Here is a 144,179-nt window from a genome sequence, read left to right as displayed (position 1 = left end):
TTAGTCTTAGCCTAGAGATTGATTGGGGAGGGGAAGGTGGACAGCAGGAAACCAAGAAACTCACCTCCCCATCCTGCCACAAAGACTCTGAGAATCAACTTCTCACCTGCATGGAGTGAGGATCCAGAAAGCTGAATATTCTATTGAAAGGTGGCATCCAGAGACAGAAGTTTAGTCTCAGCCTAGAGAATGAGGGAGGAGGACGAGGTGGAGAGCAGGGAACCCAGACACTCACCTCCCCATCCCGGCACAAAGACTGGGAGAATGAAACTCTCACCTGCATGGAGTCAGATTCCAGAAAGCTAAATATTCTATTGGAAGGTGGGAACCCGATGGGGAATAGCTGGTTATAGGCTTGATACAGCTGCTTCTGGAGATACTGACTTGGCCAATCCCTTCCTTTTCTGGGATGGCTGCTGTTTCTTTGAGTATAAAGCTGAGAATCCTGGCCCACATGTCTAAGTTTCTGTCTGCTTTGGTCTGTCTTCCTGTACTGATGTCTTTCCTGATAGAGGAGGACTCCAGAACCTGACTCTGCAGTGGGGCTGTCCCACAGTGGTGGGGACATGTGCAAGTGTGGGGCTCAGGGCCAGGGCAGTGCACTCCAGCTCCTCCTTCCCAGCTTTTGATTCTCAGCTCTAGTGTGGAGAACATGGCTGGACATCAGAGTCCCTGTGTTCAACTCCCAGCTCTACCTCTTCCAGTCAGGTGATCTGAGGCAGGTCACCTGGCTGGATAGAAAACAGACAATTCCTGTTGCATGATTGTGAGGAGGGGAGATGGTGGGTGCAATGGTCCAGCATGGGCCTGGGACACTGTGGGTGCTCAGGTAAGCAGCAAGCATCCTCTCCATGATGTCACCTATGCCTCAGGACTGGAAACGTACCTGCAGGCTCTGATTGCAGCATGTGTGGTCTTCCTCCTGTTCCTCTTCATCCTCATCTTCCTCCTCTGGCAAAGGAAACAGGGCAAATGCAGGAAAGATGGTGAGTAGGTTGTGGGTTTCTGGGGTCTCGGGTGGTGGTAGGCTCCCCTGTGGGTCATCTAAGAAGGGAATCAGGACACTAGCACTATGGAAACCTCTAATGGGGGAACAGTAGCTTAGATACACTGATCTCAGATAGGAAACACAGGCTCTCAGAACCTGTGGGATTTTAGATGTTCTGTGAGCTTTACCCTGTCCTGGGACATTTGCTAACTCATGCCTGTGTTATGAAGTTCTTTTCCTTCCTTACATGGGAATATGCCTGAGATTGGAGCTTACTATCCTCCTAGATCAGACTCTTCTTTCTCTTTCAGACCAGAAAGAGACAGAATTGCAACTTCCTGCAGGAGCTGCGGAGCCAGTAACCAGGAACAGAGGCCCCCAGAAGAGGTAACTCATGGCACGAGACATCGTCCCCCACCTTCCTGAAACACCTCACTGCCAACTGACATCTTCTTGTCTCTCCAGATCCAACCCAGCTGCTGCCACCCAGGAAGAAATCATTTGTGAGATAAAGAGGGTCCTGGGGAGGGAGATGTCTGAGGAGTCAGCATTGCAGGGGTGGTGGAGAGGTTCTGGGGTCTTTGATAATTGGGCCTGAACTTCACACTATCAACTAAGGGATATCCAAACATGCCCTGTTCTCTGGTCCTACCTGGGGCGTGCAGGAAACCAGGGGTCTGAGATAGCCCTAGACTCTGCTCTGAAGACATTGTGTTTGTTCTTCTATGACAGATGCTTCAGTGGAGAAAATGCCGCCTGAGCATGGTGTGGAGCTGGACAGTTGGGTGAGATCCCTGTCTCTTTTGGCAGTGCTAAGGACTTAGGGCCCAGATTAGTCCAGGAGTCCTTATTTGTTCTTCCCCGCCAAGCCCTCAGCAAACCCACAGGTGACAACTCCCTTCTGCAAGCAACATCTGCCTCCGATGTGCTCTGGCCTCACTCTCCCTTGGTTTCCTGGGACCATCTGCTTCGTCCCTCAGGTCACCTCTTTGGCTGCTCAGCACCAGTCTGGTTGTTAATATGCACCTAGGAACTCAGAGGTCACAGGACTAAGTAATCCAGATCCCCCCAATACCCACATTCACTGACACAGCTTCACAAGCAAGCCCCTCCTTACTGCTCCTTGCATAGATCTGAGTTAGAGAAAAGAGCACTCTCCCTCATCACCTTCAATTAACATGGTAATAAATGCAGTGTGCAGTGCCAAGTGTTTGGGGAAACCAAACAGAAGAAGTGGGTGGAGTATGTGGGAACAGAGGGCCAGTGTGAAGTACAAGGGAGGGCTCTGAAATGTGTCTTTTGAGGAGGAAACCCACATGGACAAGACCACAGAGACAGACCCCTGAGAGGGCCCAACTGCAGGCAGGGGACTCGGCAGAACAAAGAACTGGGAAGAACCATTTCATTTGTAGTTCATTTTGTGTGTATGGGTGTTTGGCCTTCATGCATATCTGTATACCACATGTCCCCCTGGTGCTTCAGAGGTCAGAAAAGCATGTCACATTCCTAGAACTGGAATTACAAATGACTGTAGAGTACCATGTGGGTTGTGGGGACCTGGGTGCTCTGCAAGTGAAGCCAGTGATCTTAACAACTGAGCCAGCCATCTTCCCCGACCCATCAACATGAGTCCATAGAAGTTGGACTGTGTGGCCGGAGACAAGACAGCAAGGATTAGAATGTCAGGATTAGAAGCTGGAGCTGTAGGAAGGAAGCCTAAACAGCTCAGTATGACCATGCTGTGAAGACCCTACCAGAGGCGATGCCAAGGAGAACAGGGATACACTATCTGTACCTCACTACTTCTGTTCTACAGAGACCAACTGAGGAAGGCCCCTTGGGTGATATATATGCCAAGGTGAAACCCTCCCGGCTCAGGAGGGCAGGAGCTGTCCTATCTCCTGTCATGTCAAGAGAAGTCCTGGACACCAAAAGGGGAAAAGCAGAAAAGGACAGACTGATGGACACTCGGGTGAGTCCTGTTCCTCCCTAGCCCTGCATGTTCCCCCAAGACATAACTGCTCCTCTCACTCTCTCCTACTCCAGGCAGCACAATATGAAGAGCCCCCAGATGCGACCTATGCCCAGCCTTTCGACATGATACTCAGACAGGAGACAGCTGCACCCCCTTCCTCGCAGGCAGAGGATGCCTCAGAGGAGCCAGTCTATATGCTGCCCTGGCAGTCACTAACCCAGAGACCATTGGAAACAACATAAAGTAATGAGCCTCAGCCTGTAAGGATGGTGAATGGAGACCTCTAGGAGATTCTTGGAATTTTGGGGAACATGTCTGCATTTTGACTAACATTTCATATTTTGGAAATAAAGCAGGAGATTTCTCAATTATTAATTGAAATCAAATTAAATGGTAGGGGAGTCTTATATTAATTACTAATTTTAATGACATTACTCATCAATGCCATGAAACAGGAAATCTTACACACACAGTTGCAAATACTTGTAATCCAAACCCAAGGGAGTCTGAGGCAGGAGAATTACCTTTGTTTAGTGGCAATCTTGTGATAACTAGTGAATTTCATGTTAGCCTAGAGTCTAGACTGGGATGTGCTTCAAACATTATCACCAAAGGCTGGCTGTGGTTGTATATACCCCAAATCCTAGCACTTCGGAGGTGTTGACAGGAGGACCAGCAAGTCAATATAATTAATCTTCAGCTACATACCATAGGACTAAGTGGCCAGGTGGGAACACACTAAACCTTGTGTTAAAATAAATAAATGGGGATGGCTTGGTGGCCAATGCCTTTCATCTAAGCACTTAGCAGGTACAGACTGCATAATTTTAATGTCTGAGGCCAACCTGGACTACATAGTAAGCTCCACAAAAGCCAGGACCAGATATAGAAACCCTGTTTAAAAAATAAATAAATAAACAAGGGTCAATAAGATATCTCAGAAGGTAAAGCCACTTACTACCATGCCTGATTTCCTAAGTTTAATCAGCAGGATACATATAGTGGAAGGAAAAAATTGACTCCTATGATTTATTCTCTGACCTCCACCTAACTTCTTGGTGTGCTCCCAAGACTCAGTAAGTAAATAAAGTAATAAAAAACCTAAGAAATAACTACAAATAAAATGTGTATAAGTTGGTTTAGACTTTAATCTCAACAATTCTGATCACAAAATAGGAAATACAATATGTACATTGGTTCCATAGTATAATTCATTGAGAGACAATAGCTTTTTCTGTAGTAGTAAGATAAAGATTAGCCTTGTCAAATGGCATTGCATTTATCTGAAAATTCCAGAGCTCATTCTTAGACTTACAAGTTCTTCTTCTTCTAGTGGTCATTAGTTGACAGTAGTTCCCTGTCTAAGCATGGGACACCATGAAAAGTTTCTTCTTCCATACTGATATGTTCATTGATACTGCTTTGTTCTGATCTTGTTCATTTCTAGAAAAACAATCAAGCCATTTCTGGGAGAAATTATTTCACTCTTGAAATCCTGATGTTTTGGCTCTTACATTCTTTCTGTTCCCTCTTTTGTGATGTCCCTTGTGTCATAGAACCAGGAACTGTGATGTAGATGTATCTGATGGGGTTAGAAACGCTATGATCTGTTCATCTCTGAATTGTGTCCCAGTGAGGATTTTTGTGATGATCTCCAGTTGCTGTAAAGATAGACATTCTAGATGTGGTATTGATACTCTGAAATGATATACACTTAAACAACACAAGAGAACTGATTCATCAGGTTGTGTTTGCATATATGAACACACACAGGCACAAATATATAGTAATAATAACAAAGTAAAAAGTTATCACCTTTAGAAAGACAAGAAGTTAATCCTCATCAAGAGGGTGAGATTTCTGATCCCTGTGGACCCAATGGTAAATTCAATAGAATTTGATGAAGTCTATGAATTGATAGAAATTTTTGAATATGTTATTTTATTGGGAGTAATCATATGAAGCTATGAAGGAGCAAATGACAGAAGCTGTTGATAGGACAGCTGACCTGATGAATGATGACATGGATATGTATCATTTGGATACAGGCATGGAAAGAAATTCATGGTCGTCATTGCTACATATGTACATCATGAAAGAGGAAGCAGAAAGAATATAAGAGCCAGAATATTGGGCAGGCCAGCAAATGTTATCTTCTGTGTCTAACCCTGACATTGTAAATGTGAATGTTGCAGCCTCCACTGGGTATGTAAAATATTTGGCCTGTCAGCAGTTAATTATGGGTCAGATAAAGACTCAAGGGACTCTACCATGAGTTCCTTGTGATAACTTCTGGATGAAGGAGACTTATTGTCTTCAGTTGTTCAATTCCAATGATCCAGCATGGTCCTATAGTTCCAAACACATGATCTTTGGCCTCCTTAGGGTTTCTGTTGCTGTAAGGGACATCATGACCATGGGACTATTATAAAGGAAAACATTTCATTGGAACCGGTTTACAGTTCAGAGGACTCATGCACTATGAGCATGGGGAGAAACATGGTGGCATGCAGATAGACATGCTGCTAGAGAAGGTGCCAAGAGTTACACGTCTGACTCTGAAGGGAGCAGGAAGAATCAGTGGGCCACTGGTCCTGGCTTGAGCTTCTGAAACGATAAGCTTCACATGGCACTGGGATAAGAAAACTGGTTTTGACCATTAGAGGCCTTGTTAATATCCACGGCCTGGACTGTTGCCAAGGCCCATAATGGTATCTGTTGTCTGTGCTGTGGTGGAGGCTGTCTGGATGCTCATGATCTGGCCTCCTATTAGAGGCCATGTTGAAATCAGTGGTTATAGTTACTACTGAATTCCATGTAGATGTTCATGGTTTGTGCTATCACCTAAAGTCTTGTTAGTGTCTGTGGCACATGTTGCCTTTAGAGACTATGCAGATATCTGTGACCCATGGTGGTGCTGAGGGCTATATTGATGTCCATTGTCGGTACTATCAACAGAAATCATGTGGAAGCCCATGATCCATGATGTCAATGACTGTAAAGGGCAAGAAAGCTTGCTTGGTGGTGGTATTTATAACTGCAGATTCACAGTTAAGAATCAAGGTCATAGAAGTCTTCTGTGATAAACTCTCTCTCCCATCCCCCCAAGCAACTCCCCATACTTTACCTCAACCACTCCAAAGAGAAACAGACTAGTAGCTACTGAAGAGAACTCTTAAAATTGTGATAGGGATCCTGAGGTGTATATCTTCACAGTTGATGGCTTTTGGCAGTAGTAGGGGTGGGGAGGGACTCAGTTTTCTTTGAGGGGCTGGCCACTGGAATTTGGCCAGGCTCCAGGGTGTATATAGGCAATACAAATTGGGTTTGATTTTTTTTTAAATTTTCTCCTTCACTTTGTGGGAGGTCAAAAGAGAGGGGTTGAACCTGGGAAAACAGGAAAGTGAGTGTGATCAGGGTATATTATATAAACACCCAAAATATCGATAGAATATTATGTTGACAAAAACACACATAATTATAGAGGCCCACAGATGATTCCTAGTAAGATCTGAGCTTGCTAAACCTAGCAGGACTGAATTAAGAGATGGCTTGACCACATGCGTAGTTACCAGGTGATTGGAAGGTTTGTACATAGCTGAGCTAGGGGGAGGTCTCTTACCCCATCCCTTGGCATTCCTATAAAAAGCCCTTTTGAAGAGACAGAAGGGGCCTGTGGATGTTGTTCCACATCCACCTCAAGCTATCCTGTATTTCTGTCTGTCTTCTTTTCCCTATCTTTCTATCTAAATATTACTTATCCTTGGGGAAAAAGAGGGTGCGGACCTCCCACAGATTAAACCTGAACCCGAACAGGAACTTGGTGAAAGGAGAATTTGGGGGGTCCCATGGGAAGTAATTTGGGTATGTCTGGGGTTGCAGTATAAATTATATCGAGGGTATTCTATTTTCATGAGTGAAAGTAAAGTGGCTGATAGAAATGCCAAAATGGAAAGTGAGGCTGCAGTGAATATCTCTCTCTCCATTTAGGTTTCTTTTGATCTCTCTCTCTTTTTCTTAATTTCCATGTATAAAATCAAGTAAAAATATAGGATTACATATATGAATATTGGGCAAGAAGAAATTTAGATTAAGAGTAGAATTAGGAATATTGGGTAAGAAGTAATTTAGGGTAAGGTAGAATATAGGAATACAGTATAGAAACAACTTAGGGTAAGACAGAAAAGCAACAAGACAGAGGACTCTGTTCTTGGGACTCTGAACACAGACTCTCTGCTAGTCCTGTCTCCCTTTCAAGTCAGTATTTAAAAAGTAGCTAGGGGCAGAGCAGTTGCAGCGGGTCAGAGGAGGTGAGGTTGTTGTGGGACCCTTGTTTGGGGCCTGTCATGGGAGAAGAGTGTGCCACTCTCAGTGTAGGGCCTGAACCATGGCAGTGATATCAAGGGCTCTGCATCTTGGGGGACAAAGGAGATCTATTGGTGAGAAAACCTTTCTGAAAAAGCTGTTGTTTCAAATACCTTTTTCATTTACCTGGCAAGGCTGCGAGCGAAGCCTTGAAAGGTTTTTTGCTTCTGGTACCAAAGTGCCTGTCTGAGTACATGCAGGTAAGATGGGCACAACCCACTCCAGAATGGCGTCAGGTGATGAGTATGATTAGGGAGGTACGCCTGTCCTAATGCAAGCTTAGTGTTGACAAAAACCTCCTGTGGCAAAAAAGCAAAAACTTGATTTCAGTGTGAATATATACCATGTAAATAGAACTAGGAGTGCAATGGCAGCAATTGGTCAAAGATGGTTTTCTCCCAGACCTAGAAAGACAGCTTGGGAAATGTAGTTTGGAACAGCTTGGCAGTATTGGCAGGACCTTGGATATCCAGGTATAAAAATACTATGAGTTCAGGGCTCAGGAGTTTTCCTATTTTCCTTTATATCCTTTTTGTGAGACACAATGATGAGTCACATTAGCATTTGAGGTCAAAGCAGGGCTGGTCAGAACTGTACAAGGCTGACAGGCTGGATTTGATGTAGTAGATACCTAAGAGGCAAGGAAACTATATGTTAAATGGGCTCTTACCATGCCCATTATTACCCAGTGTTGGGATGTGTTTTGGGACATCTCTGAGATATAATCCCTTTTCTGAGGGCCTATCCTTGGTCTGGAACCTATGGGTGTTCTCACACTTATCACCACAAGATCCAGAGAGTTACAAGTCTGACCAGCTCGCAGAGGTGTGATAGTCACATAGATATTCCCCTGCATGGTGCCACTCCATGGATGAAATAAGAAGTTCAGCACTACTGGATTCCAGTAGTATCTGTCTTCACCACAGATCTGGGATTCCATCTTTATACAGATGTTGTTTATGAGGCTATGTGGTACCCTCACATAAGATTGTTATTGAGTCCTCCAGGTGCCCTCATAGCTTGGCTCAGCCCTGAGGAAGGATTTGGAGAGAGTCTCCACTAGTCCATAGCCTAAAGAAATTCCTGGTATTTTCTGGATCACCCCATACCTAGTAATGGCCATCACTACTGCCCACAAGTTTCTCCAGGTCAACAGTTAGGAAAGAGCAACATATGAATTATGGAGTTCAGTTTAAACCCTGTAAGAGAGTGTCCTGTGAAAGTTTGTCCATGAAGTTCATCCAAGTATTCTCTATTTCTGCAGCTCTTGTATCCCACCCCCAATATTTTCTGATGCACCAATAGTAAGCTACAAGTCATGTTATTTCTCTGACCACAATGTCACCTTCCTCCTTCATATCTTACCCATACAGAGCTGGGTTGTGAAGGTAAAATACTGGTATATTGTCCAAAGGGACACACTGAGTGGCTGGATGGGCAGGCACACAGGGTGTGGCTAATGAACAATGGTGCTACTTTTCATGAGGTTGTCATTACAGCAGCCACACAAGAAGAGGCCTTCACCAGCCTTGGTGCTTGATTCTCATTTCTGCTGCTCACTGACTAGGGAAACATCAAGATTCTGTATTCACTTCTTAAGGAAGTGGTGTTGCCCTCATGGTTGCACAAGATGCTGAGAATCAATGAGTGTTAAGCCCTAAACAATACATTTATATGACCCTCTTTCATGGTTCAGAAACACCATGGAAAAGGAGACCAGAAATAATAGGAGCACCAGAAGATAGGATGGGGGGCTGTGAAATGCTATCTTCTGGGCATAACATAACTATTATGATCATGAACATAAAACAGCTTGGTTACTTTCTACAACAGGAATTTTACTGTTACAATAATGTTGTCAACAATCAGTCATAGATGGTTAAGGGTTCAAAAAACCCTACTACCCCAATGCTGAACTATTGGATACTGACAGATTCTGGGAGATGCAGACTCATTGTCCTTAGTTGTCCCCCCATTTTTGGTGATCTCACCATGCCCCCTTGGAGAGTTCTAAGCCCTTTGTTACAGAGAGGGCTCTGATGAACATACTGATTTATAGAAAGAAGGGATAGTTGAGAAGGGTAGAAGAGAGATAAAGAGAGTGAAGGCAAGAATAATCAGGATGCATCATATAAATGCCTGAAAGTATCAAAGACCAAATTTGATTTAAAAATATTAATGAGATATTTGAGAGATAGTTCAGCAGTTAAGAGCACTGGATTCTCTTTTAGAGGACCTGTTGGAGATGATATATTTTATGAAATTACCTCTTACATTACAGGAGACTGGACCTATTGCTCACCTTCACAGCTAGACTTCATACTATATACTGAGGTCACTTAAGACCCCAAACCTGCTGTGTATTCAACCATTTACCCTGAATTTAAGAGAAAAATCAACAACTTATCTTGCTTACTAGATTTCAAAAAAAATTAGCATTGGTTCCAAACCAACACTAATGCATAACTTTAATCTTAAGTTAGATACTATTTCATTAAATTAGATACCCTAATTGAAAGTAATATATGAAGGGATGTGTGTTTCATTGTAACACTTTGGTGCAGGCAGCAGACAAGTTAAAAGTGATTTTATACAACAAATACCCACCATAACTGCTCAACATGTGATAAAGTAATCACTTGATAAGCACACATTTGATGGAATGAATGCTATGGGGTCAGTTCAAGTAAGTAACTTAATCCCTTATAAAACTCTGTTAAAATCTCATAGATTATTCCTCATTCTTTCACCAATGTGGGGCTTTCAGTGCTGTTCAATACAGACAGAGCTAAGCCCTTTGGTGGGGACTGTGACTCTGTTACCATGAAGTAACAACAACAAAGTGACAAACAACAGAAAGACTACAGACAAGTCAGAAGCAATGAATGACAGACAGGAAGAAAGACCTAATCATTTTTTATTTATTTTTTAAATGATTGTATTTTCATGATAGAGAAAAAGGCAGGGTGTGAAGTTCAGTGGGTTGGAGGGATGGAGGAGCTGGGAGGAATTTGGAGAGAAGAAACTCCCTTAAGTTCTCATCCCCAATCCCCTACCCTACATTGCCCCGCTTTACCCCCAGTTTCCTCATGGAGATGTCACCTATTTATTTTACATACCAACCATAGTTCCACTCCCCTTTCTTCTCCCATTTGCTCCCCCATCTCTTTTCCATTCCCCCAACCACTCCTCAGAAAGATTAAGGCTTCATATGGAAGTCAATAAAGCATGTCATATCTAGTTGAGGCAGGACCAAGAGATTCTCCTCCCTGCATCAAGGCTGGGCAAGGTGTTTCACCATAGAGAATAGATTCCAGAAAATCAGCTCGTATACCAGGGATATGTTCTGGTCCCACTTCTAGGGGGCCCACAAAGAGACTAAGATGCACAACTGTCACCCATATGTAGAGGGCCTAGGTCAGTCCCATGCAGGTTCCCTAGCTGTCAGTCCAGAGTCCATGAGCTCAGATGATAACAATGAGATGCCCATAATGTTTGTGTGAGTATGGGGAATGCTTTGAGATGTCTACACACTTGTAAGAAATTCCCATGATTTTTTTGAAGATCCTACCAGTATTGACTTTGCAGTTGCCATTTCATAGATGTCCATATATTGTGAGGAGGAGAAAAATTAATCATGTGGTAAATCTCAGGGACCAACATAGGCACTTGGCTATGAGGCACTATGAGCACAGAGTCATGTGTTGTAATGCCTTGGGCTGTTTTTGGAGGAGGCTAAGGTATTCTTAGACATATTTGTATGGCAGAGTGATGGAGAGAATCTTCCTTTTGAGAGTCTTGTATTTTCACTTGCGCTTACATTGGCATATCACCTCTTGTCCTGCCTGGGGGAAAGCATGGTTCCAAGAGCATGCAGCTCAAGTCATGCAGAAAGAATCATTGTACAGAGAAGCTTGGCAGGTGTGATGAGCTTGTGCACCAGGATTACTCACTTCCATTCATCTTTTGATCGTCCTTGGGCACTATTTTTGTTGTTGTTGTTGTTTGTTTATAACCATCATGTTAAATGCTTTTATACCATTTCAGAATTTTGTATATGTGTACAGTGTTTTTTGATAAAATTTGATAATTTGATTAAATTGACTAATCTGAAGAATTTTTAACTGATTAAAAATGTAATTAAGAATATTTTGAAACATAACAATGGTTTTAGAAAAAAAACTCATTCAACTTCCAGCATGTGTGGAGAATCATGGAACATATTGTTCCCTCTCTGGACAATCATAATAGGGGTTATAATGTGGTTATTTATCTGTGTAGCAGATGCTGTGTTTTAAACAAATTATATAAGTATTCATTCTGTACTTTTCACTTTAGGTTTTTTTTATATAAAAACACACAGAAAACAAATAGAAATATTATTCTGGGAAATTCAGGGAAATAGACTGACTAATATTACAATGGGGTGCTTATTAGATTAGATTACATGATACCGGCTACATATTTCCAAAATGTCTGTCTATATGTTGGGGAAACTGAGAACGTAGTAGCTGTTTAGTTCATGGGGCTGAATGTCTCAGCAGTTAGAAGCTGGTACTGAAGGCCTGGAAGAGTTCTATAAAATTGCTGATCATCAGGAAGAAGGAAAGTTTTAATGTGGTAAAAAGATAAGAGGAAGGGTGTAGCTTGAGTTTTCCTGTCTTGCCCACAGTCAGGACAAATCTTTGTCACCCGCCAGTCCCACAGCTGCTCAGACCCAACCAAGTAAACACAGAGACTTATATTGCTTACAAACTGTATGGCCGTGGCAGGCTTCTTGCTAGCTGTTCTTATATCTTAAATTAATCCATTTCCATAAATCTATACCTTGTCATGCGGCTCGTGGCTTACCGGCATTTTCACATGCTGCTTGTCATGGCGGGCGGCTGGCAGTGACTCCTTCCACCTTCCTGTTCTTTCTTTTCTCCTCTCTGTTAGTCCTGCCTATACTTCCTGGCTAGCCACTGGCCAATCAGGTTTTATTTATTGACCAATCAGAGCAATTTGACATACAGACCATCCCCCAGCACAGCCAAGTGCAGACCATCTCAGACACCTGCACCCAGGCCCATGGTCCTAATCATCCTCTATGCAGAACTGCTAGGTAAAGCCACAAGGAACCCAAGAACGGGCTCCCACAGGACATACAGAATATCCCACAGCAGAAGGAGAGGAGAAGGGAGATAAGAGGAATGGAGCCACATGGAAAGGGGAAGGAGGGAGACAGGAGGAGGAAGAAAGAGAAACAGAATAATGTGTCTACTCACCAGCAAGGACTGAAGGTAGACCAACAAAATCAGCACTGCTTTTCCATCTGACATCCTTATGCCTGAGCAACTGCATGAGGTGATGAAAATTCTGAGAGGTTGTTCCCATCAATTAATTCTTCCTTAAAGTACACCTGCAAAATTGCCCAAAGGAGTCTCCAACTAACTTGGACATAAATATTAATCATCATGGCAACACAGAGGAATATACCAGTGGAAAATAAGACTGATGAGATTTCAGGAGAAACCAAAGCTTGACAATCTGATAAAGATATTGACTACTCATGAGTTTAGTGCTGTGGGATGTTCTGTATGTCCTGTGGGAGCCCTTCTTGGGTTCTTTGTGGCATTACCCAGCAGGTGCGTATAGAGGATGATTAGGACCATGGGCCTGAGTGCAGGTGTTTGAGATGGTCTGCACTTGGCTGTGCTGGGGGATGGTCTGTATGTCAAGTTGCTCTGATTGGTTAATAAATAAAACCTGATCGGCCGTGGCTAGGCAGGAAAGATAGGCGGGACTAACAGAGAGGAGAAATAAAAGGACAGAAAGGCAGAAGGAGACGCTGCAGCCGCCGCCATGACCAGAGACACTGCAGCCGCCACCATGACCAGCAGCATGTGAAGACGCCAGTAAGCCACCAGCCACATGGCAAGGTATAGATGTATGGAAATGGATCAATTTAAGATAAAAGCACAGTTAGCAAGATAAGGACAGTTAGCAGGAAGCCTGGCACGGCCATGCAGTTTGAAAGCAAAATAAGTCTCTGTGTTTACTTGGTTGGGTCTGAGCGGCTGTGGGACTGGCGGGTGACAAAGATTTGTCCTGACTGTGGGCAAGGCGGAAAAATCTAGCAACAAATGGCGCCCAACGTGGGGCTAAAGAAAAAAAAAGGGAAGAAAAAAAAAAGAGGGACTAAAGAAAAAGGACAAATGAACAGGGATAAAGGCCGGTGTTATGAAAAAAAAAATACTAAAGACAAAGTCCCTTAACCAAGAGGCGCTCCAATAAAGTGTGATCTGAGAAGAATCCTCGCGTGGTGGTAAAGAGGATTCAGAACTCAACACACGGAGCGGTGATGTCGGTAACTTCTCCAGGAACGGTGACGTCGGGTAAACGCCCCACAGTTCCTAATTCTCTCTCTCAAATGAGCGGCAGCCGCCGGTTTGAGTTACTGGCGGGTTCCTGGCATGTGTGCTTGACCTGCAGTATGGCAGGAATGAGGCCTCTGCAAGTGGCACATTAAGCTGCGTGGTGGATTTAGCCTTTGCTAGTTACAAAACAAAAAAGGTTTCTGGGCTACACGCTGCTTGGATAAAAGTGTAGACCCACTATTTCTGAGACTTGATGGCTCCCAGAGCTGGTGGAAAACGTACCCCGCCAAGTTGGGAAATTGAAGGGGGTGGAGCCAGCAGCCACAGAGCTGTTTCAGGCTTAGAAGGCTACAGTTTAAAGCAATAAGTTCGCAATAAGACAGATTCAGATGGAACAAGACTTTAAATGCTTTACAATGTGTGTAAAAATGTACATAGGCTTGGAAGAGAGAGGAAAAGGAACATAGACAGTTATATAAAGAAATAGAGCCGGGCGTTGGTGGCGCACGCCTTTAATCCCAGCACTCGGGAGGCAGAGCCAGGTGGATCTCTGTGAGTTCGAGGCCAGCCTGGGCTACCAAGTGAGCTCCAGGAAAGGCGCAAAGCTACACAGAGAAACCCTGTCTCGAAAAACCAAAAAAAAAAAAAAAAAAAAAAAAAAAAAAAAAAAAAAAAAAAAAAAAAGAAATAGAAAGTTTAAAAAAATAAAGTCTTTAAAGAGAAAGTAAAAGTAATATAAAAAATAAGCCATGTAAAGATGGATATCACACAGAGAGTTTGGATTATATTGTCTTTGGGATTTTTAACTGCAGAAAAACATTTGATCGTAAAAGATGTTGAGTTAAACCAATATGTATATATTAAAGATATCTTGACTTTCAAATTTGGATATAAGGATGTGTTCCTTTGGAAAGGAGACTCTGCTTTTGTCTCTACAGAAAGCCAGAGGCTATGGATTTGTTCCAGATTAAGATACATCAGGTTTGACCAGCCAAGACCACCTGAAAGGTCTCCGATGACACCATGGCCCAGATGATCCAACATCCAGAATCGTTTCAAGGCAACTGGCTCAGACGATACGGTCTCACAGACTACTCCATGATCCTAAAATTTTCTTTGCATCCCCATAAGATACAGCGGCCCCCTCCAGCAGGAAGTAGTTAAGAGAAGCTACGCCCAAATTCCCAAATATACCAAGCTGACTTTGGAGATGTGTAAAAGTTAAAACCTTCCTTTTTAAAAAAAAAAAGAAAAGGGGAGGTGCTGTGGGATGTTCTGTATGTCCTGTGGGAGCCCTTCTTGGGTTTTTTGTGGCATTACCCAGCAGTTCCGTATAGAGGATGATTAGGACCATGGGCCTGAGTGCAGGTGTCTGAGATGGTCTGCACTTGGCTGTGCTGGGGGATGGTCTGTATGTCAAGTTGCTCTGATTGGTTAATAAATAAACCTGATCGGCCGTGGCTAGGCAGGAAAGATAGGCGGGACTAACAGAGAGGAGAAATAAAAGGACAGAAAGGCAGAAGGAGACGCTGCAGCCGCCGCCATGACCAGAGACACTGCAGCCGCCACCATGACCAGCAGCATGTGAAGACGCCAGTAAGCCACCAGCCACATGGCAAGGTATAGATGTATGGAAATGGATCAATTTAAGATAAAAGCACAGTTAGCAAGATAAGGACAGTTAGCAGGAAGCCTGGCACGGCCATGCAGTTTGAAAGCAAAATAAGTCTCTGTGTTTACTTGGTTGGGTCTGAGCAGCTGTGGGACTGGCGGGTGACAAAGATTTGTCCTGACTGTGGGCAAGGCAGAAAAATCTAGCAACAGTTTAGTAATCAGAAAAACAGATGCTTGACTCGAATCCAAGACAATGATTCAAATCTTTTCATTTTAAGTACCATGGCATATACCTTTCCCAGGCTCTATTCTTGGTCTGTTGGATATGGACTCTGATTAGCAATGGAGTGGTCATACTCAGTAATAGCCATTACCACAGTTTTCAAAGGCCCACTGTGTACAGAACAAAGCAAGAAGTTTTAGGCATCAGGTAGAACAGACTTACTGAGGATACGGAACTTATGAGTTGTTGAAGATTCCACTGAAGGACTCTGGTGTGGGAGTGCAAGTCTTAGACTTCTTAATAGGAAATATTAAGGTTTTACTCTATTAGCACTTATCCATTATAGTGAGACCAGATGTTCAGTGAAGCTGACCGAGAAGGTTTGCCTACAAGCTCTACAGAGAGCTTTTGTGTGTGTGCAGTATGGCTTTCAACAGCTGATGAATACTGACAAATGAGCAGGATGTTGCTAGAACATTTGAATCCAGGATGTGGTGATGACAGTTTCAATCCACAATTCATAAAAGTCACAGCTTTCTCAATGCACAGCTCTTATTCAATGTAGAATACTAGCTGTAGGCACCACATGAAAGAGTCACATGAGAGTCATGTTTCAACCCACATCTAACCAGGCAACAAATCACCCTCCAATATCTGCACTGAAAGTTATATGAACTACTGGAATCATGGTATACAATTTCTGCAATTCTATCCTGCTATATAGTGGCATTGTATTTCTTATAGCCAGCAACCTTCCCTTTGCCAAACTCTGCATTGACAACAGTGCATACATAACACATTTGAAATTTGTAATAAGAGAGTGCCTGTTACATGTTTTATTTCAAGAATTAAAAGAGGAAAGGGCAATTCGGGCCCCGGACCTCCCATCTGGACAAGAGGTGAGTGTCTGCGCTCAGACCCAGAGAGACCTGCCCCTAGATCCCATTCCTGGGCACCAACCATTCCGGGGAAGTCCTGCCCAACTTGGCCCCAGGTTCTGGCTATCAGGAAGGACCCTCTTCACCCCCACCAGGAAGGCTTCCCTTCTTCAAGACCCCTGGCAGACCCTGCAATCTCCAAGTCCTGCTCCTACACCCATCTGCCAGAGACCCCAGTCACTTCCTAAGACTTAGAGACCAGCCCCCAGCTCCCATCTTGCTCCAGACCTCTGATCTAGACAAGAGGTGAGTGCCTGGGCTCAGACCCAGAGAGGTCTGCTCCTAGATACCATCCCTGGGCACCAGCCATTGCAGGGAAGACTTGCCCAACTTGGCCCCAGGTTCTGGCCATTGAGCAGCATCTCTTCCACCCCCACTGGGAAGGTTGCCCTTCTCCAAGACCCCTGGCAGAACCTGCAATCTCCACGCCCTACCCCCATGCCCATCCGCCTGAGACACCAGCCACTTCCTGAGACTTAAAGTCCAGCCCCCAGCTCCCATCCGGCCCCAGAACTCCCATCTGGACAAGAGAGAGAGGCTTCCTGAATCTGTCAGCTCTGTCTGGACCAAGAGCAATGATAAGACCAAGAACAAATCCACAAGGAGATGGGCAGATGTCAAGGCAGAAATACATACAACAAAATGAAGAGCAACACAGCATCACCAAAACCTAGCCCTCCTCCAACATCTAGACCTGAACATCACAAAATGGAAGAAGCAGAAGAAAGCAACCTTATGAATAATAGGAATCTGGATGCAGAGATCCACGGCTAGGCCCCGGGTAGAGCTCTGGCAGTCTAATTAGCGAGAAAAAGGAGGGTTTGTATGAGCGAGAATCGAGACCAAGGTTGGATAAAGCACAGAGACAAATAGCCAAACAAATGGAAACACATGAACTATGAACCAATAGCTGAGGAGCCCCCAACTAGATCAGGCCCTCTGGATAAGTTAGACAGTTGATTAGTTTGATCTGTTTGGGAGGCATCCAGGCAATGGGACCAGGACCTGTCCTCAGTGTATGAGTTGGCTGTTTGGAACCTGGGGCTTATACAGGGAAACTTGGCTTAGCTTGGGAGGAGGGGACTGGACCTGCCTGGACTGAATCTACCAGGTTGAACTCAATCCTCAGGGGAGTCTTTGCCATGGAGGAGATGGGAATGGGGGATGGGCAGGGGGGAGGCTAGAGGGGGGAAAACAAGGGAATCCATGGCTGATATGTAAAATTAAATTAAATTATAAAATAAAAAAAGAAAGGCATCTTGGAATACCTAGGTGGATTTTCTTAACAATGATGACCAATATATGAAAATTCATCTGAATTGTGGGCAGCGCTACTCCCTGTATAAAGTGGAAAACTAAACCTTAAGTAGCATGTATTCACCACTCTCTGTTTCCTGACTCTAAGTAAAATATGGTCACCTGAGAGGGAGAACAAGGAATAGGAGACCATGGTAAATGAAGACCACATGAGAAGGTGAGAAGGGGAGGAAGCAGAGAGCTAGGGAGGCCCACGGAGATCCACAAAGATACCCCCTCAAAAGACTGCTGGCAATGGTCGCGAGACGGCAGGAACCGACCTACTCTGGTGATGGGATGGCCAGACACCCAAATAGTGGTGCCATAAACCCCATCCAAGGACTGAGGAATCTGAAGGCAGACATCCACGGCTGGGCCCCTGGTGGAGCACTGGGAGTCTAATTAGTGAGTAAGAAGAGGATTTATATGAGCGAGAATTGTTGAAGCCAAGGTTGGATAAAGCACCGGGACAAATAACCAAATGAATGGAAGCACAGGATCTATGAACCAAAGGCTGAGGGGCCCCCAACTGGATCAGGCCACCTGAACGGGTGAGACAGTCAGTTGGCTTGATCTGTTTGGGAGGCAGCTGTGCATTGGTGCCAGGTCCTGGACTCGTTGCATGAGTTGGCTGTTTGAATCCTGGGACTTATGCAGGGACACTTGGCTCGGTCTGGGAGGGGGGAATGGACCTGCCTGGACTGAGTCTACCAGGTCAACCCCGGTCCTCGGGGGAGACCTTGATCTGGAGGAGGTGGGAATGGGGGGTGGGCTGGGGGGAGGGGTGGGCGAGAGGGGGAGAACAGGGGATTCTGTGGCTATTATGTTGAACTGAATGGTGTTGTAAAATAATAATAATAATAATAAAAAAAAAACCAAAAAAAAAAAAAAAAGAATAAGAGGAGAGGGCATGAAATCTATGTTGATGATGGATATGTTAGCTAAATTGTGACTATGAATTCATTATGCAAATATATAAAATCATCAAATTGCAAATAACACATACAGTTCTATTTAACAATATTGCATCTAAGATCAAGAAAAGCATTTGTTATTTTTCCTATTTTGTCATTCTATGTGTCCATTTGTTTTATTTGAAACATATCATTAAAATGTAAATTTTAGTGTATGTGTGAAATATTTTATTGAACTTGAACACTATTTCTAGAATAGAAACTTTACAAAAATTTAAATATTATTATACTGACGTCCTCCATTTCCCTCCCTGTAAGCATTCTCATATTCAACCTCTCTCTCTCTCTCTCTCTCTCTCTCTCTCTCTCTCTCTCTCTCTCTCTGATAGCCTTTTTTCTTTAATTCATATATATATATATATATATATATATATATATATATATATATATATGTATATATACACAACCTACTGACCATTTAGTGTTGCTTGTACATGAGTTCAAGGCTCACCATTTGGTATTGAATGAAAAACTATAGCCTAAAGCTACAGAAGATTGATTTTTTCATCTCTTAGTATTCCTTCATTTATTGTTGTACTTTGTGTAGAAGTTGGGCCCTGTGAGATTTCCTCCTTCCAAATTAGCATGTCTACTAGTGATGTTCTTGTTTGGGTCTTTTTAGACAGCCATTTTGTTGAAATATGGGTATAGGTTCCCTGTCATGTCAAGGAGGCACAATCTAACAGATTTCCAGTTCTTGTGGCTCTGATGATCTTTCTTCCTCCTCTTCTGTAATGTTCCCTCATCCTGGGATGTAGGAGTTGCATTGCAGATGTATAAATTGGGTCTGGGAACCCCAATCACTTGTTCTCTGCTGTTTGACCAGTTGTAGATTTCTGTGACAGTCTTTGTTTCCTGCAAAGGGAAGTTTCTGTAATAAGGGATGAGAATTTATTTACCTGTTAATTTGTACATTATTTAAAACTAAATATAAATCAACAAAATATAGTATTGCATTGTTGATGCAACTTAGTAGGTTCATAGTAAATATCATTTCCTGTAGTTGTGATACAATTACTAGCTTGTAGGGCAGTAATCTATTTGTCTTACAAATTACAGAATTAACCTCTCTCTATTGGGCAACCAATAAATGGGATCATGCCTGAAAAATAATGATTCTTTTTCTTCTAGTGGGCAATGGTTGCCTGTAGTTCTCTGTCTAAACATGGGACCCATAAAAATTCTCCCTTCCATGCTAATATATTCACTGATACTGCATTGCTCATGTGTTAATATTTATGTGAGTAATAAATAAGCCATTTATTCAGCTATTTCTAGGAGAAACTGTTTCACTGAATATTTATTTCTTCATATTTTGGCTCTTACAATGTTTTTGTATCCTCTTCTGAAATGTTCCCTGTGTTATAGATGTAGTATTTATGATATAGATGTATCTGTTGAGACTGGGCTCCTTGTGAACTGTGAAGGAGACTCATTGTATTCAATTGTTCATCCATCAGTGAGCCCACAAGTTGCCTACAGTTCCATTCACATGGTAATCTAGATAACTTTGATTAAAATCAGTGAGAAAAAACAAAACAAAAGAAACAGATGAGAGAGTGGATGTGTAGGTATGACTTGAGAGTTGCTATGGATAGTAGGGGTGTAAGAGAGGGCAGGATGAGAATCATCAGATTTTGTTGTGTACATATATGACGTTGTCAAAGAACACGTGCATTTAAGAAAAAAGTCAGTAACTTAGAAGAAGGCTGAATTTGCTCTGGACAAAGCAGTTTTCTGAACGGATCTAACTTCTTTGTTTCAGTCAAGTTTTTGAAAAGTAACTTCATCCTTTCCCAGCTTCACTTTGCAGTCCATGTGATAATGTTTAGTAGGCAGAGCTATAAGAAAGTAGATTTGTTCTGAAATGATGTTCCCTAGAGAAGAAATCTCTGTTTTCATATGAATATCAATACTAACTGTTGCCTTATCTAAAACAAACACAAAATGTAAATGTTGCCAAGATCCTGACATGCTCCTCTATTGCTAATAGCATTCATCAAACTCCAGACCAATAAAGAAAATTCTTGCATCCAGACTGATATTTTTTTCTTAGAAAGAGTGGTTTCTATAAATTTTAATGTGTTTAACTGCAAATGTGGTTTATTATCACATACTGATATCACATCTCTCAAATCTAATTCTAGTTTATTGTGGAGTTTTAAATCCTATGACAAGAGTGTGAGCATCTGGTGAGGAAAGTATCAGAGGTACAATTTCAACTTAGATCAATTGAACCTTCATATCCTCTAACTCATGATCTTCTAGCCAGGGTTACAACCTGGCACCCATGAAAAGTGTGTCACAAATCCCTACTATTCTTATCCCCACCACTCCTTGGGTAGCCAAGAACCTGAGACAAGGTAGGTTATGGATCTATACTACTGATTTTTCTAAAGGAATGCAGCAAGTCAATGTCTCCCAGATGAATATCTTGCTCAGCCATTATCAGAGAAGCTTCCCCCTTCAGGAGATGGGAACTAAAACAAATACACAACTGGACAATGTGCACAGGGAGACCTTGAAACAATGAATTCTTGATGGAATGTTCGCATCCAATCCCTATTCCCTGGAATCAGGCAATTCTGAGGGATTGGTGTTAGAAAGATTGTAAGAGCCAGAGGAGATGGATGAAACCAGGAAAACAATGTCTTTCAGACATAACAGGCTGGTGGAAATATAGTCTCACAGAAATTGTGTCAGCATGCACAGGATCAGCAAAGTTTTAGCCAGATAGTGTCCCAGTGTGGAGAGGGCTTAAATGATGTCATGACCCAAATGGTCCTCTCTGTTAGTCCTGCCTATACTTCCTGCCTAACCCAAGAATCATTTCTAATTAATAAACACTTGCAAAAGAAAAAATAGTTTTTTTCCCAATAGTGTTGCATTAGTATACAAACTTCACTTAAGGGAAGGTCTTCTGACCAGCAGTAGATGGCCAAAATAAAATGAACTCAATGGCATTTGGGAGGATATTTAACATTATCTGGATGTTATTTTTAGAGTGTAGTTCTTTTCTTTATATATTATGATTTCATGTTTTATGGGATTTTTATATATGCAAATGTTAGTGTCTTTGTATCTGTACTGGATGGTTTTGTGTGTCAACTTGATGCAAGCTATAGAGTGATCAGAGGAAGGAGCCACACCTGAGGAAAGGCCTCCTTGAAATCCAACTGTAAGGCATTTTCTCATTTAGTGATCAATGGGGGAGGGCCCAGCACAACTCTAGGTTGCTGGTCCTGGGTTTCATAAGGTGGGCTGAGCTAGTCAGTGGAAGCAAGCCAGTAACATCTCACCCCCCCCCCCATGGCCTCTGAATCAACTCCTGCTTTAGGAACCTTGCCCTGTTTTGAGTTATTGTTCTGACCTCTTTCAATGATGAACAGCAATGCTGAAGTGTAATCCTAATAAACTCTTTCCTCCTCAACTTGCTCTTTGGTCATGGTGTTTTGTCACGCAATAGAAATCCTAAGACAGTGTCTATAAGTGTTTCTTCTATTTTTCATTGGCTCTGTTTTTCTATTTGTTTTATATTATTCTGGTTTACGTGTGTTTATTTTACATTTATTTATTATAAATTATATATATTGAATTATTATTTGTTTTCTAATGAGAAAGAAATAAACAGGATATAGATTTGTGTAGTTATGATGATGCAGAGGATATGGGAGGGGTTGATCTGAAAGAAACTCTAATTAAACTGTAATGTATAAGGAAAATCTATTTTCAATTTTAAAACAGGAAAAAGAACCAAAAAGGGTAAAAGAATATATGATAATTTAAATAAACTATTATCTGTATTATCAAAGCAAAATCACAAGCTTCAGCTCTTGATGTGGGCTTCCTCAGCAGATAACAATGTGTATAGAAAGATTTGCAGAAAGCTATGCCGTTTATCAGTGAAATCACAGGGATTTAAGGAATCTGCCCATGTTCCCTGTGCATCTGTCTACAACAAAGGCATCTGATGAAAACAATTTTCCTCTCATTGGACTTACATCTCCTGTGAGCATCCAGAGTTTTAGCAATCATGAATAAAGCATATTTCCTAGGTAAGTGGATCCTCATGTGGATGCATCAAGGTCAGCTCAGACTGCATGGAATATGAAGACGAGGGAGCCTGGGAAAAATGGAAGAAGACACTGGCCCAAACTAAAAAAGGGCCTGACAGTTCACAATAGAGATCTCAATCAGGAATCCATATCAAGTCCAACACAGAATACTTTAACCTCATGCTCAGTATCATGTTTACTCAAGTTAAAGATGGTTCTGCTTAAGCATATACTCAGAGTCAGAAATCTTGTGTAGCAAACCTTAGTTCATTAAGGTCAATTGGTTGTCTTGATAAAATAATTCTATGAAAATTATTTTAATGGAAATTGGAATGTTGGGGGAGATATAATGAGATATAATGTTAGTATCATCATTAAAAATATTAAATTTGATCCTGCCCCGGACTTCCCATCTGGACAAGAGGTGAGTGCCTGGGCTCAGACTAGATCCCAATTCCTGGGCCCCAGCCATTCCAGGGAAGACCCCCCAGGTTCTGACCATTGGGCAGGAGCTCTTCCACCCGCACTGGGAAGGCTCCCCTTCTTCAAGAACCCTGGCAGACCCTGCAATCTCCACGACCTGCCCCCAAACCCATCCACCCTAGACCCCAGCCACTTCTTGAGACTTAGAGAATGGCCCCAGCTCCCATCCTGCCCCGGACTTCCCATCTGGACAAGAGAGAGAGAGACTTCCTGAATCTGTCAGCTCTGTCTGGACCAAGAGCGCTGATAAGACCAAGAACAAATCCACAAGCAGATGGGCAGCCATCAAGGCAGAAATACATACAACAAAATGAAGAGCAATACAGCATCACCAAAACCTAGCCCTCCTCCAACATCTAGACCTGAACATCACAAAATGGAAGAAGCAGAAGAAAGCAAACTTATGAATAACATTATGAAGAGGGTAGAGACTTATACAGAAGAAATCACAAATGAAATTGAGGAAAAGACAAATACAAAATGGGAAGAACACTATAAAAAAAACTAGAGGAAAGGACAAATAAAGCAGAAGAAAACAATAATGCCCTGACAGAAAATCATGGAAAAGCAGTGAAACAGATGAAGGAAACAGTCCAAGACCTGAAAAGGGAAATGGAAAAATTGAAGAAGACACAAACAGAGGGAATGCTGGAAATTGAAAATCTGAGTAAATGAACGGGAACTTCAGATGCAAGTATAAGCAACAGAATGCAGGAGATGGAAGAGACGATCTTTGGTGTTGAAGATACAGTAGAAGAAATAGATTCATCAGTCAAATAAAACACTAAAGCCAACAAAGTCATGACCCAAAATGTCCAAGAAATTTGGGACACCATGAAAAGACCAAACCTATGAATAATAGAGATAGAGGAAGGAAAAGAATACCAATTCAAAGGCACAGAAAATAGATTGAATAAGATCATAGAGGAAAACATTTCCAACTTAAAGAAGAAAATGCCTATGAAGATACAAGACACCTATAGAACATCAAACAGACTAGGTCCCCCTAAAAAGTCCCCTTGCCACATAATAATTAAACAACTACATGTACAGAATAAAGAAAGAATATTAAGAGCAGCAAAGGAAAAAGGTCAAGTGACTTATAAAAGCAAACCCATCAGATTAACACCCAATATCTCAATGGAGACTTTGAAAGCCAGAAGGACATGGACATATGTAATGCAGACACTAAGAGACCATGGGTGTCAGCCCAGACTAATATTCCCAGCCAAACTTTCAATCATCATAAACGGAGTGAACAAGGCATTCCAAGACAAAGCCAGATTTAAACAATAATTATTCACAAACCCAGCCCTACAGAAAGCCCTAGAAGGAAAATTCCAACCTAAAGAAGTCAGATATACCCTTCAAAACACAGGTAATAGATAAAGTCACAGCAGTAAGCACCAAAGAAGAGAAGTACACATACACTACCACCAAAAAAATAAAATAAAATAACAGGAATGAACAATCATTGGTCATTAATATCCCTTAATATCAATGGACTTAATTCACTTATAAGAAGACACAGGCTTACAGAATGGATAGGAGAGCAGGACCCATCTTTCTGCTGCATACAAGAAACACATCTCAAATTCAAAGACAGACACTACCTATGAATAAAAGGCTGGGAAAAAACTTTCCAATAAAATGGTCTTAAGAAACAAGTGGGTGTAGTCATCCTGATATCCAACAAAATAGACTTCAAACTAAAATCAATCAAAAGTGATCAAGAAGGGCATTACATACTCACCACAGGAAAGATCCACCAAGATGAAGTTTCAATGCTGAACATTTATGCCCCAAACACAAGGGCACCCACATAAATAAAAGAGACATTACTAAAGCTTAAACCACATATAAAACCCCACACATTAATAGTGGGAGACTTCAACACCCCACTTTCACCACTGGACAGATCTCCCAAATCAAACTTAACAGAGAAATAAAGGGCTTAACTGATGTTATGACTCAAATGGACTTAACCAATATTTACAGAACATTCCATCCTAACAAAAAAAAAATATCCCTTCTTCTCAGCACCCCAAGGAACCTTCTCTAAAATTGACCACATACTTGGCCACAAAGCAAATCTCAACAGATACAAAACAATTGGAATAACCTCCTGCATTCTATCAGACCACCATGGTTTGAAGTTAGATTTTAACAACAACAAAAACTACAGAAAACCTACAATCTCAAGGAAACTGAATAATGCTCAACTGAATCACCAATGGGTTAAGGAAGAAATAAAGAAAAAAATTAAAGACTTCCTAGAGATCAATGAAAATGAAGACACCACAAACCCAAACTTATGGAACACTATGAAAGCAGTGCTAAGAGGGAAATTCATAGCACTAAATGCCCACATAAAGAAGTTGGAGAAATCCCACACTAGTGACTTAACAGCACACCTGAAAGCACTAGAACAAGAAGAAGCAAAGTATCCCAGGAAGACTAGACACCAGAAAATTAACAAAGTGCAAGCTGAAATCAATAAAATAGAAACAAAGAGAGCAATACAAAAAATTAATGAAACAGAGTTGGTTCTTTGAGAAAATCAACAAGATAGACAAGCCCTTATCCAAACTAACCAAAAGACAAAAAGAGAGCATCCAAATTAACGAAATCAGAAATGAAAAGGGGGGCATAACAGACAATGAGGAAATCCAGAGAATCACCACGTCATACTTCAAAAACCTCTACTCCACAAAACTGGAAAATCTGAAAGAAATGGATAATTTTCTGGATAGGTACCACATACCTAAGTTAAATCAAGACCAGATAAACTATTTAAATAGTCCAATAACCCCTAAGGAAATAGAAACAGTCATTAAAAGTCTCCCAACCAATAAAAGTCCAGGACCAGATGGTTTCAGTGCAGAATTCTACCAGATCTTCAAAGAAGAGTTAATACCAATACTCGCTAAATTGTTCCACACAATAGAAACAGAAGGTACATTACTAAACTCCTTCTATGAGGCTACAATTACCCTGATTCCTAAACCAAACAAGGATACAACAAAGAAAGAGAACTACAGACCGATTTCCCTCATGAATATTGATGCAAACATACTCAATAAAATTCTGGCAAACAGACTCCAAGAACACATCCAAACAATTATCCACCATGATCAAGTAGGCTTCATCCCAGGGATGCAAATATGGTTCAACATATGAAAGTCCGTCAATGTAATACACCATATAAACAAACTCAAAGAAAAAAAGCACATGATCATCTCACTAGATGAATAAACACCATTTGACAAAATCCAACACCCCTTCATGATAAAAGTCTTGGAGCGATCAGGAATACAGGGAACATACCTAAACATAATAAAGGCAATTTACAGCAAGCCAACAGCCAACATCAAATTAAAAGGAGAGAAACTCAAAGCAATTCCACTAAAATCAGGAACGAGGCAAGGCTGTCCACTCTCCCGATACTTATTCAATATAGTACTTGAAGTTCTAGCCAGAGCAATAAGACAACATAAGGAGATTAAGGGGATACAAATTGCAAAGGAAGAAGTCAAGCTTTCCCTATTTGCAAATGACATGATAGTATACTTCAACCCAAAGATTCAACCAAGGAACTGATACAGCTTATAAACACCCTCAGCAACATAGCAGCATACAAGATCAACTCAAAAGAATCAGTAGCCCTCCTATATACAATGGATAAAGAAGCTGAGAAGGCAATCAGAGATACATCACCCTTTACAATAGCCACCAATGACATAAAATACCTTGGGGTAACACTAACCAAGCAAGTGAAGGATCTATATGACAAGACTTTAAGTCCCTGAAAAAAGAAATGGAAAAAGATGTCAGAAAATGGAAAGATCTCCCATGCTCATGGCTAGGCAGGATTAACACAGTAAAAGTGGGCATTTTACCAAAAGCAATCTACAGATTCAATGCAATCCCCATCAAAATACCAACACAATTCTTCACAGACCTGGAAAGAATAATACTCAACTTCATATGGAAAAGCAAAAAACCCAGGATAACCAAAAGAATCCTGTACAATAAAACAACTTCTGGAGGCATCACAATCCCTGACTTCAAGCTCTACTATAGAGCTATAGTAATAAAAACAGCTTGGTGTTGGCATAAAAAACAACATGTGGACCAATGGAATCGAATTGAAGACCCTGACATTAATCCACACATCTATGAACATATAATTTTTTCAAAGAAGCCAAAAGTGTACAATGGAAAAAAGAAAGCATCTTCAAAAAATGGTGCTGGCATAATTGGATATCAACGTGTAGAAGGCTGCAAATAGATCCATATCTGTCACCGTACACAAAACTTAAGTCCAAGTGGATCAAAGACCTCAACATAAATCCAGCTACTCGGAACCTGATAGAAGAGAAAGTAGGAAGTAGTCTGGAGCTTACTGGCATAGGAGATCACTTCCCAAATATAACACCAGTAGCACAGACACTGAGAGAAACAATCAATCAATGGGACCTCTTGAAACTGAGAAGCTTTTGTAGAGCAAAGGATATGGCCAACAAGGCAAAGCAACAGCCTACAGAATGGGAAAAGATCTTCACCAACCCCACATCTGACAGAGGACTGATATCCAGAATATATTAAGAACTCAAGAAACTAGACATCAAAATGCCCAACAGTCCAATTAAGAAATAGGATTCTGGGAGCGGGGTCCCTGAGGGCTGCGCAGGGGATGTAGTAGGGCTGTGGTGGACAGGACTGAGCAGAGGCCTGGCTCCTGCTCTGCGGATGAATGGTCACTCCCTTGTGGGAGGCACCCACCAGCGACCCCTCTCCCGGGATGGCGGCGGGGCTCACCTGTGGCGCTCGCACTCTGCCCAGCTGGTCTCCCCGGCAGCAGCACCACAGACCTGCTCAGGGCTATGACCAGATATAATTGGTGATTACAGCTGCTTTCTATAAGTTAATTCTCATCAACTCCTTGCAATTTTAAAAGAAAATGTCTGGTGTCATACCTAGTGAAAGTAATGGGCTTTCAAGAGGTAGTCCATCGAAGAACAGACTTTCTTTGAAGTTTTTTCAGAAAAAGGAAACTAAAAGAACTTTAGATTTCACAGATTCTCAAGAAAATGAAGAAAGAGCTTCTGAATATAGAGGACCTGAGATTGACCAAGTTGTTCCTGCGGCACAATCCTCACCAATAAACTGTGAGAAGAGAGAAAACCTGTTACCATTTGTGGGACTGAATAATCTTGGCAACACTTGCTATCTGAATAGTATTCTTCAGGTGTTATACATTTGTCCTAGTTTTAAGTCTGGAGTGAAGCACTTATTTAATATTATTTCAAGGAAGAAAGAAGCTCTGAAGGATGACTCCAATCAGAAAGATAAGGGAAGCTGCAAAGAAGATCCTTTGGCAAGTTATGAGCTTTTATGCAGTTTACAGTCCTTAATAATTTCAGTTGAACAGCTTCAAGCTAGTTTTCTCTTAAGTCCAGAGAAATATACAGATGAACTTGCTACATAGCCAAGGCTTAACATACTCAGGGAACCCTATGTATGAAGGATATCTACAGCATGATGCACAGGAAGTGCTACAGTGTATTCTGGGAAACATTCAAGAAACATGTCAACTCCTAAAAAAAGAAGTGAAAAACTTGGCTGAATTATCTACTAAGGTAGAAGAAAAATCTCATCAGAAAGAGGAGATGAGTGGAGTCAACAACATGGAGATGGACAGTATGAGGAATTTGGAGGACTTGAAAGAAAAACTCCCAAAAGGAAACTGGAAAAGAAAAAGTGACAGTGAGTCTGGTAACCTGAAGAAAAAAGTTAAATTGTCCAAGGAACCCCAGTCATTGGAAGAGAACCAGAGACAAATTAGATCAAAAAGAAAAGCTATAGGTGACACAGTTGAGATTTCTAAAATCATCCCCAAGTGTGTTTCTGAAAATGAGAGTGCAAGACCCTCTCCAAAGAAATCAAAAGTTAAAATCAATTGGCTAAAATCTACAACTAAGCAGCCCAGCATTCTTTCTAAGTTCTGTAGTCTGGGAAAATAACAACAAACCAGCGATCCAAAGGACAACCTAAAGAGAACGAGTATGACTTGGAAGAGGACTTAGGGAAGAACGAAAGTGAGAACACAGCCAATGGTGGTATTCTCGAATCTCCAGGAAGCAGTGTTAAACCTGTGCATGTTAGTGAAGTTAAGCCCATAAACAAAGGTGCAGAACAAGTTGTTTTTGAACTCGTAGAGAAATTATTTCAAGGTCAGCTTGTATTAAGGACTCGCTGTTTGGAATGTGAAAGCTTAACAGAAAGAAGAAAAGATTTTCAGGGTATTAGTGCCCTGGTACAAGAAGATGAGCTTTCTAAAGTTGAGGAGAGCTCTGAAATTTCTCCAGAGCCAAAAACAGAAATGAAGACCTTGAGATGGGAAATTTCACAGTTTGCTTCAGTGGAGAGAATTGTAGGGGAAGATAAATATTTTTGTGAAAATTGCCATCATTATATAGAAGCAGAGCGAAGTCTCTTATTTGATAAAATGCCTGAAGTTATCACTATCCATCTGAAGTGCTTTGCTGCTAGTGGCTTGGAGTTTGATTGTTATGGTGGTGGACTTTCCAAGATCAACACTCCTTTATTGACACCTCTTAAACTGTCACTAGAAGAATGGAGTACAAAGCCGACTAATGACAGCTATGGATTATTTGCTGTTGTGATGCACAGTGGCATTGTTATTAGTAGTGGGCACTATACTGCTTCTGTGAAAGTCACTGACCTTAACAGTCTAGAATGAGATAAAGGGAATTTTGTGGTTGACCAGATGTGTGAACTAGGTAAGCCAGAGCCACTGAATGAGGAGGAAGCAAGGGGGATGGCTGAAAATTATGGTGATGAAGTGTCAATTAGAGTTGGTGGAAATGCCCAGCCAAGTAAAGTTTTGAACAAAAAAAAAATGTAGAAGCTGTTGGACTTCTTGGAGGACAAAAGAGCAAAGCAGATTATGAACTGAAAAACAAAGCGTCTAATCCTGATAAGGTTGCTGGGACAGCGTTGGCTGAAAATAGAAATTCTGAAACTAATGATACAAATGGGACCCACGAATCCAACAGGAACAAGGAATCCAGTGACCAAACAGGCATTAACATGAATGGATTTGAGAACAAAATTTCCTATGTAGTGCAAAGCTTACAGGAGTACGAGGGGCAGTGGTGGCTCTTTGATGACTCTGAAGTAAAAGTCACAAAAGAGAAGGACTTTTTGAATTCTCTTTCCACTTCTGCATCTCCTACATTTACTCCCTACTTGCTATTTGATAAGAAATTATAGTGAGTATATTTCCCTTGTGTATATATTAAATAGACCTGGACAAACATTGGTAAAGTTGATTACACCTAAGAGTCTTATCTTAGTTTATCTTTTGAAGCTATCGGATATTATTGGTCTCTCTAGACTTTTATATAAATAGTGAGATTTTAAATACTGAAAACCATGTTAATTTTTAGAATCATTTTCTTTAGTTGAGACAATGATGCATAATAAGCTCCTGGGAAAAAACTTGTATAGGTACTAAATGATACAAAATGGAAGCTTGGAAGCAGTTAACACTTTTGGATATATACGATCTTTTGTGTTTGCTTTTTAAAATAAAGTGCTTGTATTTGTATTCTCCATATTTTGGAGTAATTATCTACTCGATATTTATAGGTCTGGCTTTTTTACCTGAGAAACAGAATCTCATTCAGTATATTTAGTTTTATAATAGTCATGGAGCCAAATCTTTGGGCTGTATCAGAGGCACAAAGCCTAGAGTGTGTATATTCACAGTGGTGTATATTTTGTGCCTTGAATAACTTTGGAAAGTGTCTCAGAAAACCTGGCAGTCCCTCCTGTCTTCATAAGGATTTTATATGTATTTATGAAGATGACTCTGTACTCTAGTCAATCTTTTGGGCATGACTCATTTGTATCTCTTCATACTCATTCTGCACGATCTGTATATAGTACATCGACCTAGAGGTGTGACCTTTAATTTAAAAAAAAACTAGGAGGTCAATAAAATTTAAACTGTTTAACAACCAAAAAAAAAAAAAAAAGAAATAGGGTCCTGGGCTCATTGCATGAGTTAGATCTTTGAAACCTGGGACTTATGCAGGGACACTTGGCTCAATCTAGGAGGAGGGGACTGGACCTGCCTGGACTGAGTCTACCAGGTCAATCTCAGTCCTTGGGGGAGGCTTTACCCTGAAAGAGGTGGGAATGGGGGATGGGCTGGCGGGAAGGGGAGGGAGCAGGAAGGGGGAGAACAAGGGAATCTGTGGCTATTATGTAGAACTGAAAGGTATTGTAAAGTAAAATAAAAGGAAAAAAGAAATGGGCTATAGAACTAAACAGAAAATTCTCAACAGAGGAAACTCAAATGGCTGAAAGACATTTAAGGAATTGCTCAACATCCCTAATTATCAGGGAAATGCAAATCGAAACAACTCTGAGATATCACCTTACACCTGTCAGAATGGCTAAGATCAAAAACACTGAAGACAGCTTATGCTGGAGAGGATGTGGAGCTAGGGGAACTCTCCTCCACTGCTAGTGGGAATGCAAGCTTGTTCAACCACTTTGGAAATTAATGTGGCACTTTCTTAGAAAATTGGGAATCAATCTCCCCCAAGAACTGGCTATACCACTCTTGAGCATATACCTAAGGAATGCTCAATCATACAACAAGGGCACTTGCTCAGCTATGTTCATATCAGCATTGTTTGTAATAGCTAGAACCTGGAAACAACCTAGATGCCCTTCAACTGAAGAATGGATAAATAAAATGTGGTAATATACACAATGGAATACTACTCAGCAGAGAAAAATAATGACATCATGAGGTTTGCAGGCAAATGGATGGAACTAGAAAAAAATCATTCTGAGTGAGGTAACCCAGACTCAGAAGACAAACATGGTATGCAATCACTCATAGGAGGATACTAGATGTAAAACAAAGATGACTAGACTGCTATTCACAACTCCAGGGAGGCTACCTAGAAAACAGGACCCCAAGAAAGACACAGGGATCACCCATTGACAGAAAATGGATGAGATCTATATGAACAACCAGGACGTGAGTGGGAGTAATGAAGGGCAAGGATTGAGAGAAAGAGAGCTTAGGGGAGCGGGAGATCCCAGCTGGATCAAGAACAGAGAGGGAGAACAAGAAATAAATGACCTTGATAAATGATGACCACATGAGAATAGGAAGAAGCAACATGCTAGAGAGGCCCACAGAAATCCACAAAGATGCCCCCACAATAGACTGCTGACAATGGTTGAGAGACAGCCCGAACTGACCTACTCTGGTGATAGGATGGCCCAAAACCCTAATTGTCGTGCTAGAAACCTCATCCCATGACTGAGGAAACTGGATGCAGAGATACATTCCCAGGCCCCAGGTGGAGCTCCAGGAGTCCATTTGGCAAGAAAAAGGAGGGTTTGTATGAGCAAGAATTATTGAGACCAAGGTTGAATAAAGCACAGGGACAAATAGCCAAAAGAATGACAACACATGAACTATGAAGCAGTAGCTGAGGAGCCCCCAACTAGATCAGGCCCTCTGGATAAGTTAGACAGTTGATTAGCTTGATCTGTTTGGGAGGCATCCAGGCAGTGGGACCGGGACCTGTATCCAGTGCATGAGTTGGCTGTTTGAGACCTGGGGCTTATACAGGGACAGTTGACTCAGCCTGGGAGGAGGGGACTGGACCTGCCTGGACTGATTCTACCAGGTTGATCTCAATCCTCAGGGGAGTCTTTGCCCTGGAAGAGTTGGGAATGGGGGGGTGAGCCAGGGGGGAGGGTAGGAGTGCAGGAGGGGGGAGAACGAGGGAATCCATGGCTGATATGTAGAATTAAATTAAATTATAAAATTAAAAATTTTAAAAAAGAAAAATTAAATTCATCATTTTCATTTCTTAGCTGAGAATCTCAGAGATATATAATTTGAACACTCCACTTTACTGGAATGTAGTCCTTCCCATGATGACTTTAACATGAGGCCTCTAGAGATGTAAAGCCATAGTATCCCCTCTACTTCTCACAACTAAAAATTTTTACCCAACTTTTCTCTTTTTTTGTCTTTGCCCCTTTTTTATGCACTTGCCTGTAAGATAGTGCTATCTCTGGAGCTTATCTTCAGTTGTGAAAAATTAGTAATAGAAAACTCGTATGCAAAAGTTTTCTATATAAAAATTCATCTTCACATGACACATAATGCCATAATGATAATCTCAATGTATCAGTGCGATGCCCCAGAGTCAGGACAGATCAAGTGTTTCAGGACAGGGAGATCCTCACTGAACCCTCATGGAGACATACATGTGTGTAGAGGTGTTTACTTAGCCTCAAAGAATAGAAACATCTTGGCTCTTGTCCCATTTGTTATAAGGAAATCCCAAAGAAAGTGTGAATGGAATTATCTCTGGTGATGGAGAGTACCATGCCTGCCTCTCAGTTGCTGTGTTGCTTGCTCTATGGCCATTGATTTACATATGTCTTATGGAATGAGTTACTATGGACACTGTCTTACTCAATTTCAGGGAAAAGCACTGAGCGCTTGCCAAATTTGCATCACTGTAATAATGTACTAAGATCATGTGTACAGTATACTTTGTCCTCTTTTGGGTGACTAGGGAAGTTTTTTTTGTTTAGTTTTACAAAGGGAAGACAGGACTCATAGGTATGAGTAGGTCCTCTTTTATGGAGAGCTGGAACTTAGGAAAACTAGCAGTGATGGCAAGACTTGCAATAAAACATGACAAGTAGCTGTGAGTTCTCCTTAAAAATTTAGTATTACCTGTAGCAGGAATCTTAAAAGTTCTTATTAATAAAATCAAACCTGAGAGCCAGGTATTGGGGTCAATGCTGGTAGATCAGAGAGACAGAACAAGCCACAGCTATCTCACCTCGCCGGATCCTCAGCTGGTCTTATCTCCTCAGACTGGAGGCCTCTGAGTCCTCATCCGGAATGGGTCTCAGCTGAATTACTGCTCAAAAGCCTGAATGCTTAACCAGCCACATGCTCAACCAGCCACATGCTTAACCAGCCAAATGCTTAACCAGCCAAAAACTTCTAGTTTCTGGTCCTCACGCCTTATATATCTTTTTGCTTTCTACCACCACTCCCTGGGATTAAAGGCTGGCTTTCTGGGATTAAAGGTGTGTGTCACCATGCCTGGCTGTTAAAACCTTCCTTTTAAAAAAAAGAAAGGGGAAGTGCTGTGGGACTGTCTATATGTCAAATTGCTCTGATTGGTCAATAAATAAAACACTGGTTGGCCAGTGGCCAGGCAGGAAGTAGGTGGGACAAGGAGAGAGGAGAATTCTGGGAAGCAGAAGGCTGAGGCAGAGAGACACTGCAGCCGCCGCCATGACCAGCAGCATGTGAAGATGCCGGTAAGCCACCAGCCACATGGCAAGGTATAGATTTATGGAAATGGATTAATTTAAGCTATAAAAACAGTTAGCAAGAAGCCTGCCACGGCCATACAGTTTGTATGCAATATAAGTCTCTGTGTTTACTTGGTTGGGTCTGAGCGGCTGTGGGACTGGCGGGTGACAAAGATTTGTCCTGACTGTGGGCAAGGCAGAAAAACTTAAGCTACAATTACCTAATAAAACAGTATCATAAGCTGGGTGGTGGTGGTGGTGGCAGCGGTGGCGGCGGCGGCGGCGGCGGCGGCGGCGGCGGCGGCGGCGGCGGCAGCGGCGGCACACGCCTTTAATCCCAGCACTCGGGAGGCAGAGGCAGGCGGATCTCTGTGAGTTCAAGGCCAGCCTGGACTACCAAGTGAGTCCCAGGAAAGGCACAAAGCTACACAGAGAAACCGTGTCTCGAAAAACCAAAATAAATAAATAAATAAAAAAGTATCATTTTTGTCAAAAATATTGTGATTTAAATCTTTCCTATTCAAGGAAAGACCTTCAGAGAGAGTTTGCAATGAGGCATCAATATTCCAAGGTGAAATTTAGGAAATTATCAAGAGAATGCATAGACCAGCTGTGATGGCTTATCTTAGAAAAAATTAGAATGGGTCTCAAATCAAGTGAGGGAAAAGCAGCTAGACACATCTATGATGGATATTCTTGATGAGGTTTATTTAAAGATTAATTTATTTCATGTTATGTGTACTGTTGTTTTGCTTCCGTGTATGTCTGCACCATATACATGGTTTTTGTTGAGCTCAGAAGTGGGCATCAGATCCTTTGGAATGGTTGTTATGGATGATTATGAGACATCATGTGGGTTCTGGAACCTGAAACTGTGTCCTCTGGAAGAGTAGCCAATTCTTTTAAGTGTTTAAGCAACTATCCAGCCCTTGATTAGGTGTTGAAATGTGAGGATATACTGGAACTGTGGGTAACAACTTTACCTAGCTGCTGGATAAGGGGAGGGGTAATTAAGAGGAAAACAGAGTTAGGGAATGTGGTCAGAGAATTTCCAAGGACACCATGTCTGATTTAAGGTCAGACAATTCTCCAAACCCATCATTTGGCTTTGGCTGGCACTGGGAAACCCTGAGGGGAATCCAATACCATTTGGTATCAGGGAATTCTAGAGGTCACTGTTATCCACTCCTTAGAGAGAAAATTCAAGGAGTTGGCCAAGACCAGCTGAACAGCATCTTAGGACCAAAAGTGACATTTTGATGCTTTCCATGGGAGATAATTATGTAGGTCTATATCAATATTTCCATCATGGAATTAATGTCTTCTCAGAGAGCAATGATACCTTTAACTCATGATGACAGAGAAAAGGACACTCAGTGGTTCGATCACCAACCCTGTCCTTAAGAGAGAAAGTATCCTCTTTTCAGGAGACCTCAACACAGTCCAGCCCTGGATGCTGCTACCTGCTTCTAGAAATCAGGTACTCTGTGCCTGTCAGACTTATCCAGTCAATTGGTGACCTGCATGGGCAAAGTAGCCATGGATTCCAGCTCCAAAGATACACCTGAGTTCATAGAATAAATTACAGCATAGCAATATCTATGACCTTTTTATCTGAGAGTATTTGTAGAGCATCAACCTTTTTCTGAGGATTTTTAAAAATAAGTTTCTATCTGTTGGAAGGAGAAAGGACTGTATATGTTTTGTGGGTCATTGTCTTTTAATCTTTCTCAGCTCTGATTCTACAGCTTCTTTTCAGTTCATTTTTCCTAGTTTCTCTGCTCTACATGACTAAATATATCCTTCTAGCAGGAGATCTTTACAATACTATAAAAAGTTGCAAAGCCCTCTCAAGGTGAAATGCACATTCCTTGAGAGATGATGGGGAGCAAATCCAATTGCCATGGCAACATATAGGTGGGGACAGGGTGCTTGGCACTTCCATGTCCAGTAGCATCTACAGGAAGCAGGACATAAAACTATTTCTCTCCCCTGGTGGAGCGCTGGGAGTCTAATTAGTGAGAAAGAGGAGGGTTTATATGAGCGAGAATTGTTGAAACCAAGGTTGGATAAAGCACAGGGACAAATAAACAAATGAATGGAAACACATGAACTATGAACCAAAGGCTGGGGGGCCCCCAACTGGATCAGGCCCTCTGAATAGGTGAGATTGGCTTGATCTGTTTGGGAGGCATCTAGGCAGTGGTACCAGGTCCTGGGCTCATTCCATGAGTTAGCTGTTTGAAACCTGGGACTTATGCAGGGACGCTTGGCTCAATCTGGGAGGAGGGGACTAGACTTGCCTGGACTGAGTCTATGAGGTCGATCCCAGTCCTCAGGGGAGACCTTGATCTGGAGGAGGTGGGAATGGGTGGTGTGCTAGGGGCAAGGGGAGGGGGGCAGGAAGGGAGAGAACAAGGGAATCTGTGGCTATTATGTAGAACTGAATAGTACTGTAAAATAAATAAAAAAAATTGAGGAAAAAAAAACTATTTCTCTCTGAACCTGGTTAATTGATTAGTTGTTATTTGGGACCTAAATAATAAATAGCTAGTTAATTGAAACTTGAGTTTTATATAATAAACTGAGGTTAGAATATTCATACAAAATATTAATTGATAAAGGGTCAGTGTGGTGATATATTTTGTTCCCCAATATATTTTGCACCATAATAAAGTTTATATAGAGATAAGAGGAAAAAAGCAGCCACTATATTAAACATAGAAGTCAGGCAGTAGTAGCATATGCCTTTAATACAAGCATTTGGGAGGCAGAAATCCATCTAGTTCTCTGTGAGTTCAAAGCCACATTGGGAACAGAGCCAAGTGTGGTGGTACACACCTTTAATCCTAGCAATAACTATAGAGGTCTAGAGTTCTATACAGATAGACAGGAAGTGATGTAGCTGGGCAGAGAAAGGAAGCAAGAAGGCAGAATAGAAAGGCATAGAGGCATGGGTATACAGGAAGGTCTCTTTGATGCTGAGGGTTGGTAAGGTGAGGTTGGCTGTGGCTTGTCCTATTCCTCTGATCTCTCAGTTTTAACCCCAATATCTGGCTCCAGGCTTTTTATTAATAAGACCACTTAGCAATTCATCTTACAGGTCAGAGCTGGTGAATTCTGTGAATCCATTACCAGCTGATAGCTAGAGAAGATCAGGGCAATTTAGTCTCTGAAGGACTTTGAATTACCAAAGCCTAACACTTTTGTAATTTTGTTCTTGAATCTAATCTGTGAAAGTTCTACTTGGGGACATTCTGTTTGTCCTTGTTTGTCCTGTCAGCTTAGCTAATTATAGAAAGCAGGCTCCTAAGTTTCTCAGCATAATGTGGAACAGTTTCAAAATGATGAGAGCTTGTTTTATATACCAGAATAACACAGTGTAAAGAGAAATTATTCTCCTGACCACCCACAAATATATGTGCCCATAATAGAAAGATTACATATACACATTTCATGAAAATGAGTGGTAACAGGGAAATACCAGTTGTTTGCACATGTGAAACTACAGACAGTGTTATCCTGACCCATAATCCCAACAGAACTGTCTAGGAATTCTTCAGTAGTGACCAAAAAGAAGGATCTGTCCTAGTAACTGGAGAGACTGGCATTCAACTGTCTTTCTGATGTTAGTTATGACAGACTAACTCTGTCCAAAGATGGAGAAACATGCCTCTCCATGGTCTCTGGTCAAATTCTCTAGACTGGAATTTCTCAGGATGACTTCCTCCTGGGTCTGTGAGTAACTCAGGGGAGAAAGCAAAAATCCCATGCTACACACAGTTCTGTGGACATAGAGCTGCTGAACAACTTGTCACAGATGAGCAGTGCATTCAGTCAAATCAGAAGCTTAGATATGATGCTTGTGCCACTGGGGAATTTCAGAGGGTGATGACTACAGAAATGGTTGGATTCCTGGATGAACAGAGGATGAATAACAGTGTGATGAGAGTACAAAAGTGAGTGGAAACAGAAACATAAGTTTTCAGATTCATAACATGATAAGATTTTAGCTGTGAATAAAGTAGAAAGATCATTATCCCCCCATCTTCTTTCTCACACAGCTCTCAATAAGGCCTTCTCTGTCAGTGTAGCTAGCTCCCATTGTGTTCTTAGCAAACAGCAGGATGCTGCTTAGCCAGTCATAGAGCTGGATGGACAGTTTCTTCTTGTTGAAGGAGAAACATAAAATTCTGATCTAAATATTAGTGAGTAACTTATCCTTGAGTATGAGAGGAGTGATATATATAATCAACATGGGTTTACTCCATAAATCAAAGTTGGAAAACATGGGGGCTGGAGACATGGCTCAGGGGTTAAGAACACTGACTTCTCTCCCAGATTCTCTGAGTTCAGGCTCACAATAATCTATGCTAGGATTTGATTCCCTCTTCTGGCATGCATGTATGTAGTCTATAATAGAAACTGATGCCCTTTTGGGGCATTTCAAGCACACATACATAAACAATTTTTTTAAAGAATGGAAAAATATTAAACTCTTTCCCTCCACTCTTGTGTGTGTCTGTTCTGTTTCATTCACAGTAATAAAGGGAAATGTGATTCCTCAAATAGATAAAGAAACAAAATTTAATTCAACATCTACAATGAGCACTTGCACACAGTTGGTAAAAAACAGAATTCAATCACTGCCCACATCAGTGAAAACCTAGATGTAGTGTGGGTACCAGGAAAGTCACAGAAAGACAGGATCCATACTCAAGATACCACAATATTGCCCAAGACTGATGTTGATTTGGACTGGAACTCCCCTACATCCCACCATTATCCTGTTCCTGAGAAGCAACAGAAGCTGACCTGAGCTGGAAAACCTGTGCTGGACACGTGGGATTACAGGTTTTAACCCAGCGTACAGGTTTTAACCATCTCACTATCTTCTCTGTGACTGTGATTTGTGGTGCATTGGACGAGAGTCAATGGAGCAAGGTTGGAAGGTTGGAATATAAGCATGATCTAATATCCTGAGGTAGGATGCCCTGATAGCATGCCCAAGATATGAGGAAAGCACAAATTTGACTGTATGGAGGGAAGGGAGAGCAGAAAGTTCAGTGAGTTCAAGAAGTTCAGTGGATTTGGGAAGAGTTTAGGTGACGTTTAATCAAAAGACATTGTGATGTCTTGATGGGGGCATTTCAGGGTCAGGCAGAAACCTGATTAAAAATAAACACTCCCATAAAATATAAGGATGACATCAGCTAAGATTCCTAGCAATAGTAGTTAGGTAGCCTGAACTGGTCATTTCTTATAATCAGATTAATAACTTCCACAATTGCCATTGAAGTGTCTTTGTCCAGTAACTGATGAAAACAGATGCAGAGTTCCACAGCCTAGTACTGGGCCAATCCCAGGGAATACTGTTGAGAAGAGGAAGGAAGGAAGGATTGTATAAGCCATGGCTTCAGGGTCATCACAAGGGAACCACGGAAACAACTGACTTGTTCGTGGAAGTTCACAGGCTATGAACCAATGGCTAGGGAGCATGCATGTGACCAGCCTAGGACCTCAGCATATATGTGACAGTTGTGTGACTTGGTCTACTTGTGGATACCTGTCAGTGGGAGTGGGGCCTGTCTAAAGTGATAAATCCACTGGAGTCTGTTTAACAGTTATTACGGAAATTTATTAAGGTAAAATGAAATAATACATTCAAGAATATAGAACATATTAGACAGCAGAAGTCATCCTCTGATCTCTCTGGGAGCAAATTTACCTCACAGGCAGAGACAGGGAGAAGGGGCATGTGGCCTTTCTCCCTCTCTTTTTAAGAGACAACGTACAATGTCAGGAAGCACTGGCTCCTTTGGGCCCTATAGACCAAGGTCATGAGTGGAGCAAATAGCACTACATTTCCCTTTTTTGTCTAAATAAGAAGGTTCTAAAGTTAATGCAAACTGTATACAATAAGAATGATTATCAAGTATTGTCCAGGTAAAACAAAGGGTAATATAAACAAAAGTGGAACTACAACCAACAAGAAAAACATCAAAAAAGAAAGATATGCTAAGTGTCCAGAAATGTCCAGAACATAGGTAAATGGCAAATTACTGAAATTACTCCAATAGCTATCCTATCTTGAAGACTCTAACTCTAGTACTAATATGTTCTAGCTAATATATGAGAGGATTATAACTGAAACTATCTAGCTATCAACCCCATTAAAGACCTGAGAAGGAAAAGAATAATACCTGAGAAAGAGAAATGCAAGCAAACAATTTCTGAAAATGCTTGAGAAAATACACAGAGACAGCTGGCAGCCTGGATAGTCACCTAATGTTTCTCAGCATCATTGTGGCTTCCAATTTGGCTACAGGCCTAGAATATCTGACAGACCATTTCAGAAGCAGGGATTTTGAAAGACCATCTTACCCTGTTTTGGCAGAGTTCAGTAGGCACTTTTCCTTGTGTCCTGCTCATCCAGAAAGCACAGTGTTCATACTGTAAGTTGTTGAGGTAAGGGCAGTTCTTTGCCTAGCAGGACAATTTATGTGAAGAAGAAGAAGATGAACTTCCAAACAGAAATGTCTTAGAAGCTCAACATTCTCTCAGGATCAGATTAGTGCTGCCAGGAGCAATCGTGTCTCATGTCTAAGTTATCAAAACCTTTGAATGCTATATTCTTTAGGTGTATGAAGTGTTTACAGATTACCTATTCATCTAACATATGTTTCTGTAAATCTGGAGAACCTAACTAACATAAATATAGAAATGACAAGCATGGGTGACTACAGGTCTGTAAGTCTTATCTACCCAAATAACCTAAGGACTAAGATTTCACATAAACAAGGTAAACAGTCTCTAAGCAGATGTAGCATATAAGGCCAATGACCTCAGAATTGTGACAATACACAAAGTATCTTAAACAGAGGCAGAAATATATAGTGCAGAATGCAATATGACAGCAATATCCTTAATATGTATCGATATATAAAGTATCCTAAACAGAGGTAGAATACACATACACTATAACAAATAAAATTTTACATTTTTATCAATATACAAAATATTTCAACCAGGAGTAGAAATATATGTACAATACAACAAACATAGTTTTGTATTTGTATTAATATACAATTTATCTTAAATAAGAATATAAGAATAGTTTATATTTATATCAAATATACAAGAATCCATATCAGTGCAAATTATCCGAGACTGTTAGTTTGCTAAAACAGCTTACCAGTAGATGCAATAATCTACCTCAATATACTGTACCTATCCATTCCCCTTTTTGTTTTGTAAAGGAGAATACTGAGTCTAAATTTTATTGTTCCACACCAACTCTATAACTATCGATCTATAATGTTGAGAAAAACAAAACCTTTGGGAGAGGGTCGTTGTATTCTTAGGAGCTTCCTGCTGTTTAGGGAGTGACAGTATCTCTGTGGGATCCTGGAAGAATGTTTAGATAGTTGGGTCTCAATAGGGCTAGCTGTAGAGTCTCAGAGTAATGGATGAGATTGTCTGAGATTCTGGATAGAAGTGTAGTATGATGGATCATCTCCTCTAAGAACTGTCCTGAAGAGTTTTCAGCCCAAAGTTGATCATTGAGTAATGTTCTTAGATACAATGGCATCTTTCTGGACTGAGCAGAATAGTTGTTGTAGGGCCCCATCTTCCTCCTGAAGACTTTGGAGATCGCTATTGGGAAGGCTTATTGTCACTGAAAAACTTAAACATTATTAATATCAAAATGGAAAGTTTGGATTTACACTGGATCGAGAAGGGATTTCCAGAAAGCAAGGACAAGCATGGAAAGAAATAGAATCTTGACAACAATGGTCTCTAGATTATTGGTTTTTTGTCTCACACCAGTTGGCTCATCCAATATGAGACAGAATCTCCAATTTTCTTCTTAACTATATGCTTGGGCTTAGAGGAGAGCCACATTCCAGCTCCAAAACCAGCTTAATTATAATTGAATTGAGACCACAACTATTCTAGAGTTAATGAGATATTGGTGTTATGCAGTGAGATATTACTCTGTAGAATATATTGGTACTAAATAGATTCTTCCTTTCTGCTGTAGATGTCTGGATGTCTGAGACCTTATGATTTCTTGAAGATGGGTATTCCTATTATCCTGTAAAGACAAAAACCAGAACCATGCACTGACCCTTATTTGTTGAGTTTTTCTTACAAATTGTAGAATTGTCACATTGGTGGGTGAGCTATTACTTCTCCTCATCAAAGGGCTTCTCCTGTTTGATGAGAATTTTTATTAATTTTGTTGGTATCCATAGATTCTCCTCTCCTTCAGAAACAAAAAGAAAACTGCTTCCCCAAGTAGAATGTGTCCTGGTTTCCATTCGGAGGTCAACACATCTTTGGAGTAAACTGGTTGGTTTGGCTCAGTTTTTTGTTTTGTTTTGTTTTGTTTTTGCTGTCCAATGTCTCACCACAGCTGTTGTTACTTCTCATCAGCATTGAGAAAATTCCAGGTTAATAAAGCATTATGTAATCTATTTCTAGGAGTCATTGTTACCTGTTTCTGTTTATTTAGTATATCCTTTAAAGTTCAAATGGATCTTTCTGTGACTGCTTGGCCTCTGGGATTACGGGGTACACCTGTAATATACTTAATATTGTAATAAGCAAAAAACTGTCTCATTTTATTTGAGACATATGCTGGAGCATTTTCAGTATTAATTTGTACGGGTATTGCCATGATGGCCATAACTTCTAATAGATGTGTAATCACAGAATCAATCTTTTCAGAACTCATAGGAGTTGCCCATTGAAATCCTGAGTATGTGTCAATGGTATGGTGTACATATTTTAATTTTCCAAATTCTACAAAATGAAACATATCCATCTGCCAAGTTTCATTTCTTTGTATACCTTTGAGATTGCTTTCAGCAGGTAATGGAGTTTAGTTATAGAAGAAACAAGTAGAACTTTTTTTTTTACAATTTCCTTGGCTCATTACCAAGTGACAGAAAAATCCCTCTTCAAACTTTTGCTATTACATGTTGTTTGTTATGAAATTCTGAGGCTTCTCAAACATTACCAATTAATAACTGATTAATCTATTCATTACCTTGTGCTAGAGGATCTGGCAGGCCTGTATGGGATCTGATGTGATATAGATAGATAGATAGATAGATAGATAGATAGATAGATAGATAGATATATGATATATGATATTTCGTATTTCTGATGATTTCCTGTAATTGTATACTAGTGAAGTCAATTATGTATTATCAGGAATAAATTCAGCAGTTGCCATATGTAAAAAACACTCTCTGTATATTGAGAGTCCATAACTACACTGAAAGGTTCTGTGAAGTCCATTAGTACCATAAGAATGGCATACAGTTCTGCCTTTTGTATAGAATTGTAGGGCCTTTGAACCACTTTACTTAAATCTCCTGATTTATATTCTGCCTTTCCTAATTTATTTGCATCAGTATAGACTCTAAGGACTTAGAGACTTCAGAGATTGGTTTGTGACATTTGTACAGGTATTTTGTACAGTGTGAGGAAGGACCCATTCAGTTCTTCTTATGAATTCTATTCTCTTGCTTTTGAGATAGCAATTGTTAATCTCTCCAGAAAAAAATTACTGCAGGCTCTTTGCCAGTATTCATTATCTTTTCTTAAAGAGGAAATCTCTTCATTAGTTAAAGGTACCACAACTTCTAATGTTTCTATTTCTGTCAATTGACAAAGCCTTAATTTTCCTTTTAGAATCAAATCAGAGATTTGTCTACATAAGTCTTTAACTTCTTACTCAGTTTACATGGGAGAAATATCCATTCCAATATAGTATCTTCCCTCTACATCAAAATACCTGTGGGGGAGTGTCAAGAGGGGAGTATGATCAGAATGCAGTTAATTTCTGGATTCATACAATCCACCTGTGCCTCTCATATTTTCTTTTCTACTAGAGCCATTTCCTTCTCAGCTTCATCTGATGACTCTTTTGGACTATATCTGTCCTTGTCCCCTTTTAGGGTATTGGCTAAATTTACTCGTCCATCTTCAGGTATTCCAATGATGGTCTATAAGTAGAAAATGCTTCCTAACAATTTTTGAAAATCATTAAGATCCTGCAATTCATCTTTCCTGAGTTGTATCTTCTGGGTTTTAATTTTTTGGTTTGTCTTATATCCTAAGTAATTAATATAATTTCCTCTTTGTATCTTTTTTCAGGAGCAATTTGTAATCCACAGTGAGGTACTTAACTTTGAATCAGCTAATAAGATATCATCCATATAATGGTAGATTATAGATGGTGGAAATTTTGCATGAATTATTTCCAATGGTTTTTGTACAAAATATTGGCACTGGGTAGGGCTATTTAGCATTCCTTGTGGAAGGACCTTCCATGATACCTCTTGACTGGCTGGTAGGTACTATGAAGGGAAATCTTTCTCTATCCTTTTCTTGTACATGCATGATAAAGAAACAGTCTTTTTTCCTTTTATTTTATTTTACAATACCATTCAGTTCTACATATCGGCCACGGATTCCCTTGTTCTCCCCCCTCCTGCCCCCATCCCCTTCCCCCCAACTCACCCCCCTTTCCTACCTCCTCCAAGGCAAAGCTTCCCCAAGGACTGAGATTGACCTGGTAGACTCAGTCCAGGCAGGTCCAGTCCCTTCCTCCCAGACTGAGCCAAGTGTCCCTGCATAAGTCCCAGGTAAGAAACAGTCTTTTAAGTCAATAAGTATAATAGGCCATTCTTTATGTAACAGAAAGGGCAAGGGCATCCAATTCTGTAGGGAGCCCAAAGTCCAAATTACTCTATTTATAGATCTCAAATCTATCAGCTTTCTCCACTTACCAGATTTCTTTTTAATAACAAATACAGGAGAATTCCAAGAGCTGGTAGATTCTTCATTGTGTTAAGCATTTAACTGTTCCTGAACAAGCTGTTTAAAGTTTGTAGTTTCTCTTATGTCATAAGCCATTGTCCAAATCAGACAGGTTTATCCATTAGCAATCTTAAAGTTAGGGTCACTGGTACTTCTAGGAGTTCAGTGGCAGTTGTGCTTTTGTTTTTGCACAGCTTGAGTAGTTGGTGGCTATTTTTATGGTATCCTATAATTTTATTCCTAGAAACATTAGTTGGTCTATATTCCACTCCTGAGATTGGAGGAATTTTAATTTGGGTATCCCATTGCTGTAACAGATCTCAGCCCCAAAGATCCACTGCTACATTTGCCACATGTGGCTTCAACCTCCTTCTTCATCCTTCTGGCTCTAGCTATGCATTCCACTCATCTCAAACTTTGTTTTACCTGAGAGAGGGTCCCAATTCCTAGAAACTGGACATCTACCATTTTAAGAGGCCAATTCAGATGCCATTATTTTGGTGTAATTGTAGTCACATGTGCACCCATGTCCACTAATCCTTTAAGGAAAATGTTATTAATTTGCACTTTAAGCTTTGGTCTTTGTTCATCTATGGAAGTCTGCCAAAATATTCGCTTTATGGATGTTTGGAATTTTTGACTCATCTATCAAAATTGTTTTACCATCCAGTGCAGTATCATTTCTTTATATTAGATACTAGGTTATTTATTTGTCCTAGGGAGAAATTTCCTCTACAGTGATTGAACATCTCTGGACCACATTCAGTTTGGGGGCCTGTGAGAAATCCCCTGAGGTATTTCACACTGGTAAAGGGCTTTTGTGAATACTACTTATTGATCTGCCTTCATTGGTCCAGTGTTGGCCTTTGCCACAACTTATGCATAATCCAAAAGTTTGGGGTCTCCTGTTGGGGTTATTTCTAGAAGAAGTATTGCTTCTAGGAGCACCCTGTGCACAATTTCTTCTCAGTTGTGTACCACAGTTAAAACATTTGTTACATTGATGACTCTTTCCACCTTTGGAAGTTGTCTCTTCTATCCAAGCCTCTTTACCATCTTTACAAGACTCAACACCATCTATATGTTGAATCCATTTTTCCAATGCTGCTGATCTGATTTTTAAAGATATAAGTATTCTTTTGCATTCTGTACCATTTGCTACCATTATCAAAAGCCAAAGATTGAGTTAATACTTGTCTTAATTGTGGGCCCGATGTTGTCTTGTTACAGCTGTGGTCAACCTTTGTAAAAAAAAAATCAGTAAATTGTTCTTTTGACCCTTGGAAAACATTTGTATATAGCTCAGTTGCTTTCCCTGGTTCTGGAATTTTTCCCAAACACTTAAATTTGCTGTATGGAATAGGGATAATGTAGGATCATCAAAGGTACTTTGTACATTTATATCAGTGAAACAGCCCTCACCAAGATTTTGATCTTGGGAGATCTCAAAACTTCTAATTAAATTTACCTTGCTGTTCAAAGATTTTAGCTTCTTCTCTCAAGCAGCTTTTCTGTTGTAAGTGCTGGCTATATTCCAACATAGCTGAGGTTAACTGATTCCAGTCATCTGGTATAATTTTATTTCTAGAAGATCAGGAATTTAACAACTGTTTTACACATGTTGAGTTTATGCTATAGGTGACTACCACTTCTTTAATATTTTTTGAATCTCTCCTATGAATAGGTTGCCAGATATATTCTGTATATTCTTCAGGATGTGTATAATCGGCTGGCTTCTCATGGATGGTGACAGGATAAGCCATTTTACAAGAGCCACCTGGTGTGATGTTATTACTTCTATGGCTCTGCTCTTCTGCTTATTAGCTTTGTTTTCAACGTCAATGAGAGACTCCTCCAGAGCTTGAAATCAATTAACTACCACTTTCTGTAGTGTTTGAACCTCCTCTGTGGTAAAGATTTCTAGAGATGTCATGGAATCATACAATATTTTATGTTCATCAGAAACACATGATTCCACAGACTTTATTCTATCAATTAGTGATGACCTTTCTTCCTTAGAAATTATCTGAATGGCATTAAGACTGCTCTGAAAATTTATTGTTTTATCCACTAAATACTCATATTTATTATCCATAGAATTGAATCTGGTTGTTCAGTTATTATTAAGGAACTGAAGTTCTTATGGTAAGTTAGCAGATTCCTGAGAGAGAATCCTACTATTTAACAGTATCAGTATCTGTAACAGTTCCATTAATGTCTCATTTTTGTTGTTATTATTAAGCCAATTTTCAGTGGTATGTGATGAATCACTATGCTAATTGCTAGTATGGTGAACATTATACACATCCCAGGAAGGTCATATATGTCCTATAATATTTTATTTATAGTGCAAACAAAAAAGCTTTTAAATTCCTGAGTGGTGAAATTATCTGCCATTTTTTGAGAAATATTCAAAATTTGTAAAAGACATTATTAATTTGTGTATTAATCATTATTAATCATTTTAAAGTGTAAAATTATCAAGTCATTTACCTCAGATAATATCCTTGAAAGATTGTCCTACATGTCCAGATGTTGTTCCTGGTGTAAATAATCAGGTAAGGCAAATGGGTGATTCGCTCAATGATTTTTGCATGTGGCATTGTTGCTTGACCAGTAGGTGTCGCAGGTGTAGCACCAAAGCAGTGTGTTACAAGCTGACTCAGGCTTCCTGAATGGGCTCCTGTGATAGAACTCACCCAGGCAAACCTCTGAGCACTAGGTAGGGTTGCTGGGACAACAACAGATTATATACAAACATGAGCTAGAAGCACTCAGGCACAGTAACATGCCTGGCAGGGCCCACCTGTCTGCCTGGTGCTACAGGGCTGGCACTGAGAAGGTGCTGCACACAGATGGTAGCAGCAGTTGTGGGCAGGATTGGGGCACCAGACAGGCCTCAGGAGGGGTGTCAGAAGCTGGCCGGTAGGACTGCTCTTGAGGATGGTGGCCCAGGGTGTCTCAAAACTGGCAGCAGTTACACCGAACAATTTTAAAAGTAAAGCAACAGTCTGTTGTTAATCTGTCACCCGATCTGGCCGCTACAAGCATGGACCTAGAAAGGTGCCTAGCGAGGACATCTTTCTCTCTGATGCAGAACATGTGTGCTTCTGGCATTGGTTACAAAAACTGCTGCTGTGTGAGCTTCCTGGCCTATAGGGTCCCCACATGGCCACTGTATGCAGGCTGTTACCTGAGCAGTGTATCCTAATAAAGCTTATCTGGGGATCAGGGGGAAAAGCCAACCACTACATAAAACATAGTAGTCAGGTCTTTAATCCTAGCATTCATGAGGCAGAGATTTATTTGGATTTCTGTGAGTTCAAGGCCACACTGGAAACAGAGTCAGGCATGGTGGCACATGCCTTTAATCCCAGTGCTAGTTAACCATAGAATCTGGAGGTCTGTACATACAGACAGGAAGAGATAGAGCTGGGTGGAAAGAGGAAGTGATGAAGCTGAGAGGAGAAACAAAGTAAGATGGCAGGGCACAGAAAGGTATATAGGCATGAGTACACAGGAAGTAGCTCTCTCTGGAGGCTGAGGAGTTGGTAAGGTGAGGTTGGCTGTAGCTTCTTCAGTTGCTCTAATCTCTCAGTTTTCACCCCTCTGGCTCCAGGATTTTTATTAATAGGAACTTTTATGATTCGTGTTACACTTAAATACAAAAACAAAAAAAAAATCACAAAGAACTAATTTCCAAAATAAATAATAAAATGAGAGAGATGATATTCTAGCAAAAAATTAATACTAGATATAAACTTGAATTCCAGGGAAATTTTGGAGTAAAATGCTTGTTACACCAGAAGAAAAACATTACCCTCTAAGGACAAAAAAACTCAACTTATTAGCAAATATATTATTTTTAAAAAATTATTTAATAAAATATTTAGCACCAGAGAGATCACTCAATGAAGAGCACTTATTGCTCTTGCAGAGAAAACAAAATAAGATCCCAGGACCCTTGTTGTGGTTCACAACCAGAATTAACTGCAGTCCCAGGAAATCCAGTGCTCTCTTCTAAACACCACAGCCTCAATGCATAAACATGTTGCACATATATACATGCAGGCAAAATATGCATACCTGTAAACTAAATAAATCTAAAATTTAAAAAATTTTTAGAAGATTTGTTTATTATGCATAGTGTTCTGCCTGCATGTATCCCTGCAGGCCAGAAGAGGGCACCAGAGATGGTTGTGAGCCACCATGTGGTTGCTGGGAATTGAACTCAAGACCTTTGGAAGAGCAACCAGTGCTCTTAACCTCTGAGCCATCTCTCCAGCCCCCTAAAATTAAAATTTAAATAAAATTTAAAATTAAAATGTAACACCTGCACTAGCAGACATTTAGGAAGAGATAAAGAACAACAAGAAAATACAGACCCTCCTCTGTCTACTCTAACACTGGACACAACATCCAGATAGAACATCAGTAAGAAAGCAACAGACACAAGCAGCACCGCAGACTAAATGCACTAAAACACTGAGCATCCTTCCAACCCACAGTGCACCATCAGGACTCTCCAAGACACTTGTTGTCACAGAGTACAACTCAGCAGGATGAAGATAAGCTTATATCAAGAATAAGCCCAGACCACATTTGAATGAAACTCAAATTCAATAAATGAAAGGAAACATGGGAACTGTTAAGGTTCATGGGACTAAAACAGCACATTTTGAACAGCCAGCAGGTCAGGAAAGGAATCAAAAGATATCCAAGTCAGTCATGAGGGGAGCCATCAAGAGAGGGTGAGGAAAAATGGCAATGCTGGGAGGGGAAATTCACTCAAAACATAATATATAAAGGTACAATATTTTCAAACACTTAAAAATTTAAACCCAAGGCTGGGTGTGGTAGCTCACACCAGCTAATTGCAGAGCTGGGGGAACCAGAGTCAGGAGGATTTCCATGAGGTCCAGAACAGACTGATCTACATAAGCACCTTCAGGACAGCCAGGACTACTAAGGCAAAGCCTGTCTCAAAACAGCAGCAGACATGAGTAAACCAATAAGCACAAGGAAATGATAACAGTAAAAAAAATTAAAGAACCAGATGTAGAAAATTATAAACTAAAACTGGGCTGTGGCTTTTTGGTAGAGTATATATTTATAATACTAGAGGTTGTGTTGTCAATCCCTAATACCAAAAATACGGGGAAATCAAATGTTCTTACTGAGCTTTCCTTCTTCTGAATTAGACCACTGTGCAGATACCTACGTGCAGATCTAACAAGCTCTACTAGTGCAAACTATTTAATAAATGTTTGTGTTTAGGACAAGACAGGAATGAGCCCATAAAAATCCATTTCAGTATAAAATATCCTGGACACCAATAGCTGCATGCTTGGTAGGTCCACTCCACATGTTTACCTTTAATTAGAATGGTGGTGGAGTCACATGACATCCATTTCAGAGATATATTCTGAGGTCCAGACAGAAAGGCAGCCATGTGGTGACTGGAGGCTGGGGGCAGTAGAGTCAACAAAAATATCCCACTCATTTCTGTCTCCATGCCAAATTTCCACATTTATGGGTGCACCACAACACACAAATAGACTAACTTTCTAATGACTCAGGCAGGCACAACTTTCTTGAGGAACAAATGAACAAAACTTTCCAGGAGAAACACACTTTGTTATGAGTTATACAGATTTTAAACCATGTCCAACGAAAAACTCACAAATCCTGAGGTAAGAGCTTACAGCATAATCCTAAGGTACAGAAAAAGATTTTAGTGGGTCTTACAGCTGCCTCAAGCAGGACTCCAGCTCCTGAGAGAGAGGCAAGAGAAGAAGAGCAGATGTCTGCTTGGGTGCAGCAGGCTGCCCACGTTGGAGAGTAAAAGCAGCAGCTGAAGAATAGGACTCTAAAATTTGGACTCACAGACAAGTGATGAGCAGATGCTGTAGGAGACAGCCTGTGTGTTCTGAGCAAGCCACAGCTGGCTTCTCTGTTAGACTCACAGACAAGTGATGAGCAGATGCTGTAGGAGACAGCCTGTGTGTTCTGAGCAAGCCACAGCTGGCTTCTCTGTCTCGCAGGGCAGAGGGAAACAACAGCTGCAGACTCTGCAGGGAGGGGCAGGAGCCTCTCAGTCTCTGACTCATCAATTGCAACAAGCATATGGACAGGACAGTCTAGGCAGAGAGTACAGACAGAAACAAGCCAGTTTGGGAATAAAGAAGAAAGAATAGAGAGGGGAGAATTCTTTTTCCTTCCCCTGATCACTCAGTCCCTGGTAAAAGACATCTGGTGACAGGTGATGATGTAACTGCCTCAGGGCCTGAGACAAGCTGCTCTGCAACAGGAACGAGTACACCTTTAGGCAGTTTATTACAAAAAGATGAGGAAATAGGAGGAAGTAGCTGGTGAGAAACAGAGTTTCCCATGACAGATAAAATATGGAAACACCAAGGCCAGAGGGGAACACAACTTGCTAGAGACTTTTATCTGGTTGCTGCATTACCAGATTTTTATGAGAGATGGAAAAGTTATTGCCTACACCCAGATGGACTGGTAAATGTCGAGGAGTAGCCGATGACCCTGAAGGCAAAGGGAAGAGAAGCAAATAACAGAGTTCAGGCACCTCTGAGCATGATGGAAAGGATTACAGGAGTCATCCTCTGAGAGACAAAGAGCTCATTTTATTTTGCCAGAGGTAAGGTATGTGAGGGTTCTTAAGGTTACCTGTGGGAAGTGTTCATTGGTCAGCACCTAATTATCCTACAGGCAGGAAGAAAAGGAGGGGGCTTTGTGCTGAGTCATACAACATTTGCAGGGCACTGGGCAGTCATTCTCCAAATAAGGCCAGTCATCTGAGGTTAGAGACACTCTTCAGATAGGGTTAGGTGGAGAAGGGGAGCTCTGCTGAGAAAGGGCGGCCTCCTTTTTGCACTGAGCTCAGAGAACTTTCAGGATGTGGTGAACTGCAACCTTAAAGGCAGGATTCTCCAACAGGGCAGCTCCCCTCCCCATGGAGCTGTTCCAGCACAACCATGTGAGAGGGAGTATCCTGAATCCAAAGGCCACACCCTATGTTACCTGGCCCTTGAGATAGGCTCTGCAGATCTACCCATAAGACCAGCTGCAGCCTCCAGAAGGAGATGCCATGATGTTTACTTTCACAGCCCTGCTCTGTCTGGGTGAGATGTGAAGATAGGGAGGGAACACTGGGGTCTAGGAATGACCCTGTCCCACAACCTAAAAGCTTCTTTTTACAGGAGACAGAAACTTATTTTATTTGACTAATATTGTTTATGTATAAATTTCAGTTTATATGTGAAATACTATATTGAATTTGAACTCTACCTCTAAAATAGAAACTTTAAAAAATTAAAATATGGTTATATTGCCTCCATCCACTTTCCTCCATATAATCATTCTCATATTTCTCTCCAACCTCTCTAATTCCTATCCTTTTCTTTAAATCTTTTATATGTATGCATAAATATGCAAATGCTGAATTCATTTAGTGTTCTTTGTACATGATTTCAGTCCTCAGCATTTGGTATTGAATGAGGAACCAGAGGCTATGCCTGGTGAACATTGATTCTCCCTCTCTCAGCATTCCTTAGTTGCCTATTGTCTTTTCTCTAGGTATGGGGTCTTATAAAATTTCCTCCTTACATGTTAGCATGTCTACTGCTGTTGCCCTTGTTCTGGTCTTGTTCAGGCAGACATGTTGTGGAGGTGTCTTTGGTGTTGGTTTTCTGTTATTTCTCTTAGATACACTCTCACAGAAGGTATCCAGGTCTTAGGGCGCTTACAATCCTGCCTCCTTTTCTGCAATGTTCCCTCAGACTTAGGCATAGGAATTGCATTGCAGATGAATCAGCTGGTTCTGGGCACCCCAAGTCAGTCTTTCTCTACAATTGGACCAGTTGCAAGGTTTTCTGGAATAGTCTCTGTCTCTGGTAAAAGAAGCTTTTATAATGAGGGGTGAGAATTACACTTATTTGACCAGAGTTTTAAAATTAAAACCAAGAAAAATAAAGTATATTGTTGACACAATTTAGTAGGTTCAGAGGGAATATCTTTTCGTGAAGTTGTAAGATAATGAATATCTTATAGAATGGTAATATATTTTCCTGAAGAAATTACACACACAAAAAAAATCCACTCTGCATAGGGCAACCAATAATGGAGCTCATGTCCGAGAGAAACTAATTCTCTTTCTTCTAGTGGGCATTCATTGTCTGTGGTTCCCTGTCTAAATATTGAAAATTTCTTCCTTCCACATTAATATTTTCACTGATACTGCATTGTCTGGTTTATTTATTTCTTCCTCCATTTCTAAGAGAAGCTGTTTCACTGGAGACTTCCTGGTATATTCTTATTCTAACATTTTATATGTATCTGCTTCTGTGATGTTCTCTGGGCCATAAATGAAGAAATTGTGATACAAATATATCTGCTGAGGTTGGGAACTTTGTAAACTGTGAGTGGGACACATTGTATTCAGTTTTGCACCCTCCAGTGAACCCACCACATTCCTAGAGTTCTACTCACATAGTCATAGAGAAAACCTTGGTTAAAATCAGTGGGAAATAACAAAACAAATAGACACAGATGAGGGAATGGATTTATAGTGATGAGATGGGAGTTACTATGGATAGTAGGGAGATAAGAGAGGGTAGGATAGGGACAATAAGACAATGTGTTATATACATATAGGACCTTGTCAAAGAACACATACATTTAAGGAAAAAGTCAGTAACTTAGAAGGTTGAATTTGCTCTGGAAACAGTTTTTGAATGGAGCTAACTACTTTGTTTCAGTCAAGTTCTTGAAAATCACATCATTGTTTCACAGTTTCACATGACTTTGAAGTCCATGTGATAATGTTTAGTAAGTTGATCTATGAGGAAGTAGATTTGTTCTGAAAATGATATTCCCCTGAGACAAAATCTCTGCTTCCATATGAATATCAATAATTGATGCCTTATCTAAAACAAATAGGAAATATAAATGTGGCCAAGATCCTGACATGTTCCTGTGTTGCTATTAAAACTCATGCAAACTCTAGGCTAATAGAAAAAATTCATAGAGAAGACTGTTTCCTCCCCATACATCCAGCCTGACTTCCTTTTTTTTAAGTATGCCCCAGTGGATTCTATAAATTCTCATTGTGGTTAACTGCAAGTGTGCTTTTTATCATGTACTGTTCACATTTTCCTCATCTAGTTCTTAGTTCCTTGAGAGGCTTTTAATCACCCAAGAGGAGTGTGAACAGCTTTTGGGGAAAGTTTAAGTAATCACATTTCAATTTAGAGAAGTTAAACTTCCACACACTCCAAGTCATGGTCCTCTAGCCAGAGTTACAACCTGGTACCCATGGAAACTGTATTACTAATCCCCACCAATCTTAACTCCACCACTGTTTGAGTGCTCCAAACCTGAGACAAGATAGGCTATGCATCTATGAATGACTCCTAGCTGAATGTCTTGCTCAGCCCTTATCAGAGAAGCTTCCTCCTACAACAGATGGTAGCTAATGCAGAGACCCACATCTGAACAATGTACAGGAAGAGACCTTGGAACACTGAGTCCTAATGGGATGTCTTCATTAAATCCTTCCACTCTGGGCCCAGCAAATTGTGAGGAAGAGAGTTTGAAGGGTTTATAAGAGCCAGAGTAGATGGATGAGATGATGGAAAAATGTCTTCCAGACAGAACAGGCTGATACAAACATGGACTCAAAGAGACTATAACAGCATGTACAGGACCATCGCAGGTCTAAGCTGGATAGTGTTCCAGTGCTGAGGGTATGGGGAAATGAGACCATCCCCAACTTAGAAGCTGTCTCCAATTGATAAATAGTTGCAAAAAAAATTAGAATTTTTTTCAACAAAGTCACACTGATATACAAACCATACTTAAAGGCAGGCCACATGCCTAGCAGTAGATGGCCAAGACAAAATCAACTGAGTGATATTTTTGCAGGGTTTTTTATTCATAGTGCTAGTCTTGATATTTTTAAATTTATTCTTCTCTCATATATTACACTCTATTCTCAGTTTTCTCTTCCTCCTCTCCTCCCAGTCCTCCCTCAAACCCCTAAATCCCAGTACCATTCTTCATTATCGTTAGAAAAGAGTAGGTCTCTCAGAGTTATCAACCAAACAAGGCATATCAAGTTAAAATAAAACTAGGCCCCCCTCTTATTAAAAAATGAGCTTCTGACTTGCGTTGCATGGGACGTCAGCAGGTCACCTTACCCATCATGGAGATGCCTGCCCAGGCCACACAGGTGCTCTGTCTTATGTTGGTGAGTGCCCCCCAGGCATTACCCATTTCTGGATACTCATTTTCATACTGGCTCAATAGTGTGTGAGCTGCATGGTTAATTGCTGCCAAAGATCTCAAAGTGGCACTGGGCTTGCAATCTGTGTGTTTGATACAGAAAAGACCAACAGAGGTCCTATCTCACCCATAGCCAGTAGGGCAAAGGCAACTGAGCCATTCCCTTCCTTATCGAGCCATACTGTACATTGGAGTCCTTGTAAGATAGTATCCCAAAAGCAACTGGAACTTGAGTTTATAAATTTATAATTTTCAAAGCCAATGGAGATGTATATAACTACTGAATTAAATTTATCCTGCCCAATAGAATGAAAGATTAACTAACTGTAGTAGCTACTTTTGTTGCCAGGGTCTCCACTGTGCTAGCTTTAGTAAGCAATTATAAAATGGCAATCGCAGAAACAGTAGCAGCATTGTGCATCATTATTATAACAGCAACAGCAACAGCAGCAAAGTCAAGCTCTCTTCTGAATTGTGTGGACATCCACTGGCATGGATACAACTCCAGGAAAATGAACTGCCAAGGCCCATTTTTCTTGATCCAAGCATGACTTTGGCTGTCAGCTCTTCTGGAGAATCCAATCTCATGGCTACAGTTCCTAGGCTTACATTAATGCTTGCCAAAGCTGGCCATATTGGGCTCTCAATCTCCATTGGCATCAGAAGGGTAGATTTTTTTCATGATGACCCATTAGGTCTCTGTCATGCTGGGCTTCAGCAGCAGCCACAGGACATGTTCAGTGCTCAGGAATCCAAAGAGGAACCTCATTGGCCTGAGGAAAGACATAAACCAAACTCTGGGGCCCTGAACTGCAGGTCCCTGCCCCCCGTTTTGGGTAACTGTTGCCTTGCTTGCAGACCTTGACCTTAATATCTTCCCAATGCTAATTCCCTGCCAGGTTCCACCCTCCTGAATGCTTAAGTGAAGTTCCTTGTCTGTGTATCCTGAATAATGGGTGTTAACAGCTTAGATGCAGGATTGTAAAACATCAGTAGCAAACTTCTGCCCTCCGGGGTCCTCCCATTGTGCTATAAGCCTGTAATTAAGACCTCTAATCCCCTTCAATAAATGGCATTCAACATTGAAAATTATATATATTTGAATGAATACTGCAAATGTAATCTATGAACACCACAAATGTGAATAATATCATGAGTGTAATTTAAAAAAATAAAAAAAATTATATATATATATATATATATATATATATATATATATGGGTTAATTTAGGTTATAAGAACTAGTTAGGAACAAGACTAAACTAAGGCAGAGCTTTTATAATTAATAATAAGTCTCCATGTCATTTTTTGTGTCTTAGTAGTCCAAAGAAAAATCTGTCTACAAAAAAAATAAATAAAATAAAATAAATAACCAGGCACATCCCTCACATAAAGAGTGAACAAGACAACCCAGTAGGAGTAAAAGGTTCCCCAAAGCAGGCAAAAAAATTCAGAAACAATACCTGACTCGACTATTAGTAATCCTATAGGAGTCCCAAGCTACACAAACATAATATGTATACAGAGTACATCGGTCAGACCAATATAGATTCCTGAGAGTTTGGTCAGTCTCTGTGATCCCCTAGGGGCCCTGCTTAGTTGATTCTGTGAGCCATTTTCTTGTGGGGTCATGACCACTCTGGCTCATACACTCCTTCCTTGGACTCATCTGCTGGTTTCACAGAACTCCACCTAATGATTTGTTGTGGGACTCTGTTCCTGGTCACATCAATTGATGGTTGAAGCCTCTCTGATGACGATTGTGTTAGACACCAGTCTGGTAACATAAGATGTCTAGTTTAGTTTCCATACACTCCATTACAAGGAGGGTTTCTGAGGGTCATCCTCATGGATTCCTGGGAGTTTCTGTGGCAATGGGTTTCTACCTCACCACTCTAATATCTCCAAATTCCAGTCTCCTCTTCTAGTACTCTCTCCATCCATTCCCCACATAATTCCTCTCCATCCCATCCCAACTTGTCCCTAGTACATCTGTGAAATCTCTTCTACTTCCCTTCTCAGGGAAATTTATGTCACCCTTGGTCCCTCCTTGTTACTTAGAATCGCTGGATCTGTGGATTGTAGCATGGATATCATTTATTTACAGCTAATATCCACTTACAAGTGATTCTATATTGTGTTTGTCTTTCTGTGTCTGGGTTACCTCACTCAGCATGATTTTTTTTAGTTCTATCCACTTGCCCAGAAATTTAATGGTGCCATCCCTTTTAATAGCTGAGTAATAATTCATTGTGTAAATATACCACATTTCCTTTATCCAGTAACTGATGGAAGCAGATGCAGAGATCCACAGCCAAGCACCAGGCTGAGCTCCAGGAGTCCAGTCAAAGAGAGGGAAGAGGGATTCTATGAGCAAGAGGCATCAAGATTATGATAGGGAAACCTACAGAGATAACTGAACCAAGCTAATGGTAACTCATGAACCTTAGAACAACAGCTATGGAGCTTCCTCTGGACTGGACTAGGCCCTCTGCATAAGTGAAACAGTTGTGTAGATTGATATGTTTAAGGGGCCCGTGGCAGTAGGATCAGCATCCATCCCTGGTGCCTGCATTGCCTTTTTGGAGCCAATCACCTATAACAGGACATCTTACACAGCCTTGATGCTGGGTGAAGGGCTTGCACCAGCCTCAACTGAATGTACCAGGTTTGCTGACTCCCCAAGGCCTTACCATTTCAGAGGAGGGAATGGGACATGAGCTGGGGGATTGAGGCTGAGGGAGACTTGGGAGGAGGTAGAAGAAGAAATCTGTCATTTGCATGGAAATGTATAAAAAATTTCGTAATAAAAATTTAAAAAAAATCATTACCTTTGAGGTTGAACTCAGCAGTACACTGAGAATCTCAAGGCTGAGATTTAGGACCAAGAAAGCATGCCCCTTGACCAGAAGCTGCAGCTATTGCCAGCAGAGGACAGAGGGTGGCTTCACCTTACATACTACAACTTACAGGAGTCTAACATGCACCTGGTGCTATGGCTGTGTGGTAGCATCAATAGCCATCCCTTCACCAGCCTAACCAAGAATAAAACTGTGACAAGAAGATGCAGTGCTGCTCACAAGTACTGCCCACCCCTGCACCAATTTATGGCTAACAATGGAAAGAAAGTGTCCACACCAATACTCTGTGCCCTAAGAGAGTCAAATAATACACATCCCTATTTGGTCCACGATCCCAGACACCATATAAACTTTTTGACCAAAGGAAAAGGACAAAGGAAAGTGGATATGTAAGTGTTGGGCCTGTTAGATGGCTCAGTGTATAGATGCCTGCTGCCAGCATTGAGGGTCGACAACTATTGACAGGATCCTTATTATACAAGGAGAAAACTGACCACTGAATTGTTTCTCTGAACTTGATGCCTGTGGCATATATTCAGGAGCACACACACACACACACACACACACACACACACACACACACACACACACACACACTCCACTTTAAAAAGGAGTAACTAGAAAAATTAACAAATGCAATTTAAAAGTTGTACTGGCAAGTACCATCCGAAAAAAGAGCAAACAACAAGAAAGAGAGATGCACATTTGTGACCCAGCCTTTGAGACTGGGATGAAGAAGATTATCCAATGCATTCCATGCAGGTATAGACATGGAAACCCTTCTAAGAAACATTTAAAAAATGTTGGAAAGGAGGAAGCATTTCAACTAAAATGTGAGAAGCAACAAGGCAAAACCACATTTAAATTTGTAAGTATTATTTGAAATATTCACACCTGATGGCTACAGTATGGACCTGAGTGTGATGAGGACAGATGCAGCCGACATTGACAGGGTTGTGGGAATGTTCTCTATGTCAGCTGATTGCAGAGGGTCTAGTTCCTGTCCTAGACACAGCACTGTGGAAGTCAAAACCTTGTGTGTGAGGAGCAAGGCTCCCCTTACTGCCGGACCAATGAAGTACAGCTATGTCATCAGGAGGGCCTGCCTCCAGAAGCCACACTAGTTTCCTGTCCCCCTAGGCAGACTCTGTAGCTCTGCCCATAAGCACAGTTGCAGCCTCCAGGAGCAGATGTAATGATGTTCTCCTTCAGGGCTCTGCTGTGCCTTGGTGAGTTGTAAAGATGGGGAGGGGATACAGTGGCCAAGGAACGAGCCTGTGCCCCAGCCTAGCACTGGCCCATCAGGAAAACCCAGGGTCTCAGGAGGTTCTGTGGAGGGGAGGAACTGCTTAAGGTTCAGGGACCAACTTCTCACTGGGAACTCTCTTCCAGGACTGACTCTATGCCCTGGGACCACAGTGCTGACTGGTGAGTATCTGCAGCTGTCCTGATATGCCTATACCTCTATTACCCAGGAGTCATGCCTGAGCAATGTGGATAAAAAACAAGACTTGTGTGCTGATCATGCGATTGAATGAAGTGTTATGTGTTTGATATTTTCAATCTGAGAATCGATGCCTTGGTTCCTAGCTTCTCATTTCCTTTCAGGGACCCTCCCTAAGCCTGTACTCAGAGCACAACCAGAACTTGTGGTCTCCAAACAGACTAATGTGACCTTCTTGTGTGAGGGTACAACAGGAGCCAAAGAGTACTTTATCTACAAAGAAGGAAGTCAATATACACAGTTCACAGAGATTGTTCTAAAGTCTGGGAACAAGGCTGAATTCTCCATCACTAAAACTGAACAGCACCATGCAGGAAGATATCAATGTCGCTATCGGACCCATCATGAATGGTCTGAGTACAGTGACTCCTTGGAGCTTGTGGTGACAGGTGAGAGGGAAAAACTTTTGCCATCCTTGGGCTTCACTCTCAAGAAGTGAATCTGCTCTCAGGGATGTCCTCACTCCTCACAGCCCTGGAGGATAATGAGGCCTTATACATTAATCCGATTCTAGCATCTCTCTTAGGAGCACACAATAAACCCAGCCTGTCAGCCCAGCCCAGCCCTGTGGTGACTGAAGGAGGGAATGTCACCCTCCAATGTGACTCATGGCAGCAATGTGACAGGTTCATTCTGACTAAGGAAGGACCACAGAAGCTCTCTTGGATTCTGAACTCACAGTATAATTCCTTAACTGGAGGATTCCAGGCTCTATTCTCTGTGGGCTCTGTGAACTCCAGTCAAAGATGGACATTCCAATGCTACAGTAATAACCTAAGCGTACCACTGCTGTGGTCAGAACCTAGTGATCCCCTGGAGCTCCTGTTCTCAGGTAAGGAATCAAAACCTTTCCAGAGAACGCTGTTGAAATAATAGAAGTGTGGAGGGAGGCCTTGGTGTGTGGTGTATGTGAGGAGACAGGGCTTCTCAGTGCATAGAAGCAGATCAGAGCAGACAGAGGGACCAGAGATACAGACTCCAAGCAGAAAGTGACAGAAAAGCCCAGGAGGTTCAGGAGAGAGTTTAACATTCTGATACTTTGTATCAACCTAATTGCCATCTACAAGTGGGACCTTCTCTGTGCCACTTTCAACCAGAACCACCTCCTTCTCTCCTGCTTCCTTACAGGGACCCTCCACAAACCCACCATCAAGGTTGATCCAGGCTCTGTGATTGCCTCTAGAAGTGCAGTGACCATCTGGTGTCAGGGGACCCTGGATACAGAAATATGTGTTCTGCATAAAGAGGGGAGCCCACAATACTGGGGCACACAGACCCCAGAGAAGCCTGAGAACAAGGCCAAGTTCTCCATCCCTTCTGTGACACAGCAACATGGGGGACAATATCGCTGTTACTGTTACAGCTCAGCGGGCTGGTCAGAGCACAGTGACATCCTTGAGATTGTGGTGACAGGTGAGAGGACAGTCAGAGTCTTAGGGTCAGATTCTGCCCTCAGGAGCATTCCCTTCCTACATCCTAGTGCAAGAGAACATTATGGCAGTGTGAGCTCATGTAAAAGGCTCTCTCCTTCTCTCCTAGGAATCCACACATACAAACCAAGCCTGTTAGCTCTGCCAGGCCCTGTGGCAACCTCAGGCGAAAACATGACTCTCCAATGTGTTTCATTGGAGGCATATGGCAAGTTTATTCTCTCCAAAGAAGATGAGAAGTTCTCCATCTCCCTGGATTCACAGTATATACACCATAATGGGCACTACCAAGCCATGTTCTCTATAGGTCCCGTGACCCCAGTACACAGAGGGACATTCAGATGTTATGGTTACTACACGGTTACCCCACAGTTCTGGTCACTACCCAGTGACCCTCTGGAAATACACATCTCAGGTGAGCCATCCCCATCCTTGACCAGTCTTGTTGATAGCCTGAGTCTTTGGCAGGACACTATCCCCTGGAAAGTTGCTGTTAGAGAGGGACTATAGGAAGAATCTGTTTTCTAAGCCAGAGCCCCATAGCTGGAGAGAATCAGAGGCTTGTGCAGAACAGGAAGAGAGCAGATAGGAGTTTGGTGAAAAGTTGCTCCCCAGTCCTTAGCCTGTCACCTTTCCTCTAGGGCTGTCCAAGACACTCTCCCTCTTAAGTCACCAAGGCCATATCCTGGACCCTGGAAAGAGTCTCACACTGCAGTGTTGCTCTGACATCAACTATGACAGATTTGCTCTGTACAAGGTGGGCACAATTAACTTCACCCAGCATCATCACAAATGGACCCAGGCTGGTCTCTCCTTGGCCAACTTCACACTGGGCTCTGTGAATAGTTCTACTGGAGGCCAATACATATGCTATGGTGCACACAACCTCTCCTCTGAGTGGTCAGCCTCCAGTGACACCTTGGACATTCTGATCTCAGGTGAGCAACCAAGGAGATTTCATCAGGTAACGTCCTCTGCATAGACTTCCAAGGGGATCCTAAGAGGTGGTGGCTGGGACAAGGGACAAAGAAATGATGCAGGAACTGATGCAGAGTTAGGACAGCAGGGGAGGAGCTCAGTCCGACAAAAGAGACAGAATCCCTGCTACTCAGGGAATGCTCACGAGTGGTGTCAGCTCAGAACAATGAAGGCAACCTCTCATCATTCCTCTTCTCTTTAGGACAGCTTCCCTTCACTCCTTTCCTCTCAGTGAAGCCTAACTCTACAGTACATCCAGGAGATAATGTGACCCTTCTGTGTTGGTCAAGGGAAAGTGTGAATACTTTCATTCTGTACAAGGAGGAGGCAGTTTATCAACCCCAGCGACTAAAATCAAAGTTCCAAGATCAACACTTCCAGGCAGAATTCTCTGTGAGTGCTGTGACCTCTGCCATTTCGGGAAGCTACAGGTGCTATGGTTCTCGAAACTCATCACCATTCCTGTTGTCATATGCCAGTGCCCCCGTGGAGCTCATAGTCTCAGGTGAGGTTGCCCTGAACTGTCAGTCTGACTCACAATTCAAACCTTAAGAGAGCTCTTGACGTGGCAGACATTAGGAAGGGTTAGTCAGAAGACAATTTTCCTAGTAGAAAAGTGCATGCCAGTGATGGTCTCTCAAGTAATGTCTACTCCATGCTCTATTGCAATCTAGGTTAGGATAGACAGCATGAGAATCATGGGGAGGTTCCAAGACAGATGTATGAGAGTGAGAAGAGTCAGCACCCTGGGTTAGCATATAACCATCATCTATTTGTTGTTCTGTTACTTAGGATCCATTGGAGCCTCCAGCCCACCACCCTCAAGGCCCATGACATCAGCTGGCAAGTATCAGGGACATCAGTGTAGGGAGTAAGCTTCATCCCCAGGCTGCCTCACAGCTCTTACCCCAGTAAAGTCTTCATTGTCTGTCATTTCCACTTGTGAGTGTGTGAAGCAAGCAGAAATCCCAAATGAAACTGCAGAAACAAAAGACTTAGTTTAGGCTATAGAGGTGGCATCCAGGGAGAGATATGATTAGTCTCAGCCTAGAGAATGAGGGAGGCGTGTGAGGTGGAGAGCAGGGAACCTAGACACTCACCTCCCCACCCTGCCATAAAGACTCTGAGAATAAACCTCTCACCTGCATGGAGTCAGGCTCAAGGCAGCTAAATATTCTATTTGAAGGTGGGATCCAGATGGGGAATTGCTAGTTATAGGCTTGAAACAGCTGTTTCTCAAGATGCTGACTTGGCCAAGCCCTTCATTTCTGGGATGGATGCTGTTTCTTTGATTATAAAGGCTCTAATCACTCATCTCTCTACCTGTTGTCACAAGCCAATGCCCCTTTGGAGCTCACTGTCTCAGGTGAGGTAACTCTTACTTCTCAGTATGACCTTAAATCCAAACCCTAGGGAAACTCTTGACTTGGGTACATTAAAGAAACTGTAGAAAGGGTTAGAAGGAAATGTCTCGGACAGAGAAGTGAATACTAGCAGGAGTCCCTCTAGTAATGTCACTCTGTAAGCACTGCAGTTTAGATGGAAAAGTATTCTATCTGAAAGCAAGGAACAACTCAAAGTAACTATAAGTGCAGCAGCTTACAGCCCTGCTCCAGGGAAAGGTTTCCCCCAAAGTATCAACTCTACTCAGGCAGTGGAAGCTCCCCCAGAGAAGTTGTTATAGTTCCGCTCAGGTCCCCCAGAGTGTAGGAACTCTGCCTTACTAAGGGGATGTTTTCCCCAGGAAAAGTGTTACAGTCCTGCCCTGCTCCTCTCCACTCCCCCAAGCTCTGTCTCTGCTCTGGTGAAAGAAGGTCATCACCCAATCCTCAATCAAGAGATTTATTGGGAGAGAGGAATCCAGGAGAGTGTCTGCCTCTGCCAGGGTGGAATAAGGCATCAGGAAACTGAGCAGGCACAGGGCTTAACTTATATAGGCCTTTTTATGGATGGTTTTTTTCACAGTGAACATTTTCATGGTGGACACTGGTCAGATTTCAATCCCTGAGCTTGGACAAGCTCAGAGATTAGCTGGAATTTGTGCTTAGGGATTTTTTTTTAATGCTCAGGGGTTGGTTGGTTTGTATGCTGAGTTGGTCATGGTCAGAGTGGGTTTCTTTAGCCCTGTTTTCAGGGCCAAAGTGTGTGTCTTTCCATGGTCCTCTTTAACCTTGTGACTCTAGTTTTGGGGCCAGGATTTGTTTTGCTGAATCTGGATCCAGGGCCAAATTATGTTCCTTTGGCTCTGGTAAGCCTGTGTTTCTTTGGCTGACCTTTCCCCCTGCATACTCCATGGTCTATTGCATGGTTAGCAGTAGACAGAATGAGGATCTTAGGGGGGTTACAGAAGAGAAGGAGGACAGTGAGCAAAGTGAGCAACCCCGAGTCAGCATCTGAACCTCACCCTCCTCTTGTTCTGCATCCTAAGACCCATGGGAGCCTCCATCCCACCACCACCAATGCCCGTGGCAACAGGATGTGAGTATCAGACACCTCTGGGCAGGAAGTATGCTCCATCCCCAGACAGCCTAGCAGCTGTTAGCTCATCAAAGTCCTCATTTCTCTGTCACTTCCGCTTGTGAGTGTGGGAGGCAAACAGAAACACTGCCAGAAACTCTCAAAGTACAGGACTTGGAGTTCAGAGCATAGAAGGTGAAATCCAGAGAAAGATATTTAGGTTCAGCCTAAGGGATGAGGGAGCTGGGGGAAGTGGTGAGTAGTACTCCAGACACTCACCCCTCCATGCTCCATCCCCTGGCTGCCTGGCAGCTCTTAGCCACCAAATCGTTTCTTTGTCACTTCCACTTGTGAGTGTGGGTGGAAAAGTGCAGTGCCAACAGACACCCCAGACTTCCAGGGATTTCACTGGGAAAACAGAAGGTGGTATCCAGAGAGAGAGGGGTTCTGTGTTCACCTAGAGAATGGGGCAGCTGGTTGAGGTGGAGAGCAGGGATCCCAGACACTTTCCTGCCTACCCTGCTGACAGGGGCCTGGGAACAATCCTCTTACCTGCATGATATTAAGCACCACTGAGACTAATAGAGACTCAGTTGGGAGGTGGGGCCTACAAGGGAAACAACCATGTATGGTCTCAATTGTTTTTTGGGGGGATGCTGACTTGGATGAGCCTTTCTTTCCTGGTCCTGCTGCTGCTTCTCTGACTATAAAGGGGAGAAACCTGGCCCACTTATCTATGTTTTTTTCTCTCCTGTCCTTGGCTTTGGCCTGTTCTGATAGTGGATGCCTCCGGAACATGAGTCTGTTCTGGGTCTATATCAAGGTCTTGGTTACCTGTGAAATTGTGGGCAAAGGGCCAACACATGACATTCAGCCTCTTTTGAGCCAGCTCATGAGGCTCAGACCTGCTGCAGAGAACAGGGATGAAAGTCAGAGTCCCTGAGTTCAAAGGCCAGCTCTGCAAGGTTCATTCTGTCGATCTGACGAAAGTCAAGTGACTGAATAGCAAAGATACACTTCCATGTTTCCTGACTGTGAGGATGGACGGTCATGAGTGTAAATAACTGGCATGGGCCTGTCATACATTCTGTGTTCAGGTAAGCAGCAACTGTCCTCCCTTTTCATGTCATTTGTGCCTCAGGAGTAGAAATGTACCAGAAGTCTCTGACTGGAGTCTCTGTGGCCTTCCCCCTGCTCCTCTTCATATTCATCTTCCTCCTTCTCTGAAGAAGGCATTTGTGCAAATTCAAGAGTGAAGGTGAGCAGGATGTGGGTGTCCTGGTTCTCAGGAGGTGGTGGATTCCTCTGTGGGTCATCCAAGCAGGGGACCAGGACATCACCTCATGGAAATCTCACACTGGGGCAGGGAAGCTTAGAAACACCTACAGATTTTAAATCAGAAACTTTATGTTGTCAAAACATGTGTGATATTTACTGTCCTGTGTCCTGGGACATTTGCTCACTCACCCATATGTTGTAAATGTCCCTTCCTTGTTTGTGTGCACATCCCTGGTGGAAAGGCTTTGCCCCCTCCCAGCTGAGACTCCTGTCTCTTCCAGCCCAGAAAGAGACAGAATTGCAACTTACTGCAGGAGCTACAGAGCCAGTATCCGAGGGCAGAGGTTCCCAGAAGAAGTAACTCAACACCAAGGACCTAAGCATGCACCTGCATGACAACCTTTTGAAGCATTAATCTAATTAGTATTATCAATAAATTGTGGAATCAAATGTCAGTGTAAGAACATAAAAGATCAGAGAAGCAGAGAGTAGATGCCTGTTGCTTCCTGCTTCTGCTGTCCCATCATCCAAAATGGTCTAGGTCCTCTCTCCACCTTACCGTACCACTTCATATCTCCTTCTGTCTACAATCCTCCAAACTTCTAGGGTTACTTTAGGTCAGCTAGTGGCTAGCTCTGCCCTCTGACTCCAAGCAAGATTTATTTGACAGAAACTGCTGTGGGATAATGCTCTTGTACAGTGTAAAGATTTGTCACTCAAATTGGTTGAATGAAACACTGAAGTATATGTGGGGCAACCAGACTATGGGAATTCTCAGAAGAGTAGGGCAGAGATGGAGTCACCAGCCAGATGCAGAGGAATTAAGATGAGAATGCAGCACTGAGAAAAGGTACCAAGCCCTGTGTCTAAACATAGATAAGGATTATTGATTAATTTAAGGGTAAGAGTTAGTAGTAATAAGTCTGAGCTAGTGTTTCTAGCATTTCTAAGAAATAGTAAGCCTCTGAGTCAGTTATTTTGAAAGCAGCAGTTGGGCATTTGTGAGTTGTGGCAGGACAGGAACTTCTAACTACCTTTGGCATTCCAACATGGGGCCAGAATTTCCATATGGAACCTGACAAAATTTTTAAAGAGGATTCTAGACACACAAGAATGGAGTCAAGAACAGCTTGGAGTCAAGAACAAGGTGGGCTCTGTATTCTGGTGGTGAGCAGAGCCATGGCTCTTTTGAGAGATGGCTTCTGACTCAGCATTAGCAGCAAGAACCACATGACTCTTTGGAGGCCTTGCAGCTAAACACTTGTGTTTATGATCAGTGGGTGGAGCACTACTCTGTGGTGGCATGAACCCAGGAACTCCCCAGAGTTGGGAACAATATATGTGGCTCCTGCCAGTACTACTGCCATGAAGCTAAACTCTCAGGAAGCCAAGGAATGGGACAGAGCCAGCTGCTTGGTCCTAACCATGCCAATTCACAGTTTAAAGGCTAGTGTGATCAGAAAAAGAGAGAGCTATGCAGTCAGATGAAAAAAACCTTTAAACAGGTTACAGTATGTTTAAAGTTATATGTAGGCTTAGGAGAGAAAAGAAAAAGGGTAGAGAAAGTCCTTAAAAAGGAAGTAGAATGATACAAATATAATAAGACACATAAAGATGGAATATATACAGAGAGGCTGGACAATGCATCTTATTGTGTTGTCTTTGTGTTTTTTGAATGCAAAGAAATGAGCTAGAGCTGCTAAGAGACATTTGATTATAAATGCTGCTTGATTAAATCAACCTATATATTTTGAAAATATATTCATTTCAGAATTTAAGTCAAAAGATATGATATTTGAAGGAGAGGTTTTGTTTTAATTTACACAGAAAATGAGAGGCTGTGGATTCATTCTGGGTTAAAGTAAATAAGCTTTGAACAAGGACGACTTCTGAAAGAGTCTCTGAAGGGAACAGATGGCCCAGATAATCCAACATTTCAGAGCATTTCTGTTGCAGTTTCCTTTGAATTCTGTATCCAGAGCAGCTTCAAGGATGCTTGCTGAGATGATCCAGCCTCACAGACTACTCCAGTCACGACCTGATGATAGTTCTAAATTTTCCTTTGATCCCCATAAGATTACCAGCACCCCAAATAAGCAGGAAATAGTCTAGATAATAATGCCCACATTTGAAAAATTTGATCATGGATTTTAGTCTTTGTTTAGGGGATTTGGTTACAAATGGTTATTGGTCATAGTCAATCTCTTTCTAAGAGAAGAAAGGACAATATGATATAAAAATTATGGGACAAAGGGTGGATTATTATGATGGGAAAAGGGTAGATTATTAAATATACTTTAATCCAAAAAATAACTGTTAATTTTACATATTTTATATTGTATAGATTTTAGCATATTGATACAAATCTAAAATTAACTTTGTTATACTGTATGTATATTTTTACTGTTTAAGGTATTTTATACAACTCATTTAAGAATGCAATGTATAGTTAAGAAATATAGATTAATAGTCATGTATAATTATCAAACTTACAGTCATGTTAGGTTTTCTAGGTATACAGAGATATATTTCAGATAGGTAATCTTCAAACACTTTGAAGAGCTACAGAATATGGTGTTTCATATATTTTAATAACTTAGACTTTTCTTGACAGTGAGACATGTCTGCTCTAGGTAGCACCAATTATTTCAAAGAGGATAATGGGCATTGAAGAAATCCCACATGGAGTTTGTTTTCCTTATGGCAAAAGCTAGCCATATGGAAAAAAACTGCCCTTGCTTCAATTGCTGACAGTTACTGTCCAAACTGGACCAGCAGGACACAAAGAAAAGTAACTGCCAAACTTTGGAAGACAAGGTAGAAAAGTCCTTCAAAATTCCTTGCTTCACAGAAAAGTCTATCAGACATGCTAGGCCTGTAGGCCAAAGTTGGATGATCCAACATTGCAGAAGAACTTTACATGACTGTCCAGGTATCTTGATGTCCCTGTCATAAGGTAACATTTCATGTTTCTGGAGTCTTTGATGGAGTTGAAAATGAAATAATCATAGTTATAACTTTTCTTAGTTATGATGAAAGATAAATTAGATATAAAACTTTGAACTCACCAAAATAAGATAGATAATTGAGTGTTTTCCATGATTTTGTCAAACACAAATAGACTAAATATTGTAACAATAATTCTTGCTTGATAACTGTTCTGTTTTATGTAATTTTACTGTGTTAAAGTTAAAACTTTCCTTTCTGATTAGACAAAAGGAGAAATACTGTGGTATAATAATCTTTTACATTGTAAAGATTTGTCACTCAAATTGGTTTAATAAAACATTGATTGACAAGTAGGCATGCAGGAAATATAGGCAGGGTGACCAGGCTAGGAGAATTCTTGGAAGAGGAATGATGGAGTCAGGAGTCACCAGACAGACACAGAGGATATAGGATGAGAATGTGGGACTGAGAAAAAGTACCAAGCCATGTGGCTAAACATAGATAAGAATTGTGGATTAATATAAGTGTAAGAGCAAGCAGTAATATGTCTGAGCTGCTGTCTGAGCATTTCTGAGTAATAATAAGCCTCTTAGTCTACTATTTGAAAGCAGCTGCTGGGTATTTGGGAGATCTGGCAGGAGAGAAACTTCCACCTACAATAACCCAATCAAAGTATCATACAACATTTCCACCTTTTAGTTTAAATAGAAGGAGAGGTTTTGACTAACATAGTAAAACTATATACATTAAGTACAATAACTATATACAAATATATACAGTCAAGAATTATATCAACAATGTCTAGTCCAGTCCAATTGCATTTGACAAATTGAGAGAAAATACTCCATTATCTATCCTATCTTGGTGAGTCCAAAGTGTTATATCTCATTATTTTTCTATCCTAACTTGAAGTACCAATTCAAAACTATCTTTTTATACCTCTCAATCTAGTATAATTTACATCTCTTTTGTGAGTGTCATTTCTGAACTTGGTAACAAGGACAACTGTAAATATAACTATATAGTCTTCAACACCATCAGAGACCTGAGAAGATTATAATATTATCTGATTAAACAGGAATTGCAGAACAAACAACTTCCAAAACTAAGAAATGATAGAAACAGCTGACTGCCTGAACAGTCAACCAAAATTCCTCTGTAATATTGGGGCATCCATCTTCAGCCTGCAGACAGAGAATATCTGACAGACTTTTCTATGAAGCAGGATTTTTGATGGACCATCCTGCCTTGTCTAGGTAAAGTTTGACAGTCATTTTTTGGTGTCCTGCTAGTCCAATTTGGACAGTATAACCTCAATGGTCGAGGAAAGGGAGTTTCTTTCTTTCTTTTTTTTTTTTTCGAGACAGGGTTTCTCTGTGTAGCTTTGCGCCTTTCCTGGGACTCACTTGGTAGCCCAGGCTGGCCTCGAACTCATAGAGATCCACCTGGCTCTGCCTCCCAAGTGCTGGGATTCAAGGCGTGCGCCACTACCGCCCGGTGGAAAGGGAGTTTCTTGACAAGTGGCTAACTTTTGGTACAAAGAAAGTAAACTCTATTTGAAGTTTCTTTAATACCCATGATCTTCTCTGAAGTAGATTGGTGCTTCGAGGAGCAGACATGTCTCATTGTCATAAAAAAAAGACCCTTATGATATTAAAACATCTTAAATGCCATGTAGCTCTCTGAAGTATTTGAAGACTACCTCTCTATCTAAAATATATCTTTGTTTGACCTTAAAGACATATTTAACATGACTACAAGTTTGATTGTAATAGGTGACTATTAACTTACATTTCTTTATTAACCTAAATATTTCATAATAATAACTTCTAAGGCCTACAAATTTATATTATATAATTAAATGAGCTGCATAGGTACAATACCTTGAAAAAGAGTAGAAATATAAGTACAGTATGTTCTAACAAAAATAACCTTAAATTTGTATCAATATACAACAATATCTTAAACAAGAGTAGAAAAATACAGTATAATAAAAATAACCTCAAATTTGAATCAATATACAAAAATGTATATTGTAAAATGTAAAATATTTAAAAATAATAGTTACTTTTTTTAGTTTAAAAGTAGATTCAATGCTCTACTCCTCTATCCTATCATTTCTATTTCCCTCCTTTTTTTCAGAGCAAGATACCTGAATCTAATTTCCTTTGTTCAGCTTTTTTCCTGACCATTACCAATAACAACTTGTAGCTAACCCCCAAATGATGACATATATCCATAAACTACTGAATGACCAAAAACTGCCCACATCTTGGGAATATGGGTGTCATGTTCTCAAAATTGCTTCCTGTAGTCTGAGGATGACAATATCTTTAGGGGACCCTGAAATAAATTGTGATAATTGTCAAGTTATGGGAGAGCTAGCTGTATTACGTGTTGTCCAGGATCTGCATAAAGCGAATTGCCGAACTTGTCTCAAGTCCTGTCTAGCATAGTCTGGGAGGCTGGACCATCTCAGCTAGCCACCTTTAAATGTCCTGGGCAGTTTGAAATCCAAAGCTGGTATTTGGGTAGTGTTTATCATTTTACCAGAGTTACCAAAATCCAGGTGGATCCATCTTCCTTTTGGAGACTTCAAATGTCACTGTTAAGCATGGGCATGGTTCACAACAGAAAACATAAACATTTTAAATATCATATACAGCAGTTCTCAAAGTAGTTAAAGGACCATAATTTGTTACGTACATCCAGAGCACAAAAACTTAATTCCTAGTTACCTGATAGAGAGTCAAACCCAAAACAATGTCCAGAAAATTAGATGAAGCCCTTTTCTGGAATTAGTTACTACTCTATATGACCATAAATATCATGATAAAAAGTTAATGTGGGGGTTGGAGAGATGGCTCAGAAGTTAAGAGCACCCACTGCCCTTCCACAGGTCCTGAGTTTAATTCCCAGCAACCACATGGTGGCTCACAACCATCTGTAATGAGATCTGGTACCCTCTTTTGGCCTGCAGTCATACATGCTGTCTACATAATAAATAAATAAATCAATCAATAAATCAATAAATCAATAAATAAATCTTTTAAAAGTTAATATATATTAATATTATGAATTTTGAGATAATATTTATACCTTAAGAAAAGTTTTAGCTGGGCGGTGGTGGCACACGCCTTGAATCCCAACACTCGGGAGGCAGAGCCAGGTGGATCTCTGTGAGTTCGAGGCCAGCCTGGGCTACCAAGTGAGTTCCAGGAAAGGCGCAAAGCTACTCAGAGAAACCCTGTCTCAAGAAACCAAAAAGAAAGAAAAGAAAAGTTTTAAAGAGTCAAAATAAACCCAAATAATTAGGAGATTAGTGACAATAGAATAGTCCCTTAATTTTGGTTTTCTTCTGTCCAATATTAGTTAGCTCTTCTGACATGAGACATAGATTTTGATTTTCATTTAACAAACATGCTCCAACATGCTCCAACATGTTCCAGGTTTAGAGAAGGAGAAATCCATGCTCCAACTCCAAAGCCAGCTTTAATTTTTAATAGAACTAGGACTACATAAAGACCATTAGTATTATATGTGTGTAGAGAACAGCAGAAAAAGTATTTGGGAAGATATATAAAATTTTATTCTGTTAGAAATGTGATATACCATTAGGTTAATTTACTCTTTTTCTTGGGACAATTTCTCTGGTTGATTCCTCCTTTTCTTCAAATGTCTCATTTGTCCTGTAGGCTTCCAGATCCTTAGTTGAGTGCCTTCATTCTCCTGTAAAGACAAAAAAAATCCTGCTGCAAACCTAACTTTGGGGAGTTTCCCTTTTGGCAACTCATATCTGATCAAATGAAAGCATTTGTTGGTCTTATAAGTTAGTTTAGACTGATTGGTCTTCCTGTTCAAAGAATTATTACCCCTTCTAGTCAAAAGGTCACCCTTGTTCAAATCTAATCTTTATCAGTTTGGATAGTATTCATAACTTTTCTCCTGTGGAAACAAAAGCAAAACACCTTCTCTAATGTAACACATATCCTGGTTTCCATTCTGAGGTCAACACATCTTTAAAGGATTCATGCTGATTTAATTCAGTAGTTTTTTCTATTACCCAATGCCCTTTTGCAGCTGTCATTCCTTTCTCATTAGCATTTAAAAAATTTAAAGTTAATAAAGTATTATGCAATCTATTTCTGGGGGTCTTTAAAAGCATATCTTCAAGAATTCAATCAGATCTTTCTATAACTGCTTGCCTTGTAAGATTTTGTAATATAAATGTAATATCCTTTATGTTGCAATATGCTAAAAAATGTTTCCTTCCATTTAATGATATGCTGGAGGATTATCAGTATTAAATTGTACAGGTATACCCATGATGGCCATGACTTCTAATAGATGTGTAATTACAGAATCAGTCTTTTCAGAACTCAAAGCAGTTGCCCATTGAAATCCTGAATGCATATCTTTGGGATGGTGTGCATATTTAATTTTCCAAACCCTGCAAAATTAAACACATCCATTTCCCAAATTTCACTTTTTAAAATTACCCTTTGGGTTACTTCCATCATATAATGGAGTTTGGTTATACAAAGAACAAACAGAACAATTCCTTATAATTTCCTTGGCTTGTTGCCAAGTGATGGAAAAATCTTTTTTTTTTCAAACCCATTTTTAGCATAGTGTTTCTTATTAAAACCTGAGGCTTCTAGCACATTTCGTACCAATAGTTGGTCAATTTTATTGTTATTTTGTTCTAGAAAACCAGGTAAATACATATGGGTTCTGATACAAGTCCTATATAAAGGAAGATTTCTATTTCTGATTATTTCTTGTAGCTGAATAAATAATGAAGTTAATTCTGGCTTATCAGAAACAAATTCAGCAGTTTAAATGTGTAAAACAATCTTTATGCATACTGAGAGTCAGAAACTATATTAAGAGGTTCTGGAAAATCTAATACCATGTGACTATCAGACAATTCTGATTTTTTAACAAAATCAGAAGGGCTTTGAGTCACTTTAGTTAAATTTCCTGACTTATAATCCACCTTTCTTGATTTGTTTGCATCAGTATAGAATGTAGGGGCTCCAGAAATTGGTGTTCCTCATACAGTGTGAGAAGGATCCAGTTAGCTCTCTTTATGAACTGAACTCTTATGCTTTGGGGATATTTGTTGTTAATCTCTTCCAAAAAATTACTGCAAGCTCTTTGCCAATGTTCACTTTCTGCCCATGAAAAGGAAATTAGAGCATGAGTAAAAGATACTGCAATTTAATTAATTTAAATAGTTTAGCATTAATTACTTTGTTACCTTCAAAATAGTCCTGTTAATGTTTATGATAAAAAGTATCATTTAGAGAACTGAACATCAAATAGAATTTTTTTTTTCATTTTTTAAATTTATTTATTAAATTTAATTTTACATATCAGCCACGGATTCCCTTGTTCTCCCCCCTCCCACCCCCCATCTTTACCCCCGCCTTCTCCCCAGCCCACCCCCCATTCCCATCTCCTCCAGGGCAAAGACTCCCATGAGGATTGAGTTCAACCTGGTAGATTCAGTTCAGGCAGGTCCAGTCCCCTCCTCCCAGGCTGAGTCAAGTGTCCCTGTATAAGCCCCAGGTTCCAAACTGTCAGTTCATGCACTGAGGACAGGACCTGGTCCCACTGTCTGGATGCCTCCCAAGCAGATCAAGCTAATCAACTGTCTTATTTATTCGGAGGGCCTGATCCAGTAGGGAGCTCCTCAGCTATTTGTTCATAGTTCATGTGTTTCCATTCATTTGTATATTTGTCCATGTGCTTTTAGCAACCTTGGTCTCAACAATTCTCACTCATACAAAACTTCCTCTTTCTCACCAATTGGACTCCTGGAGCTCCACCTGGGGTCTGACCATGGATCTCTGCATCTGGTTCCCTCAGACATTGGATGGTGTTTCTAGCACGACAATTGGGATGTTTGGCCAGGTAGCCTTCGAATACTTCAGAGATCTATTCAGAGGGCCTGATCCAGTTGGGGACCCCTCAGCCTTTGGTTCATAGTTCATGTGTTTCCATTCGTTTGGCTATTTGTCCCTGTGCTTTATCCAACCTTGGTTTCAACAATTCTGCTCATATAAACCCTTCTCTTTCTTGCTAATTGGACTCCTGGAGCTCCACCCGGGGCCTAGCCTTGGATCTCTACATCCAGATTCCTCAGTCCTTGGATGGGGTTTCTGGCATGACTATTAGGGTATTTGGCCCACATCACAAGAGTGGGTCAGTTCTGACTGTCTCTCGACCATTGCCAGCCATCTATTGTGGGGGTATCTTTCTGGATTTCTGTGGACCTCTCTAGCGCTTTGTTTCTTCCTTTTCTCATGTGGTCTTCATTTACCATGGTCTCCTATTCCTTGTTCTACCTCTCTGTTCTTGATCCAACTGGGATCTCCTGCTCCTCTTAGCTCTCTTTCCTTGACCCTCGCCATTCATTATCCCCACTCACATCCATGTAGTTCATGTAGATCTCATCCATTTCTCTTTAATTTGGCAATCCCCTTGTCTTTCTTGGAGTCCTGTTTTCCAGGTAGCCTCTCTGGTGTTGTGAGTAGCAGTCCAGTCATCCTTGTTCCACATCTAGTATCATCCTATGAGTGAGTACATACCATATTTGTCTTTCTAAGTCTGGCTTACCTTACTCAGGATGATTTTTTTTTCTAGATCCATCCATTTGCCTGCAAAGTTCATGATGTCATTGTTTTTCTTTGCTGAGTAGTATTCCATTGTGTATATGTGCCATAATTTATTTATCCATTCTTCAGTTGAAGGACATCTAAGTTGTTTCCAGGTTTTGGCTATTACAAACAATGCTGATATGAACATAGCTGAGCAAGTGCTCTTGTGGTATGATTGAGAATTTCTTGGGTATATGCCCAAGAGTGGTATAGCTGGATCTTGGGGGAGATGGATTCCCAATTTTCAAAGAAAGCACCATATTGATTTCCAAAGTGGTTGTACAAGCTTGCATTCCCACCAGCAGTGGAGGAGAGTTCCCCAAGTTCCACATCCTCTCTAGCATAAAGTGTCTTCAGTGTTTTTGATCTTAGCCATTCTGAAAGGTGTAAGGTGGTATCTCAGAGTTGTTTTGATTTGCATTTCCCTGATGATTAGGGATGTTGAGCAATTCCTTAAATGTCTTTCAGCCATTTGAGTTTCCTCTGTTGAGAATTCTCTGTTTAGTTCTATAGCCCATTTCTTAATTGGACTGTTGGTTGTTTTGATGTCCTCTGTCAGATGTGGGGTTGATGAAGATCTTTTCCCATTCTGTAGGCTGTCACTTTGCCTTGTTGACCATATCCTTTGCTCTACAAAAGCTTCTCAGTTTCAAGAGGTCCCATTGATTGATGGTTTCTCTCAGTGTCTATGCTACTGGTATTATATTATGAAGTGATATCCTATGCCAATGCGTTCAAGACTACTTCCTATTTTCTCTTCTAGCAGGTTCAGAGTAGCTGGATTTATGTTGAGGTCCTTGATCCACTTGGACTTAATTTTTGTGCACAGTGACAGATATGGATCTATTTGCAGCCTTCTACACGTTGATATCCAGTTATGCCATCACCATTTGTTGAAGATGATTTCTTTTTTCCATTGTACACTTTTGGCTTCTTTGTCAAAAATTATATGTTCATAGGTGTGCGGATTAATGTCAGGGACTTCAGTTTGATTCCATTGGTCCACATGTCGGCTTTTATGCCAATACCAAGCTGTTTTTTTTTTTTTTTTGGTTTTTCGAGACAGGGTTTCTCTGTGTAGCTTTGCGCCTGTCCTGGAACTCACTTGGTAGCCCAGGCTGGCCTTGAACTCACAGAGATCCGCCTGGCTCTGCCTCCCGAGTGCTGGGATTAAAGGCGTGCGCCACCACTGCCCGGCCCAAGCTGTTTTTATTACTGTATCTCTATAGTAGAGCTTGAAGTAAGGGATTGTGATGCCTCCAGAGGTTGTTTTATCTCACTTTGATAATTTCCTGGTGTCCATTCTTCCTGGGAGACTTTGCTACTTCTTGTTCTAGAGCTTTCAGGTGTGCTGTTAAGTCACTAGTGTGAGATTTTTCCAACTTCTTTATGTGGACATTTAGTGCTATGAATTTCCCTCTTAGCACTGCTTTCATAGTGTCCCATAAGTTTGGGTATGTGGTGCCTCATTTTCATTGATTTCTAGAAAGTCTTTAATTTCTTTCTTTATTTCTTCCTTAACCCATTGGTGATTCAGTTGAGCATTATTCCATTTCCTTGAGATTTTAGGTGTTCTGTAGTTTTTGTTGTTGTTGAAATCTAACTTTAAACCATGGTGGTCTGATAGAACACAGGAGGTTATTCCATTGTTTTGTATCTATTGAGATTTTCTTTGTGGCCAAGTATCTAGTCAATTTTAGAGAAAGTTCCATGGGGTGCTGAGAATAAAATATATTCTTTCTTGTTAGGATGAAATGTTCTGTAGATACCTATTAGGTCCATTTGGGTCATGACATCAGTTAAGCCCTTTATTTCTCTGTTAAGTTTCAATTTGGGAGATCTGTCCAGTGGTGTAAGTGGGGTGTTGAGATCTCCCACTATTAATGTGTGGGGTTTTATATGTGGTATAAGCATTAGTAATGCTTCTTTGACATAGGTGGGTGCCCTTGTGTTTGGGGCATAAATGTTCAGAATTGAAACTTCATCTTGGTGGATCTTTCCTGTGATGAATATGTAATGCCCTTCTTGATCTCTTTTGATTGATTTTAGTTTGAAGTCTATTTTGCTGGATATTAGGATGGCTACACCTGCTTGTTTCTTAAGACCGTTAGATTGGAAAGTCTTTTCCCAGCCTTTTATTCTTAGGTAGTGTCTGTCTTTGAATTTGAGATGTGTTTCTTGTATGCAGCAGAAAGATGGGTCCTGCTTTCGTATCCATTCTGTAAGTCTATGTGTTTTTATAGGTGAATTAAGTCCGTTGATATTAAGGGATATTAACGACCAGTGATTGTTCATCCCTGTTATTTTTTGGTGGTAGTGTGTGTGTACTTCTCTTCTTTGGGGTTTACTGTTGTGGCTTTATCTATTGCCTGTGTTTTCGAGTGTGTATCTGACTTCCTTAGGTTGGAATTTTCCTTTTAGTGCTTTCTGTAGAGCTGGGTTTGTGGATAAGTATTGTTTAAATGTGGCTTTGTCTTGGAATGTCTTGTTCATTCTGTCTGTGTTGATTTAAAGTTTGACTGGGTATATTGGTCTGGGCTGACACCCATGGTCTCTTAGCATCTGCATTACATCTGTCCAGGTCCTTCTGGCTTTCAAAGTCTCCATTGAGAAATCGGGTGTTATTCTGATGTGTTTGCCTTTATAGGTCACTTGGCCTTTTTCCTTTGCTGCTCTTAATATTCTTTCTTTATTCTGTATGTTTAGTTGTTTAATTATTATGTGGCAAGGGAACTTTTTTGGGGGGGTCTAGTCTGTTTGGTGTTCTATAGGCTTCTTGTATCTTCATAGGCATTTCCTTCTTTAAGTTGGGGAAGTTTTCTTCTATGATTTTTGTTGAATATATTTTCTGTGCCTTTGAGTTGGTATTCTCCTTCTTCTATCCCTATTATTTGTAGGTTTCGTCTTTTCATGGTGTCCCAAATTTCTTGGACATTTTGGTTCATAACTTTGTTGGCTTCAGTGTTTTCTTTGACTGATGAATCTATTTCTTTTACTGAATCTTCAATGCCAGAGATCCTCTCTTCCATCTCTTGCATTCTGTTGGTTATACTTGCATCTGAAGTTCCTGATCATTTAGTCAGATTTTCTATTTCCAGCATTCCCTCTGTTTGTGTCTTCTTCATTTTTTCTATTTCCATTTTCAGGTCTTGGACTGTTCCTTTATTTGTTTCATTGCTTTTTCATGATTTTCTTTCTGTACTTTATTGTTTTCTTCCAGTACTTTATTGTTTCCTTCTAATTTTTTTGTCCTTTCCTCTAGTTGTTTATAGCATTCTTCCCATTTTTTGTCTTTTCCTCTATACAAGCCTCTACCTTCTTCATGATGTTATTCATAAGGCTGTTTTCTTCTTCTTCTTCCAATTTTTGATGTTCAGGTCTAGATGTTGGAGGCAGGCTAGTTTCTGGTGATGCTGTATTGCTCTTCATTTTGTTGTATGTACTTCTGCCTTGACGTCTGCCCATCTCCTTGTGGTTCCTTCTTGGTTTTATCAGCGCACTTGGTTCAGACAGAGCTGACAGATTCAGGAAGTCTCTCTCTCTTGTCCAGATGGGAGCTCTCTTGTCCAAATGGGAACTCCGGGGCAGGATGGGAGCTCTTATCCAGACCAGAAGTCCGGGCCATGATGGGAACTTTTGTCCAAACAGGAAGTCTGGGGCAGGATGGGGGCCCTTTCTGGTCCAAAAGGGAAGTCCGGGGCAGGATGGGGGCCTTTCTGGTCCAAAAGGGAAGTCCGGGGCAGGATGGGAGCTCTCTCTCTCTCTGGTCTCTCTGGTCCAGAAGGGAAGTCTGGGGTAGAATCCAAATAGAAAAATTTTAAGAAAAAAATATCACAACCAGTAATCTGTGGCTAGGCAGATCCTGGGGGAGAACTGCTATTATTACTCCGCCAAAGGTCCACAGTATTAAACACATTCCTTACTATAGTACTCATAGATAAGAATACATCTCAACCAACATTAGAGATGCTTCCTTTCGCAGTAGATGGTGCTTAACACAGAAACCCCCACATGTCAAAGTGCAGAGAATGGACTACAGAATGCTTAGTACTAAGTGGAACATCAATATCTCACCCCCATTTTTTCATGGCTTAGTGACTATTTTAGAAGAGGTGCAGAAAGATTCTAAGAGTCAGAGATGGTCCATGGCTACAAGGAAGCAGTATTCTCTGAACACTGCAGGACAGATCACATATGAAATCACAGCAGCTATGACAGCATACATGAAGCCCTTGCAAGCTCAAGGCAAGCAAAGATAAAAAGCAATAGTGAGGGGACTTGGGCATGGAGTTTCACCTGTATCTGGGGAGTGTTGACAATTAATAGCTTTTTGCAGATGGACAGTCAGGTTTCTTTAACGGCATGGCCGCATGTAGATGGATAACAATCCAATGAAGCCCAAACATGTAAATCTTTGTGGGCAGCATAAATTGGACTTGATAGATGTTTCATTTCTGAAAACTGAAAAGAGAACAAAAAGTTGTGTAGATATGGAAGTGGGTAAGGTTGAGGGGTTGGGCAGTGAATATGTTCAAAAGACATTTTTCAAAATTTTACAAATATTAATAAAAATGAGAAGAAACACAAAGAAAAGAGTCAGGATAAAGTAGTCTTCTTTCATCCTTGAATTTGTAAAATACAAAGAAATATTCTATGAGCTGTAAAATTTGTTGTTTTCCATATACAAAACTATTCATAAACTTCTTCATGTGGAAAAGATAATATGTATATGTGACTTCACCTTGTTCTTTCTACTTTACAATAGTGGACCAACAAAATCAAAACTGCTTTTCCATCATGTGTTTTTCCACCTCAGCCACTGCACACTGCATGGAGGTGCTGAAAATTTTGGAGGAAGGCTTTCCTAATTAATCAATTTTTCCTAAAAATACACTTACAGAGTTGCCCAAAGAGTTGCTTAGTTGATTCCAGGTCCAATAAAATTGACACACACTTTAACCATCACAAGAACACAGTCAAAAATAAAAATAGAGAGAAAGTCTGGTGAGATTTCATTAAAAATCAAATCCTGACCCTCAGGTTAATATATTGACCATTCATGAGTTTGGTGACCAAAAAAAATAGAGGAATGAGTTGAGTCAAGACACTGATTCAAACATTTCTTATCATGCCCTGTGGCATATACCTATACCAAGCTCTACTCTTCTGTCAGATATGGACTCTGGGAAGGCATGATTAGTCACAGTCAGTAATTGCTATGATTAGAGTTTCCAAGGGTACCACTTGCGCTGCATGAAGCAAGAGGTTCTGGGCAGTAGATAGAACTGGCTTGCTGTGGATATAGAACTTATGAATTGTTGGTTCCACTTTGAGAATTATTGGTAAGAGTCCCAAATCTCAGACATTTTAAAAGGAAAATGAAGGATTGAATATGTTGGGATGTATCCATTCTAAGGAGACCAATTGATAAGAGAAGCTGACAGGTGGAGGAAGGAAGTTTTGTTTTCTTGGTTTTGTTTTTGATTTTTCCAAGTAGGATGGCTTTTAACAGCAGACCAAAAATGGCAAATGAGCAGGACATTGCTAGAACATTTGATCCCAGGACCTGTTTCCCACAGTTCTGGTTTACACCTCATAAAAGTCACAGCTATCTGACTGCATAGCTCTTATTTAATCTAGAATTCTATCTATAAGGACAATATGAAACTGCCACATGAGAGTCATGGTTTAACACAATTCTTACCAAAGCCCAAAGGAACCTCCAATATCTCCAATGAAAACTATATGAACTGTAGAAATCATGGTGTACAATTATTGCAATTCCATCCATTTATATATCAGCACTGTTTCCCTGTGGCCAGCACCCCTCCCTTTCTTTGCTCACCTCTGGATCAACAACACTGTATCACACACTTGAAATCTGTCAAGTGTCTGTTAAATGCTTTTAGTGTAATAAATAAGTGAGCTGAGCATAGGAAATGAAAATTATGTTACCTGAATGATGGTGGCACATGTCTTTAATTGCCTTTTTCTAGGAATCTTCGCTGGGTTCATGCTGATATATTCCAGGGAACTTCCCTTACACCAGGTTTCTACCTCAACTTGGTGTGACCACCTTTCCAGTTGGCTTTTTCAGCACTCTCCTTCCCACCAAATCCTCACCTGATCCCTCATGTTTCCATCTCCACCTTCTCAATGTTTTTATTGGTGTGAAGAGACACAATGACCATGGAAACTCTTACAACATCTGAGCAATACTCCTTTGTGTATATACCACATTTTTTTTATCCGTTCTTCAGTTGAGGGACATAGAGGTTGCTTCCACATTCTGGCTATTACAGATAAAGCTGCTGTGAACACAGTTGAGCAAGTGTTCATGGTATGATTGAGAATCATTTGAGTATATGCTGAAAAGTCGTATAGCTGGGTCTTGACATAGATTCATTCCCAATTTTCTGAAAAACCACCATATTGATTTCCTAAGCGGTTGTACAAGTTTGCACTCCTTCCAGCAATGGAGAAGTATTCCTTTGCTCCACATTCCCTCCAGTATGAGCTGTCACTTGGTTCTTTTATCTTAGACATTCTGACAGGTGAAAGGTGGAACCTCAGAGTCATCTTGATTTGCATTTCCCTCATGGCTAAGGATGTTGAACATTTCTTTAAGTATGTCTCAGCAATTTGAGATTCTTCTCTTGAGAATTCTCTGTTTAGATCTGTGTCCCAGTTTTTAATTGGATTAACTGTTTTTTTATGTCTAGTTTCTTGAGTCCTTTATATATTTTAGTTTGTGTATCAGGGTGACTGTGGCACCCTACAATGAATTGTGCAAGTTTCATTCTGTTTCTATTTTGTGTAAAAAGATTTAGTAATGTTGGTATTAGCTCTTCTTTGAAGCTGTGGTAGAATCCTGCACTGAAACCATTTCACCATTTTATTTTGGTTAGGAGACTTTTAATGATTGTGCATATTTTTCTTGGGTGATATAGGTCTATTTAAAATGTTTATTTGACCTTTATTTAACTTTGGTAAGTGGTATCTATTGAGAATTGTCCATTTCTTTTAGATTTTTCAAGTTTGTGGAGTACAAGTTTATGAACTATTATCTAATGATTTTTTTTGGTTTCTTCAGTGCCTGTTGTGGCCATTTATGTTTCTGATTTTTTTTCAATTTGCATATTCTCTCTGCCTTTTATTTAGATTGGTTAAATGTTTCTCTGTCTTGTTGGTTTTCTCAAAGAACAAACTCTTTGTTTCATTGATTCTTTTTTATCATTCTCCTATTTTACTGATTTCAACCCATTGACTATTTCCTGCTGCCTACTCCTTTTGGGCGTGTCTCTTTATTTTTGTTTTAGAGCTTCCAGGTGTCCTGTTAAGTCACTGGTATGAGAATTCTCTAATTTCTTTCTGAAAGAGCTTAGTGTGGTGAACTGTCCTCTAACACTGCTTTCATTGTATCTTACAAGTTTGAATATATTCATTTTCAATGAATTTTAAAAAGTCGTTGATTTCTTTCTTTATTTCCTCCTTCATCCCGTGTTAATTCAGTGGATTTGTTCAGTTTCCATGAGTATGTTTGCCTCCTGTTGTTTCTGAAATCTAACTGTAATCCATGGTGGTCTGATAGCATACAGGGGCTTATTTCAATTTTTTTGTATATCTTGAGGCTTGATTTATTTCAAAGTACATGATCAATTTTTTGAGAAGATTACAGGAGGTACTGAGAAAAGGCATATACTTTCGTGTTTTTGTGAAATACTCTGTAGATATCAGTTAGGTCCATTTATGTCACAATACCTGTTATTTTCATTATTTCTATTTTAAGTTTAAGTCTGGAGTATGTATTTTATGTGAGTGAAGTGATAAAGCCTCTAACTATTAAGGTGTAGGGTTTGATGTGTGATTTATGCTTTAGCAATATTTCTTTTACAGATGTGGTGCCCTTGCATTTAGGGCATAGATCTTGGTTAATTTTTCCTTTGATGAGTATGAACTGTCCTTCTACATTTCTTTTGTTTAATTTTTGGTTTGAAGCACCTTTTGTTAAATATTAGGATAGTTATATTTGATTGCCTGGTAGGACCATTTGATTGAAAAATGTTTTTTCAAATCTTTACTCTGAGTAATGTGTATCTTTGCTGTTGAGGTCTATTTCCTGTGTGCAGCAGGAGAATGGATCCAGTTTTAATATAAATTCTGTTAGCTTGTGTCTTTTTATTGGTGAATTGAATTCATTGATATTGAGGGATATTAATGACCATGGATTGTTTGTTCCTGTTATTATTTTGTTAGTATTGTTGCTGTGTGTGTGTGTGTGTGTGTGTGTGTGTGTGTGTGTGTGTGTGTATTTCCCTTCTTTGGATTTAGTTGGTGTTAGGTGTAAAAAAATTATCTATATTTACATTACTATTGTCTATATTTACATGGGTGATGTTAACTTCATGGGGTTGGATTTTCCTTTTAGAACCTTCTTTTGGACTGGATTTGTGGATATATATTGTTTAAATTTGAATTTGTTGTGAAATATCTTGCTTTCTCCATCTATAGTGATTTAAAATTTTCTTCGGTATATTAGTCTGGGCTGGTGTCCATGGTCTTTTAGAATCTGTAAGACATCTGTCCTTTTTGGCTCTTAAAGTATCCACTGAGAAGCTGGATGTGATTCTTATTGGTTTGCCTTTTTATGTTACTTGGCCTTTTTCTCTTGCAGCTTTTAATATTTTTCTCTGCTATCTATATTTAGTGTTTTGATTATTATGTGATGGGGAGATTTTCTTTTCTGATCCAATCTGTTTGATATTCTGTAAGCTTTTTTTTCTACCTTCATGGGCATGTCTTCTTTGGGTTAGGGAAATTTTCTTCTTTTAGGAAATTTTGTTAAATATTATTTTCTGGCTTTCTGAGCAGAGATTCCTCTCCTTTTTCTATCCTTATTATTCTTAGCTTTGGTCTTTTAATGTCCCATATTTCCTGGATGTTGTGTATTAGGAGGTTTTTAACTCTAACATTTTCTTTGGCCAATGAATCTATTTCTTCTACTATATCTTAAATGCCTAAGATTCTCTCTTTCAACTCCTGAAGCTTGCACCTGTAGTTACTGTTTGCTTACTCGGATTTTCCATTTCTGAATTCCCTCAGTTTGTGCTTTCTTTATTTCTTCTATTTTGATTTTCATGTTGAATAGTTTCCTTCACCTGCTTGGGTTGTTTGGGTTTCTTGTCATTCTTTAAGTGATATGTTCATTTCCTCCAATATTTTGGTTGTCTTCTCTTTGATTTCTTTAAGGGAATTTTTCATCTCCTCTTTAAGAACCTCTATCACCATCATTAAGTTTGTTTTAAAATCATTTTCTAGAGCTTCTGCTGTGTGGGAATATGCATGGCTTGTTGTAGTTAAATGGCTGGTCTCAGGCGGTGACATATTAGCCTGGGTGTTGTTTGTGTTCTTACATGTACCTTTAGGCATCTGGATTTGCAGTGATTATAGGCGTAGGTGCCAAATTCTAGATTTATCTTTCTTTGATGGGTATTTTCTTCCTTATTTTCTGTTTTGTCTCTGGTCTTCTGTGTCCTGTGTCCTGTGGTTCATTAGAGGGCCACATATCTCCCTATATTGGGGGTTGCACTTTTGATGACCTAGGTGGCTTCTAGTCCAGCAGGGGTATGTTGCCCAAGATTGTGGCTGAAGTTATTGCTGTGTGTGTGTGTGTGTGTGTGTGTGTGTGTGTGTCCCCTGTCATCTAGCAGAAGGTCCTCTGGATTTCAGATGTTGACCTGGCTTCTGGTTGGGTAGGAGGCTTCAGGGAGCTGTCCTGATTTTGGGAGTTCAGAATGCTGGTCTTGCTTCTGGGGATCAGAATTCTGGCCAGGCTTCTGATGGTTCTGCCAGAGATATGGACCAGGAAATGTTGATGAGGAAAGGAGGGACAGTTGGAGTTATGCTGAGCAAGCATGGGTGGGTGGGTGAAGGGAAGTATTACCCAGAGTTCAAGATGCTGGCCTGGCCTCTGGGGGGAGAGGAGCATTCCTCTGGAGATGTGGGCTGAGATTTGGTGGCAGTGGGAGAAGGGGTTGGTGGGTTATGTAGTCAGGAATGAAATGGGTGGGAGGCAGTCTTACCTGGTTTTCAGGATGCTGAACAGTCCTTTGAGAGGTGGAAGATTTTCTCCAGGAGTGTGATTCAGTATCTGGTGACAAAGACAGGAGGAGCAATTGTGGTTATGCTGGGTAGGGCAGGGGAGGGCTGGGTGGGATGGTGGCCTATCTAGCTTTTAGGATGCTGGCCTGGTTTCTCATGGGGTAGAAGACTTCTGCCAGAGGTGTGGGAGAATCAGTTTGGTGTTTTCTTTTTCAAGTTTACCATTCTATGTGACTTCTTATTTTATTGCAATGAAATAGTTTAAGTGTAAATTTAGTTTATTCATAAAATCTAGTGAAATATTTCATCAAATGTGACTACTACCTCCAGAATAGAAACATTTTCCCTGTTAGCATGTTTACTGGTGTTGTCCTTGTTTTGGTCTTGTTTAGGGAGGCTTAATGTTATTTTCAATGGGTGTATCTTCCCTGTCATTTCTAGGGCACACAATCTCACAGAATATTTCAAGGTCTTATGGCTTTGAAAATCTTTCTGATCCCTCTTCTTCAGTGTTCCCTGAGACATAGGAACAGATGCTGTATAGGAGGTGTATCAGTTGGGAATGTTCATCCCCAATCAGTTGTTCTCTGCAATTTGAATAATTGTATATTTCTGTAATGGTCTCTGTCTCCTACAAAGAGAAGCTTCTGTACTGATGGGTAAGAACTATGCTTACCTGTTAATTAGTCCATTGTTTTACAACAAAACAAACAAATAACCCACAAGAAGTTATAATATTATATTGGTGACACAATTAAGTAGGTACAGTGTGAATATATTTTCCTGAATGTGTAAGACAATGATTGGCTTGTAGAATGGTAATGTATTTTTCTGAACATTTAAAGGACTAACCACTCTCTCCAAAACAACTGATAAAGCAACTCATGAATGAGAGAGAATAATTATTCTTCTTTTAGTGGTCACTAATTGATGGGAGTTATTTGTCTAAGTATGGAAACTCATGAAAATAATCACTTTTCACATTAGTATGTTCACTGACACTACATTGTTCAGGTTTTGTTTGCTTCTGTGGAAAATACATAATTCATTTCTTTATACATTTCTAGGAGAAATTGTTCACCCAAAGACTTATTGGTATTGTGGCACTAACAATCTTTCTCTACCCTCCTCTCTAATGTTCCATAGGCCTGAGATTTAGGAGCTATGATGTAAATGTATCTGTTAGGGCTGGACTCGCCACAATTCATTGATCTCTACTCCTGTGTCCAGTTGTGATTTTTTGTGATGGCCTCCACTTGTTTTAAAGACAGGAATTCATGATGAGAGATTGATCTGCTGAAGACATAAACACACACACAACAAAAACAGACTGACTCATCAGTTTATATCTATATATTTGTGCACATACATATACAATAATTATAGTAAGCAAATAAAAAACAGTTGGAGGTGTGTGAGAACTTGGAGGGAGGGTATCTGGGATTGGCTGGAGGGCAGGCAAGGAGAGGGAAATTGATGTAATTCTATTTCAATTAAAAATATATTTTAAAAATAATAAGAACTAACTACACTTGAACAGTAGATGTTTCTTATCACAATTGACAATATGTTAAATGAATCAGAAATTGATGTGGTATATAAATTCAAATAATTAGATTGGATTGGCTTTCTATTTGAAGGAAACCATATGAGGACATGACAGAACAAAAGATAGAGGCAGTTGGTAGGACAACTGGCCTGATGAATGATGACCTGCATTTCTGTCATTTGGGTATGTGTGTGGGAATAAATTCATGGTGGATATTGCTACATTTCAACATCATGGAAGAGAAGAAGGAATGTAAGAGGCAAAATATTGGGATAATGGTGGCCAAATAATATCTTCTAGGCAAAATAAATCCATAAAAAATGTGAACTAGGCAGCCTACCTAGTCCTATAATTGTCTGATCCAGTCAGTGGTCAATTATGGGTCAGGTAAGGAGTCATTTGACTCTGTATGTTTTTCAGTTAGTTACTCATGGAAATTTCTTGGTGGACACTCATTGTCTTCAGTTGTACACTCACCAGTGAGTCCTGTCAGATTCCTATGGTACCTAACCCATGTGCATATAGATATCCTCAGTTAAAGTCAGTGAAAAATAACAAAACATAAAGACACAGATGAGGAAATGAGAATTGTAGGAATGAGATGTGAGTTGCTAGGGATACAAGGGAGATAGAAGTCAGTGAGGCAAGAATAATTAAAGTAATATATATATAATATATGTAATATATAGTATTTTTGAAATATGATGTTCTCTGAAGGGAAGTCTGAGCTTCCATATGAATATCAATGATACTTGATGCCTAACTCAATCCAATCCCAGACATCAATGTGTCTGTTAAATTGTCATGTGTGTTACAATTGAAACCTATGCAGACTTCAGGACAATAAGTAAAATACTTGCAGAAATCAGTCTCCTGAGCATGCATTCAGCCTGGCTTGCTTTTCTTAGCTAGCAAGAGTGATTTCTATAAATTCTCATTGTGGTTAACTGCAAGTGCACTTTCTTGTCACATACTGTTTTAATGTCTCACAAATCCAGTTCAACATTCACTGTGGCATTTATGATTCCCTGAGAAGTGCGTAATCAGAAGGTGAGGAATGTTATAGAGTGAAGATTCCAATTTGGACCAGATTAACCTTCACACCCTCCAAGTCATGGTCATATAGCAATGGTTACACCCTGGCACCCATGGAAACTGAGATAAAAACACCCACAAATCTCAGCACTAATATTTTGCAGGTGGCCAACAACCTGAGGCAAAATAGGAAATGGAGCTATACTCCTCTTGTTTCAAAGGAACAGTTGTGTGTACTGCATGGTGAGCATTGATACTTGAAAAATCCCAGCACTTTGACATTGTGAATGACAATTTCAGCACCTTTTTACTTTCATTTATGCCTCTTCATTTGGAAATTTTGTGGGGGCTTTGAGGAATAATTAAAATGTATAAAATAGGAGCCTCTTTAAATAAAATAAATTCCTTTTGGAAAAGAATCCCCAAGACCATGGAGCCATATAGTATGATGGATGACTTTACCCACAGGAATCCCTCTGTGCTCTCTGGATTACACCAAGACAAAGCAAGTTAGAGATTTACTAACTGGACAAATTTGACCACAAGGATGAAAACTGTACACTCTTGATCCAGAGTCTAAGGTCATTAAGAGCAAGAGTTCAGTTAATAAGTATACAGGAATCAGAATGTACAGTATAATAGAAAAAGAGTAAGATAGCAGGACCTTCCATTTTTGGAACATGTGAGAAGAACAGATCCATATACTAACACCAAGACAAAAAGGAAGGCAATTAGGAAATAACTCAGTGCTTATGCTGCATCATGTCCCTTGAGAAAAGAATATTGTTCTTAAATTGTAGTGGAATGTCTGGTCTCCAGAGGAAGTCCTTTTCCAAAAGTCAAGCATTTGAATGAGACCTCCATTCCCTCTCAAGGGCTTGAATAAAATTCTTGCTTGCTAAAAGCAGTCATTTTCCTTATTGCAGTGAGGAGGAACTTGTGGCCCTTACATTAATATAAGAATGTGCATTGAATAGTTACTGAACCTTTGGGAACAATAGGCACTTAGTTGCTGAGTGTATTGCTTTTGTTTCTAGAGTAAAGTTAATAACTGCTTTTGTCACTGAATAATTAAGCCTGTTTTCAATCTTGTCTGTGCCTAAACTATTGAGTATAAAAGGTTTACCCTTTTTCAATTAGGAGTGCCATCCTGATGCATCAACAGATAATGTCAGACTCCTCCTTCCCCTCAGAGTCTCCACACCTCCTCTTTGGGACCTGAACCCCACTGGAGTTGGACTCGGGCAGAGCATAGCAATAAAATGACTCTGAACAACATTCTGCTATATTCACAGATCACTATCTTTTTCAGCCATCATCAGAGACTTCTTTTTGCAGAATATAGGAACTAATACAGAGCCCTATAACTGGACAATGTGCAGAGAGGGACCTTGAAATCCTTAATGGAATGTATCCATCAAATCCCTTCCCTCTGGGCTCTCAGAACTCTGAGAAAGAGGAGATGGGAAGACTGTAAGAGCCAGGGGAGATGGAACAAAGGAAACACTGTCATCCAGACACAACACAGTGTTACAGATATTGACTCCCGGAGACTGTGGCAGCATGCACAAGTCTAAGCCAAATAGTGTCCCAGTGCTGAGATGGTATATGGACATAAGACCGCAGTCCTAAACAAGAAGCCACTTGCAAATCATAACCACTTGCAAAAGAAAAACTGTTTTTTCACTTGATATATAAACCACACTTAAATGTAGGATCCATGTCTAGCAGTACATTGCCAACAAAAAATGTACTCAATGCTGTTTTTGGAGTGTTTTTGTCATGTGTGTGTGTCTGCACAGGTTTTTTTTTTTTGTGTTTCATGTCTTTTGCTTATATATTATGATTTCCTGTTTTCTGTTTTTGTCGTATTTATGTGTGTGCAAATGTGTGTTTCTCACTGTCTACATATATTTCTTTACTTATGCTTTGGTACATACTTCTGTTTGTGTAATCCTATTATTGTTTGCCTTTATTTATTTATTTCCTCTCACCTTATTTTATTTTATTTACTTTTTAGATGACATTTTGCTTTCTAAGGATGGAGATAAAAACAGGATATGGATGTGGATAGGTGTTGTGGTGTGGAGAATCTTGGAGGAGCTCTAGAGTGGGAAATCATAATTAGAATATATTGTACAAGAAAAATCTATTTTTAATTAAGAAACAGAAAAATAAAAAGGGTCAAGGAATATATAAAAATTGTAATAAATTATTATATATACTATTATAAATGAAAACCACAAGCTTCAGCTATTTTTATCTTTTATTTATTCATTTTAAATTATTATGTTTTTATTCATTTTACATACCAACTACAGATGCCCCTCTCATCTCTCTTCTCACTCCACCTCCGACCTTCCCTGGGCTCACCCTCCACTCCTTCCTCCCATGGGGGAACAGCAAATCCTGCTATATTCAGTCGAGGTAGGACCAAGCCCCTGCTCCCTGCATCAAGGGTGAGAAAGGCTTCCAACCATAGGTAATGTGATCCAGAAAGCCAGCTCATGCACCAGGGATAGAGCCTAATCCCACTGCGAGGGGCCCCTCAGACAAACCAAGCTACAGAACTGTCTCCCATATGCAGAGGGCATAGTCTGGTCTCATGCATCTCATGCACATTCTACATTTGTCAGTCTAAAGTTCATGAGTTCCTTTGAGCTTGGTTCTGCTGTTTCTGTAGATTTAATGATCTTTACTCCCATTGCTCATAGAATCCCTCTTCCCTCTCTTTGACTGCACTCCCGGAGTTCAGCCTGGCACTTGCCTGTGGATTGCTGTATCTGTTCCCATCAGTTACTTGATGAAGGCTCTATGATGACAGTTAGGGTATTCACTAATCTGATCACCAGGGAAGGCCAATTCAGGTACCCTCTCCACTATTGCTAGTTGTCTAATCTGAGGTCATCCTTGTGGATTCCTGAGAATTTCCCTAGCACCAAGTTTCTCCCTTACCCCATAATGTCTCCCCCTAATATTTATACACTAGGTGGTCCAGGGGCCTATTCCTTATAGGCCTTGTGACCCTCAGGTTGAGGTGGACATTCAAATGTTATGCATAATATTGAAGCAGCCCACGGGTGTCAGAACTCAATGATGTCCTGTAGCCCCTAGTATGAGAAGAGGAAGCCCAAGAATTTAATTAAATAATGGTGAGCCGGATGCAGGTTCTCTGTGCCAGATAGGTGAAGGAAGACAGGTTCCTAAACCTATTGACATGGGGATGGCAAACAATAGAATTCATGATAAGGAATCCAAGGGAAGGTAGTCAAAGGGAACCCTTGGATAGTCAAGAAAAAATAGGTCTTAATATGGCACCACATATGAATTTTGCTAGTCAGAATCTTATCATGTGTCATCACTATATGTGACCTTCTCTGTGCTACTGTTCAAACAGAATGATGGTCTCTTGTGCTTCCTTTTAGGTACATCTCATTTCCATCATCAGGGCTGATCCAGTCTTTGTGATCATCTCACTGAAACCAGTGACCATATGGACTATATACTCTGAATAATAAGAGAAACAGAGGCCCTTGGGATAGACAGAGTCCATTGGAGACTAGGAACAAGGTCAGGTTCTTCATCCCATAAATGATACAGCAACAAACAGGAAAATATTATTGTTACTTTCATAGCCCTAATGTCTGGTCAGAGCACAGTGATGCCATGGAGCTGGTGGTGACAGGGGAGAAGATACTCAGGCGTCCAAGCCCAAGATTTTTCCTCAGAAATAGGTCTGTGTTTAGTGATGTTCCCTTCTCACAGACATTCCTGAATGATGTGGGAGAGGCTTTGTGACCCTACTTGACATACTCTCACCTTCTATCTGATAATTTTACAGTGGACATAGCCTATCAATGCAGAAAATCCCTGTGGTGAGCTAGGGAGATGACAGGATCCTCCAGTATTTCTCACAGCTGAGGTATGATGGGTTTCCTCTGACCAAGCAAGGAGAACAAGAGCTCTCCAGGATTTTGGACTCACAGGAGACTTCTAGTAGGCAGACCCAGGCCCTGTTCTCTATAGTCCTTGTAATCCCAGTGGCCTGGGGACATTCAGATGTTTTGTCTACTACTAGAGAAACCCACAATTGTGGTCAGAATGAAGTGAGTCCTGTAAAAACAAATATGACTGAGAAAGCCCCATCAATGACTCTATAATTTTTCTTAATTCCTTAAACTCTTTTCCATAAGCCTTGCACTGATGTGGCATGTGGCTGAGGGGGTTCCAATCTGAGCTAGAGTGCCAGAGTGTGAGATACAATGACAACTGCAGGCTACATGGAGAGGACAGATATTTGGAAGGAACAATATCTTCAATAGACAACCTGACATCCCTCTAGGGCTATGTAAGAAGCCCTCCTTGTTAAACTGCCAAGGCTCTATCCTGGCCACTGGGGAAAATCTGACCTTTCAATGTGGTTTTGACACCAGCTATGACAGATTCAATCTGTCCAAACAAACAAGATGTGACTTCTTCCACAGCCCTGACTGGCAGTTTCAGTTTGGGTTCTCTAATGCTAACTTTGCCATGAGCCATGTGGGAATTTCCTACGTGTGCTACTACACATGCTTCTCCATGTGACTGGTCCCCAGTAACAACTGGAAATACTGACCATGGGGGTGAAGCCATGTCTCAGTCAGAGACCCATTCTCTTTAAGGCCCTGTAGGTAGAAGCCTGCAGGTGGGTTGAGAATCTCAATTACAAAAGAGGGGAGAAGAGCAATGAAATGGCAGAGCAGAAAGAGAGTACCCAGGTCCCCAGAGACAGCCCTCTGTGAGGTCTCATCTCAGAATCAAGCTGCCATCCCTTCATCTCTCCTCTCTAGCTGGCTGCAACTACTTGCCTCTCAGTATAAGCAAGACTTAAGCTATCTTCAGGTATATTACACTGCTGTTTCAATCATGGAATATGGTAGACAGTACCTCTGTCCAAAGAGGCAGAGTCATTTTCTCAATGCATCAATGATCAGAATCCTAAACCCAGCTCTTGGAGCTGGGACAGAACACTTTATTTTTTTTATTTTTATTTTTTTTAATATTTTTTTTACTCCATCACAGGCAATTTATTTTGTTCTATTCATTCACAGTTAATACAGAAAATACTTGGAAACATTTCCATATAATATTTGACACAGAAATCATCAAATAGAAGTATACAATGTTGACAGGAGGCAGTACATTTATAATTTATAACCCCAAATGTATTTATAAATTAGAAATGGAAAGATCTACAAATGAAATTATGAAGGTTCACCAAAGTCATTTAATCTGTCAGTTTCTCATTCATTTTTATGTCTTAATAATATTCTATTGTATGAATAAGCCACATTTTATTTCTCTCCAGTATTTGATAGCTATTTGAGTTGTTTTAACTTTTTTACTATTAGCAACACACTGCTGTAAACCTTCATGTACATGTTTCATAGGTGCACATTTTCAGTAGTTTGAGGTTATATTCCTAAGGGTAGAATTGTTGAGTAACAGAGTAACAATGTTTTGCATTTTGACCAACCACCAGACTGTTTTGCCAAAGTGGCACACCATTTTACAATCTCACCAAATCCTTGTTTTTAAGGCCCTGATTTTCGTACAAAAGCATTCAATCATTCTGTCAGACCAAACCAGGAAAAGTAAACTATAGTTCAGAGCTGTTCTATTCCATTTACTATGCAAAGCCAATCTTGGCGTTTGCAACTCTCAGCCCTTTTGAGTATTCTTGCAGTGTACACCTTTTCCTCCACCACTTTTTTTTTCTTCTTTTTTTCTGGTTTATTTCTATCTATTACAAATGTATAAAAAATCCTCCATCAACACTGCTGATAGCAGCAGAACCTTGAGAAATATACCTTTGGTTTGCCTCAGAAAAGGAACACATATTGCACTGTAAAGTTTATAAAATTGGCGCAAAACATTGTAATAATGTTACAATACCAGTTTTAAGAGTTCAGTGACTAATGGGGAGCCGATGGGATACATGCAGAACTGTGAAAGCGATCTCACTTAGCCAGCTGTACACGAAGACTGTAAATCTACATTCAGATCATTTCTGAACTAAGACTATCATCTCAGTTTATCTGTTGAGGTCAACCAGGAAACCCTAGAATATACCTTGATTTTTGCAAAAGAACAAAATAGGGGGAGGGGTTTCTTCAGCATTTCAGTCCACGAGTAACAGTATCCTAACAGGCAAAGTGTTCTCTCACTGTCAACATAGAATGAACTGCTGCTGGAGGTCAACTTGGGTTTTAATTTGCATTAGCACTTACATGCATAGTAGCCCAAGTTGTTGACCTCATGACTTTAAAAAGTAACTCTAAAAAAGTAAAATGGCCCTTCTTGGAAGACTAAAGAAAGACATCCAGCCACAGTTGTAAAAAGACTCATCAAAACAATATACCCTTTTATGAATTACGCCTCAATTAAAAAAAAAGTAGCCCCAAATAAGAAGCAGCTCTGAAAAAGAAAATATAACTTAAGATATTTGAAAAAAACAAGGTGAATATAGGTTCAAAAGTAATTAAGATATATTTTCTTAAGGCTATCTAGAATTAGGCTTTAAAGAATTCTACCATTTTAAGTTTACCACTAGTTACTAGATACCTATTTACAAACAAGATGTTCACCTTTTTTGTTCCTTTATCAAGAGAAAAATCTACCTTCAGACTATGAGGGTGGTGATGGGGAGGGACTAGAAAACAAGATTCAAACAATCCCATGCAAATATCACATTTTTCAAATGGAAGAACTCCAAACTGCACTAGAAGTTCCAATCACTAAGACACTTTCCATTGAAATGATTTAAGTACAACTACATGGCACCAAGGTTTAGGCCTAATATAGGCCTGACAACCAAGTCCTTGTTTTCTGGAAGAAAGGCCTCAAAAGTCCCACTCAATTCCATATAACAATACTTCAAAGATCAATTAGGTTTTCCTTTCCTTAATATTTTTGTTTTTGACTTCTAATCCTAAAGACTAGATTAAAACTTAGCTCATTTCCCAGAAGGTATTGCTTCCCTTTGCTCTATGAAAGAGTCCACCAAGACCTCTTCCTCAAAACCATCATAGCCCCCAGCCTCCAGACTTTGCTTGTAATGCATCTTTCTCAACATCCTGAAAAGGTAATGTAGGTAAAATCTGCTCATAAACATTAAAACTAGTTATTAGAAAGACGTAACTAGGGCTGGAGAGATGGCTCAGCGGTTAAGAGCACTGGCTGCTCTTCCAAAGGTCCTGAGTTCAATTCCCAGCAACCACATGGTGGCTCACAACCATCTGTAATGAGATCTGGCGCCCTCTTCTGGTCTGCAGGGTCACATGCAGGCAGAATACTGTATACATAACAAATAAATAAATCTTTAAAAAAAATTCACCTCTTCTTTAAAAAAAAAAAAAAGAAAGACGTAACTAGCTTTATAATTTAAGTTTTTTTTTTTTTTTTTTTTTTTTTTTTTTGGTTTTTCAAGACAGGATTTCTCTGTGTAGCTTTGCGCCTTTCCTGGGACTCACTTGGTAGTCCAGGCTGGCCTCGAACTCACAGAGATCTGCCTGCCTCTGCCTCCCGAGTGCTGGGATTAAAGGCGTGCGCCACCACCGCCCGGCTATAATTTAAGTTTTAAAGCATAAATACTTGCAGCTTAATCTGCACTGACAATGATTGTCGAAGCCTAGAATTCAACATTTACAAATTCTCATTCACACACACAAAACACACTATTATCACACAACTTGTGTCTTGAGAGAATCTTCTGCTTTTTAAATCTTTGGCCTCCCAGTCAATCCCAAATTCAACCAACTTTTCCGAGTTCTGGTAGTTACCTGGACCACTGAGGCATTGCCACAAGACTTCTTCTCTTTTGAAACATCCTTTTTCTCTAGATATTAGGATAGCTACACCAGCTTGTTTCTTCTGTGGTGTATGTTGGTGTGGGATTATCTATTGCTTGATTTTTCATGGATGTGTTTAGCTTCTTTGGGTTGAATTTTCCCTTCTAGTGCTTTCTGTAGGGCTGGGTTTGTAGACAAGTATTGATTAAATCTAGTTTTATCCTGGAATATTTTGTTTACTCTGCCTATGGTGATTAAGAGTTTTGCTGGGTATAATAGTCTGGGTTGGCATCCGTGGTCTCTTAGTGTCTGCATGAGATTTGTCCATGATCTTCTAGCTTTCATAGTCTCTATTGAGTAGTCTGGTGTTATTCTGATGGGTTTACCTTTATATGTTACTTGGTCTTTTTCCTTTGTGGCTCTTAATATTTTTTCTTTGTTCTGTGTGTTTAGTGTTTTGATTATTATGTGGCGAGGGGACTTTTTTTTTGGATCCAGCCTATTCAGTGTTCTGTAAGCTTCTTGTATCTTCATATGTATTTCTTTCTTTAGGTTAGGAAAGTTTTCTTCTATAATTTTGTTGAATATATTTTCTGTGCCTTTGAGTTGGTATTCTTCTCCTTCTTCTATCCCTATTATTCTTAGGTTTGGTCTTTTCATGGTGTCCCAAATTTCCTGGACATTTTGTGTTATCACTTTTTTGTCTTTAGTGTTTTCTTTGACTGACGAATCTATTTTCTCTATCATGTCTTCAGTGTCAGAGATTCTCTGTTCCATCTCTTGCAATCGGTTGGTTATGCTCGTTTCTGTAGTTCCTGTTCGTTTTGTCAGGATTTCTATTTCCAGCATTCCCTCAGCATGTGTTTTCTTTATTGTCTCAAATTCATTTTTCAGATCTTGGAATGTTTCTTTCATCTGTTTAATTGCTTTTTCTTGGCTTGATTTGATTTCTTCCCATTTTTTGTTCGTTTTTTCTTCCATTTCTTTAAGGGAGTTTTTAATTTCCTCTCTAATGGAGTTTTTCATTTCCTCTTTAAGGGAAGTTTTTATTTCCTCTTTAAGAGAGTTTTTCATTTCCTCTTTAAGGAAAGTTTTTATTTCCTCTTTAAGGTAGTTTTTCATTTCCTCTTTAAGGAAAGTTTTTATTTCCTCATTGAGGGAATGTTTTATTTCTTCTTTAAGGGCCTCTATCATCTTCTTAAAGTCATTTTTAGGGTTGATCTCTTCTGTTTCTTCTGTCATGGTATGTTTAGGTCTTGCAGGTGTAGAATCACTAGGTTCTGATGTTGCCATATAGGTCTTTATGTTGTTGCCTGTATTTTTGCACTGGCTTCTACTCATCTTTTCCTCTGTGCAGTGCAGGTGGTGTCTGTGTCTGAGAGTGCCTCTCTTGTTCTAGTTTTTAGTCTTGGTTTAGTAGGGGTTCATGGTTAAATTGGTGCTATTGGGCTGTTTCTTCAGGGACAGCTGATTTCAGTCAGTGAATTATATACTTATGATTCTTGTGATCTGGTTTGGTGACTGGGTAGCGCCTTCTTCTGTGTTCCCAGGTCACGTTTTGTTCATTTGTCAACTCCTCAGCTGATCTTGTTTCTTCAGACTTCAAACTGTAGGCATCTGAATCCTCTCCCAGATGGGTTTCAGCGGAGCAGGGTAGTCTCACCAACACTTCCAAGTTGTTGGGTTTCACAGGATCAGCAGTTGGGCCCTGGGTTGTCCCCAGATGGAGTGTCCAGACTCGCCCTGGTTCCAACCCACGGAGATAGCCTCTTCCCCAGGTGTTGGGGCTAGGGGCGTCCCCGTTCCAAGCTGTGTCCGCCCCTCTCCATCCCCAGGCCTGTCCACCCCTGTGGCCCACCGCCACAAGCCCACCTGCATCCACTTGTCTCCACCGCTGGGCCTGTATGTGCCTGTAGGCCGCTGCCACCGGGCCCTTCCACCTCCGCAAGTTGCCGACCTGCGTCCGCCTGTCTCCGCTGCGTGGCCTGTGCACCTCTGTGGGCCGCCGCCAGGCCTGAATGTCTCTGTCAGTCGCCGCCGCTGGTCCTGTCCACCTCCGTCTGCTTATCAATGCCGCAGGGCCTGTACACCTCTGTGGGCTGCCGCTGGGCATGAATGTCTCTGCCAGCTACCGCTGGGCCTAAATATCCCTGTCAGCCACTGCTGCCAGACCCATCTACCTCCGTGGGCCGCTGCCACAGGCCTACCTGCTTCTGCTTGTCTCCGCCATCTTGAATCCCAGCTTTCGACAGAACACTTTAAAGAGACCAAAAGTTGCTATAGTATTCAAGATTCATCTCCAAACTAGTGTTTATATCCTTGTGCCATGTGAAGCTCACTGTCTCTCAAAAGGTACCCTTGTCCTATCCTCTCTAACTTAAATGTCACTCAGCATCCTTTCTGAAGAGAATTTTTTTATTTAGCAATGAATGAGTGATCCTTAAGGAGGATCATTCAGAGTAGTATTCACCCTTCACTGTGGTTTTGGCCAATGAGATTGTCTTGAGAAATGCCCATCCTAAGCCCTTCACTGGCATCCAGGAAATTCAAGGTAAATATTGTTGGGAACACAAAAGTCCTTGTGTTTACAGAAAACAAAACAAAACAAAAAACAAAAACAGGAGTGTGAAACATGCAGGGTTGTCATTTCAAGGAAAACTTTGTATAATCTATTTTTTTCACCCAGAAGGACAGGGTTGGAGATGATTAATAACCTGATTATTTATAATGCCTATAGGCCCTGGCCAAATCAAGCTCCCAAATCAGAATATAGCTCACTAATAGTCTATATGACATTTCCATTATTTCAGCCAGGGGCTCTCCCAGATGCTACAACCAAGACCAGAGGTGGCTAATGACCCAAATAAACACTATCCTATCTGTATGACTGAGGCCATTCAAGATACTTTCTTAATTCCTTAAGATAATACAAGTAACCTTTCTCTAAAACCTATCTTCTTGAAAGAAATGACTTGCACTTTGAGTTGAGTTTAAATAAAATGATACCTCCTTGTGTACACATGATTGTACCACACCAAGATTTTCACTCCAATTTGTACTGTGCTTAAATAAGCTCACAATAAATGGCTCATGGTCAGACTCTAATGGTTTCAATCAGCAGTGGACAACTAAGCTATGCTGAATGGGATTTCCTTCTTGCCTCATGCCAATTGTTCTGTTTGCTGGCTCTAGCATATGCAAGGACCCCAATCAATATCAAAAGCTCTTGAGTACATTGAAGTGCAAATTAAAAAGGATGGGTATAGATCAGTCTGTCTTTACTCTCTATTTTCTCCATTCAAAGGATTCATCTAAGAGTTCACATCCCACAGTGTTCCAATGATAGGAATTGACCTTGCTTTGTTAATTATGGAACCTGGTATATAGTTTCTCTGTCTAGAAACGAGAGCTGTTGACACCCATGTGTAATTTCTAGAATTATAGCACAGCAGCATCAGCAAGAATTCTCCATGTTTTCTTTGACATTAGCCTTCAGGGTGACATTCAGAGACTGAGTCTGTGTTGATTTGCACTCCTTGTACAAAGTGACAGCCATGAATGACTCCTACTTGTTCTGAATGCCTTCTGCACCCCAAACAAGGAGAATATATAGATGTGACCGTTAAGGCTCCTATCAGGCAGATCTTAGACCAGTGACAGTCTCTAGCCATCTATGTCCTGTCCCACATCTCTTACAGCTGTGATTTATAAGAGTTACAAAATGGCAAGAGAAGGAACATTTTATTTACTCACTGACCTTAGGGTCTGAAATTAATATGAGGAAAGTATTAGGTTGACAAGAAAGTATATGAAAACCCAACAGTTTAGAATCCACTTCTGCATGCATACTCTCCTTGAAAATCTTTTGGATCTTTTGTTGAGAGTTACCACTACATCAAACTCTGTAAGATGCAACCTCCTACTTTAACCAGCCTTTCCTAGGTTCTATGTGAGAGGTGGTTGGAGAACAGGCTTTGTCAGCTAAGTTCAATCCCTAACATGGGTTGGACCTGGGGAGAGTATGGGGCTGATTGTGAAGAGATGCAATGGGGTCCATTAGAGATAAGAAATAGGGACTTGCCCTGAGCATCAAGTGTTTCTATTTTTGAGACACTCTGAGGAAGCAGCACTTTACCAACACCTGGGTGGTCTCTGAATTCTACCAGCTCAGAGAGTAAGAATGCTGAGATCACAGAGGAGTTGAATAGATTGTAGTGGAAGCTGGTGCCCTCAGCATATATGCACCTTTAGGGAGAACGATTCCAGGCTGTGGGAACCCATCCACATGGCCCTCCTAAGCTCCCCTGGGCCACCACACTCAGTGTACACCTGAGAAGAGGGAACTAAATACCTGTTCCCTGCACTGACTCTATGACTAGTTGGAACATCTCATGAGCAATTCAGTTGGTTGCCACTCAGAATCATCTGTTTATGCTGTTTATTGTTGCTCTTTTCCTGACAACTTCCAAACCACCCTTTCTTATAGAATTTTAGATTAGGACACATGGATCATTTTATCATAAAAGAATACAATTCTATCACCATATTCAGAAAATTGCATCACCTAAGTATAATAGTTGTACAGAATAGTTTGTCTCAATATCGACACTTTTTATCTAGATACTTTATTTTCTATTTCTTAAAGATTTACTAATTTTATGAATCATTTACCTGCATGCATGTGTGCCCCATTCATATGTGTGCTTAAGGATGGTTGTGAGCCATCATATGAGTGTTGGGCTTCAACTAAACTTGGGTCCTCTGGAGAAAAAGCAAGTGCTCTTAAGTGCACTTCTATTTAGATATTTTAAATAAAAGTTACTAATATCCCAAAGTAATTTGAAATGTTTTACAAAAATTATATACTTATGAGAAAACATGTATGAAGTATTCAATATTTTTGAGAATTTGTGTGTGTGTATATATATATATATCTTTTGGATTTTTTATTTTCTATGAGTATATGAAAGAAAGATTTTTATTTGGACATATTAGATTTATTCCATATTTATAGAAGGTGTATTCAATTATGACTACTTTCTGCTGCATGCAGAAAATAAATGAATCATTTAGCATAAAATGAAAATTTTATTTAAATTTTAAAAAGTGTTCGATCCTGCCCCAGACTTCCCTTCTGGACCAGAGGTGAGTATCCAGGTCCAACCCGGACCCTATCCCTGGGCACCAGCCACTCCGGGAAGAACAGGCTCTAGCCACTGGGCGGGTCCCCTTCTAGCCCCACCGGGAGGGATCCCCTGCTCCAAGCCCCCCTGGCAGCCCCTGCAATCTCCGCGCCCTGCCCCCCACGCCCATCTGCCCGAGACCCCAGCCACTTCCTGAGACTTAGAGACCGGCCCCCAGCTCCCATCCTGCCCCCAACTTCCCTTCTGGAACAGAGGTGAGTATCCGGCTCCAACCTGGACCCCATGCCTGGGCACCAGCCACTCCGGGAAGACCTGCCCAACTTGGCTACAGGCTCTGGCCACCGGGCGGGTCCCCTTCTAGCCCCACCAGGAGGGATCCCCTTCTCCAAGCCCCCTGACAGCCCCTGCAATCCCCGTGCCCTGCCCCCACACCCATCTGCGTGAGACCCCAGCCACTTCCTGAGAATTAGAGACCGGCCCCAAGCTCCCATCCTGCCCCCGACTTCCCTTCTGGACCAGAGAGTTGGACAAGAGAACTCCCTTTTGGACAAGAGAGAGACTTCCTGAATCTGTCAGCTCTTTCTGACACAAGTACACTGATAAGACCAAGAAGGAACCACGAGGAGATGGGCAGACATCAAGGCAGAAGTACATACAACAAAATGAAGAGCAATACAGCATCACCAGAACCTAACCCCCCTCCAACATCTAGACCTGAACACCAAAAATTGGAAGAAGCAGAAGAAAGTAGCCTTATGAATAACTTCATGAAGAAGGTAGAGGCTTGTGTAGAGGAAAAGACAAGAAAATTGGAAGAATGCTGTACACAACTAGAGGAAAGGGCAAACAAATTAGAAGAAAACAATGAAGCCCTCCAAGAAAACAATAAAGCCCTCCAAGAAAACAATAAACTCCTGGAAGAAAACAATAAAGTCCTGCAAGAAAACAATAAAGCACTGAAAGAAAATCATGAAAAAGTAATGAAACAAACAAAGGAAACAGTCCAAGTCCTGAAAAGGGAAATTGGAAAAATAAAGAAGACACAAACAGAGGGAATGCTGGAAATAGAAAACCTGAGTAAAAGACTGGGAACTTCAGATGCAAGTATAACCAACAGAATGCAAGAGATGGAAGAGAGGATTTCTGGCATTGAAGACACAGTAGAAGAAATAGTTTCATCAGTCGAAGGAAACACTAAAGCCAACAAAGTTATGAACCAAAATGTCCAAGAAATTTGGGACACCATGAAAAGACCAAACCTATGAATTATAGGGATAGAAGAAGGTGAAGAATACCAACTCAAAGGCACAGAAAAAATATTAAACAAAATTATAGAAGAAAACTTTCCCAACTTAAAGAAGGAAATGCCTATGAAGATACAAGAAGCCTATAGAACACCAAACAGACTAGACCCCCCAAAAAAATCCCCTCGACACATAATAATTAAACAACTAAATGTACAGAATAAAGAAAGAATATTAAGAGCAGCCAAGGAAAAAGGCCAAGTGACCTATAAAGGTAAACCCATCAGAATAACACCCGATTTCTCAATGGAGACTTTGAAAGCCAGAAGGACCTGGACAGATGTAATGCAGACACTAAGAGACCATGGATGTCAGCCCAGACTAATATACCCAGCAAAACTTTCAATCATCATAGACGGAAGGAACAAGACATTAGAAGACAAAGCCAGATTTAAACAATACCTATCCACAAACCCAGCCCTACAGAAAGCACTAGAAGGAAAATACCAACCGAGGGAAGTCAGATACACACTCAAAAACACAGGCAATAGATAAAGCCACAACAGTAAACCTCAAAGAAGAGAAGTACACACACACTACCACCAAAAATAAAGGGAGGAAGAATCACTGGTCATTAATATCCCTTAATATCAACGGACTTAATTCACCTATAAAGAGACATAGACTTACAGAATGGATACGAAAGCAGGACCCATCTTTCTGCTGCATACAAGAAACACATCTCAAATTCAAAGACAGACACTACCTAACAATAAAAGGCTGGGAAAAGACTTTTCAATCAAATAGTCTTAAGAAACAAGCAGGGTGAGTTCGAGGCCAACCTGGTCTCCAAAGCGAGTTCCAGGAAAGGCGCAAAGCTACACAGAGAAACCCTGTCTCGAAAAACCAAAAAAAAAGAAAAAAAAAAAGAAACAAGCAGGGTAGCCATCCTGATATCCAACAAAATAGACTTCAAACTAAAATCAATCAAAAGAGATCAAGAAGGACATTACATAATCATCACAGGAAAGATCGATCAAGATGAAGTTTCAATTCTGAACATATATGCCCGAAACAAAAGGGCACCCACATATGTAAAAGAAACATTACTAAAGCTTAAACCACATATAAAACCCCACACATTAATAGTGGGAGATCTCAACACCCAACTTTCGCCAGTGGACAGATCTCCCAAATCGAAACTTAACAGAGAAATAAAGGACTTAACTGATGTCATGACCAAATTGGACCTAATAGATATCTACAGAACATTCCATCCTAACAAGAAAGAATATACCTTCTTCTCAGCACCCCCATGGAACTTTCTCTAAAATCGACCACAAACTTGGCCACAAAGCAAATCTCAACAGATACAAAACAATCAGAATAACCTCCTGTGTTCTATCAGACCACCATGGTTTAAAGCTAGATTTCAACAACAACAAAAACTACAGAAAACCTACAATCTCATGGAAACTGAATAATGGTCAACTGAATCACTAATGGGTTAAGGAAGAAATAAAGAAAGAAATTAAAGACTTTCTAGAGATCAATGAAAATGAAGACACCACATACCCAAACTTATGGGACACTATGAAAGCAGTGTTAAGAGGGAAATTCATAGCACTAAATGCCCACATAAAGAAGTTGGAGAAATCCCACACTAGTGAATTAACAGCACATCTGAAAGCTCTAGAACAAGAAGAAGCAAAGTCTCCCAGGAAGAATAGACACCAGGAAATTATCAAAGTGAGAGGTGAAATTAATAAATTAGAAACTAAGAGAATAATACAAAAAATTAATTAAACAAAGAGTTGGTTCTTTGAGAAAATCAACAAGATAGACAAGCCCTTATATAAACTAACCAAAAGACAGAGAGAGAGAATCCAAATCAACAAAATCAGAAATGAAAAGGGGGACATAACAACAGATATTGAGGAAATCCAGAGAATTATAAGGTCATATTTCAAAAACCTCTACTCCACAAAACTAGAAAACCTAAAAGAAATGGACATTTTTCTGGATAGATACCACATACCTAAGTTAAATCAAGACCAGATAAACTATTTAAATAGTCCAATAACCCCTAAGGAAATAGAAACAGTCATTAAAGTTCTCCCAACCAAAAAAAGCCCAGGACCAGATGGTTTCAGCACACAATTCTACCAGATCTTCAAAGAAGAGTGAATACCTATACTCTCTAAATTGTTCCACATAATAGAAACAGAAGGAACATTACCAAACTCCTTCTATGAGGCTACAATTACCCTGATTCCTAAACCAAACAAGGATGCAACAAAGAAAGAGAACTACAGACCGATCTCCCTCATGAACATTGATGCAAAAATACTCCATAAAATACTGGCAAACAGACTCCAAGAACACATCAGAACAATTATCCACCATGATCAAGTAGGCTTCATCCCAGGGATGCAAGGGTGGTTCAACATACGAAAGTCCATCAATGTAATACACCATATAAACAAACTCAAAGAAAAAAACCACATGATCATCTCACTAGATGCAGAAAAGGCATTTGACAAAATCCAACACCCCTTCATGATAAAAGTCTTGGAGCGATCAGGAATACAGGGAACATATCTAAACATAATAAAGGCAATATATAGCAAACCAACAGCCAACATCAAATTAAATGGAGAGAAACTCAAAGCAATTCCACTAAAATCAGGAACGAGACAAGGCTGTCCACTCTCCCCATACTTATTCAATATAGTACTTGAAGTTCTAGCCAGAGCAATAAGACAACATAAGGAGATTAAGGGGATTCAAATTGGAAAGGAAGAAGTCAAGCTTTCCCTATTTGCAGATGACATGATAGTATACTTGAGTGACCCCAAAGATTCCACCCAGGAATTGATAAAACTTATAAACACCTTCAGCAACATGGCAGGATACAAGATCAACTCAAAAAAATCAGTAGCCCTCCTATATACAATGGACAAAGAAGCTGAGAAGGCAATTAGAGATACATCACCCTTTACAATAGCCAAAAATGACATAAAATACCTTGGGGTAATGCTAACCAAGCAAGTGAACAACCTATATGACAAGAACTTTAAGTCCCTGAAAAAAGAAATTGAAGAAAATGTCAGAAAATGGAAAGATCTCCCATGCTCATGGATAGGCAGGGTTAACATAGTAAAAATGGCAATCTTACCAAAAGCAATTTACAGATTCAATGCAATCCCCATCAAAATACCAACACAATTCTTCACAGACCTGGAAAGAATAATACTCAACTTCATATGGAAAAACTAAAAACCCAGGATAGCTAAAAGAAACCTGTACAATAAAACAACTTCTGGAGGCATCACAATCCCTGACTTCAAGCTCTTCTAATGAGCTACAGTAATAAAAACAGCTTGGTATTGGCATAAAAACCGACATGTGGACCAATGGAATCGAATTGAAGACCCTGACATTAACCCACACACCCATGGACATATAATTTTTGACAAAGAAGCCAAAAGTGTACAATGGAAAAAAGAAAGCATCTTCAACAAATGGTGCTGGCATAACTGGATATCAATGTGTAGAAGGCTGCAAATAGATCCATATCTGTCACCGTGCACAAAACTTAAGTCCAAGTGGATCAAAGAACTCAACATAAATCCAGCTACTCTGAACCTGCTACAAGAGAAAGTAGGAAATATTCTTGAACGCATTGGCATAGGAGATCACTTCCTAAATATAACACCAGTAGCGCAGACACTGAGAGAAACAATCAATCAATGGGACCTCTTGAAACTAAGAAGCTTTTGTAGAGCAAAGGATATGGTCAACAAGGCAAAGTGACAGCCTAAAGAATGGGAAAAGATCTTCACCAACCCCACATATGACAGAGGACTGATATCCAGAATATATAAGGAACTCAAGAAATTAGACATCAAAACGACCAACAGTCCAATTGAGAAATGGGCTTTAGAATTAAACAGAGAATTCTCAACAGAGGAAACCCAAATGGCTGAAAGACATTTAAGGAATTGCTCAACATCCCTAATCATCAGGGAAATGCAAATCAAAACAACTCTGAGATACCACCTTATGCCTGTCAGAGTGGCTAAGATCAAAAACACTGAAGACACTTTATGCTGGAGAGGATGTGGAACTAGGGGAACTCTCCTCCACTGCTGGTGGGAATGCAAGCTTGTACAACCACTTTGGAAATCAATATGGCGCTTTCTTAGAAAATTGGGAATCAATCTCCCCCAATATCCAGCTATACCACTCCTGGGCATATACCCAAGAAATGCTCAATCATACCACAAGAGCACTTGCTCAGCTATGTTCATATCAGCATTGTTTGTAATAGCCAAAACCTGGAAACAACCTAAATCCCCTTCAACTGAAGAATGGATAAATAAATTGTGGCACATATACACAATGGAATACTACTCAGCAAAGAAAAACAATGACATCATACGGTTTGCAGGCAAATGGATGGATCTAGAAAAAATCATCCTGAGTGAGGTAATCCAGACTCAGAAAGACAAATATGGTATGTACTCACTCATAGGAAGATGCTAGATGTGGAACAAGGATGACTAGACTGCTTCTCACATCACCAGTGAGGCTACCTGGAAAACGGGACCCCAAAGAAAGACACGGAGAAATGGACGAGATCTGCATGAACAGCCTGGTCATGAGTGGGAACAATGAAGGGCGACGGTTGAGGGAAAGAGAGTGGGAGATCCTAGCTGGATCAAGAAAAGAGAGGGAGAACAAGGAATAGGAGACCATGGTAAATGAAGACCACATGAGAAGGTGAGAAGGGGAGGAAGCAAAGAGCTAGGGAGGCCCACGGAGATCCACAAAGATACCCTCGCAAAAGACTGCTGGCAATGGTCGCGAGATGGCAAGAACTGACCTACTCTGGTGATGGGATGGCCAGACACCCTGATAGTTGTGCCATAAACCCCATCCAAGGTCTGAGGAATCTGAAGGCAGACATCCACGGCTGGGCCCCTGGTGGAGCACTGGGAGTCTAATTAGTGAGAAAGAAGAGGGTTTATATGAGTGAGAATTGTTGAAGCCAAGGTTGGATAAAGCACCGGGACAAATAACCAAATGAATGGAAGCACAGGATCTATGAACCAAAGGCTGAGGGGCCCCCAACTGGATCAGGTCCCCTGAATGCGTGAGACAGTCATTTGGCTTGATCTGTTTGGGAGGCAGCTGTGTATTGGTGCTGGGTCCTGGGCTCGTTGCATGAGTTGGCTGTTTGAATCCTGGGACTTATGCAGGGACACTTGGCTCGGTCTGGGAGGGGGGGGAATGGACCTGGCTGGACTGAGTCTACCAGGTCGACCCTGGTCCTCGGGGGAGACCTTGATCTGGAGGAGGTGGGAATGGGGGGTGGGCTGGGGGGAGGGGGGGGGTGAGAGGGGGAGAACAGGGGAATCTGTGGCTATTATGTTGAACTGAATGGTGTTGTAAAATAAAAAAAAAATTAAAAAGTGTTCATTGGCAAATACTCATTGTAGAGCTTGAATAGTTCTTGAATTTGTTTTCATACAAGTATATGTTGTAGTTTTACCACAACCACACAAGCACATTGCAATTTTCTATAAGCATTACTATTCATTTCAATGAATATATTTGTAATATAGGCAATATGTATTATTTATGAGTTTATAGAAAATTTAGGATCCACAGATAAAGGAATACACACAATATTTGTATTTCAGTTCTACATATTTTATTATAAAGAAAATTTCCTATCATGAATATTTCTATCTTCAGAAGTATACATGTGTAATTACACATATATGAGTATAAATATGTGCATTTTAATTCTGTATATTATGTGTTTATACATATTTGGAACTTAAAAACTCATTCACATCAATATCCCCAGGTAGAATGGTTTTACATATATACTATTTACTATTATTTATAGACATACACTATCACATTATTAGAACAAATAATAACACATATGTGTTCTCTAAGTGTATCAACCTGCCTTTATGAGTTGCACTGTGGGTAGTGTAGTTAATAAGATGCTGAATGGTTAATGAAGTATAGAGAAACTGGCTACTGGCTGTGCATTGTATCAGGAAGAAAGGCCTGGGATATCACTCCTTTGTGCTCCTGACATTCATGACCTCTTGAGAAGCAGCCTCAACTGGATTCTGGGACCTCAGATGGTAAATGAAGGGAAATAATCTCCAGGGGAAACAGCTTCCATCATCTGGTATCCCTCACTGAGCAGAGAGCACAAGCTGTTTCTTGAATTATGAGCTGAGAAAACATTTTCCTCATCATGAGGTCTCAGGTTTGATATTGCTAGGTTCCAAATAAATCCAGACAAAAATGCTGAACTCACATGGTACCACAGGGATGAAGACTCCAAGAAGAAGACTGGAGAGAGACCTGATGCAGCAGGGAATGAGGGTTACTCCATACTTTCATGAAACTTCCCATCCTTCTCAAAGGGCTTTGCCAGGGAGTCAATTTCAGTACTCCTGACAGAGATACTTCTGTTCCCTGATTCCAGCACATAGTTTGCTGACACAGGAATAGGAAAAGGGCTAGAATTCCCAGGATACTGGGTGTCTCTGCTTTATCCATCCAACCATTTCTCTTCTGGTTCACTTTGAGGATGCTCATGTCTCCTCCTGTAGCCTCACACAAAAGCCTCTGAGTTATTAGGAAAGTTTGGCAATGGTTGAAGTTAGGACAACCATTTGTTCCCTAAACCAGGGACAAGAGATTCTGCTCATGCTTTTATCAGCAAACTGTTGCCTTCACCATGTTGCATGACTTCTTATGAGCAAGAGTTGTGCACAGAGTGGAAATAACCATAGAGCATCTGGGCTGGGTGGTGTCTTGTGGAATCTCAGCTCCCTACACCCCTTCCACTGATCTTCAATGGTGTAACTATCAGAGTTTAAATCTCTAGAGTTTACTCTAAAAGTCTTGGATCAGAATCAAAACATGCCTTCTCAATCCATGAGCCTGCCAGAGTAAGATGAATGTATGATGGGACCAAGTAACATTTCCATGAGGAAAATTTGAGGTTGTACTGAGGCTTCAGACATGCTCCTAACTTAAACATTTGCTCAACTGCTAGGTGTGGTGGTGTATACCTTTAATCTCCATACACTGGAGGCAGAGCAAGGTGGATATCTATGAATTTGAGGTTAGTATTGTCTACACAGTGAGTTCCAGGACAGCTAGTGCTCTATAGGAGGCCTTGTCTCAAACAAAGCAAAACAAAGCAATGAAAACCAAATCAATCCAAAAAGATCTATCTGCTCAGATAGAGGGAGAAATTGAGTATATGATGTCCAGATAGCTAGAAGTTCATTTCAAATTGAAACTGGCAATTATCTCCCCATGGCCTTCCCTTGGGTCCAATTAGGATAATAACCTCTCTTTCAGGGTAAGTGTGAGAATCAGCTAATCAGAATCTCTAGACCTGAGATGTTTAGAGAATAGAACATGTAACCTAAGCTATGCTATGAGGCAAGCATCACCAAACTCTAAGTCAAGACAAAGACTTTAAATGAATAGACACACACACACACACACACACACACACACACACACAAAAAAAAAAAAAAAAAAAAAAAAAACCTCTCATGAAAACAACTGGAAAGTCTTTGAAAAATATCATTCATGATCCATATAAAGATAGGCTTAAAGAATAAGTAATCTGTGACATCATAGTCTAAGTATTCTATGATGTTAACACCAAGAAAAACATTGACTAAATGTGAATTCACTAGATCATACTCTGCTGTTAGCCATAAGAATGCATTATACAAAAAAACAAACACCTCATAAAAAAGAATGCCGGGTGGTGGTGGCACACGCCTTTAATCCCAGCACTCGGGAGGCAGAGCCAGGCAGATCTCTGTGAGTTCAAGGCCAGCCTGGGCTACCAAATGAGTCCCAGGAAAGGCACAAAGCTACACAGAGAAACCCTGTCTCGAAAAAAAACAAAAAAAAAGAATAATTTACCAAGTCATATCATTCCTATTCAACATTCAAAATCATGTTACTGTTGGTAGTAGCAAGGTTAAAATTAAAAACATACATAATTAGTGTTCCACTGCCAATCTTCATAAACACAGTAAAATGGGGACAGAGAACATCCTGAATCAGAATAAGTTCATGTACCAAAAGCCTGCAGTTAGCATTGTTGTAAATGCTGAGAAAGCAGAAATTTTTCATTAAATCCTGAAAAAAAGGTAACAGATTCACCTTTTTTGTACACACTTTTTGGCTTTGTACTTGAAACTTAGCAAATATAGGAAGAGAAGTAAAATAAAAGAACATTTCAAGTGGACAGAGAGAAAGAGAGAGAGAGAGGAACTATTATTGTTTGATGATAACATCATTGTCTATGTAGAAAATATGAATCACTGTATAATAAGTTATCCTTGCAAGGCAATTCTAGGATGATTGTTCTTCATGCCAATTTCCTTTGCATATGTAAAAAATAGAGAGTGAAGATTAATATGAAAACACATCACTTCCTTGGAACACTTCACATCCTCACACCTGTGATGTTACATTGCTGTTTACACATGTCTATGATGGGGTTATTTACAATCATCAGCAACTACCACAAATCAGTATTCATATTTAAAAAATCATGTTCAAAGTCATGCCCACAATATCTTGACAGACAGTCCTTATTCCACCAGAGTGTTAACACTGGTTTTATATTTCAAGAGAAACTCCATGAAGAACATGTGTTGAAGACTGAAAGGTTAGAGGGTTATGGAGAGAGTTTTGGGGCATCATAAACAGAGTGACTTTGAAATTTGTGCTCTGATTTATGCATCACTTTTGTTATGGAGACAACTCCTTTGTTTCTAGTCCAATGTACAGTGTATCCTTCCATGAATAATGTGGCAATTTGTAAAAATGGAAAATGGCATAAGAGAAGAAAGGAAAGAAAATAGGTATAGAAATAAGGACCCAATCCAGACAGATGGGACAGCCTATTTCCTCACTTTATAGATTCAGAAGTGTTGGTTCAGTCAGCCAACATCCACAGCAGGTGAAAGGATATAATTCATTTGCTGGGGAAGGGTTTTATCACAACATTCACACATTCCTCTGCACCCAAAACATTTTTCCTCCCTGGACATTCTCTCACAACAGTTCTTCAACATAAGAAATGGATATTCAGCCTGGCAGTGGTGGAACACACCTTCAATCCCCCACTTTGTAGGCAGAGTCAGGCTTCATCTACAAAGTAAGTTCCAGGATAGCCAGGGCTACAGACAGAAACTCTGTCTCAAACAAGAAAATGAAACAAACAAAACAAAAACAAACAAACAAAACCCACTGGATTTTCTTTAAAAAATCTTGGGATCTTCAGATTTATTAACAAGACTCTAACATTGAGAGATGTACTTCTTTCTTTTCTGTTTACTTCCCAGCTGCATGATGGCTCTGTCTCTGGCTGCCCCATGCCTCAAAGACCAGAATCATAAGGACTTTGAGGACCATGACAGCAATCCCCATCGTGACAAGATTCTCCACTATGTGATCCTCGTTCTCTGATGCTATGGCTGTGGACAAAGAAGTTACAGAGGTTACAGATGGTCAAAATTTCCTCAAGACAACTAAATATCTTCCAAGGTCCCCCGTCACCCCTGTACATAACTTGGAGCCTCTGTTCCTTGTGGTATGACTTTGAATTCTCTTTAATCAACTGTCTTCAGTTTGGCAAATTCTAGGTTGAACTGATAGTCTCAACCGATCCTGCGAACAGAAGAAAAATAGGATGTGTGCATGCTTAAGATATCTGAGTGTTTTTTCTGAGTTCCACTTTCTCATTTACTCTAAACACCCATCATTCTCATTCTATAAGCTCATCAAGTTCTGGAATGAATCTTTTCCCTGAGCTGGGTTCTCTCTCTTGTTCTTACTAGTTTCTTCAGCACCACTGTTATAACACAAGTGAAAACACCAAATTCATAGTAGATCTGATCTGCGAGTCACTGCACTGAGCAGCCACAGCTCCATTCTGAGTGTGGCATCTCTGGTGAGCTCAGTAGAGGTTATGCAGATTCATGGGCTCAGTCTCCTATGATTTCCTAAATGAGTTTTTGCTGGGTGTCTGTTCCCTTTTCACACTTACACCCTCCCATCTCTCCCTTGATCGGAGCATTCCCCAGATCTATTCTGAGTACCAGGGATCACCTAGGGGTCTTTGAAGAGAAACTAATTTATAATCACTCAGAGAAATGGTTTCTGATAAGATTAAGAACCTGAGTTTTGTTGACGAAATTTCCCATAGGTTGCTCTCTTCATCAGACTAAGAAATTTCTCTATAATTCATGTCAGTCCATGATGCAGTTGGATGCAGTTCTGATGTAAATTGTTCTCCATTTCTTTTCTTTTCACATGTCATGTTAGAAATGCAGAATAAAAGTGTGGGGTGATGTTATGCAGACCAATTTGTAGTCCAGGCTCTCAAAAGAAGGTGACTCTGTGTGTGTGTGTGTGTGTGTGTGTGTGTGTGTGTGTGTGTGTGTGTGTGTGTGTGTGTACACCAGGTAACACCAAGCTATCACCTAATTGTTTCTGCAACAACATTACTATTATATATTCAGCGTAGATACCAAGAATGACATATCTAATTATTGCTTTTGTCATCTTCACAATAGTAGTCAGTTAAGACAAAGAGGACAGCTACAGTGTGAGGAGAGAGCAGTGCAGGTCTATCATCACTGTAGGAGACTCAAGGGTCAGTGCTGGAGAGTCCCTGGCAGTTCTATCCCCAAACTTTCTCTTGTTCAGGTGAGGACACCAAGGGCATATGGAAGACATTCTTAGCTGTCACCCATCAAAGAAGGCTGAAACCATACAGTCTCAGTTCCTCTATTTCATCCTGAAGTGAAAGGTTACAGACTTCATAAAGCAATCAGTTTTGATAGAGACTGCTAGATTTTATTTTGCTTAATGTAAGCATTGTTATATTCAGGTTCTCAACAAGAATTCTGTCTGATAGGTTTGGTGTATAAATCTGAATCTGTTTTGAACAGAAGGAAAGTGTAGCAGGCTTTGTAATTATTATAGCAAGGCTATTCCTTCTCTTGGAAACACTGTGGGCCATGTAATCACTGAGAGCAGGGTCTGTGAATACTGATAAGTGGAGGGTGATGAGCAGAGGTTGGGACTGGTAACTAGTTTCTGCATGGCATCTTATATCTGTCTGTAGCCTCCACAAGATGCTCTTTTGGACTATTTGAAATCTTCTGGATTCCATTAGCAGAGACCATAGTGAGTATTTCTAAAAAGATTTCTGATGGATTCCATCAACATTAGTGTGACTCTCCATTTGACTTACCCTCTACAGTATTTCTAACCCCATCCTAGACAATAATTGTTGTAAATGAAGAATGCTGAGCTACCTCTTCAGCTCAGAGATATCTGGATCATCTCACATGGGATCATGAAGTCCACAAGGTATTGGCACATGGCAACAGGTATAGAAATGAGTTGCTATATCTATTGTACCTGTAGGTGTACCTGGGAGTCACAGTCACAGAACTCATAGAGAATACTAGAACTATGCTCCATGAGCTAGAGGGAAGGATACTGAACACCCTGCCATGGCCCTGTGCCTTACCCTTGAACATGTAACTACCACTGTGGGACAGATCCACTGCAGAATGAGGTTCTGGATGGTTCTTCTGTCAGGAGAAGCTACAGCCAAGGCCAGCACTGAATGAAACTTAAAGGGTCACAGTCTCCCTTTTTAGATGCAAAGTATCAACAGTCCATCAACAGAAGTATTTGTCCAATTCTGCATCTATAGAAGTAGGTGCATCCAGCCCATAACTAGCTATTGTACTCAGGGCCCCCACATTCCAACAGGGTCTTTACACAGGCTTCTGGTGCCTGACTCCATGCCTCTGGGATGTTTGTTCTCAGGACCTTAGTGGCAGTGTGATGAGGAGAATGTCTGGGTTTCCTGCTTTCCACCTCCCCCACCTGCCTCATCATCAAGGCTGAGATGTCACCTTCTATAGCATAGACTAAACTCCGGGCTTCTGGGGTCTATGTTGAAATATCTGTTTGCCTCCCATGACCCTAGGCTGAACTGACAGAGAGATGAGGCTTTTCTGTGCTAAGAGTTATCAGGCTGTCTCGGGTTGCAGCCTACTCCCTGCATTGAGATGCCTGAAATCAGCTATTAGCATAAGCATTGAGGGTAGCAGGTTGGAGGTTCTAATTGGTCCTAGGAAAAGAACAAAAGGTGAGGATTAGATGCTAATTCAGAGACCTCCCTCTTCTCACTCTTCCACATCTTTCCTGTAACCTCCCCAGGATCCTCATACTATCTACCACAAATCTAGGTTGCAACAGATGATGGAGTGGACATTGCTTGAGGGACCCCTGATGGCCTCCACTTCTCTAGAGGGGGCAGTGCCTTCTGAGTAATCCTTCCTATTCTCCGCTTAAGATTTTGGACTGTAAGTCACCCGAAGAGTTCAGGGTTACCTCACCTGAGACAATGAGCTCCACAGGAACACTGGTATGTGTCAACAGGTAGTGTGATGAGTGTAGAGATCCATAGCACCCATAGCTACCTGAGAAGGCAGAGGTCCTAGCACTCATGGAGAATTCTGTTTGGAAAAAACAATCTTGGAACTGATTTTAGTCACTTGGGTTGGTTGACTGTTCTCTCCTTGTACTGAATGAAAGAGCCCACTGGATTTCTTGACCAACACAGAAGAGTCACATTGACTCCTAGATGTACTGTTGAGTAAGGCTTCACTGAGAGGGAAGAAGTGAAAGAAAACCCTCCCAAAGAGAAGGGGGATTGTTGGAGACCGACTCTGGACAGCTGTGTCTTGAACCTTGTGTTACCTGCCACGATTTATCAAGCCTCGTGTAAATAAGAGGCTTTTAGTCTAACCTAGGAATGTAGGATTAAATAAACCTCTTTAAATCAGCTAGCTGCAGGGGCCTGGGACCAAAGAGACCTCCTGCTGACCCTCCTTAGGAATTTTCTTTGTCCTCTCCTCACTCCTGCTCCCCCTCCCTACCTGAAGCCCTGTTTATAAGCTCTAACACCAGTCAATAAAGTGAGACCTTGACGCAACTCAGACTGACTTTGTCTTTCTTCACGCGCTTGGTCTCCTTTCCCTCTCACCCCCCATTGATTCACAGGTGGCCCCTCCTCGAGACCCTCGAATAACCTGGCCTGCTGGACGGGTCAAGTGGCGCCCGAACGTGGGGCTCGAGGCACGGTGGCTCACTACTGGACGGCAAAGAGAAAACGTGGTCTGGCCAGACTCACTAGGGTAGAGGTGCCCCAACAGCATCACTCGTGCGCCGCGGGCAGCCTTGAAGTAAGTGCCGTTCATCAATCAATGGGTAAAGCACTCTCTAAAGAGGCTCTCTTCATTAAGGAAATGAAGAAATCAGGGAGAGGGGAATAAGAGTCAAAAACAAGGAAAGAAAAAAAGATTTAACTAAGTTTTTCTGTTTCGTGGAAGAAAAATGTCCCTGGCTGGTTATTAATGGCCCGGGCATTCACCCTTTGACTTGGAATAAAGTCAGAAAGGATATCAATAACTTGCTTAAGGATGGAGAGAATGTCCCCGATGTATTCTTTAGTTTCTATGGAGTAATCAGAGATGTTTTATAGGATTCAGAAAAGGATAGTAGGGTGTCACATCTTCTGGCACTTGCTGAGGACCTACTAAACGATATGTCCGTCCCAGAAGATGGTAAGAGTGAGGTTGTCACAAATCACATTGAACAAAAGACCAAAAAGACCCCACCGGGACCCTCAAGGGTCCAGAGGTTTATTGACATCTACCGGTAAGAGCGCTCTCTGTCTTGTCTCTGTCTCTGTCTTGTCTCGTTAAGTTTTGTGCCAGTCGACTGATTTGTACTTTGCAGGCTCTCACTGGGACAGACGTGTCCGGACAGTGATCCTGGGAGGGAAAGAGAGACGTCTCATTCCCTGATTTGGGCAAAGGACCCCCTAGTCCCGAGCCATATGGGGCCACCTGAGAGGTGACCATTTGATTTTAGGAGTCTCCTCCAGGGAGTGCTCAGGAGAGGAGCATCTTTGGGTACCTTTCCCCATGGTGGGAGGAAGTGCCACTTTGTATTTTGTCCCGGGAAATTGTTAGAGACATTTTGTGGGGGTTTTTGTATGTTTTATTGTGGTCATTGTTACTTTACACTCTGTTTCTCTTCCAAGAAATAAGGTACATGTCTGACTGACAGGGATGTGAAAGCCCCCTGATGTCTGTTTGATCAAGGACAGAGATCCTTGAGTCTCGATTGTTTTTGGTGTGATTGAGACTGGAGGGTCACACTCCACAGAGCACATCAGGCTATCATTGTTCTTGGAGCTTTGTTGGTTGTCTCGTTGGGGCAAAGTTTTTCTTTCGTGTGCCCTTGGTCTTGTGTGTAGTGTGTTAACTGTTCTCATTGTTGACTTGACTGTGACGGACGCTATGGGACAGTCCCCTTCTTCTCCACTAGACCTTTGCCTAGCCCACCAGAAGGATGTGCGAGCCGCAATCGAGGGGCTTGCTTGCTGTGAGTGAGGCCATCATCATCTCAGTGCTGATGTGCTGGTACTTGGATTGTCTGTGTAAATGTCATCTGTTTCTGCTACTCATCTCCCTTATTTTCCTGGGGGGAGGAGAGAGAGGCACAGCGAGGGCCACCTCCCTCCCTCCCTAGCTCTCTTGCTATCAGGACTGCAGGCAGCTGGCTGCTCTCACAAGGGTGGGGGTGCGTGCTCTCGGTACAGGCGGGCTAAGATTCTCATGTCCTGCTCTGGACAGGGCAATGGCTGCCTGCAACTGACAAAACTGTGTGAACACTGAACAGAGAATCTGACTTTAGTCAGAGGAGTTAACAAAAACTTTTTTTCAGGAACACTGGCAGCCAAGGAGATACTTTATGACCACTGCTCCCCCTCCCTTCCTTTACTGTGATAACTTCAAAGTCTCTTCTGCCAGCCAGGAATTTCTCTTGTTAACCCTTCTCTGTCCTGATTGTGAAACCTCAGTAACCAACCCCCCCCAACTTCATCCAGCGCAGAATTCTACCAGATCTTCAAAGAAGAGTTAATACCAATACTCTCTAAATTGTTCCACATAATAGAAACAGAAGGAACATTACCAAACTCCTTCTATGAGGCTACAATTACCCTGATTCCTAAACCAAACAAGGATGCAACAAAGAAAGAGAACTACAGACCGATCTCCCTCATGAATATTGATGCAAAAATACTCAATAAAATACTGGCAGACTCCAAGAACACATCAAAACAATTATCCAACATGATCAAGTAGGCTTCATCCCAGGGATGCAAGGGTGGTTCAACATACGAAAGTCCATCAATGTAATACACCATATAAACAAACTCAAAGAAAAAAACCACATGATCATCTCACTAGATGCAGAAAAGGCATTTGACAAAATCCAACACCCCTTCATGATAAAAGTCTTAGAGCGATCAGGAATACAGGGAACATACCTAAACATAATAAAGGCAATATATAGCAAACCAACAGCCAACATCAAATTAAATGGAGAGAAACTCAAAGCAATTCCACTAAAATCAGGAACGAGACAAGGCTGTCCACTCTCCCCATACTTATTCAATATAGTACTTGAAGTTCTAGCCAGAGCAATAAGACAACATAAGGAGATTAAGGGGATTCAAATTGGAAAGGAAGAAGTCAAGCTTTCCCTATTTGCAGACGACATGATAGTATACTTGAGTGACCCCAAAGATTCCACCCAGGAATTGATAAAGCTTATAAACACCTTCAGCAACATAGCAGGATACAAGATCAACTCAAAAAAATCAGTAGCCCTCCTATATACAATGGACAAAGAAGCTGAGAAGGCAATTAGAGATACATCACCCTTTACAATAGCCAAAAATGACATAAAATACCTTGGGGTAACACTAACCAAGCAAGTGAAGGACCTATATGACAAGAACTTTAAGTCCCTGAAAAAAGAAATTGAAGAAGATCTCAGAAAATGGAAGGATCTCCCATGCTCATGGATAGGCAGGGTTAACATAGTAAAAATGGCAATATTACCAAAAGCAATTTACAGATTCAATGCAATCCCCATCAAAATACCAACACAATTCTTCACAGATCTGGAAAGAACAATACTCAACTTCATATGGAAAAACAAAAAACCCAGGATAGCTAAAAGAAACCTGTACAATAAAACAACTTCTGGAGGCATCACAATCCCCGACTTCAAGCTCTACTATAGAGCTACAGTAATAAAAACAGCCTGGTATTGGCATAAAAACCGACATGTGGACCAATGGAATCGAATTGAAGACCCTGACATTAACCCACACACCTATGGACATATAATTTTTGACAAAGAAGCCAAAAGTGTACAATGGAAAAAAGAAAGCATCTTCAACAAATGGTGCTGGCATAACTGGATATCAGCGTGTAGAAGGCTGCAAATAGATCCATATCTGTCACCGTGCACAAAACTTAAGTCCAAGTGGATCAAAGACCTCAACATAAATCCAGCTACTCTGAACCTGCTACAAGAGAAAGTAGGAAATCGTCTTGAACGCCTTGGCATAGGAGATCACTTCCTAAATATAACACCAGTAGCGCAGACACTGAGACAAACAATCAATCAATGGGACCTCTTGAAACTGAGAAGCTTCTGTAGAACAAAGGATACGGTCAATAAGGCAAAGCGACAGCCTACAGAATGGGAAAAGATCTTCACCAACCCCACATCTGACAGAGGACTGATATCCAGAATATATAAGGAACTCAAGAAATTAGACATCAAAAGGACCAACAGTCCAATTGAGAAATGGGCTTTAGAACTAAACAGAGAATTCTCAACAGCGGAATCCCAAATGGCTGAAAGACATTTAAGGAATTGCTCAACTTCCCTAATCATCAGGGAAATGCAAATCAAGACAACTCTGAGATACCACCTTACGCCTGTCAGAGTGGCTAAGATCAAAAACACTGAAGACACTTTATGCTGGAGAGGATGTGGAACTAGGGGAACTCTCCTCCACTGCTGGTGGGAATGCAAGCTTGTACAACCACTTTGGAAATCAATATGGTGCTTTCTTAGAAAATTGGGAATCAATCTCCCCCAAGATCCAGCTATACCACTCCTGGGCATATACCCAAGAAATGCTCAATCATACCACAAGAGCACTTGCTCAGCTATGTTTATATCAGCATTGTTTGTAATAGCCAAAACCTGGAAACAACCTAAATCCCCTTCAACTGAAGAATGGATAAATAAATTGTGGCACATATACACAATGGAATACTACTCAGCAGAGAAAAACAATGACATCACACGGTTTGCAGGCAAATGGATGGATCTAGAAAAAATCATCCTGAGTGAGGTAACCCAGACTCAGAAAGACAAATATGGTATGTACTCACTCATAGGAAGATGCTAGATGTGGAACAAGGATGACTAGACTGCTACTCACATCACCAGTGAGGCTACCTGGAATACGGGACCCCAAAAAAAGACACGGAGAAATGGATGAGATCTACGTGAATAGCCTGGTCATGAGTGGGAACAATGAAGGGCGACAGTCGAGGGAAAGAGTGGGAGATCCTAGCTGGATCAAGAAAAGAGAGGGAGAACAAGGAATAGGAGACCATGGTAAATGAAGACCACATGAGAAGGTGAGAAGGGGAGGAAGCAGAGAGCTAGGGAGGCCCACGGAGATCCACAAAGATACCCCCTCAAAAGACTGCTGGCAATGGTCGCGAGACGGCAGGAACCGACCTACTCTGGTGATGGGATGGCCAGACACCCAGATAGTGGTGCCATAAACCCCATCCAAGGACTGAGGAATCTGAAGGCAGACACCCACGGCTGGGCCCCTGGTGGAGCACTGGGAGTCTAATTAGTGAGTAAGAAGAGGGTTTATATGAGTGAGAATTGTTGAAGCCAAGGTTGGATAAAGCACCGGGACAAATAACCAAATGAATGGAAGCACAGGATCTATGAACCAAAGGCTGAGGGGCCCCCAACTGGATCAGGCCACCTGAACGGGTGAGACAGTCATTTGGCTTGATCTGTTTGGGAGGCAGCTGTGCATTGGTGCCAGGTCCTGGGCTCATTGCATGAGTTGGCTGTTTGAATCCTGGGACTTATGCAGGGACACTTGGCTCGGTCTGGGAGGGGGGAATGGACCTGCCTGGACTGAGTCTACCAGGTCAACCCCGGTCCTCGGGGGAGACCTTGATCTGGAGGAGGTGGGAATGGGGGGTGGGCTGGGGGGAGGGGTGGGCGAGAGGGGGAGAACAGGGGATTCTGTGGCTATTATGTTGAACTGAATGGTGTTGTAAAATAATAATAATAATAATAAAAAAGAACTTAGACGCCTTTTTCCAGGTGGCTTTATCAACTACAGAAACTTAAGAAAACACAGAGTTAGGATATATGACCATCTGACAGAGACTAAGTGGTCATAAAACATCCCAAACTCCCCAAACTCCCCAAACCCGGGAGACAGCTCATAAAACTCCTAAACACGGTTGCTGGACAAATGAGAAATAAAGATAACATGAAAAACTACTGATATGAACCTAAAGAGGGATGCAGGCGGTGGGAGATGAATTATGTGGTCTGTATTAGCCTCACAAAAAAAGGCATGTGCTCCTTCCAATCTCCCTGCTGTGTGTGAGAAGTTTGGAACTAGCCCCCCTGCCGAGGCTTGTAAACTTCATTTGTATAAACCTTTCTTTTGCATTCTGTACCTGAGGTCTCCAGTGGCTTCTTTGGGGACATGATCTGGGTATAACACTGATATTGCTTAAAAAAGAAATGTTAAATTCCCAGTTCAAGATACTAGGAAAATTATGCTTTTGTTTCCACAGGAAAAATAAAAATTTACATGGGTTTTGGTCATTTGAATTCAATGTGTTACAAATACTTGCCATCATTTAAAAAAATTGGTTTCAAATTATTGTTGGTTAAGATAAAAGTTTAAATAAATGATTTTTTGACTTGAAAAAGCAGTTTAAGATGTAAAAATTTAAAGGCTTAAGCATGTCATGAGGGTTTAAGAAATATAATAAAACTTATAGTCTAACTTTAAAGTTTAAGTAAACATGTTTCAGATTTCTTTCTCTTGCTATTCTGCTGTTACATGGAGACTCCAAAGGGTCATAGTCTTAAAAATGTCTGTCTATTCTGCAGGTATGAATGAAAATTGGCCACATGTATGTTTGGTTTTGAATGTCTGAGTTTGCATGCATGTCCTTCTGTGTTAAGGAATACAAGTTAATACTAGTCATCTGGCTATCCAGATACTAGTTTAAAGCATAAACGGTTCTGTTTAAATAAAAACAAACTGAGAGGTATATTTGACTAATATATCTATAGGAGAACAAATTAGCCTGGTCATTATTACCAAACTTAGAGATATTTTCAAGATTAGGCCTAAATTTATTTGGCTCAGATACATTTAATAGATAATGGTCCTCAAACCTGTCAATGATCTGATGAATATGACATTTAAATTATTTGATTAAAAACTTACTATCGGAAACAGAGACTCCCAGCTCCCCAGCTCCTAGCAATGACTCCCAAGGTCTCCAAAGAAGATATGGAATGACAAAAAGATGCCACCTGAATTGCGAACGACACTGACCACAGGGCAAGATGCCCCAATGCAACGCCTGCCTCCAGGACCCAGTCCAGACTATGGACAAGTAGTAGGACACTGTCAGTCTTCCGTGTCCCTATTCCACAGAAAAGGTACTCTGCCTTATGGGCTTGATGGTGGTAGAAGATTGATGTTGTTCTGACTGGTACCTCCAATGCTATAGAGACCTGGGTAGGGATTGATCACTGTAATTTATAGGATTGGAAGCTTCTTGGTCTGCAATCAGATATAGTTTATCCTTCTCAGATTTCTGATAGTACTGATGGCTAGGCTAGCTCTAACTTTGTCAGCATGGCAGCATCAACCAGATCCTTCTGCAAGGCCATAGCTAGCCTTTTAGCTCATTTTAAAAGAAAATGTTCTAAGATGTAAAAATTTAAATAAATCATAAAGGTTCGGGTATGCGTCTAAAATAAGATATGTTTCAGATTACTCTCCTGTTCTATGGTTCAGAGCTTAACGTTTAGGAGTCCTGATGAGCTGATAGAGCAATGACCACTTACTGTCCAGTCACAAGCTCAACATTTTGGATTGGTTTTAGATGTCATCTAGATATGTCTAAATGTAAACCTAAAAGTGCTTTTCACCAGGCTTAAAATCTTTGTCCAACTTACACCTGGCTTTCTGGACAGAAGTAAAATGCCCAAATCTGTAGTTCTTGTTGGGACTCAAAGGTATAAGTCTACTTCTGCTGTTTTACAGATACCCATTATCTGCTACTATTATTGTCTACAATATGGATTTCAGTACAGATTGGTAATACTAATGTATCTAAAACTTTTATGTCATTTTTTAAGTAGGCCTCAAAGGATTAAAAGAGTCATAAAAACATAGACCCACTTCACAGAGGTCGAAAGGACCCCAGATAAGTATTCCTAAAGATGGTATTTTTCCTTTCTCCTGGTCTTGGGATTACTGCTTTTCCCATTACTAAGGGTATAAACCTAAGGGTTCCAAATAAATTCATAAATTTTAACCTCTGTTCCTAGTTTAAATCTGTCTCAACAGATTTCTACTTGGCTGGCAGACACCTCCAAGTTTCAGTTGCTGACTCCACCACTCCAGACGACTGTGGACTCCGGACGTGCTAAAGGCTAACGTGGACCAGCCCAGCTAACATGATTCTTCTCTGTCACTATGGTGTCAGGCAGCTACATGCTACTGACAAATGCCCCCTGCCCAGTCTTTGACCAGCTTTTCAGCCTTTTGGGGGAGGGGCCCTGATAACAACGCCCCAATGCCAGCTTGAAGCAGTTCCAGAAAGAAAATACATCATCCCATTTTCGTTGTTCAAAAAAGGCTGAAATGCTGGGTCAAAAGAAAACTCCCTGGCATAGAGACCAGATGGCTAATTATACATGAACTATGCATGGCCATTACAGGCCATGAGTTACTAAAATAGGCCATGAGGTACTAAATGTAATGCCATAATTTTAAGATTAAAATTTGCCAAAAAATAAATGGGGGAATGAAAGGCCCTAGCCCTTCAGGTTTACACCCCCAAGCCTCAGGAAAAGAGAAAACTTCAAGCACCAGGAAATGAGAAACTAAAAATCTAGTTCCAAGAGCAACCTGACTTAGCCATTGTTCAATCTCCTCTGCAACCATATAACAATGTAAAGAGATTTCTGTTAAAAGATGTGCTCAACTGTGACTGGGATAGTTGCAGGTGTTCCAGGAAGGACCACTGTGACCTTTGTGTAAACTCCACTCCCGCCTTGATACCTCCCCCCTTGAGGTTTCAGGAAAAATGTACCTGTTGATGCAAATTACCCGTCTGTGATCACTCTGTACCCAGACCATGATCTTGTAAAACAAAATTATATGGGAATTGTAATCTTGTGGGTTTTTCCTTTATTAGCCTTTATGGGGCTGCAGTAAGATGCGGCTCTTGCTCTTAGGAGCAGGGTTTGCCCTTCTATATAGAAGCTTTAAAGAATCCCCTTGGCTTTTTACCCTGATCCCCACCCTCCTGGACCCCTGATTATTTTCCTTCTCCTTCTCATTACCTTTGGTCCCTGGGCCTTTCAGCAGTTGACTCGGTTTATCAAAAATCAGATTGATTCGGCCTTACCATGACACGTCTCGATTCATTATCACAGAGTAGATTCCGAGGAGGCCAGCCAGGAGCCCAATCAAGGACTCAGATTCAGTGTCCTAAAGCCCTAATGTCCCCAAGGTCTTGCTAGAGAGTACTCAATGACGGGAATAGTACAGGGCCCACGCCGGAGTCAACAGCATACAGAGGTCATCGAGACCGGCTCAACATGGCACCTGCCGTGCGTGGGAGTCCCCCTGTATAGCCTAAGACAGAGGCTCTCTCGGACCTCCGCAATCCCGATCTTATGGACTTGGTCCATTTTTGAGAAAAGAGGGGGAACTGTTGGAGACCGACTCTGGACAGCTGTGTCTTGAACCTTGTGTTACCTGCCACGATTTATCAAGCCTCGTGTAAATAAGAGGCTTTTAGTCTAACCTAGGAATGTAGGATTAAATAAACCTCTTTAAATCAGCTAGCTGCAGGGGCCTGGGACCAAAGAGACCTCCTGCTGACCCTCCTTAGGAATTTTCTTTGTCCTCTCCTCACTCCTGCTCCCCCTCCCTACCTGAAGCCCTGTTTATAAGCTCTAACACCAGTCAATAAAGTGAGACCTTGACGCAACTCAGACTGACTTTGTCTTTCTTCACGCGCTTGGTCTCCTTTCCCTCTCACCCTCCATTGATTCACAGGTGGCCCCTCCTCGAGACCCTCGAATAACCTGGCCTGCTGGACGGGTCAGGGGATGGGAAGAGGATTCCATCATTGTTCAGAGCTGAAATCACACCAGGTTATCCCCTGAGCAGCTGGGACTCTGTCTCTTGTCTCTGACTGAGCTCCTCTCCTGTTCCCCTGTCTCTGCATCTGTTCCTGCATAAGTTTTCTGTCCCTAGGCCCAACGATGACCTCTTAGGCTCCTCTTAAAAGCTTATGCAGAGGCTGTAACCTGATGAAATCTCCTTGGTTGCTCACCTGTAATCAGGATTTCCAGGAGGTCACTGGAGGTTGACCACTCAGAAGAGAGGTTGTGTGCACCATAGCATCTATACTGGCCTCCAGTAGAGCTGTTTACAGAGCTCAGGGTGAAGTTGGCCAAAACGAGGCCAGCCTGGGTCCACTGGCCATGGTGCAGGATGAAGTCAGTTGCCCCAAACTTGTACAGAACCAATCTGTCATAGTTGATGTCAGAGCAGCACTGCAGTGTGAGACTCTTTCCAGGGTCCAGGATATGGCTTTGGTGAGACAACAGGGAGGGTTTCCTAGACAGTCCTGCAGGAAAGGTAGCAGGCTAGGGACTGAGGAGCAGGTTTTACCAACCACCTATCACTTCCCTTCTTGCCCAGCACATGTCACTGCTTCTACCCAGCTGTGGGGCTCTGGCTTAGAAAGCAGATTCTTCTTTTAGTCACTCTCTATCAGCAAATTCCCAGGGAGAAATTTCCTGGCGAAGACTTAGGGCCTCAACAAGATTGGTCAATGATGGGCATGACTCACCTGAGATGTGTAGTTCCAGGGTTACTGGGTACTGCCCAGAACTGTGGGGTATTCTTGTAGTAACCATAACATCTAATGTCCCTCTGTGGCCTGGGGTCATGGGACCCATAAAGAACATAGCCTGGTAGTGCCCATTATGGCGTATACACTGTATGTTCAGGGAGCTAGAGAACTTCTCATCTTCCTTAGAGAGAATGAGTTTGTCATATGCCCCCAGTGAAACACATTGGAGAGTCATGTTGCCTCCTAAGGTTGCCACAGGGCCTGGCAGGGTTGACAAGCTTGGTTTATGGTTGTGGATTCCTAGGAAAGAAGGTGAGAGCCGAGCTAGTCACAATGTTCTCCAGGGCTAGGCTGTGAAAAGGGAATACTCCTGAGGGCAGAATCAGACCCTGAGATCTGACTGTCCCCTCACTCGTCACCACAAGCTCCAGGATGTCACTGCTCTCTGACCAGCCAGCTGAGCTGTAACAGTAACAGGGATATTGTCCAACATTTTGCTGTGTCACAGAAGGGATGCAGAACTTGACCTTGTTCTCAGGCTTCTCTGTGGTCTGTGTGCCCCAGTATTCTGGGCTCCCCTCTTTATGCAGAACACATATTTCTGTATCCAGGGTCCCCTGACACCAGATGGTCACTGAACTTCTAGAGGCAATCACAGAGCCTGGCTCAGCCTTAATGGTGGGTTTGTGGAGGGTCCATGTAAGGAAGCAGGAGAGAAGGAGGTGGTTCTGTTTGAAAGTGGTGCAGATGGTATCTTTGCTCTACAAAAGCTTCTCAGTTTCAAGAGGTCCCATTGATTGATTGTTTGTCTCAGTGTCTGTGCTACTGGTGTTATATTTAGGAAGTGATCTCCTATGCCAATGCGTTCAAGACTACTTCCTACTTTCTCTTTTAGCAGATTCAGGGTAGCTGGATTTATGTTGAGGTCTTTGATCCACTTGGACTTAAGTTTTGTGCACGGTGACAAATATGGATCTATTTGCAGCCTTCTACACATTGATATCCAGTTATGCCATCACCATTTGTTGAAGATGCTTTCTTTTTTCCATTGTACACTTTTGGCTTCTTTGTCAAAAATTATATGTCCATAGGTGTGTGGGTTAATGTCAGGGTCTTCAATTCGATTCCATTGGTCCACATGTCAGTTTTTATGCCAATACCAAGCTGTTTTTATTACTGTAGCTCTATAGTAGAGCTTGAAATCAGGATCGTGATACCTCCAGTGGTTGTTTTATTGTACAGGATTCTTTTGGCTATCCTGGGTTTTTCATTTTTTCCATATGAAGTTGAGTATTATTTTTTCCAGGTTTGTGACGAATTGTGTTGGTATTTCGATGGGGATTGCATGGAATTGGTAGGTTGCTTTTGGTAAGATTGCCATTTTTTACTATGTTAATCTTGCATATCCATGACCATGGGAGATCAATTTTTTTTTCAGGGATTAAAGTGGGAAAAGGTCTTCACCAACCCCACATCTGACAGAGGACTGATATCCAGAATATATAAGGAACTCAAGAAATTAGACATCAAAATGCCCAACAGTCCAATTAAGAAATGGGCTTAGAACTAGAGAATTCTCAACAGAGGAAACTCAAATGGCTGGAAGACATTTAAGGAATTGCTCAACATCCCTAATCATCAGGGAAATGCAAATCAAAACAACTCTGAGATACCACCTTACACCTGTCAGAATGGCTAAGATCAAAAACACTGAAGACAGCTAATGCTGGAGAGGATGTGGAGCTAGGGGAACTCTCCCCCACTAATGGTGGGAATGCAAGCTTGTACAACCACTTTGGAAATCAATATGGCGCTTTCTTAGAAAATTGGGAATCAATCTCGCCCAAGATCCTGCTATACCACTCTTGGGCATATAGCCAAGGAATGTCCAATCATACCACAAGGGCACTTGCTCAGATATGTTCATATCAGCATTGTTTGTAATATCCAGAACCTGGAAACAACCTAGATGCCCTTCAACTGAAGAATGGTTAAATAAAATGTGGTACATATACACAATGGAATACTACTCAGCAGAGAAAAACAATGACATCATGAACTTTGCAGGCAAATGGATGAATCTCGATGAAATCATCCTGAGTGAGGTAATCCAGACTCAGAAAGACAAACATGGTATGTACTCACTCATAGGAGAATATTAGATGAGGAACAAGGATGACTGGACTGCTACTCACAACACCAGGGAGGCTACCTGGAAAACAGGACCCCAAGAAAGACAAGGGGATTGCCAAATTAAAGAGAAATGGATGAGATATACATGAACAGCCTGGATGTGAGTGGGGTTAATTAAGGGTGAGGGTCAAGGAAAAAAGAGATTGGGGGAGTGGGAGGTCCCAGCTGGATCAAGAACAGAGAGGGAGAACAAGGAATAGGTACCATGGTAAATGAAGACCACATGAGAATAGGAAGAAGCAAAGTGCTAGAGAGGCCCACACAAATCCACAAAGATACCTCCACAATAGACTACTGGCAATGGTCGAGAGACAGCCAGAACTGACCTACTCTGGTGATGGCATGGCCAAACACCCTAATTGCCATGCTAGAAATCCCATCCAATGACTTAGGGAACTGGATGCAGAGATCCACAGCCAGGCCCCTGGTGGAGCTCCGGGAGTCCAATTGGCGAGAAAGAGGAGGGTTTATATGAGCGAGAATTGTTGAGACCAATGTTGGATAAAGCACAGGAACAAATAGCCAAACGAATGGAAACACATGACGAAAGAAAGAAAGAAAGAAAGAAAGAAAGAAAGAAAGAAAGAAAGAAAGAAAGAAAGAAAGAAAGAAAGAAAGGTGCAGAGAAAGTCACACTTGCAGATGGCACTTAACCTGATACAGAGCAGCAGAAATCCCCATGAAGATTAAATTCTTTCCTATAACTCCTGGGTTTTTCTGTCACGTTCTGCCTTGGATTCTATATCTCAGGTCCCTCTGTCTTCCATGATTTGAGTCAATGAACTAAAGAGCCCTGGCTCCTCATATATGCCATAAACCAAGGCCTCCCTTAGCACCTGTATCATTTCTCCATTATTCTGTGGAAAGGTTGTGGTACCTCACCTGAGAACAGGAGCTCCAGTGGGTCACTAGGTTCTGACCACACCAGTGGTATGCTTAGGTAATTGCTGTAGCATTGGAATGTTCATCTTTGACTGGAAGTCAGAGGGCCCACAGAGAATAGAGCATGGAATCATTTAGTTGACAAGTTATACTCTGAGGCCAACATCCAAGAGAGCCTCTGTGGTCCTTCCCTAATCAGAATAAACCTGCCAAATTTCTGCCATGAGTCACATTGGATGGTGGCATTTCCCCCTTCAGTCACTACAGGACTGGGCTGGACTGAGAGTCTTGGTTTACTATGTGCTCCTAAGAGATAAGGTAGAATTAGTTAAGTGTATCAGGCTTCATTATCCTCGAGGGCTGTGAGATATGATTGCACCCCTGAAAGCACTTCTTGAGAGGAAAGCCTGAGGACGGGACAATATTTTTTCTTCTCACCTGTCACCACAAAATCCAAGGACTCACTGTATTCAGACCATGCATCACGGGTCCAATAGTGACATTGATATCTCCTTGCTTGGTGCTGGTCAGTTTTTGAGATAGAGAATTCAGCCTTGTTCCCAGGCTTTAGGAAAATCTGTGTGAACCGTGTATATTGACTTCCGTCTTTGCAGATAGAGTACTCTTTGGCTCCTCTTGTATCCTCACACAAGAAGGTCACATTAGTCTGTTTGGAGACCACAAGGTCTGGCTGTGCTCTGAGTACAGGCTTATAGAGGGTCCCTGCAAAGAAATGAGAAGGTAGGACTCAAGACATCCATTCTCTGATTGAAAGTATCAAACACATCACATATCCAAACCCAGGATCAACACACAAGTCTTGCTTTATCCTCATTGCCCAGCAATGTCTCCTGGGTAACAGAGGTATAGGCATATCAGGTCAGCTGCAGATACTCACTCACCAGTCAGCACTGTGGTCCCAGGGCACAGAATCAGTCCTGGAAGAGAGTTCTCAGTGTGAAATTTGTCCCTGAATCTTGAGCAGGTCCTCCCCTCCACAGAACCTCCTGAGACCCTGGGTTTTCCTGATGGACCAGTGCTAGGCTGTGGGACAGGCTCATTCCTAGCCCACAGTATCCCCTCCCCTTCTTCACAACTCACCTAGGCACAGCAGAGCTCTGATGGTGAACATCATTACATCTGCTCCTGGAGGCTGCAACTGTGCTTATGGGCAGAGCTACAGAGTCTGCTAGGGGAACAGGAAAATAGTGTGGCTTCTGGAGGCAGGCCCTCCTGATGACATAGTTGTACTTCATTGGCCCGGCAGTAAGGGACCCTCCATGTGGTACAACTTGTGCTTTCCTTGTATGTTTGGACTCCCCAGGGGTCACAACCTGAAAGAAAACATTCTCTCCCACTTGAAGGAGCTATCAGATGACAATAGTTCTTCAACTGTGGGTGGGATATCAAGCCCTTCTCTCATCTGATGCTGGATTTGGTCTGTAGTGATCTTATATGGGGATTGTAGATATTATCACAACATTGTGAGCTCAGAAGTGCAACTTTTTGGTGGTGTTGCTGTAATCATCCAAAACCTTCAGGCCTTACAATCTTTCAACCTTCTCTTTTGTACTAATCTGACACTAGGAATGTGCCACATGAGGAAAATTCTCTAACTCAGCAGTATGTTAAATGATGTGTCAGGGCACACACATATTCTGAGAATGAGATAGATATAAGTAAGTATTTCTCCTTTTGTTCCTGAGACCAAAAAAATCCATGATCGCTTCTTGCATGTCTCTCCATATGTGTAATTTATTAAATCAGAAAAATGATAAGTTTGTAGAGTAATCTCTTGAATCCTCACACACCTGGTTTTGATCCCCAGCCCTGCTTAAACCTGATATGGTGGCTCATTTATCTGATTTCAGCACTCACTAGGTGGATGTAGGAAGATTAAGAGTTTAAGGCCATCATGCATTGACTTTGATGTTACCCCAGGCTATATTCGGTCATTTCTCATAAAACAAAGGAAAATTCCCTAGAGTATGTGGTAAACATGATTAAGTGCATTTTATGCATGTATTTATCTTTAGAGAATAAATGAACAATACATTTACCATAAAGCTCCCATACTGGGAATATACCCTAGGCAGTTAATTATATTCACTTCTAAGGGGCCAATTCTAACCCAACCCCTGCATTTTATGTACCTCTGTGATTAGTCATGCCCAATGTGCTACATGGCTATGGTGTCTCTTTCCTATTAATTTCATGGCTAGCTGTTTTTCCTGACCTGATAATAGGTTATAGGTCCAGAAATGTGAACGTACAGGACATTCAGGGCTGTGAGTTCAGTCACATCCTTCTCTCCAGAGGTATGAGTCTCAGCAGGAAAAGGTGTGGTGCTCTCTTTGCCTCAGATGACTCACAACCACAGTTGGCATCTTATTAGTAATGTCTGATTTAGATGAGTTAGATGTAGAGACATGGTAGAGGCATAATATTTGTGGTGGATATGAACTCCTTAGTATATAAATTCAACACAGAGTATCAGTGTGTGTCTCAGGCTAAATGGTTGGTTTGAGTGCTTGCCTGTCATGAAATCAGAGACAGAACATTCTCAAACTATATTCACTTTCTAAATTTTCTTCATAGCCACCCTTTTATCTGTCTGTCATGTGAAGTTTTTACTGATACTGATAGTATATCCTCACAGTTCAAAAAGCAAATCATGGGATGGAGAGTTGCCTCAGTGGTCAAAAGCATTAGCTGCTCGGCCTGAGGATGTTGTTACTATTTCTAGCACACACTTGATATATATCAAACAATCAATGAAAACAATTCCAGTAGATTTGATGCCCAAGTCTGATCCCCACAGACACCAGATTATATATACATTGAGCTAAAACACCACAATATATAATATAAAAGAAATTAATCTTTTAAAAATATAATAAAATATCTTTCCTAGATGTTCCCAACTGCCTTTTCCTTAGTTGATTTCAGACCCAGTCAAATTATTAGCCAAGATGTGCCACCACAGCTGGCTTTTGTATTCTCCTGACAATCTTCTGATTTTGAATTTAGAATATTGTTGCCTCATTGCAAGCTCTCTCTGAACATCTCTTTGTTTAACAGGAGAGTGAAATAACAAATATTTCTGGCACTAACTTCACTATTTTATTAGGCAACATAAAAATAATTTAAGGAAGATATCATGGCAGCATGACACATTGAGCAGGTTCCAAGTCATACCAACAGAACTGGTTGTCCTAAGTTCAAGCTGTCTGTCACAGAGCATGCCACCTCCCAAAAGTGGGTTCTGAGTTCCATTTGAAAACCAAGACCAATACCTTCTCTAGGCACTCAAGAACCCAGAAGATGTAATGTCTCCTTAATATATTATGATAATGATGTAAATTTAGCAAGCATGCCATGCTTTTCCACATAATTGTGTAAGGCCCTTGAGTTATAAACCAGTTCATTATGACACAGGTATTCCAAGGGCCACAGTCCAGCCACTACAGCCCTGAGTTGTAGGCATGGAGTTCAATGTAGGAATGGAACTGCCCATTCCCGTTGTGAGACCACAAGGCCAAGAAATACATTCCACTGGAGTAAGGTGTCAACAGTATCAGTCTTAGAGACTGTCAGCTGAGGAATGAAAATGGGGAATTTTATTTTTTCTATGAGGAAACTAACTTCATCTCATTTCCTAAACTCCAGTTTTCTTTCAAAGAGTTTTGATAGAATAATTTTACTGAGTGAGTCAACTGGCCCTAATAAATTAATGCTAAGCTACATAAGACTTCCAAATCCAAGACATTACTTAAATAGATGGATTTTTGCTTGAACAATAAGATTCTGACCACAGGTCAACGGTGCTCTCTGTTGGACTTGATTTCCCTTTCTGAACAAGAACTCTTTCATGAACTGGCCTCAGACTCACCATTTGTTTGGATCAGCATTTTCTTCTATTTTTTCCCAGAACCCTTCTTCTTCTTCATTATCCATGAAGACTAAGCTGTCTTGCTATAGCCACATAAGGACCTGGTTACTCTGGCAACATGCTTCAACTATGACTGCTTAAAACCCTAGATGCTCCCAAGGAATGTGGTTTCAATGAGTGGACAGGGGCTGTCACCAAAGTCCTCTGTTGTGGATAGATTCATGGGAATCATAGGCAGAATCCTTGAATCCCTTTGAATTCCCTGCTAAAAAGTAGAGCTTATTAAAAAAACTGTGAATGTTGTGTTCACCTGAGGAAAATTGCATCAAAAACTGAGGCTTGTGGGTTTTGTTTTGATTGTACAGATAATAATTTATTGAAATTTGTATATATCCCTTTCCTGTTTTTGTTTTAAATTGAAGATAGAGTTTTTTCTTATACAGTATATTCTAATTATGGTGTCCTCCTCTCCAACTCCTCCAAGTTTCTATACACCACACCAACCACTCAAATCCATATCCTGTTTTTATTTCTCTCTGGTAGAAAACAAGCAGTCACTAAAAAGTAAATAAAATAAAATATAAGGTGAGAGAAAATAAATAAAGGCAAATAATAATAGGACTAAACATCAAAAATAAATACCAAAGTATAGGTATAACAAAATACATATAGACACAGAGTCATACACATTTGCACACACAGAAATACCACAAAAACAGAAAACAGGAAATCATAATATATAAGAAAAGACATGAAAGATAAAAAAATGTTGAGACCCACATGACAAAAACCTCCAAACACACCATTGAGTACATGTTCTGTTAGCAATCTATTGTTTGGCATGAGGCTTACACTTAAGAGTGGTTTATATACCAAGTGAGACTTGTTTGAAAAAAACAATTTTCCTTTGCAAGTGGTTATCATTTGCAAATGGCTTCTGGTTGAGGTATGTGGTCGTGTGTCCACATCTCCTCTCAGTCCTGGGAAACAAACTTCTAGAAAGAAGACAGAAATGCTCCCCTAATTATGACACCTTCGCTTAAGTTTTCCAGAGGCCCCTGAGACCAGAAAATTATGTTTTGGGCTGTCATAAAAAGTGTCCAAATATATCTCAAGGAAAAAGAGGACAAAAGCTTCAGGATGCTTCTAATGGGATTGATTTGGTTTATAAATCATATTCCTTTAAAAATTAATGTTACCTAATTTTTCCAGACTAGACAGATACTTATGAAGTAATAAAAACAATTCAAGTGTGAATATTACTATACATATTTATAACTAGCATGCAAATCACTATACATATTTACACTTTTTGCAAACTTATACTCAAAAGCAAACTGTATAGGACAACTTTACAAACTTTAACAAACATCTAGAAAAGATATCTTAATAGAATTATTGACATTTTCTTCCAACATGACACATCACAAATCATGAGTTACCACAGTTAAAATTATAGGTGAACTCAAAACTGCTTCATTTCAAAAGTTCAGAGTTCACGGTTAGCTTTGCTATGAGACTCCTATGGGTAGCCAGTAAGCTTCATTTGGTGACTAACAGTACAAACTCCCCCTTCTCAATTCCTTGATGCTCCATCTTAAAGTTGCCATGAGGTCTTTTAATGTTGCCAATGTTTCTCTCCTGCATTTCAAGCACAACCCAAGTTTCTTATTTGCCATTAAGGTTTTTTTTAGCATTTTAATTTCCTCCTGACAAGCAAGCTCTTCACCTGTTTCCCATTCTCAGGAAGTAAGGTTAATAAAGCTTTCTAACAGCACTTGGGAAAAAATGATGTTTTGAGCTGAAAAAGTAGAATTTTGGGACAGTGCAGTACCAACAGTATTTCCCTTGGGCATTTTGTTGCTATGTTATGGGGAACATTTGAAAGTTTTTGTCACAGATTATCAGTGTTTTCCCCCAGGCCTGCCTACACCACCATGTTGTTATGAACTACATTTCCCAAGCTGCTTTTCTGGGTCCAGGAGAAAAACAGAAGATACCAATTGCAACTGTTACACTCCCAGTTCCCTTTACATGGTCTGTGTTTTTACTGAAATTAAGCTTTTGGAGGTTTTTGTCTGCCACAGTTGCAGTATGACAGGCTACCTCCCTAATCAGACTCTTCACCTGACACTGTCCCTGGAGTGGATTGTGAAGCAACAGCTTTTTCAGAAAGATTTTCTCCTGAAAAACTTTTGTATCTGCCTGTCCCCTTCCCCAAGATGCAGAGTCCCTGCTGCTGCCATGGCTCAGGACCTACACTAAGTGTCCAGCAACAGCTACAGCTCCTCTGTGAATGCTCTGCTCCTAGGTGCTTTTGTAATATTGGTTTAAAGAAGAGACAGGACTAGGAGGGAGGGTTTGCAAATTTTCAAGAGGCTTTTTGTTTTCGTTTTTGTTTTTCACTATGACTTTCCCAATCTGATAGATGTTCCTTTCAGGTGAGCTTAAGTTTGCCCTTGCTGAAAGACAAGAGATCTGAGAAGGAAAGACCTGAAAAGATTCCAGTTTTTTAGAGAGATTACTAAGTTTTTCCCAAGACTTCTGTTCCTTGTTCTTGGCTTCATGGTCAAGAGGACACGAATTCTGATGGAACAAAGTTTTCATACAGTGACGATGTCAGTAGAGCAGAGATTTTGGTTTCATCTACATCACCTCAGAGAAAATTCTTCTCTGCTACTCAGGGCTTAAATCTAAGCTGTCCACAGGAATCTTTTTCTGCCTGTTTTCCTCATAGTGTTTTTTCATGACTCTGATTCTTCCACAGGAGTCTGTGTTCAGGGTCCCAAGAACAGAGTCCTCTGTCTTATTGCTTTTCTGTCTTACCCTAAGTTGTTTCAACACTCTATTCCTATAGTCTACTTTACCCTAAATTCCTTCTTACCCAATATTCCTAATTTTACCCTTATTCTAAATTTCTACTTACCCAATATTCCTATATGTAATCCTATATTTTCACTTAAATTTATAGATGGAAATTAAGAGAGAAAGAAAGAAACCTAAACAGAGAGAGAGATATTCACTGCAGCCTCACTTCGAATTTCAACATTTTTCTGAGCCACATTACTTTTACTCCCGAAAATAGAATACCCATGCATTAATTTATACGGCAACCCCAGACGTGCCCAAACTGCTTCTCCCGGTGTCCCAAAACTCTCCTTTCACCAAGTCCCTGTCCCTGTTCAGGTGCTGTCTGTGGGAGGCCCACTCCCACTTTTTCCCCAGGGATGAGAAATATTTAGATAGAAAGATAGAGGGAAAAGAAAACAGAAAGAAACACAGCATAGTCTGAGGAGGTCCTAGATCAACATCCACAGGCCCCTTCTGTCTCTTCAAAGGAGCTTTTTATAGGAATGCCAAGGGATGGGGTAAGAGACCTCGCCCTAGCTCAGCTATGTACAAACCTTCCAATCACCTGGTAACTACGCATGTGGTCAAGCCATCTCTTAATTCAGTCCTGCTCGGTTTAGCAAGGTCAGATCTTACTAGGAATCCTCTGTGGGCCTCCAAACTTATGTGTGTGTTTGTCAACATAATATTTTATTGATATTTTGGGTGTTTTACATAATAGACACTGATCACACTCACTTTCCTGTTTTCCCAGGTTCAACCTCTCTCTTGTGACCTCACACAAAAGTGAAGGAGAAAATTAAAAAAAAAAATCTAGCCCAACTTGTATGGCCTATGTGGACACTGGACCCTGGTCAAATTCCAGTGGCCAATCCTTCAAAGAAAACTGAGTCCCTCCCCACCCCTACTACTGCCAAAAGCCATCAACTATGAAGATATACACCTCAGGATCCCTATCACAATTTTAAGAGTTCTCTTCAGTAGCTACTAGTCTATTTCTCTTTGGAGCGGTTGAGGTATGAGGATGGGGAGTTGCTTGGGGGCATAGGAGAGAGTTTATCACAGAAGACTTCTATGTCTCTGATTCTTAACTGTGAATCTGCAGTTATCAATACCACCACCAAGCAAGCTTTCTTGCCCTTTACAGTCATTGACATCATGGATCATGGGCTTCCACATGATTTCTGGTGATAGTACAGACAATGGACATCAATATAGCCCTCAGCACCACCATGGGTCACAGATATCTGCATAATCTCCAAAGGCAACATGTGCCACAGACACTAACAAGACTTTAGGTGATAGCACAAACCATGAACATCTACATGGAATTCAGTAGTAACAATAACCACTGATTTCAGCATGGCCTCTAATAGGAGGCCAGATCATGAGCATCCAGACAGCCTCCACCACAGCACAGACAACAGATACCATTATGGGCCTTGGCAACAATCCAGGCCATGGATATTAACAAGGCCTCTAGTGGCCAAAAACAGTTTTCTTATCCCAGTGCCATGTGAAGCTTATGGTTTCAGAAGATCAAGCCAGGATCAGTGGCCCACTGATTCTTCCTGCTCCCTTCAGATCCAGACGTGTAACTCTTGGCACCTTCTCTAGCAGCATGTCTGTCTGCATGCCACCATGTTTCTCCCCATGCTCATAGGGCACTAGTCCTCTGAACTGTAAACGGTTCCAATGAAATGTTTTCCTTTATAATAGTAAGATGTCCCTTACAGCAACAGAAACCCTAAGGAGGCCAAAGATCATGTGTTTGGAGCTATAGGACCATGCTGGATCATTGGAATTGAACAACTGAAGACAATAAGTCTCCTTCATCCAGAAGTTATCACAAGGAACTCATGGTAGAGTCCCTTGAGTCCTTACCTGACCTTAATTAACTGCTGACAGGCCAAGTATTTTACATACTCAGTGGAGGCTGCAACATTCACATTTGCAATGTCAGGGTTAGACACAGAAGATAACATTTGCTGGCCTGCCCAATATTCTGGCTCTTGTGTTCTTTCTGCTTCCTCTTTCATGATGTACATATGTAGCAATGTCGACCATGAATTTCTTTCCATGCCTGTATCTAAATGACACATATCCATATCATCATTCATCAGGTCAGCTGTCCTATCAACAACTTCTGTCATTTGCTCCTTCATAGCTTCATGTGATTATTCCCAATAAAAAGCGTATTCAAAAATTTCTATCAATTCATAGACTTCATCAAATTCAATTGAATTTACCATTGGGTCCACAGAGATAAGAAATGTCCCCTCTTGATGAGAGTTTACTCCCTATCTTTCTAAAGTACTTTTTTATTTTTTGTTTTTTGTTTTTTTTTTTTGAGACAGAGTTTCTCTATGTAGCTTTGTGCCTTTCCTGGAACTCACTTGGTAGCCCAGCCTGGCCATGAACTCACAGAGATCCACATGGCTCTGCCTCCTGAGCGCTGGGATTAAAAGTGTGTGCCACCACCGCCCAGCTAAAGTACGTTTTTAATTGAAAGAATTACATCACTTTCATCCTCCCTTTCTGCCCTTCATCCCCCCATGCCATCCCTCGAAGCTTTCCCATGCCCCGACTCTCAAGGTGATAACCTTTGTTCTTTGTTATTATTACTTTATATTTGTGCCTGTGTGTGTTCATATATGAAAATACAATCTGATGAATCAGTTCTCTTGTGTTGTTTGTGTGTATATCATTTCAGAGTATCGATACCACATCTAGAAAGTCTATCTTTACAGCAACTGGAGATCATCACAAAAATCCTCACTGGGACACAATTCAGAGATCAACAGATCATGGGGATTCCATCCCCATCAGATACATCTACATCACAGCTCCTGATTCTATGACACAAGGGACATCACAAAAGAGGGAACAGAAAGAATGTAAGAGCCAAAACATCAGGATATTACCAGTGAAATAATTTCTCCTAGAAATGGCTTGTTTTTCTAGAAATGAACAAGATCAGAACAATGCAGTATCAAAGAACATATTAATATGGAAGAGGAAACTTTTCATGGTGTCCCATGCTTAGACAGGGAACTACTGTCAACTAATGACCACTAGAAGAAGGAGAATTAGTTTCTCTAAGAATGAGCCTCTGGAATATTTCAGATAAGTGCAATGCCATTGGACAAGCTAATCATCATTTTACTACTACAGGAAATGCTATTGTCTCTCAACCTATTAAATTCTGGAACCAATGTATATATTGTATTTCCTATTTTGTGAACCGAATTGTTGAGATTAAATTCTACACCAACTTATACAGATTTTATTTGTAGTTATTTTTTAGGTTTTTTTATTGCTTTATTTACTTACTGAGTGTGGGGAGCACACCAAGAAGTTAGGTGGAGGTCAGAGAATAAATAGTAGGAGTCAATTTTTTCCTTCCACTATATGTATCCCTCTGATTAAATTTAGGAAATCAGGCATGGTAGCAAGTGGCTTTACCTACTGACATATCTTATTGACCATAGTTTATTTATTTATTTATTTTTGAGACAGGGTTTCTGTATCTTGTCCTGGCTTTTGTGGAGCTTACTATGTAGTCCAGGTTGGCCTCAGACATTAAAATTATGAAGTCTGTACCTGCTAAGTGCTTAGATGAAAGGCATTGGCCACCAAGCCATCCCCATTTATTTATTTTAACACAAGGTTTAGTGTGTTCCCACCTGGCCTCTTAGTCCTATGGTATGTAGCTGAAGATTAATTATATTGACCTGCTGGTCCTCCTGTCAACACCTCCAAAGTGCTAGGATTTGGGGTGTATACCACCATAACCGTCCTTTGGTGGCTAATATTTGAAGCATGTCCCAGTCTTGACTCTAGGTTAACATGAAATTCACTAGTTATCACAAGATGGCCACAAAACAAAGGTAATTCTCCTGCCTCAGCCTCCCTTGGGTTTGCATTACAGGTATGTGCAACTGTATGTGTAAGATTTCCTGTTTCATGGCATTGATAAGTAATATCATTAAAATTAGTAGTTAATATAAGACCGCCCTTCTATTTAATTTGATTTCATTTAATAATTGAATAATCTAATGCTTTATTTCCAAAATATTAAAAGTTAATCAAAATGCAGACATGTTTCCCAAAAATTCCAAGAATTCCTTAGAGGTTTCCATTCAGCCTCCTTGCAGGCTGAGGCTCATTACTTTATGTTGTTTCCAATGGACTCTGGGTTAGTTACGGCAAGACCAGTATATAGACTGGCTCCTCTGGGACATCCCCTGCCTGCGAGGAAGGGGGTGCAGCTGTCTCCTGTCTGCGTGTCATGTTGAACAGCTGGGCATTGGTCACATCCTGGGCCTCTTCAGATTGTGCAGCCTGGAGTAGGAGAGAGTGAGAGGAGCAGTTATGTCTTGGGGGAACATGCAGGGCTAGGGAGGAACAGGACTCACCCGAGTGTCCATCAGTCTGTCCTTTTCTGCTTGTCCCCCTTTGGTGTCCAGGACTTCTCTTGACATGACAGGAGATAGGACAGCTCCTGCCCTCCTGAGCCGGGAGGGTTTCACCTTGGCATGTATATCACCCAAGGGGCCTTCCTCAGTTGGTCTCTGTAGAACAGAAGTAGTGAGGTACAGATAGTGTATCCCTGTTCCCCGGGGGATCTCCTCTGGTAGGGTCTTCACAGCATGGCCAGACTGAGCTGGTTAGGCTTCCTTCCTACAGCTCCGCCCTCTAATCCTGACATTCTAACCCTTGCTGTCTTGTCTCCGGCCACACAGTCCAACTTCTATGGACTCATGTTGATGGGTCAGGGAAGATGGCTGGCTCAGTTGTTAAGATCACTGGCTTCACTTGCAGAGCACCCAGGTCCCCACAACCCACATGGTACTCTACAGTCATTTGTAATTCCAGTTCTAGGAATGTGACATGCTTTTCTGACCTCTGCAGCACCAGGGGGACATGTGGTATACAGATATGCATGAAGGCCAAACACCCATACACACAAAATGAACTACAAATGAAATGGTTCTTCCCAGTTCTTTGTTCTGCCGAGTCCCCTGCCTGCAGTTGGGCCCTCTCAGGGGTCTGTCTCTGTGGTCTTGTCCATGTGGGTTTCCTCCTCAAAAGACACATTTCAGAGCCCTCCCTTGTACTTCACACTGGCCCTCTGTTCCCACATACTCCACCCACTTCTGCTTGGTTTCCCCAAACACTTGGCACTGCACACTCTCTGCATTTATTACCATGTTGATTGAAGGTGATGAGGGAGAGTGCTCTTTTCTCTAACTCAGATCTATGCAGGGAGCAGTAAGGAGGGGCTTTCTTGTGAAGCTGTGTCAGTGAATGTGGGTATTGGGGGGATCTGGATTACTTAGTCCTGTGACCTCTGAGTTCCTAGGTGCATATTAACAACCAGACTGATGCTGAGCAGCCAAAGAGGTGACCTGAGGGACGAAGCAGATGGTCCCAGGAAACCAAGGGAGAGTGAGGCCAGAGCACATCTGAGGCAGATGTTACTTGCAGAAGGGAGTTGTCACCTGTGTGTTTTGCTGAGGGCTCAGCGGGGAAGAACAAATAAGGACTCCTGGACTAATCTGGGCCCTAAGTCCTTAGCAATGCCAATAGAGACAGGGATCTCACCCATCGGTCCAGCTCCACACCATGATCAGGCTGCATTTTCTCCACTGAATAGAAGAACAAACACAATGTCTTCAGAGCAGAGTCTAGGGCTGTCTCAGACCCCTGGTTTCCTGCACGCCCCAGGTAGGACCAGAGAACAGGGCATGTTTGGATATCCCTTAGTTGATAGTGTGAAGTTCAGGCCCAATTATCAAAGACCCCAGAACCTCTCCACCACCCCTGCAATGCTGACTCCTCAGACATCTCCCTCCCCAGGACCCTCTTTATCTCACAAAGGCTTTCTTCCTGGGTGGCAGCAGCTGGGTTGGATCTGGAGAGACAAGAAGATGTCAGTTGGCAGTGAGGTGTTTCAGGCAGGTGGGGGACGATGTCTCGTGCCATGAGTTACCTCTTCTGGGGGCCTCTGTTCCTGGTTACTGGCTCCGCAGCTCCTGCAGGAAGTTGCAATTCTGTCTCTTTCTGGTCTGAAAGAGAAAGAAGAGTCTGATCTAGGAGGATAGTAAGCTCCAATCTCAGGCATATTCCCATGTAAGGAAGGAAAAGAACTTCATAACACAGGCATGAGTTAGCAAATGTCCCAGGACAGGGTAAAGCTCACAGAACATCTAAAATCCCACAGGTTCTGAGAGCCTGTGTTTCCTATCTGAGATCAGTGTATCTAAGCTACTGCTCCCCCATTAGAGGTTTCCATAGTGCTAGTGTCCTGATTCCCTTCTTAGATGACCCACAGGGGAGCCTACCACCACCCGAGACCCCAGAAATCCACACCCTACTCACCATCTTTCCTGCATTTGCCCTGTTTCCTTTGCCAGAGGAGGAAGATGAGGATGAAGAGGAACAGGCGAAAGACCACACATGCTGCAATCAGGGCCTGCAGGTACGTTTCTAGTCCTGAGGCATAGGTGACATCATGGAGAGGATGCTTGCTGCTTACCTGAGCACCCACAGTGTCCCAGGCCCATGCTGGACCATTGCACCCACCATCTCCCCTCCTCACAATCATGCAACAGGAATTGTCTGTTTTCTATCCAGCCAGGTGACCTGCCTCAGATCACCTGACTGGAAGAGGTAGAGCTGGGAGTTGAACACAGGGACTCTGATGTCCAGCCATGTTCTCCACACCAGAGCTGAGGATCAAATGCTGGGAAGGAGGAGCTGGAGTACACTGCCCTGGCCCTGAGCCCCACACTTGCACATGTCCCCACCACTGTGGGACAGCCCCACTGCAGAGTCAGGTTCTGGAGTCCTCCTCTATCAGGAAAGACATCAGTACAGGAAGACAGACCAAAGCAGACAGAAACTTAGACATATGGGCCAGGATTCTCAGCTTTATACTCAAAGAAACAGCAGCCATCCCAGAAAAGGAAGGGATTGGCCAAGTTGGTATCTCCAGAAGCAGCTGTATCAAGCCTATAACCAGCTATTCCCCATCGGGTTCCCACCTTCCAATAGAATATTTAGCTTTCTGGAATCTGACTCCACGCAGGTGAGAGTTTCATTCTCCCAGTCTTTGTGCCGGGATGGGGAGGTGAGTGTCTGGGTTCCCTGCTCTCCACATCGTCCTCCTCCCTCATTCTCTAGGCTGAGACTAAACTTCTGTCTCTGGATGCCACCTTTCAATAGAATATTCAGCTTTCTGGATCCTCACTCCATGCAGGTGAGAAGTTGATTCTCAGAGTCTTTGTGGCAGGATGGGGAGGTGAGTTTCTTGGTTTCCTGCTGTCCACCTCCCCCTCCCCACTCAATCTCTAGGCTGAGACTAATCTTTTCTCTCTGGGTGCCACCTTCTGTAGCCTAAACTAAGTCTTGTGTTTCTGGAGTTTCATTTGGGATTTCTGCTTGCCTCCCACACTCAAGTGTTGAAATGACAGAGAAATGAAGACTTCATTGGGGTAAGAGCTGTGAGGCAGCCTGGGGATGGAGCATACTCCCTGCACTGAGGTGCCTGATACTCACCAGCTCTTGTCATGGGCATTGAGGGTCCTAGGAAACAGAACAACAAAAAGATGATGTTTAGATGCTAACACAGGGGTCCTAAGTCTTCTCACTGTCATATATCTGTCTTAGAACCTCCCCATGATACTCATGCTGTCTATCCTAACCTAGATTGCAATAGAGCATGGAGTGGACATTACTTGAGAGACCATCACTGGCATCCACTTTTCTACTAGGGAAATTGTCTTCTGACTAACCCTTCCTAATGTCTGCCACGTCAAGAGCTCTCTTAAGGTTTGAATTGTGAGTCAGACTGACAGTTCAGGGCAACCTCACCTGAGACTATGAGCTCCACGGGGGCACTGGCATATGACAACAGGAATGGTGATGAGTTTTGAGAACCATAGCACCTGTAGCTTCCCGAAATGGCAGAGGTCACAGCATTCACGGAGAATTCTGCCTGGAAGTGTTGATCTTGGAACTTTGATTTTAGTCGCTGGGGTTGATAAACTGCCTCCTCCTTGTACAGAATGAAAGTATTCACTCTTTCTCTTGACCAACACAGAAGGGTCACATTATCTCCTGGATGTACTGTAGAGTTAGGCTTCACTGAGAGGAAAGGAGTGAAGGGAAGCTGTCCTAAAGAGAAGAGGAATGATGAGAGGTTGCCTTCATTGTTCTGAGCTGACACCACTCATGAGTATCCCCTGAGTAGCAGGGATTCCGTCTCTTTTCTCAGATCGAGCTCCTCTCCTGCTGTCCTAAC

The 144,179-nt window shown here is 41.1% G+C and overlaps 3 protein-coding genes and 2 pseudogenes across 18 annotated transcripts in view; 3 read left to right on the top strand and 2 right to left on the bottom strand.

The window, feature by feature from the left end:
- The window catches only part of LOC143272677 (paired immunoglobulin-like receptor B), a 7,136-nt gene extending 3,802 nt beyond the window's left edge, over positions 1-3,334 (top strand). For all 3 annotated transcript variants that reach the window (XM_076568616.1, XM_076568618.1, XM_076568613.1), the window contains 6 exons: positions 873-986; positions 1,300-1,375; positions 1,454-1,491; positions 1,721-1,773; positions 2,805-2,960; positions 3,035-3,334. In XM_076568616.1, the coding sequence (XP_076424731.1) occupies positions 873-986; positions 1,300-1,375; positions 1,454-1,491; positions 1,721-1,773; positions 2,805-2,960; positions 3,035-3,205 (608 nt within the window). In that variant the 3' untranslated portion in view covers positions 3,206-3,334. The remainder of the gene's footprint in view (positions 1-872; positions 987-1,299; positions 1,376-1,453; positions 1,492-1,720; positions 1,774-2,804; positions 2,961-3,034) is intronic.
- Positions 3,335-28,218: 24,884 nt separating this feature from the next.
- Positions 28,219-30,569, top strand: LOC143272676 (ubiquitin carboxyl-terminal hydrolase 1 pseudogene; annotated as a pseudogene).
- Positions 30,570-59,797: 29,228 nt separating this feature from the next.
- On the top strand, positions 59,798-112,626 carry LOC102918165 (paired immunoglobulin-like receptor B). 13 transcript variants are annotated; one of them, XM_076568637.1, is made up of 11 exons: positions 59,800-59,907; positions 60,071-60,106; positions 60,287-60,571; positions 60,697-61,014; positions 61,311-61,595; positions 61,722-62,027; positions 62,254-62,550; positions 62,793-63,095; positions 63,383-63,433; positions 66,189-66,305; positions 112,264-112,626. In XM_076568637.1, the coding sequence occupies exons 1-10, from the start codon at positions 59,874-59,876 to the stop codon at positions 66,272-66,274; spliced, it is 2,001 nt and encodes a 666-aa protein (XP_076424752.1). In that variant the 5' UTR covers positions 59,800-59,873; the 3' UTR covers positions 66,275-66,305; positions 112,264-112,626. The 13 variants fall into 13 exon arrangements, with proteins under 13 accessions (XP_076424754.1, XP_076424755.1, XP_076424752.1 ...); XM_076568631.1 differs by having other exon boundaries at positions 63,383-63,461; XM_076568636.1 differs by lacking the exon at positions 112,264-112,626 and adding an exon at positions 101,561-101,711.
- Positions 112,253-130,261, bottom strand: LOC102928915 (paired immunoglobulin-like receptor B; annotated as a pseudogene).
- A 9,628-nt stretch (positions 130,262-139,889) lies between these two features.
- LOC143272675 (paired immunoglobulin-like receptor B) overlaps positions 139,890-144,179 on the bottom strand; it is a 7,151-nt gene continuing 2,861 nt past the window's right edge. For both annotated transcript variants that reach the window (XM_076568601.1, XM_076568605.1), the window contains exons 8-15: positions 143,750-144,052; positions 143,435-143,461; positions 142,256-142,369; positions 141,867-141,942; positions 141,751-141,788; positions 141,479-141,522; positions 140,290-140,445; positions 139,890-140,215 (exon numbers count right to left, since the gene is read on the bottom strand). In XM_076568601.1, coding sequence (XP_076424716.1) covers positions 140,075-140,215; positions 140,290-140,445; positions 141,479-141,522; positions 141,751-141,788; positions 141,867-141,942; positions 142,256-142,369; positions 143,435-143,461; positions 143,750-144,052 — 899 coding nt within the window. In that variant the 3' untranslated portion in view covers positions 139,890-140,074. The remainder of the gene's footprint in view (positions 140,216-140,289; positions 140,446-141,478; positions 141,523-141,750; positions 141,789-141,866; positions 141,943-142,255; positions 142,370-143,434; positions 143,462-143,749; positions 144,053-144,179) is intronic.

The sequence above is a fragment of the Peromyscus maniculatus genome, chromosome 1 (assembly GCF_049852395.1).
Source record: "Peromyscus maniculatus bairdii isolate BWxNUB_F1_BW_parent chromosome 1, HU_Pman_BW_mat_3.1, whole genome shotgun sequence".
In the NCBI taxonomy this organism is placed as follows: domain Eukaryota; kingdom Metazoa; phylum Chordata; class Mammalia; order Rodentia; family Cricetidae; genus Peromyscus; species Peromyscus maniculatus.
The sequence above is the reverse complement of the archived record's forward strand: the minus strand, read 5'-3'. Positions and strand labels throughout refer to the sequence as shown.

Bases quoted from the DNA above. Each gene is read 5' to 3' on its own strand.
- LOC102918165 (XM_076568631.1), top strand. From the start codon at position 59,874: ATGATGTTCTCCTTCAGGGCTCTGCTGTGCCTTG. The intron at 61,015-61,310 runs GTAAGGAATCAA...GCTTCCTTACAG, and splicing joins CCTGGAGCTCCTGTTCTCAG to GGACCCTCCACAAACCCACC. The intron at 62,551-62,792 runs GTGAGCAACCAA...TCTTCTCTTTAG, and splicing joins CTTGGACATTCTGATCTCAG to GACAGCTTCCCTTCACTCCT.